The sequence below is a fragment of the Equus asinus genome, chromosome 16 (genome assembly GCF_041296235.1).
Source record: "Equus asinus isolate D_3611 breed Donkey chromosome 16, EquAss-T2T_v2, whole genome shotgun sequence".
Classification (NCBI taxonomy): domain Eukaryota; kingdom Metazoa; phylum Chordata; class Mammalia; order Perissodactyla; family Equidae; genus Equus; species Equus asinus.
In genome coordinates this window covers 24,091,253-24,235,431 of record NC_091805.1, presented here as the reverse complement: position 1 = coordinate 24,235,431, position 144,179 = coordinate 24,091,253, and the positions used below count along the sequence as shown (strand labels likewise).

The 144,179-nt window shown below is 38.5% G+C and overlaps 1 long non-coding RNA gene across 1 annotated transcript; it reads left to right on the top strand.

Moving 5' to 3' along the window:
* Positions 1–77,588: 77,588 nt before the first annotated feature.
* Positions 77,589–140,122, top strand: LOC123277734 (uncharacterized). The gene is made up of 3 exons (XR_011494754.1): positions 77,589–77,742; positions 77,932–78,058; positions 138,905–140,122. It is a non-coding gene; the product is annotated as an uncharacterized lncRNA (long non-coding RNA).
* The last annotated feature ends 4,057 nt before the right edge of the window (positions 140,123–144,179 follow it).

Genomic DNA, 144,179 nt, shown 5'->3' with positions numbered 1-144,179 from the left:
TGACTCCTCCTCTTAGTGCAAGGGACTAGAAAGAATTTGTGGCTGTTTTTCATCTATCATAGGAGTTTAACTCAATTACAAAATGGGATATGAGATATGAAAGAATCTGACAAATTGAAAACTGCTAAATTATTACAAAGCATTATTAATATGTAGCTGACCCATTTTTCCTTCCCTCCTTCTCAGGGCATTTCTGTCAGGCATCCTCATGAGCAAATTCAAGACAGGATGCTGCAGGCATACTAAGTCAATTGGAAGCGTGTTTGGGGCCTTGATTACTACCTGTGTGTACCTTGCTAAGCAGAACCTCATGGATGAGTCTGCTACCAAGTCAATGACATATAAAGTGCACTGAATTTCAGAAAGAAAGATTTTTCTGTGTGCCGTAAATCTTGTGATAATATTTGTCATTAGCTCAAGCACTGATCCATAGTTCAAAGGAAATTTACACTTCCACTCAGTAAGACAGATTTTTATCTTCTTAAATCTTGGTACCAGAGGCCTAAAGAAAAATAGCCAAGCAAAAAAATGTAAGGTTGAATGGCCTTGTTTATTCATCTCTGTGACATTCTCATAACAACTCAACAGTGACAATGAGCCTGGAGGGTCAGCAACTCTTTGCAGTGGGCACTTGTTGTGGTAGCTCCACGATGCATGCTTCCCCTTCTCTGAGGAGCTGCCAACATGCACCCATATGTCCTCTCCTCTCCTGCCCTGACAGCCATCTCAGTGTTAGGAAAGAGCCCCTGGAGCATGGTTTATCAATTCAGGTCTGTCATCTGATCTAAAGTCAGCTGATCAATTTGCCTCCCTCATGAATTTGAAATGTTGCCAGAGGAGCAACTGTGTTATTGGAAGTTGTTAGTATCTGAGACACATTGCAATGCTCTCGGGGGAAGACCTACAACCTCCTGCAGAAGAAATACATGGAATTGCCCTAGCCATTTTGGAGCCAAGGTTTAATTCCTTCTTTGATTCTATGAGATATTCCAGTATTCTTGCAATAAATTCCCTGTTTTTGCTCAAAGTATTAGAGTTGGTTTCTTTTTCTCTTTTTGTTTGTTTGTTTTGTTTTTTGTTTCTTTCTTCTTCTCCCCAAAGGGCCCCAGTACATAGTTGTATATTCTAGTTGTGAGTGCCTCTGGTTGTGCTGTGTAGAACGCTGCCTCAGCATGGCTTGATGAGCAGTGCCATGTCTGCGCCCAGGATCTGAACTGGCGAAAACCTTGGCCACCGAAGCAGAGCATGTAAACTTAACTACTCAGCCACCAGGCCGGACCCTAGAGTTGGGTGCTGATACTTGTTATCAAAAGAAACTTACTAATAGAAGACAGCCACAACCATGCCTGAACAGTTAGAAGAAAATGGTTTATCTGGATGCCATTTCATTCATTCATTGATTCCTTCAATAGTCACTTATTGAGGATCTATTATATGTCAATCACAGAGACAGGCACACAAATAAGACAGGAGGAGGTGTGGGGAGACAGTCATGCAAACATGTAATTACACTAAATTGTGATAATGTTCTAGTAGAGATACTTACAAAGTGATGTGGGAGTACAGATAAGAGCATGAATGAACTCTCTGGGTAGGTTGGGGAACTAGGGTTAATCAGCTTGGAGAAGGATTTAAGCTAAGGACTCAATCAAAGCTATATGGAAAATTCAATCTCATTCCATTACAGCGGCAGCAATGAAGAATTTCTACATAGAGGCCGAAGACCAGCTGTTCTCAATATCGACTCAGCTCTGCCGAGTGGAAACTGATCTGAACAGCAGCATGAGAAACTTAAATAATATGTGGAAGAATTTCCTGACAGTGAAAGTTGTTAATGTTGGGAGATTGTAGAATCTTCTCTGGAGGTTTAAAAAATAACATAGCTCTTCATCTGCCTGGGATAGAATTATTGTGATGCAGTCTAAAAGCAGGCAAATGGAAGATAATCGCTCGAGGTTTTTTCTGCCTCACAGTTTTTATAATTCTGTCACTTCTTAGAAAAACTTTATCAAATCAATAAAAAAATAAAATTACAGGCAGAAAAGCAAGGCAAAAGAAGGGAAAAGTAATCGAATTATTAATTCCGTCTTGGGTCAGGTGTGAAGAAGAGACTAAAAAGCTTCAATATTTGGTATTTTAGAAATAATTTTGAAGTCACGTAGTCTATTGAGTGTTCTAGAACTCCCAGGTTGGTGATCAACTGGTTGCTAACTAATGGGGGGTCCTGTGTTTTCCTTCCTAGTCCAGAATACTTCTGTTTCCCCTAATTCACTTGACAACTAACCTCATCTTGTAGAGTATTTTGTATATGTTTATAAATTTCTTCGTGTTGTGAACGTAAGCAAATTTACAGAATAAAGCTGTCAAATGAACATTTACTCTCTACATCACTCAAAATTTATATCTGTCCTTTTTAAGGTTAGCTACCTATATTTTACTTCTAATATTTTTGAATTCTGCTTTCTTCCACATGACTGATTTCATTTATACTCTTTCATGTGTTGATGTATTCCCTATACTTGCCACATTTAATAGCACTTTAGCACATCACTGTGAATCCATAGATTTTGATATATATAATAAGTGAGGTAGCTAGAGCTGAGTGGGAGGACAGATGCCCTGGAAGCATCTGTGATGGGATGAAATCATCACCGCCTCAGTGGTGCCTGTCACTGGAGCCTCCTCATCCAGCTAACCCATCTTTCTTTCCCCCCTCCCTCCCTCCCTTCCCTCCTGCCTACCTTCTTTCTTCTTTCCTGCCTTCCTTCCTCCCTCCCTCGCTCTCACCCTTCCTCCCTCTCTTTTTCCCTTCCTTTCTTCCAATTAAAGAGACTAGCATGAGGTTAAAACTAGAGCGTGTGTTCAGAGAATTATAAGCCTAGTTGGGCTAAAGATAAGGTGTATGACTAGAAAATAAATTCAGAAAATTAAGTTATGCTAAGACCACAGAGTTTAGTTTATTGGGCAAGCACTGGGAGACAAATGAGCACAGCATTTGAAAGATAAGCGTGAATATGGTGCATAGCGGAAGGTTCCTGAGAATGGTAATGATTTTGAAGAGTGAGGAATCATTCAAAATAATACACACATTAACATTTTATTTCATATTAAAATCCAAAGATGTACATACGTATACCAATATTTTGATTTTGGGCTAGGGCCTTATTTTTTTTCTATTTTTTGATGAGGAGATTGGTCCTGAGCAACATCTGTTGCCAATCTTCCTCTTTTTGCTTGAGGTAGACTGTCACTGAGCTAACATCTGTGCCAATCTTCTTCCATTTTATGTGAGATGCCACCACAGTGTAGTTTGATGAGCAGTGCTAGGTCTGCGCCTGGGATCTGAACCTGCCAACCCCAGGCCACCAAAACGGAGCGTGTGAACTGAAACACAACCCACTGGGCTGGCCCCTGATGATGGCTTGTATGAAAACCACATATCTGGGCACTCCATGGCCCAGGCATCTTTGGGGAGTTTTCCCAACTGGCTGCAGTCTCAAGTGGAGCCTTGGGCCCACATAGCCCTCATGGCCCATGCACTGAGCCCTGTGTTCCAGGGTGCCCTTCATATTTCCTTCAGATTAGATTAAAAACTACACTATAGACATGGGATTTGACTTCCTGATGACTGCTAAGGGTCCAGATGATACAGCCTGGAAGTGTGGAGGAGTAAGTTCCCTGTGGGATGAACCTTGATCAATGAGATTCAAGAGCAGGAAAGGATGAAACAGACTCCCAACCCTGTCCTCCTCTGCAGAGTTCTCCGAGGTGTGAGTTCTCCTTACAGCCCTTCAAAAAGGCCCACAGACACACCTGCTGAGCAACACACAGAGTTTTTTCCTGGATCATCGTGAGTAGCAATCAGTGCTTCAGGGACGCTTATCACATTGCTTGGCATCTCTCCTTGCCTCATTTCCTCCTTTGCCTATCCTCACTTCCCTGGGCTTACATCTCCCAAATAAAGAATACTGTTTTAATCCTTACTTCAGGCTCTGTTTCCTAGAAGACCTGGGCTAAGATACCCATTACAAAAAAATTTGCCTCAACTGCCTGTCTCCCTCCATCTATTCTGCTTATATCTCTCTTCCTTTGAAACTTTTTGAAAGAGATTTTTTTACTCTTTATCTCTGTTTTCTTATCTACCATTCATTCCTCAGTCTACCTTCTCTCTACCATTTCTCTAAAACTGCATTCACCAAGATCAATAATGACAAAGGATAATTTTCAGCCTTTATCTTACCTGATCTGCCTGCAGCACTTGACAGTGACCTCATCTTCTTCTTCCAACGTTGTCTTGCCCTGAATTCTAGACAATTCACTCTTGGTTTATCTTCCCATCATAGCTACTCCATCTCAGTCACCATTATATATCTTGTACATATTGAGGTTTCCCAGGGTTCTGTCCTCAGTTCCTTCCCCTGCCATCCCCTCCCTTTTCTTTGTTCCCCTCCCTTTCTCTTCTCTTCGCTTTTCTCTTCCCTTCCCCTCTGTTTCCTTCCCTTCTCTTCCCTAGTATGAATGATCCCTGGAGAGTCTTATTCATTCATGTAACTTCCACTGCCATCAATATGCCAATAACTTCCAAAACTGTATTTTAAATCTAGCTTTCTCTCTTGAGTACCAGATCCTTTAAAGGATCTATTTACTGGATATTTCCTCTTTTATGTCCTATAGGCCCTGGAACTCGATATGTCCAATAATGAAACTCAGTATTCTCTTCCCACCTGAATCTGTTCTTATTCCTACCTTCCCTGTCTCAGTGACTGGTACCTCTATTCCCAAGTCAGAAATTAGGTGCCATCCTCACTCTCCCACAAGTCAACCCCCATTAGGGTGACCAATTTTACCTGGTTTTCCCAGGACTTTCTTGGTTTTAGCATGAAAGTTCCCATATCCATGGAATTCCTTCAGTCCCATGAAAACTGGAATGGCTTGCTTGGGGCTGCTCTGGTTTTAAAACTGGAAATCTCACGTCTTCGGAACCTCTTCAGTCCTGGGCAAACCAGGAAGGTTGGTCATTCTTTCTTCCACATCCAGTCAATCATCAAGACCCACTGATTCTAACTTTTTAGTAAGTCTAGAGTGTCCTGTTATCTCCATCTCTATTGGTACTATGACCAGTACAGGCCATTAACATTTCTTGCCTAGATTTCTGCAAAGCTTTGCAACTTTCCTGTTGCTTCCATCATTGCTTCCTCCATTCTTTGAATTGCTGCTAGAGTAATCTTTCTGAACTATAAACCTGATGATGTCATTCATCTCTTTAAATCTTTTAAATTGTTCCCTATTTGCCATAAGACAAGGTGCACATTTAGTAAGATGGCTCACATGGCCTATCATAAAATCATCCTGCTTATTCTTCCAGACTCATCCCTTCTCGCTTTCCTCTTACACCATATATAAGCCCAGATGCCAGCTGTCCCCTCTGCAAAGCACCCTTTGTTTTTATTTTACACCCAAGTGGACTCTTGCACGTCTTTACATTCTCTTTCCCCAATCCACTTTTACAAAAGTCTTAGTGAGAAACACAGAATTCAGAGGGGAGATGAAGGGGATATTCTATCATATGTAGGAGAGTAACAACCCTCAATTCACCATTTGATTTTTTTTCTGCAAATTTCCTTTTCAGCAACAGCACCCTGGGATTCTTTTTTTTTGGTTTCTACTTTCACCCCAAGGTATACAGCCTTCCTGGAGCTACTTGCCACCCCCCTAAACCAAGCTCTTTACACTCATCTCTTTGTTATACTGAGCAATGTGGCTTTGCCCCACCTCCTGTTTATAAACGTACATTCCCAACTCCATCCAAGTGCTCAACAGAACAAAGTGTCCTTCTATTTCTAGATTCCATTCTTGGTTAGTGCCATCATTTTTAGCTTGAATATGTTCCTTGGGGGTCTCACCTCTCATCCCAAGTAGCTTATTAAAATATCTCTTTAAAAGTTCAGTGTCATACTCCTAGAGGAATTATTCTACCAGCTGCTAAGAGAGTAACAGTTCTTTACTTTGTTGCATGTGTTCCAGCCACATTGGCTTTCCTTTAGTTCTCATAATATTCCTTGTTCTCTCCTATTTTGTCTTTGTACAAGCTGCCAATTAGCCTGGGATACTTTACCATCATTTTACCAAAAAAAAGTTGACAATAATAAATATACTTAAAGTTATGAGATTTTTATGCCTGCTTGCCAAAATTTGTCTTCAGCATCAGGAAGAATGGACTGGTTTTTATAAACTGAACCAGTGTTACATGTAGTTCATGGGCTCGATTTGGACAAAGAAATTCCTAATTATATCATGACTCATTTCAGCATTTTTAATCATCATAATATGATGAAATTCACTGCATTGGTCTCTGGGGGATTGGAAAGAAAACTAATTTCAGTTTTTGAAAGTCATTTTCAAGACCTCCAAAGAAGGTTTAAAAGGACATGAAAGGGGTCTAAGAATTGCATAGCTCTCAGTTTGATTCTAAGTCTGAGAATTAATACAATTAATCAAAACACAATCCACAGTCCCTGAGAAAACAACAATATGCAAAACACAAGGCCATTGTGTACAGTCCAAGCAATCATATACGTTTACAGCTTGTTATATTTAATTAACCTAATTTATTTTCTTGATAACATTGAGTATATCTTCATTTTTACTAATGCAAATGGTTGAAGATTTTAAGACGGCAGTAGAATAGTTTCTTGTTGTGTATGGAAAGTCACACTACTTGGGTCCTCCGTGGCCTTCCTTAGTATGAGAGCCCTTGAGCTTCAAAGCCTTGAGGGCTGTATGGATTAAGAGAATGAATCTGGAGTTAGAGTTCAGAAATCCAGATTTCCATCCAGCTATATTTTCTTAAGTCATTTTAAACTCTCTGCACTTTCTTATCTTTTAAACAATCTTTACACTCATATTTTAAAGCAGGGAACTTCCCTTGTTTTCTTTCTCATTCATGAAGATAGTATAAAGTAATTGATGAGAAAATACTTTGAAATCTAAAAATGCTTTGTGATCATAGGTGGGCCTGTCATCTTTTATATTTGCAAAGGACCACCATAAGGAGATTGACTGTACCAGCCTATTCATCCTTCCGACTATTCAAGTATTCATCTGTCTTTCCCTTCCTTCTTTCAACAAACATTTATTGAATGCTTAATATTTGCATATAACGGATAAGATCCTTGTCCTCATGGAACTGACACTCTTGTGTAAATAGTAAAAAGACAACTTAAATCCAGATTCATAAAGGCTATAATTGAGGGAGGAATTGAAGGATGGTTGTATTAGGTAGGGTGGTGATTAGGGAAGGTTTTCCACAAACAGTGATGTCTAGGGTGAGAGCTGATGCTTCAGCTCTCATGGGAAAATATGGGACATATTTTAGATCTCATGGGAACTGTGAGTAATATCAGGGCAAAGAGAGGTGATATAATCTTACAAGTAGAGAGGACATTGTGTGCAAAGACCCTGAGGCAAGAGTTGGTGAAGTTCAACAAAAATTTCAAGGTAGCTCCTCTGTCAGGTAAGAAATCTTCACGTGAACTGCCTATGAACAATGTGGTAGCTAGTTCCGTAGAATATCTGCTATGAGAAAAGTGTGAGGTTTATCCACCTGCAGCTCTTCTTTGGCCTCAAGTCTTAGATTGAATTGTACTATCCCTGGCAGCTCTCTTTGTCTTTTTTATAAACAAATCTTTAGACAGTGGAAACCAAAGCAAACCAAAAGCTTTTGGTTTTTAAGACGTGGCAACTTGAATTGAAACACTACAATTATCAGATAATTAACTCATAACTCAACAACACTATTCCCATTTGTTCTCATTTTAAAGAAGAGGAAACCGGATATCAGAGAGGCTAACTACTGCTCTCTAGGTTACACAGCTACTAAATCACAGCTATTAAATCAAGGATAGGCTAGACCTGGGGCAACAATGGTCTCCACATGTTAGAAGCAGGGGCAACATGACCACTGTTATACACGAAGATCAAGAACAAACACAGAGGCTGAATGTCACCTTTAACAGTACAGGACAACAAGGCAACTAAAACTCTTATCACAGCCACAAGCATACTTGTTGTTTGATTTGAGTGATCAAGCCTTCTAGTCTGAGCACATTGCCAATACCACCTGCCATAGCTCCTTCCTACCATTCTATTGTTAGAGTAGATGTGTCTGGGAAGCAGGTATTGTCTCTGAAATTTCCCTTGAAGTTGATAGCTAGTTGAGCACAAAATAGATTCCTAAGAAATGGTTAGGAAAGATCAGAACCTGGCACTGAGGGATAAGAAAAAGGCAAATGAAGTGGGAGTTTAAGACCCAAATACAAACTTCTATTTACCTAGGGCCGAGAGTTTGTGACTCTTAGGGAAACTGAGCAGTCAAACATAATCAGAATGATTGCTAAACATCTCCAGCCTTGACTAACAACTCATCACAAGAATAACAACATGAAGGAAAATTGAATCCCTCTCCAGTCTGGTTATTTGAATACCTGGGTAAGTTAGGTCTGGTTAAGAGAAGCAGGTATGTCTTGTGAGAAGGTAGTGGTGCTACTTCTAAAGTCTAAGAGCTAAAAATATTACATCAAGAAATTACACAGTCTTATAAACCATTGTAATCCCAATAAAATTACTTGGAAAAAAATATAAGCTGTCTTTATTGAACTATTGGGAGAATTAAATGCTACACATATACATACCATATATACATTAAAAAAAAAAAGAAACATTAATGAGTCAAATCTCTTTGCACCCACTTCCCCTAGTATGTATATGTCAGGCAATGGCAAAACGTCTGTTGTAAGTGTTTTCCTGCTACAGGAAACTTTGCAGATGATGTCCTAACTCTTGAGTGCAATGGAAAGGTCTCAAAAGTGAGCCTCCTCTTATCAGAATTTTTTCTACCATGAAACTTTCTGTATCTCTTAGGAATCTTTCAGTTGCAAGTGACAGAATAGCTAACTCAAATTCATGTAAGCAAAACATTTATTGGCCCTACATATGAAAGGGCCAGAAGTAGGGCTTGTCATAGATGCAGTTTGACCTGGGGGATCAAATGATGGGTTTCCCATCACCTCTCAACTCTTTATTCCTTTGTGTGCTACATTCATCTGTGGGCTTTTTCTTTAGTGAGACAATATGGCAGCAGAATTTCTAAGCTTCATATCTTCATGTACAAAATTCAGTGGAACAGTGAAAGCTGTTCTTTCTTAGAGTCAGTCACCGTGGCCAGGAAGTTGGTGTTGTGAGGTTTTGCTTAAGTCAATCAGAGTCCTCCCTGGAGGTGGGAGGGTGGGATCATTCCCACCCAACTGACTTGGCAGAGAATTGGGTTGGGAGGATTTTCCCAACTGGAATTCTGCTACTAGATGAGTGGGGAAATGGACGCTCAACAGCAAAGAAGAGATTTTGCCACTCTTGATTTTTTCTTCTTTCTTTCTATTTTTTTGAGGAAGATTAACCCTGAGCTAACATCTGCTGCCAATCCTCCTCTTTTTTGCCGAGGAAGACTGGCCCTGAGCTCACATCCGTACCCATCTTCCCCTACTTTATATGTGGGACGCCTACCACAGCACGGCTTGCCAAGCGGTGTGCATGTCCACACCTGGGATCCGAACTGGTGAACCCCGGGCTGCCCAAGCGGAACATGCAAACTTAACCGCTGCGCCATGGGGCCAACCCCTTCTTTCTTTTTTGGCATTCCACCTGAAAGGACTCTTAGTCAAGTTTAGCTCCATATTGGTTAGAATATAGTTTCAGGTGCATAAAATGGAAACTCAAAATAACAGCATATTAAACAAGATAGAAGTTTATTTCACTCTCACTTAAAGTATGAGATGGTGTGGTGGCTCTGCACTGTGAAATTATAAAAGACTAGGCTCCTGTTTTGCTCTGTCGTCTCTTAGGTGTTGCTTCCATCTTTATGGTCCAGCATGTTCACTACTATGTCCCAATTCCAATCTGACAGAAGGGGTAAAGAAGGGGAGGATATGTCTGTTCTCTTTAAGTCAGAGTTTCTCAACGTTGTCACTACTGACATTTTGGGCCAGATCCTTTGTTGTGGGAGGATATCCTGTGCATTGCAGGATGTTTAGTAGCATCCTTGGCCTCTACCCACTGGATGCTGGTAGCATCCCTCTTCCCTCCAGTTGTGACATCCAAAAATGTGTGTAGACTTGCCAAATATCCCCTGGGGGTGGGATATTTTACTTCTGTTCATGTTCTTTGGCTACAACTGAGTCATATGGTCATTCATAGCTACAAGGGAGACTGGAAAGTGTGGTCCTTTTCTTTTTTTCTTGATGGCTATGTGCCATCAAGAATGGGATGAATAACATTCTCTGCCAGAGTGTTCAAGTTTAAGTATGTAACTCTCTGTTAACATCAACCTGGGGGTACAAGACAATAACAGTCAATAATTATTGAGCTTTTGCCTTTATCCACCTTCAGGATTCCACAAAATTCCCCCAAAATATTTCTGAAACTCTTTAGGTTGCATTTCGTATTTGTGAACATCCTTCTAGACTTTGACTATGAGAAACTTCGAAATCCATGAAACCATATGTAGATGTTTTACAAATGACATTGTCACTGGTGTCCATTTTGAGGGAACTGAAGTCTGTGTCAAGTACAATTTCTAGTCATTCTCAAAGCTTTCTCTCCAAAGCTGTTGGTGCAGCCTTCTGTCTTCCATTACCGCTAAAGCCATTGGTGCCGACTAAAGGCACCAGCCAGCCGCTACACTATAAATCTCTTCCCATCTCCAATCTTTGGTCTTGATGAAGTACTCATAGGGTTTCCAACATGTTATAGGCATTTTAGTGAATCTAGTTTTTCTAGATGGCTTTTTCTCTCCTTATGACTCAAGGCAGACTATGGGTGCTGGGATGAAAGACAATTCTGAGTAACACAAACCTTGATGTACTCAAAATCGTTCTTCCATTCTGTGATGTTTGAAACATTATTATTGAATCAAGCTTATATATTTGACATTTCTCTTAGTAGAACTTTTTCTCAGTCCCACATGTAAATAGAATTCAAGTTCAATATCCCATAAGTTTTCCTGACCAAGCCAAACACGTGGAAATCCAGTTTAGGCTCAAACTGGAATCCTTTGCTACTTATTTACTCACTCATTCATTTCAGTCAGTCATTATATTCACTTATTTATTTAGTCAATACATTTATTGAACGTCTACTACATAAGGGCATGTTCTGGGTCTTAGAGTTGCAACTGTGAGCACTGTTGACATGACCTTCACTTGTACTATCTAACAGGTGCTATGGTGACAGCTCCCTCCTCTTCCACGTTATCAGTTTGTGGGTTGTATACTTTGTCCAGTGTTCCACTGGAAGTTCTTATATTAGACCAGAGTCTCTCTGCTACCCAGTTGCTATCAGTGGTGTGTACTTGGGCAATTCAATATTTGTGTAGGCCAACTCTACTGATGAAGATTTTTCTGAGGCAAAAAGTAAAACTCGCCTAGTCACACATTCTCAAGCAGAATGTCTGAGTTATTAGGAACCTTAGATTGTCTACTATTTGGTGACTCTGAACCGTTCTTTTCTTTCACGGGCTTTGGTCAGACTTAGGGTTAATGCGTTGGAATGTATGATTTGCTTTGTAAGTGCTCATCATCTGAAATGCCTTTACTTTTTAGAATTATTAAATTTTTTTTATTGTGATAAAATACACAGAACATAAAATTTATCATTTTAACCATTTTTAAGTATATAGTTCAGTGGCATTAAGTACTTTCACATTGTTGTGCAATCATCACGACATCCATCTCTAGAACTTTTCATCTTCCCCAGTTGAAACTCTATACCCATTAAACGATAACTCCCCACTGTCCCTGGCCCTCCGGCCTCTGGCATCCACGCTTCTACTTTATGTCTATGAATTCTACTACCCTAGGTAGTAGGTGTAAGTGTGATCAAATGTAAGTGGAATCGTGATATTTGTCCTTTTGTGCTTGCCTTATTTCACTTAGGATAATGTGTTCAAGGTTCAACCACCTTGTAGCATGTGTCCGAATTTTCTTCCTTTTTAGAGATGAATAATATTCTACTGTTTGTATACACTATATTTTGTTTACTCATTAATTCATTGATGGACCGAAATGCTTTTTTTCTGCCTTTTAGGTGGAGTCTCATCTTGAATACTAAGACCTATATGCCTCAAAATCTTGCACTAGTAAATATAAACACTTTAAAGTAGGGCATTTAGCTCTATGGCATTAATGAACTAAGCAGTAAAATCTGCAATTGCCACTCCAGAAGAAAATGTAATTTTAAAATTACTGCCACTTTTTATTAGCAGTGTAAGTCCTAAGATGGGATTATGAAATTATTGTTTTATGAAAGAAAGTCAATTTAAGAATTTTAGCATCTTAATGTCATTAAGAGTACTTCAAAATAGTGGGAAATCTTTCTCTTATGTGTCCGTGCTGGCCAATATGGTAGCCACCATCCAAATATGGGTTGTTTTTTTTTTTTAAAGATTTTATTTTTTTTTATTTTTCTTCCCAAAGCCCCGGGTACATAGTTGTATATTCCTTGTTGTGGGTCCTTCTAGTTGTGGCATGTGGGACGCTGCCTCAGCGTGGCTCAATGAGCAGTGCCATGTCCACGCCCAGGATTCGAACCAACGAAACACTGGGGCGCCTGCAGCGGAGTGTGCAAACTTAACCACTTGGCCACGGGGCCAGCCCCAAATATGGGTTTTAAAGTTAAGTGAAATTAAAAATTCACTTCCTCAGTCACGCTAGTTACTTTTCAAACACCCTGTGGCCATTGTTAGTGGCTACTGTATTGAACAGTACAAGCATAGAACATCTTTATCATCACAGAAAATTCTATTCCCCAGTGCTGATTACGTTAGCTTGGATTTTCTCCTCCGAAGTCTTTAGGGATCATTTAAAGTTCACAAAATTCATTGCCGCCCAACAGAGTGTGACATGCTGAGTAACCCTTGGCTTTGCCAGCCTGCAGTCTGTAGTTGAAGGACAGTGCTGACTCTTCTGTGGAGCATGAGAACAGTATCGGTACCGTCTTGGTGCTTGCTCACCACCGGCCCGCATAGGCACCCAGAGCCCAGTGTGCAGAGAGGAGAGAAGAAAGGTGAAATTCCAAAAGGGTGAGGGAGGCAGGAAATGAGAGTAAGCTCGCTGTAAGTTGATGGCATTTTAGATTTTTATGGTTTTTGAAATTTAGTGTAGCCTCTCAAACTCCAAATAGTAAAAATGGACATAGATGGGGGCCGGCCTCGTGGTGTAGTGGCTAGGTTGACACATTTCCCTTCAGTGGCCTGGGGTTCACCAGTTGGGATCCTGAGCATGGACCTAGCACCGCTTATCAAGCCATGCTGTGGCAGGTGTCTCACATATAAAATAGAGGAAGATGGGCACAGATGTTAGCTCAGGGACAATCTTCCTCAGCAAAAAGAGGAGGATTGGCCATGGATGTTAGTTCAAGGCTAATACTCCTCAAAAAAAAAAAAAAGGACATGGATGGAAACCCTCAAACAATAAGGAACACATTGGACTTAATGCCTTTTAATTCTTGAAAATCTAGTGTAGAGAGAACTATCTTGGGGACAGTAAGAGGGATCTGATTATGATGGAGGCAGAGTACTCTAGACTCCGTCTCTTCTTTAGAGAGGCAACTTTCAACCTCTCTTTGCAATTGAGATACCCTGGTAGTAATAGTTTATTTATAATTACTTTGTTATTCTATTTGTATGCCATCCTTTACTCTTAGAGCAAATAGGGGCCAGCCCAGTGGCACAGCAGTTAAGTTCACACAGTCTGCTTTAGTGGCCTGGGGTTTTCCTGTTCGGATCCTGGGTGTGAACCAATGCATTGCTTAACAAGCCACGCTGTGGCAGGCATCCCACATACAAAGTAGAGGAAAATGGGCACAGATTTTCGCTCAGGGCCAGTCTTCCTCAGCAAAAAGAGGAGGATTGGTGGTGGATGTTAGCTCAGGGCTAGTCTACCTCAAAAAACCAAAAACCAAAAACCAAAAAACAGAGCAAATAAATTTCATTTCCAGGGTTTTGATATCCCTTTGACTAATTAGGGCAGGAATCTTTCTTAGCAGCTTGCTCTATCTCCAAAATCCTCCTTGCACATAATTGGTGCTCAGAAATGTTGAATAGGGGCTGGCCCAGTGGTGCAGCAGTTAAGTTTGCACATTTCCTTTCAGTGGCCTGGGGTTCGCTGGTTCGGATCCCAGGTGCAGACCTATGCACTGATCATCAAGCCATGCTGTGGCAGGCATCCTACATAAAGCAGAGGAAGATGGGCATGGATGTTAACTCAGGGCCAGTCTTCCTCAGCAAAAAGTGGGAGATTGGCAGTAGTTAGCTCAGGGCTAATCTTCCTGGAAAAAAAAAAAAAAGATTATTAAAAAAAAATGTTGAATGAATGTGAATACCCTAGAAGTTCTGGAAGGCTGGGATTGGGAATCATTCCTTTAAGAAAACTGATTTTCCCCGAAGGAGACTATTTTGAATCTATTCATCAATAGGCTTGCAGATTCCTTCAATTGACGAGGAAGTAGCATAGGCTAGTGGCTAACCTGATGGACATAAATATGAGATGACTTGGGCTCAAGTTCCAACTCAGCCTCTGACTAGCCATGTGAACTTCACCATTTTCACATTTTGAAGTTGTTTCCACATTTGGAACACAATAAAATCTTAGGATTTAGAGAGTTCAAAAATTTAAAAATTAAAATTTTTTTTAATTTAAAAATTCAAAAAATCCTAGGATTTTTGTGAGGATCACATAAGTTAAGATATGCAAACTGTTCAGCAATGTGCTTGACACACATTTAGCTCTCAGTATATGTTAACTCACAAAAGAAGATCCTTTAAGCATTTGTTGGGGGAATCTAGGCTTAGGCTAAAGGTAAGAGAAGAAGAGAGAGAGTGCTCGTGTTGTGGGAATCTAGGAAAGTGACAGGGAGAGCTGTGGCCTGGTCCACAGAGTCCAGTACAAAGGAGGTGAAGAGGTGGTGCATCTTTGTTCAGAGAAGGCAGCTGGAAATCTCACTGCTGCAAAGGAACTGCTATGTCCTAGAGACCAGCTGAGTACTTGACAGGCCCACACACTCCAGCCTCCCGGCCTGTGCCTTCTTTGTCTCTTTGCTTGAAATAATCTTCCTCCAGATATCTGCCTGGTCACTCCCTCAGTGCATTCAGGACTTTGCTCAAATGTTACTCTTCTCGCTTGAGCTTATCAAAAAAGAGACCTCCCACCCTCTAATTCCCAGTCTTCAATTATGATGAGTGAATCAATTATCAATTATGGTAATTATGTAATGATAATTACATACCCTACTTTATTTTTCTTATTAACTCTTTCACTATTGATATTCTTATATGTCTTTTTTCACCTACCATGTTATAATTACATGTGGGCAAGGAGTGTCTGTTTTTGCTCATTTTATCTAGAATAATACTTGTTCTTGATAGACTTGCAATGAATTTTTTTTGTTGAATTCACATTTTTATCATTTGATCCACACAAGAACTCTGCATGGCAAGTTGCTTTAACCTCAGGCTGTGGGGGAAAAAACATGGTGTTCAGAGAGGTGAAATGTCTTGCTAAAGATCCTGTAGCTAATGAGTCTTGGAACAAGTATTTGTGATTCAAAAACAAATGGTCTTTTTGTTGTATCACATAAATTAGTTTTATTTTTTTTTTTTCAAAAGGATTTGGGGACTTACAAGTTTAATGGGGGAAGTACATATTATGCAAAATAAGACAAATTGCGATAAAACAGAACAGAGATCCTATAGATAAAGTTAAGGAGATGGGTACTGTCTTGACATCTGAGATAAGCAAAATGTTGCCACAATTCTTTTTTTTCTGGGTCTGTGGCAACTGGTAGAAATGAACAGGTTCCCACTGACCTTGGCACTCAATCTCTTATCCCAAGAATCTGAGTCCCAACCTCAGAAGACTGAATCATCAAGTGAGTCTGTTTTCTTTATTATGTTATACACTCTTTCAGAGCAGGGGTGATATCTTAATCTCTGAATCCCTTACAACCTTCGGCATGATGCCCTGCTAGGTGTTCAGTGTCTGTAGAATGACAGAATGTTCTTCCATACATTGCCAGGGAAGTTGGGCTAAATGCCTTCAACCATTCCGCCTACCTCTAAGAGTCTATGAATCTTTTGAAAAGTACTTGAAGTGTTGATATGTCCTTATTAAAATAGAGTCCTATCCATCAAACCCCAGCATGAGGGAAATTAAGGAGGAGCCACAGAGACAGTTTACGTGGGGCGTACATTCTCACTGCAACAGGTGGCTAACTCACTGGAGCATGAGCATGAGTAGCAGGAGTCCCCGTAGGTGGGACTCCTGTGTGCTGGAAGAGTGCTTTGGCTTAATGGCTGTTTGAAGCCCTAAGGCTCAGTACTATGCACTATAGAAGAGATAAATGTAAGCAGATGCAATTTTAGAGCAAATGCACAATTTGATTACTCTTTCATCAAGTAGGGATTCAATTTGGCTATGTGTAATAGTAAACTCAAATAACAGTGGCTTGAGTCAGACTGGGTTTATTTTTGTTTCATGAAACAAAAAGTCTGGAGGAAGGCAGGGATGGTAAGAGGCTCAGGGATATCAGGTCTCTAAGATCTTTGCAGGGCCTTTTAGCCTCTCCCTTGTGGTCAAATGCACAGGCGGCTGCAGCTCTTGCCATCAAGGCTGCAGTAGATGTGTGAAGGAGAGAGAACAAAAGGCAGAAAGGGCATGCCAGCAGAGTCTGTCCCCACTCCTTTAAGGTATGTTTCTTTTTTCTGCCTCCAAACACCTACTTATATCTCCTTGGCCGGAACTGTGACCCACGGATACTTCTGTCCATGTACACATCTATCCACAACAGAGGCTGGGAAATTTAGTTTTTATTATCTGGGCACTTTGCCCTCATATTCCAACAAAATAAAGATTCTGTCAGTGAGGAACAATGGGAGAACGGATGGATGTTGAATAAACATCCAGCAGTCTTGCCACAGCTATCCATTAAAGAACCTCAGGATGGGCCCATGGAATTCCTTATTTTAAAGAACGCTAAATTTTGATGAGTCTCCTGACGAGTTAGTTGCATGATACATTCTGAAGTAGCTGCATGAGTTTATCTTTTCATGGGAATATTTAAGAGCAGTTATTGTCTGAAATTCTGGGTATTATGTAGGGGGAGCTCTGGCATGGGTTCAAACTTTGGCTTCACCACAATTCGCTGTGAGCCACGCTGAGGTTCAACTCAGCTTTATGTAAAAAGGAGATATGACTAACTGATTTAAAAATTTCTATGCAGGAGCAAATGATTAAAAATAAATAAGACATTTTAAGGAAGTACAAGGTAGAAGGACTTCCTTATCAGAAATTAAGAATTTATTATAAAGCTCTGTTTCTTCAGACGGTCTAGAATTACATGCAGAGCTATACAAATTGACCAACAAACTAGGACAGACAACCTAGAAATGGACCAATACAAAAATAGAAATTTTATTTATGACTGAAATGACACTGAAAATTGGTTATGAAAAGATGAATTTTTCAATAAATGATACTGGTACAATTGGTTATCTGAATGTGAAAAGATGAAAAAAATCAAATCTGTATGGATTAAGACTGACACGTACAAGGCAAAACTACCATGTTGAATGGAAATAGTAAGTTTTCAGGTGTTTCCACTTGAACAAAGCACAAAACCTTGAGAAACTACATAGTATATTGCTTAATAATACAAACTTGGTTAAATATAGATAAAAACAAGAGAAAAATAAAGAGAAAATTCAGGATTGTATTTACTCTAAGGGGAAATGAAAGGGGACACAGAGAACCTAAATGTTCTTGTTCTTAAATTAGGTGGTGACTACACAGAAGCTTAGTATGTCCTTATCTTTTATACCTTACATATTTTTATAAGGATTCTTTTGTACTTACACATAACTTCTAAAAGATTTAAAATGTAGATATGGAAGATAATCTCATTGGGCTATTGTGAACATCAAACATGAAAGTACTTGAAGAAGCATTAAATAAATGTAAGTTATTTTCATCCACTACACTGTGCACTTCTTGAAGACAGAATTATTTCTTATTCATCTTTGTATCCTTAGCATAGTGTATGAAATATAGTATGTACCCAATAAACATTTTTTTGAACAAACGAATGAATGAATGAGAAAGCCATGTCAATATTAGCATGTTTTTATCCAGCTTTCTAATTTTGGCATTATTAAAACTAAGGTGCTCCTTCTAGTATTTCATAGCAAACATGTCACTCTATTAACTCATTTTCTAATTTATTCATTCTTCAAATATTTAATAAGGCCTACAATGTTCCAGATACCATGCTAGTTGTTGGGGGAACTGAGAGGAACTATACCTATTTCCTGTTCCCAATGAGCTCACAGTCTAGTGGACAGACAAACAAGTACCTAGATAATAACAATCGCTTCTGTAAACTATTTCTTGGACTGTCACTACTATGTATAATAAAGGATGCTTATCTTCCTGGTTGACTTTTTCTTTTCTTTAGATGTCGAGGACATTTTCAAAGTTTGCCTTGATGAGTGGTAAATTAATTAACTTAGCTCTATTTCATAGGCATTCCAGGGAAATGAGATTCTATTATCTCACATGAATGGAAGGCTGGGGAGTACGCATGTTCTTGCCTTTGAATTGAGTTCAGTTCATATTGGAATCAGGTGTGAATAGGAAAGGGATCTGCTTAATTGACACCTTAATAGAAAATACATTTCTACTTTAGACATTCTATTTTAAGACATAATTATGTCTTATTTGCCCAATGAGGATTTCTTGAGTGCCTACTGTAAGGCAATGGAGCATTTGGATATTAAATTAATAGTGATTTGGGAGAAGGTAAAAGAATTTTTAAATGAAAGAAAAAAAAATACGGGAGTGGGTTATTGTCTCTGGGATCACAGCACTAAGTGTGTAGAGAAAACAAATTAAAATGTCTTGAATATCTGCTAGAGAAACAGTGTACCACCTAGTGACAGTTCCTGAAAGTGCAGGCAGGTCCCATGGGTGGTTTCCTCTCCCTTCCCTGAATGGAAATGGTGACCACCTTCACACAAGCCCAGAGCCCTGAAAAGTAAATGGAGTTTAGTTGAATTCAAAACATTTTATTGTAAATGTGATACATGTTAATTGTAGAAAATAAGGAAGATACAAATATGAGAAAAAAAATAAAAATAAACCAGGAAAAATATATATTTCTCATATTTTTTATGTATTTGTATATAGTATAAATATTTCATACTATAAATTGTACTATAATTGATAATTACTGTAAATGTTCTTTTATAGCTATATTTCACAATTCATGTATATCTATGTCAATAAAAATAAATCTAGATTATGTTTTTAAATCATTGCATAGTATTCCATTATATGGGTACATCATAATAATTTAACTTTTCCCTATTGATGAACATTTAGCTTGTTTGAAAGCGTTTATGATCATAAAGAACACTGCAACGAACATCTTTTGTATTCTTAATGTTTATTTCTTCAAAATAAATTCTTATAAAATCGAAATGTTGTTCTTAAGGATACACACATTTAAATTTTAAAAATTTCTCTCACAAGTTTGTAGCAGTTTACACTTCCACCTTACGGTGGTTATGAATGCCTTTCTCCCCACATCTTCACACACTGAATAGTATACATAAAATGCTGAATTGTATACCTAAAACCAATGTATCAATTTGAAGACAAAAATATCTTATTGTTTTGATTTGTGTTTCTTTCATTAACTCAGAGTTCGAGCCTTCTTTCTCTGTGTTTACTACCGGCCATTTGTTTCCTTTTATGACTTGCTTATTTTTCCTCTTGGGGTTTTGGCTGCCTTCTTACTGGTTTGCAATCAGATTGCTTTGCAAGTGTTTTTGTGTGTTTGTTGTTTTTAACTTTTCATTTTGAACTAATTTTGGACTTACACTTTTATAAAAATAGTACATAGAATTCCTGTTTACCCTTTACCCAGCTTCCACTAATGTGTTAATCTTATATAACGATAGCACAATGGACAAAACCAGGAAATTATCATTGGCAGAATACTGTTAACTAAACTACAGACCTTATTTGAATTTTACCAGTTTTTCCACTAATTTCCTTTTTCTGATCCAGCATCCAATGCAGGATCCCATATTGCATTTAGCTGTTATTTTTCCTTGATTTTCTCCAATCTGTAACTGTTCCACAATCTTTTCTTAACCATGATACTTTCAAAGAGAACTGATCAGTTATTTTGTATATTGTCCCTCAATTTGGGTTTGTCTCATGTTGTCCAATGATTGGGATGACGCATTTGGGGTAAAAATACCACAGAAGTGATGTTCTGCCCTTCTTAGCGCATCATATCAAAGGGCTCATGAGGTTGGTCTATCTCACAGCTGGTGATATTATCACTTGGTGAAGGTGGTGTCTGCTGGGTTTCTCTACTGTAAAGTTTCTATCTTTCTGTTTCTAGTTAATATATTTCTCAGGGGAGATACTGTGAGGCTAGGCAAATGCAGTTTTTTCTCAACTGATTAGGGTCCTGTTTCAAATTGTATACATTGAAACTGAAAATTGTATGTAATAAATTATAAAGGAGGTTTTTATAAGATACGTATTTAGGATGAGAATCACTGGACCCATTCTCAAGTAAAAGTCTTTGGCTCCACATTTAAAAAATTGATGAATAAATGTTTTATATATTTTATATGTTTTTTGTACATATGTTATATACAACTTATATGTTTTAGCAAAATAAGGTATTTGAAATATTTATTAACTTTTAATGATTTCATGCCTTTACTGATTTCTTCAATCAATAACCTAATCTGGGCCTGATTATGTTTGATAAGAAGGCTCCTACGATATACGAAATTCTATTCAATGTTGCTTGATTAAAACCTTAAATCTGTGGAAGATAATTTGAAGAAATATTAAATGCTGAAAGAATTGTGACCTTCTGTTTCTTTATAATAGATCAAATAAAATCTTATGAGTGTTGATATCGCAATATTCTCTTTTTGCATATCTCCTATCCCTGAACAGACGCATTAACTTCAGAGAAATAGTTCAATTGTCCTGGAAAAAAAAAACTATACTGTGTTTGAATTTGAAGTTTGCCGTGTATTAACCATATGACCTTGAGCAAATCGGATCAGCTCTCTAAGTCTCAGATGCCTTACCTGTCTCACAGGGCGATTGTAAAGATCAACTGATGGAACACTGGCGAAAGAGTTTGTAAACTGTGAAGCAATAAACACATGCAAGGGATTATTAATGCTATTATTATCTTTTATTAGCTCTTAAGACCATTCTCAGAGGTATAAGTGTTGGTTACTGTGATGTCAATTTTGTTTCTAGGGGATAAAGGATTATTACAAAGTATATGGCCTGTGCTATAATATATTTTGTTTTTGTAATATACAGTATTGCATTTGATTCATTTCTATATTATTTTCCTGGTACAACTTCCTACCACACTTTGACAAACAAGGAATGAGCTGCTTATCTATAAAGATTTATGGCATAGGGATTCTATAGTCTTGGGAAGATGTCATTGGCAGTGCAAATAGCAAGGTTAACATGGTTGTTTACAAAATAAATACAAACTTCAGTTAGTATTTCATCTTGAAAACCAGTTTAAGCACTCTTTAGATAACCTCTTATAATTGAAGTCCTTTTATAAGCTTGGCCTTTGTATTGAGTTTTGTCAAATTCAAGGTCAGGCAGAAATTGTAACATTAATCGGTTCAAAATTGTGTCTATTGTCTTCTCATGAAACATAGTAGCTGTTGCTTGCCTTTCTGTCATCTTCCCTTTTCTTCTTCTATCTCATATGTGTACTTTTTAAAAAAAATAATTTCATTAAGTTGCATTAGTCACAGTGGAACAGAAGTTCTTGCCTTTTGTTAGTGAATGCCTGCTGACTTATTACACCCACAGTCAAAAGCAGTTCATTTTGATTTGATAAATGCATTGAAAGCATCTGAAATTGTTTCATCCTTTTTTTCTTTCTTGCCTTTTCATCTTTTGGAGCAATCAAATGAAATATCCTCTAGGTTTCCTAATCGAAGCTGTCTGCTCTGCCCTGATGTTAAAAATGTGTGTTTCAATAAGTGTTCCTGTGTGACAGTAAGTTCTCCAGTCTTAAAAGTATGTTATATAAGGTTTTCAAACAACACTCTGAATCAATTTCCAGGATGTTTTCAAGTTGTGCATTTACTATTAAATCAGTATGTATATATTACATACACATATGTACAATATATTATTCATATTGCTGTGTTTATATATATTAGAGTGGGAGAGAGAAATATTAGTTGTTTTGTTCAGTAGGGCACAGACCATCCATGGTAACTTCTATTCTTGCATTTTTCTGTCCATGATTTTAATGCTAGAACACTTTCATGGAGTTATGGTCTAAAGCATCATTTAACTTTTAAGATGTTTCACAGCCTATCATTAAGAGCATAAGAGCAATAACTTGACATTGCTTGCTACTAGGTCACTTGTTAATTTGAAGGACACACACATTTAGGGTTAATATTTGACATCAGATTTTTACTTTATGAAACTGTACTGCCTGGAGTCATCATCAGTATCCAATGCTACAGTGCCCTCATTGTCGTAACTACTTTTTGTTTTCTTCTCAAGAAAGTTTGATTCCCTTCTGCAGTGATTTTTCTCTTTTCCCTCAAAATAAAAACTCCTTTTATCACAAGGTCATAGTGATCTCTTCTGTGATACTTTTTTTTATTGTGCAGTCACTAAAAAGGAGGATCACACTTTGCTAAAATATGTATAGTAGTAGAAAATGCCAATTGGGCCCCAAATAACTCACTAAGAATGTGATAACGGGACAATAATTGAAATCACGTAGCAGTTGTTTCCGTGCTTGAACAACAATGAGAAAGAGCTGGTATAAAGGTGTGGTGGTACTTTGAGAAGACATGCACCTGTCATCTGACGGTGGCCTGATGGACAGGCTAGTGAGCAGCTGAAACATCATCCAGGTGTGTTTGGCCTCCACTAGCATAACTTGATGCTGAAATTATCTGAGTTCCTGAATGTTATTTGGGAGTTCTTTATGGAAATCTCTGCTAAGGCATCAACAGGATGGATTATCCTAGCTTGGATTCATTTCAGAGCTTAATTTCAAGAGAAAGCATTGGATATTTCCTGTATCTATTACTACTTATACACAAAGGAAATACATACCCATAAATGATTGCATGAAAGTTTTATTTTTAAAATTGTAAATTAAGCTTAGCTGCTTAAAAAATCTTTAAAAGATTCTTTAAATTTTGCAGTTGATAAAATATTGTCCTGCCATGCTCAGTCACTGTTATTGTTAAATGTATGATTCAATACAAATGAACATTATTAAAGCTTCGATTTATTTGATTCATTAAATGTAGCATCTACTATGTGTCAGGTACTGTGCTATGGGCTGAGGATATGGAGATGGGTAAGACCTGTTCTTGTGTGATTTTTGTCCTTAAGAAATAATAGTGTGTATAGAGGGTAGGATGGAATTCTCTTCTTATGCAGAGAAGCAAAGGTGATGGGACATCTCCACATCTGTAGAACGTAAATTCGTTGTTCTTTGGCATTCAAACTCTTAGAATATAGACAATGGACTCTTCTATTAAGCAATTAAAGCCTGTGGTTGCAAAAATGTTAAGATGGTCAAAGTGGTCTGTGGCAATGATATTCTAAAACCCATCAAGATGGGGACATTTCCTGTGTTTCACAAAGAAATAGTGACTCATACCGTTTTGCACATGGGGCCAAGGAAGAAAGAGTACTCTTTCACTAGTTTTATGAGGCCCCCTAAACCCAAGTATTCGGTATTTTGAAAGATACTGTGAAAGGCTAAGAAAAGCTCCAAGGAAGATCTCCATCTCCTCCATCCATCTTCTCTTGTCTGTGGTATACTTCTCTTTTCCCCTCTTTCATCTTGCTAATCTCATTCATTCTTTGGATCTTGGCTTAAATACTATAGCCTCAAGGAAGCCCAGGCCCCTCAGGCTACGTTAGGGCCTTCTGTTATATGTACATATAACATCTTGGCTTTCCCTTCAGATCACTTATCACAATTGTTACTCAAAAGATCATTTATGTCATCCTTTGTTTAATGTCTGCTTTCACCATTAGGCTCTAGTAGATTGATAATATTGGCAACTGGAGTGTTAGGAATTTGTAATTATTTCTCAGATGAAAGATTTAAAATCTGAATGAAATAGAAGGCAATGATTTTATTGTTTTATGAAGGAAGTAAGGTATGAAAATGTAGCCATAACGTTGGTTTCATAGAATGGGAAAATACTTTTACAAAGTAATGAAACAGCTGTTTGAATAAAGAGCTACAAAGATATAAAGTAGGGGTATATGTTTTAGCTAACTTTTTAATTTTAACTTTATTTTTTCAAGGGTTAAATTCTTGAATTGTGGGTTGAACATTTATATGAGTTTTGTTTTTCAAACTCTCCTGAAGTCTCATGTTGTAAAAAGCTTTTCTTGTTAAAGGGACTATATCAAGGAAAGATTGCCCACTGTAAGTACTGCTGTTTCAGGTCAGATTCCCTGGGAAGAAAATTCTCAGAAGAAGATTAGCATGCAGAAAGTTTATTGGGGAGCATTCTTAAGTCAATACCTGTTGGGGAGTGAAGAATGCAGTATGGGGTAGGAGAAATGTAAGCTCTGATCTTATTACAACAGAGACCTCAGCTGATCCATCAGAAGCTCTAGAGCTAAAATGGCCCTGAGCCAAGAGTGTTTGAACCTTTATACCCCTGGACTGACCAGTCACCGGATGCAAGTTACCCTGGGAAGGGAGCATGCTGTTGGAAGAGGTGGCGCTCCTTAGCTGAGGACAATGTCTGGAGGGCCAATCAGCTGTGAACTGTCTATCACTGACACTCTCAGCAGCTGGGGGAATGAGTGCTTCAAGCCTGAAGTGATGGGGGTGATTCAGGCAGCACACTAAAATGTCTACTCCTTGTGCCACTCAGATCCATTTACTTTAAAAATTCCAGGGACAGCTTCATCAGGGTTTTGGTGGGCCTCTTTTCCTGGGTGGAAACCCTCAGAGGAAGGTTAGTGGGATGAACCACAGCCCCCGTGTTGCAGCTCGTCTTGAGGCTGGACAGACTCCAGTGCAACGTGGGTGGTCCTAACAGCATGGTTGCTGCTGTCCTGCAGTCAGGCACTCCACTTCTACCAACGCCCAGCAGCATGCCAAGTATTCTGTTTTTGAAAGGTGTCTAATTTTCCACTGCTGGTGGTGTGGCTTTGCTCCAGAATCCTAGGATTCTTCATTGTGATTCTCATGTTAGAGGTTGCCATAAACTCCACACAGTGTCTTTCCCCTGTAAACCCATAAGGTCTGCTGTGTCCTCTGGCCCAAGTGGCAAGACTACTTGTGCCATGACCCGGACCTATTGCAGAGCCTTCGCAGTTCTGGGATGCACTCAAAAGCTGGCAGTTTTTCATGTTTTTTGGTATATGGGTCAGAACAATAGTCCGAGTGTGAAATATGCTTTTTCTAGGACTTCAGAAATGCCTGCCAGACGTTTTGCTTTCTCCCTTGTGGTGGGAGGAGGAGATGCAATAATTTCTTTACTTTGAGAGGATGTCCTTGTATGCTCCCAGACCACTGGACCTCCAAAAGTTTACTGATGTTGCGGATCTCTTAATCTTTGTAAGATTTGTCTCTACCCACCAGAGTGTTATGTTTATTACCAAAGCTTCCAACATACTTCCTGCTTCTTGATATTCTGGACCAATTTACTTACCATTGATAGGGCAGGCCAAATGTGGTGTTTTGCAGCATGCCTAGATGATCCAGGTCCCTTTAGACCCCATTTTAATAGAGGCTGAGAGAGGTAGCCTAGCCCTGGGGCAAGACTGTGAATGTGCACTGTTGTGAGAACTGTTTCTGACAGAGGTGGAAAGGAATGCATAAACCACATTGATGGCTGCCTACCATGTACCTGAGGCTGTGCTAATCTGCTCTAGCGAAGATACGCACCAGGCACAATAGCTGCAATTAGGGTCCTGCTTGGTGGAGTTTGTGGTAGTCTACTATTAATCCTTCAAGATTGATCTGATTTTTGCAGGGAGCAGAATGACAAATTAAATGGAGATATGGTGAGGACTAACACCCCTAAATCCTTTAGGTCTCTAAGGGTGGCACCAGCCTCTGCCAGGCCCCTCAGGATGTAGTATTGTTTTTGATTTACTATCTTGGTTGGCCAAGAAACAAATGTTGGGGTTGTACCAACTACCAAGAAAGTCTCTTCCAATTAGGGGACCCACTGGTGGGTCCATGGATGCAGTGGACATTCTGAGAACTGGACTTTTTTTAAAATTGAGCTTATGATAGTTTACAACATTGTGAAATTTCAGTTGTACATTATTATTTGTCAGTCACCATGCAGGTGCACCCCTTCACCCTTTATGCCCAACCCCCACCCTCCTTCCCCCTGGTAACCACTAAACAGTTCTCTTTGTCTGTGTGTTTATCTTCCACACATGAGTGAAATCATGTGGTGTTTGCATTTCTCTGCCTGGCTTATTTCACTTAACATAATATCCTCGAGATCCATCCATGTTGCTGCAAATGGAATGATTTTGTCTTTTTTATGGCTAAGTAGTATTTCATTGTGTACATATATATATATACCACATCTTCTTTATTCAATCATCAGTTGATGGACACTTGGCTTGCTTCCACATCTTGGCTATTGTGAATAATGCTGCAATGAACATAGGGGTGCATAAGTCTCTTTGGATTGTTGATTTCAGGTTCTTTGGATAAATACCCAATAGTGGGATAGTTGAGTCATATGGTATTTTTATTTTTAATTTTTTCGAGAAATCTCTGTACTGTTTTCCATAGTAGCTGCACCAGTTTGCATTCCCACCAGCAGTGTGTGACGGCTCCCTTTTTGCCACATCCTCTCCAACATTTGTTACTTTTGTCTTGGTTATTATAGCCATTCTAACAGGTGTAAGGTGATATCTTAATGTAGTTTTGATTTGCATTTCCCTGATGATTTGTGATTTTGAGCATCTTTTCAAGTGCCTATCAGCCATCTGTGTATCTTCTTTGGAGAAATGTCTGTTCATATCCTCTGCCCATCTCTTGATTGGGTCGTTTGTTTTTGGTCGTTGAGTTGTATGAGTTCTTTTTATGTTATGGAGATTAACCCCTTGTCAGATATATGATTTGCAAATATTGTCTCCCAAATGGTGTATTGTCTTTTTATTTTGATCGTAGTTTCTTTTGCCTTGTAGAAGCTCTTTAGCGTGATGAAGTCCCACTTGCTTATTTTTTCTTTTGTTTTCCTTGTCCAACTAGATACGGAATTCAAAAAGATCCTTTAAGATCAATGTCAAAGCGTGTACTGCCTATATTTTCTAGAAGTTTTATGGTTTCAGGTCTTACCTTCAAGTCTTTGATCCATTTTGAGTTTATTTTTATGTATGGCATAAGATAATGGTCTATTTTCATTCCTTTGCATGTGGCTGTCCAGTTTTCCCAACACCATTTATTGAAAAGACTTTCCTTTCTTCATTGTATGTTCTAAGCTACTTTGTTGAAGATTAGGTGACCATAGATGTGTGGTTTTATTTCTGGGCTTGCAATTCTGTTCCATTGACCTGTGTAACTGTTTTTGTACCAGTACCATGCTGTTTTGATTACTATAGCTCTGTGGTATGTTTTGAAGTCGGGGATTGCAATACCTTCAACTTTGTTCTTTTTTCTCAGGATTGCTTTGCTATTCAGGGTCTTTTATTGCCCCATACGAATTTTAGGATTCTTTGTTCTATTTCCATGAAGAATGTCATTGGGATTCTGATTGGGATTGCATCGAATCTGTAGATTGCTTTAGGTAGTGTGGACATTTCGACTATATATATATTTATATATTTTTTCTTTTTATTGAGTTTGTAATAGTTTATATCATTGTGAAATTTCAGTCGTACATTGTTTCTTGTATGTCACCACATAGATGCTCCCCTTCACCCCCAGTACCCACTGCTCAGCCCCCTTCCCCTGGTAATCACTGAACTGTTTTCTTTGTCCATGTGTTTGTTTATATTCCACATGTGAGTGAAATCATGTGGTGGTTGTCCTTCTCAGTCTGGCTTATTTTGCTTAGCATAATTCCTTCCAGGTCCATCCATGTTGTTGCGAATGGGATAAATTTGTCTTTTTTATGGCTGAGTAGTATTCCATTGTATATATATACCACATCTTCTTTATCCAATCATTGGTCGATGGGCACTTGTGTTGCGTCCATGTCTTGGTGATTGTGAATAGTGCTGCAATGAACCTAGAGGTACATATGTTACTTTGGATTGTTGATTTCAAATTGTTTGGATAGATACCCAGCAGTGGGATAGCTGGGTCATATGGTAGGTCTATTTTTAGTTTTTTGAGGAATTTCCATGCTGTTTTCCATAGTGGCTGCACCAGTTTGCATTCCCACCAGCAGTGTGTGAGGGTTCCCTTTTCTCCATACCCTCTCCAACATTTGTTATTTTTAGTCTTAGTGATTATAGACATTTTAACAGGGGTAAGGGGATATTTTAGTGCAGTTTTGATTTGCATTTCCCTGATGATTAGTGATGTTGAACATCTTTTCATGTGTTTATTGGTCATCTGTGTATCTTCTTTGGAAAAATGTCTGTTCATATCCTCTGCCCATTTTTTGATTGAGCTGTTTGTTTTTTTGTTGTTCAGTTGTGTGAGTTCCTTAAACATTACGGAGATTAACACCTTGTCGGAAGTTACTGATTTACAAATATTTTCTCCCAGTTGGTGGGTTATCTCTTTGTTTTGATCCAAGTTTCTTTTGCCTTGCAGATGCTCTTTAGTCTGATGAAGTCCCACTTGTTTATTTTTTTCCTTTGTTTCCCTTGTCTGAGAAGACACGGTATTTGAAAAGATCCTTTTATGTTTGATGTCAAAGAGTGTACTACCTATATTATCTCCCAGGAGTTTTATGGTTTCAGGACTTATCTTCAAGTCTTTGATCCATTTTGAGTTTATTTTTGTGTATGGCGTGAGATAATGGTCTACTTTCATTCTTTTGCATGTGGTTGTCCAGTTTTCCAAACGCCATTTATTGAAAAGGCTATCTTTTCTCCATTGTATGTCTTGGCACCTTTGTTGAAGATTATCTGTCTGTAGATGTGCAATTTTATTTCTGGGCTTTCAGTTTTGTTCCATTGATCTGTGCACCTGTTTTTGTACCAGTACCATGCTCTTTTGATCACTATGGCTTTGTAGTACACTTTAAAGTCAGGGATTGTGATGCCTCCTGCTTTGTTCCTTTTTCTCAGTATTGCTTGAGGTATTTGGGGTCTTTTGTTGCTCCACATGAATTTTAGGATTCTTTGTTCTATTTCTGTGAAGAATGTCATTGGGATTCTGATTGGATTGCATTGATCAACTATATTTATTCTTCCAATCCATGTGCATGGAATATCTTTCCATTTCTTTATGTCATCATCAATTTCTTTCAGTAATGTCTTATAGTTTCACTGTATAGTTCTTTCATCTCCTTGGTTAAATTTATTCCAAGATATTTTATTCTTTTTATTGCGATTGTAAATGGGATTACGTTCTTGAGTTCTCTTTCTTTTAGTTCATTATTAGAGTATAGAAATACAACCGATTTTATTTATTTATTTATTTATTTATTTATTTATTTATTTTGAGGAAGATTAGCCCTGAGCTAACTACTGCCAATCCTCCTCTTTTTGCTGAGGAAGACTGGCCCTGAGCTAACATCCATGCCCATCTTCCTCTGCTCTATATGTAGGACGCCTACCACAGCATGGCTTTTGCCAAGTGGTGCCATGTCCGCACCTGGGATCCAAACTGACAAACCCCATGCTGCCAAGAAGCGGAACATGCAAACTTAACTGCTGCACCACCAGGCTAGGCCACAACTGATTTTTGTAAGTTGATTTTGTATCCTGCAACTTTGCTGTAATTATTGATGATTTCTAATAGTTTTCTGATGGGTTTTTTAGGATTTTCTAGATATAAAATTACATCATCTGCAAATAACGAGTGTTTCACTTCTTCGTTGTCTGTTTTGATTTATTTTATTTCTTTTTCTTTCCTAATTGATCTGTCCTAAACCTCCGATACTATGTTGAATAAGGGTGGTGAGTGTGGGCACCCTTGTCTTGTTCCTGTTCTCAGTGCGATGGCCTTCAGTTTATCCCCATTGAGTATGACGTTTGCTGTGGATTTGTCATATATAGCCCTTATTATGTTGAGGTACTTTCCTTCTCTACCCATTTTATTGAACATTTTTTATCATAAATGGATGTTGGATCTTGTCAAATGCTTTGTCTGCGGCTATTGAGATAATCTTGTGGTTTTTGTTCCTCATTTTGTTAATGTGATGTGTCACATTGATTGATTTGCGGATGCTGAACCATCCTTGTGTCCCTGGTATAAATCCCACTTGATGATGGTGTATGATATTTTTAATGTATTGCTGTATTCAGTTTGCCAATATTTTAATGAGAATTTTTGCATCTATGTTCATCAGTGATATTGGCCTGTAATTTTCCTTCTTTGTCCTGTCCTTGTCTAGCTTTGGTATCAGGGTGATGTTGGCTTCCTAGAATGTGTTAGGAAGTGTTCTGTCTTCCTCAATTTTTTGGAATAGTTTGAGAAGGATAGGTAATAAATCTTCTTTGAATGTTGGTAGAATTCTCCAGGGAAGCTGTCTAGTCCTGGACTTTTAATTTTTGGGATGTGTTTTATTACTATTTCAATCTCTTTCCTTGTCATTAGTCTATTCAGATTCTCTATTTTTTCTCGATTCAGTTTTGGGAGGTTGTATGAGACTAAGAATTTATCCACTTCTTGTAGATTGTCCAATTTGTTGGCATATAGTTTTTCATAGTATTCTCTTATAATTTTTTTGTGTTCTGTGGTATCCATTGTAATTTCTCCTCTTTCATTTCTAATTTTATTTATTTGAGCCTTTCTCTTTTTATCTTAGTGAGTCTGGCTAAGGGTTTGTCAACTTTGTTTATCTTCTGAAAGAGCCAGCTCTTTGTTTCATTGATCCTTTCTACTGTCATTTTTGTTTCAACTTCATTTATTTCTGCTCTAATTTTTATTATTTCCCTCCTTCTGACTTTGAGCTTTGGTCTTCCTTTTCTAATTCTGTTAGGTGTAGTTTGAGATTGCTTCTTTGAGATTTTCCTCGTTTGTTAAGGTGAGCCTGTATTGCAACGAATTTCCCTCTTAGTACTGCTTTTGCTGCATCCCATATGAATTGGTATGGTGTGCTTTCATTTTCATTTGTCTCCAGATATTTTTTGATTTCTCCTTTAATTTCTTCAATGATCCATTGGTTGTTCAGTAGCATGTTGTTTAGTCTCCATATTTTTGTTCCTTTCCCAGCTTTTTTCTTGTAATTGATTTCTAATCTCATAACATTATGGTAGGAAAAGATGCTTTATATTATTTCAATCTTATTCAATTTATTGAGGCTTGCCTCGTTTCCCAACATATGGTCCATCCTTGAGAATGTTCTGTGCGCACTTGAAAAGAACGTGCAATCTGCTGTTTTTGGATTGTGTGTTCTACATATATCTGTTAAGTCCATCGGGCCTAGTTTTTCATTTAATTCCACAATTTCCTTGTTGACTATCTGGATGATCTATCCATTGGTGTAAGTGGTGTGTTGAGGTCCTCTACTATTATTATGTTATTGTTAATATCTCCTTTTAGGTTTGTTAATAGTTGCTTTATGTACTTTGGTGCTCCTGTGTTGGGAGCATAAATATTTATAAATGTTATGTCTTCTCGGTGGAGTGTCCCTTTTATCACTATACACTGCCCTTCTTCATCTCTCTTTACCTGTTTTGTCTCGAAGTCTACTTTGTCTGATATAAGTATGGCAACACATGCTTTCTTTTATTTGCCATTAGCTTGGAGTATCATCTTCCATCCTTTCATGTGAGCCTGTGTTTGTCTTTGGAGCTGAGATGTATTTCCTGGAGGCAGCATATTGTTGGGTCTTGTTCTTAATGCCTCCTGCCACTCTATGTCTTTTGATTGGAGAATTCAATCCATTTACGTTTAGAGTTATTATTGATATGTGAGGGCTTAATACTGCCATCTTATTGCTCATTTTCCAGTTCTTCTGCCTTTCCTTTGTTTCTCATCCCATGTGTTTTGGACTACCAGTTTAGCTTGGTAGTTTTCTATGCTTGTTTTCTTCATATTTATCATTTGTTTCTCTGTCCTAATAGTTTGTTTAGTGGTTACCACATGGTTTGTATAAAGAATCTCGCAGATGAGATAGTCCATTTTCTGATAGCCTCTTATTTCCTTAGACTAAGCTAATTCCATTCCCCTCCCTCTTCCCCATCTCAGTTGTTGTTATCTCATCTTATTCCATCTTGTGTTGTGAGCTTGTGATCAAAATGACAAGATTATATTTATTTTTGGTGTTTTCCTTCTCTTTATCTTTAATGTTATAATTAAGTATTTGCTAACTTGTTCTGATAGAGAGCTGAAATTTTCTGATTTTGTCTATCTATTTGTCTCCTTGCTCAGAGTTTTGTAACTGCTTTTTTTTTTTTTTTTCAGGTATGAGTGCCTTCTTGATCATTTCTTGTAGGGTGTGGTCTTGTGGCAATGAACTCCTTTAACTTTTGTTTATCTGGGAAAATTTTTATTTCTCCATCATATTTGAAGGATATTTTCACTGGATAGAGTATTCCTGGCTGAAAGTGTTTGTCTTTCAGAATTTTGACTATATTATTCCACTCTCTCCTAGCCTATAAGGTTTCTGCTGAGAAATCTGCTGAAAGCCTGATAGGGGTTCTTTTGTAAATTATTTTCTTCTGCCTTGCTGCCCTTAATATTTTTTGCTTGTCATTGACTTTTCCAGCTTTACTACTATATGCCTTGGAGAAGGTCTTTTTACACTGATATAGTTTGGAGATCTATTGGCTTCTGTCACCTGTATTTCCAGCTCCTAACCAAGGTTTGGGAAGTTCTCAGTTATTATTTCTTTGAACAAGCTTTCTGCTCCATTCTCCTTCTCTTCTCCCTCTGGGATACCTACAATCCTTATGTTGTGTTTCTTAATTGAGTAGGATATTTCCTGGACAATTTCTTCATTTCTCTTTAGTCTTAGTTTTGTCTCCTCCTCTATCTGAAGCATTTCTATATTTTTCTACTCCAGATTGCTAATTCTATCCTCCATAATATCAGCTCTACTATTAAGGGAGTCCATATTTTGTTTTATCTCATCTATTGTGTTTTTCATCTTCAATATTTCTGATTGGTTCTTCTTTATAGTTTCAACCTCTTTTGTGAAGTAGCTCCTGAACTCTTTGAATTGTCTGTCTGCATTCTCTTTTAACTCATTGAGTTTCTTAATGACAGCTATTTTGAATTCTCTGTCATTTAGGTTATAGATTTCTGTGTCTTCAGGATTGATTTCTGGGTACTTGTCATTTTCCTTCTGTTCTGGAGATTAATATATTTTTTCATACTGCTTTACAGTGTGTATTTGTGCCTCCTCATAGAGATAGAATTTGGTCACAGCTTCCACCTGCTGCCACTGGGGGAAGGAGGCAGGAACTGTGTAATCTGAGCCCACCAGGATCCCCATCAGCTGTGCCTATCAGAGCCTGGGCCACTCCTTTGGATTGCAGTGGGCCTGTAGGTTCTCCTGCTTACTGGGAGAACAATCACGCAGGGGTTCTGGGCTGCTGCCACCTGCTCCCACAGCCCTGCTGAGTCACATCCCCCCTTCAGGGCTGCTGTGGTACTGTGGATGTTTGTGGCAGCCAGGGGCACTTTCACCCAGGCCATAGATATGCTGCCATCTGCTCCTAGGTCGCATCAGTCTTTGTGTTTGGTGGACGGGGCTTACCCACTGGGTTCGAGCCAGTGTGACACCCTGGGGCCACGGTGAGACTGTGGCTTTCCCACTGGACCAAAGAGCAATCATATGGGGGCTTATGGCTGCTGCCGCCTGCTCCCACAGTCCAGCCAAGTCCTACTCCCCTCTTTGGTACTGCAGCAGTACTATGGGTGCTCAAGACAGCTGGGGGTTTGTTTGTGCCACTTGCAACTGTGCTGCTATCTGCTCCTAGGTTGCACCAGACTTTGTGCTTGGTGGGCAGGACCTCCCCACAGGGTCCGAGCCAGACGTTCCCTGGGACAAGGGTGGGACTGAGGGCTTTCTCATTGGACCAAAGAGCAATCACATGGGGTCTGAGGGCTGCTGTCACCTGTTTCCAAAGTTGCACCAAGGTGCTTGCCCACCCTCGGGGCTGCAGATGTGCTATGAGCGCTTCAGCTGGGAGAGCAGTCACATATGGGTACTGGGCTGTCTAGGGGCTGGAGAGTTCTCACCTATCTCCACCACCTCCCTGGGAGTAGTCCATTTACCCTCAGAGGTAGGGCAGCACAGGTCTCTCAGGCATCCTGAGGCGGTGTGTGTGTATCCTCTGCTGATCAATTAATGTCCATTTATTTGTAGTTTGAAGGGGGAGAGACAAAAGGGACAACTCGCTCCACCATGTTGCTGACATCACTCTGGACTTTTTTTGATTACCTGGTCTCCATACACCCCCATCTAATAGGCCCTTGTGAAATGATACTTCCAGTCCTTAAGCATAAATGTTGACAAGAACCATGATCCAACAATTTTCAAAATATTTGATGTTACTCTGTTCCCAGTATATGGTTGGTTACCTAAGTAAATGGTTGTGGGTCCCTTTGAGAAGGTCTGGTGACTCATTACCAGGCATACTTGCCATAGTATTACAGGCAGCCTTCCTCCTGGGGACATTGTGTCTCCTTCAGTCAATCAATTCTGGGTCTGAAAACTGGCTCAGTTCTAGAAACTGGGCAAGGGATTGTGACTTTTTACATGCCTTCAGCATCCTGATCATCCATCTCTATTTGCTTTTTGATTGTACAGATTGAGCAGTACCCTTCTTGGTTGCCCATCTATCTTGCCCCTGGGGATACCATGGTCTATTAATCATCTCTATAGCTCTCTGTGTATCAGACCTTCCAGGCTGCCATGACAGTCTTTGTGCTGTGTCCATCTTTAGATAGTTATCTTATACTACCTGGCCTCTCTTATGTTGGTGTCTTATCAATCATCTGCTGTTAAGGGGTCTGGTTTTATAATGGAATCTCTTACTGTCAGCCCTGGTTAACAAAGGACAGCCACCACTGAGCTTCTTAGTGATGCTGGTGTCTCTCCAGCCAGTGCATTTCTTATTGCTTTGGTAAACAGAATGTCCTCTGGGCCTTCTACCAGGCCATAAAGAGCTGGGGTTTTTTCTGGCCTTACTTAGTATTTCTACTCTAGCATATTTATTTTTCTAAGCCTTTGACCGCTCTTCTACTGTCAGTTGTTGTCCTGCTGACTTCCTTCTGAACCTTATCCTGAAAGGTTAAAAATACACCAATCTAAGTTGTTTCCTTGTAATGTACATACCCTAAGTGCTTAAGGGCAATTGGACCTGCCAATGTATTATACATGCTTGGAAAATATGAAGTGCTAAAGAATTATTTGTAGCATAAATAAATGAACAATTAATTAAGTGCCTATGGCATACCTAGGGCCAATCATTCCCTTAACAACAATGATTAGTGAAGAGCTGAAATTAGATTTGGAAATCATCCAAATGGAATTATTTGATTTTTGACTCTTCCCTGGGTAGAATGGAAACATGGAAAGAGGACTGAATTTGAACTCTGTAGGCCTGGATGCATGTATTGACTGTGTTACTCACAAGCTGTGGGAAGTGGGGCAAACTACCTAACTTCCATAAGCTTTGGTCCTTCTCTCCATGAGGCTGGTATAGTACCTGTTCTGTCCTCTTCCAGTGTTCTTATAAGAGTTAAGTTGAAATATTAGCAGCTAAGACATTGACAGCCATAAAACATCATGCAGACACAGGGGTATTTTATATTATTATTACTAATATTAGGAGTTCCCTTTCCAGTCATCATAAGGAGGATAAGTGTGTCAGGAAACACTCAAATGGCTGAAACTGGAAGAAGAGGAGCGGGGAGCTTGCACAAGTAACTACAAACTATGAATTATAAAAAACCAGCATGCAGATGTGTGTTCCTGGCACATGGTTTTGGGGTCATTTGTTATGTCTTAGGCTCTGTACAAGGAATATAATAAAAGAATGGCTGAATTCCTGATTATTTGGTGGAAGATATATTTGTAATATTTATCTCTGTATTAAATTAAAATCTTTTGCAGAATTTTCTATCTTCTTTATCATTCACAACTTCTGTTTCTTTCAAGCATCATATAATGAGGCCATTGTCAAAAGGCTGTTTATGTGGTGTTGATTTTTATCAATCTCAGTTAATTGTTCAGAGATGAGTGGTCCATACCCGTGTTATGGTACATTATTTCTTTAAACTACACTATTAAGGTTATGGATTTGGGTATCACTGAACATAAAACACCTTCATTGGGGAGGAACTGTTTTATATCCTCATACAAAGACCTTATGCCATGCAATATCAAGGAACAATAAAAACCATTCTTCCAAAAATACTTTTTTGACCCTGAAGCATAGATGGTCATTGAATGGTCAGTATTCCAAATGTTTTCTTATTATCTTGTGAGTGTTCAAATCCAACTCACTTAAACAGCTAGTTGTGTGATGGAGGTATAAAGAAAGCCTTATATTATACATATATTATTATATATATACATATGTAAATTATTCATTGCCATCTGTCTGGATTACCAATGGAAAATTTCTAGAGTCACATTTCTGTCCTTGCCCATGCTTCCCTCTTTTGTTCTGAGACACAGAAGTCAAGTAGGAGGATGGGGCCATTCCGTTTGGGTTACAAGTTGGCAAGCTCACTTCAGCCACAGAAATCCATCAGCAACATGTCTCTTTTCTCAATTTGAATTCCTTCAACCTAAAATGTCCCCTGAAAATGGCACTTGTTCAGCGCAACTCAGGTTCATCACCAACTGTGAACACAAGCACTGCAAGAGACTCAAAAATGGAAAATAAACGCTCCTATCCTTAGGACCTCCAAACCTAGTAAATGACTAGTAAACAACTACAAAGGATGGTGGTGTAATGAATGCCTCAGAGGGAGTTTGAACCAGTTGCTGGTTTCAAGGTCAGGGGGGATATTAATTTAAACTGTGTGGGCTCGGGGTGGGGTGATCGGGGAGGACCTTTTAGAGGAGGTAGAGTTTGGGACAAACCCAGAGATGCATCCTTAACTTTTTTGTGTGTTTATTGACTCATTTTCAGAACAACATTTTGAAATGTATAAAACAAAACATGAAAGATTATAATGGAAACTAATTTTATTGAAATTTTATTGAAACAGTTGTTGAAATATCAAAAAATTGTGAAATTATAGTAAGGACACTTTTTATTAAGGCATTAAATAAAAAATTCCTCCTTCAGGTTTAATAACTGTTGTAGTTTTGAAAACGTGATGAGTATAAGTGATAATTCAAGACATCTGCAGGACTGTAATGATATGGATCTATCTTATTTCTATTTGTGACAAAGTCACATGTACTTCTAGTATTTCTACAGTTTGTTGCCTATTTCGTAATGGAAGGAAATGCTGCATTTCAGTTAGAAGTTAGTGAAAATCAAGATGTAATTCTTTTAATCCAAGTTCACAAATCCCCTTAATTTTATCTCTGGGTGCTTTGGGGACCTGTGGAGTACAGGGGTTAAGAAATGCTGGCCTAGAAGGATGAGGATGACATTGATAGGGACATGGAGAAAGAAGAGAGAGAGGAGAGACACTTCCAGGCAGAACAACCTGAGAAAGGACCTTGGAGACAGGGCAGGAGAGGGACTGCTTGAGTAGATGGGTATGGCTAGGGTGTGTGTGTGTGTGTGTGTGGGTGTGTGTGGGTGTGTGTGTGTGTGTGTGTGGTGTGTGGAGGGTGCACTGTGTGGGGTAGGATGAGAAAATGATGGGTGGATAGCAACAGGGGAGATTGTGAAGGGTTTGGCCGGCCAGAAGGAGGAATTCTATCAGTGGGGAGTGGATCAGTGATGTTTTTGAGTATGGAACTGACATAAATATATCTTTGTTTTAGGAAAGTAATTTGCAGCATAATGGGAGTGGGGTCAAAAAGGCTAGAGGCAGGAAGCTTTTTAGAGTTTATTGCACTGGTCGGGGGAAGTATATTGAGAGCTTGAAGTAATTCAGTAGACGTGGAAAAGAGAAGATCTAAGCAAGAGACAGTGGATAGGCAGATTGAAAGGACCTGGTGACTGAACGAAAAGAGCAGATCATGGGGAGGGGACAGAAAAGCTGATTCTACGTTTTTAACTTGTCCTACAGGAAAGACGTCCTACAGGAAAATTCACCAAAACAGAGAACACAGGAAGATAGGTAAATTTGTGGCAAAAGAACTATAAGTTCTTTCCGGGTGTGTTGAATGTTATTCATGGGCTTTTCATGTGGAAATGCTCATCAGGCAGCGGGAGATGTGAGTCTGGAACTTGGACAAAGGTTCAGGACTGGAGAGGTAGATTTTTAAATCATAAGAAAAACAACTGAAATTAAGGGAGTAAAAGAAATTGTCAAGGAGGACAAGGGTGCTGAAGACAGAATCTTGTGTGACTTCTCAGGCTGTGCAAAATAGTTTCCAAGAAGAATCACTTAGCAATTTTGCATATTTACTCCTTGTTTCTCTAGTTCCACAAAGTGAAAAATATGCTGGTTTTGTTTCAAATATTTTACTTCCTCAAAGATCAGTAAGACATTGGCCTACTTTCAAGGAGTTAATATTTCTTGTAGGAAAGCCAACATATGGACAAACAGATACAATTTAGTATAATTAGTGCAATAACGAAACTATGTACACAGCAGGGAGTGATACAGAGTGGGAGTGATTAACTAAAACTGGGAGAAAGTCAGGGAGGGCTTCTTAGAGAAGGTGACATCTGATCTGGATTTGGAGGGATGAATAGAAATTTGCCAAGTGAGAAAGGCATTTTAAGCAGTGGGAATAAAAGTGCAGAAGCCTAGTGTGTGGAGGAACTGCTTCCCTTCCGTTGTTTCTGATGATCAGTCCTCTATTTGTGTCATACAACAAGATTTGAATATTTACAAGACTTGAATTCCTGTCTCTCTGTGACTAGCCCCTCTCTTCAGCTTAATCTTTAAAAAAGGACCCTCAAATTTAGCCATGAAACTCCGTTTTATGCTTAATCCAAATCTTTTCAGTTGAAATTTAGCTCCACTTTCTCTGGTTTTGTTCTTTTAAATATGGAGATGATTCAGTAATCATCTTGTCAAAAAAAAAAAATTGTTCTACAAAGTATCCAGTAAGTGCAAAACTAAAAGTAATGCCATGTTTCATGGAACACAATTCATCCAAAGTCCTCTGTGCCCCAGCCTTTTTTTTTGTCTCCAGATTATGTTCGTATAACTTGTGCCCTTTCATGGAAATTAAGGCCATTTTGGAGCCTATGTTTTCAACTGAAGCACGTCAGCACTGTTCATGATATGTACCCACTGGTTAAGCTTAGTTTCACAGTAGAGCCATTGAGTGGTATTTGTTAAGATAGATGAATGCTTTTTCTTTTTTTTGAGGAAGATTAGCCTGAGCTAACATCTGCTGCCGATCCTCCTCTTTTTGCTCAGGAAGACTGGCCCTGAGCTAACATCCATGACCATCTTCCTCTGCTTTATATGTGAGACGCCTACCACAGCATGGCTTGCCAAGCGGTGCCATGTCCACACCCGGGATCCGAACCGGCAAATCCTGGGCTGCTGAGGAAGAACGTGCAAACTTAACCCCTGCTCCGCTGGCTGGCCCCTAGATGAATGCTTTTTAAATGCAAAAAATGTCATCATGAAAATTGTTTTACTTTTGCTACTTTATATCTTTATACTATTGTATAAAGACAGAGTCTTTTCCTCCACCTCTTTCTTGGGCTGGGGCTCTAATCATACTTTCTGGAGTCCTGGCACATACCTACTGAGGATGTCAGAAGATATTCTTTGGAAAAATAAACAAATCAGAAACACTCTATAAGCACAACAGAGTTCTGCTTTAATATGCAATCAAACAAAAGAGAGATTTGTCTTTTACATGTTTAATTCTGAGCTTGGACTGAGGATGATTCTTTTCCTTCATCTTCCCAGTCATCCTGGACCTGCAAGAGTCATACACAGCGCCAGAGGGGAGAAAACTGGATAGAACCATTTGACTGAATGCCCATGTCGAAGGTCAAGAGGAAAGAGCTGGGACACTGTGTGGAAGGGTCAGGAATAAATGAAAAGTGAAGACGGAGAGACTCCAGAGAGGAGGGACCAGATAGACTGATAGGAGACTGAAGGAGGAAAATTAATTTTACAGCAACTTCTAGACTTAATGGATAGGCCTTTCTATCTAAAAAATATGTAAATCATATATACTACCATATGTCAGGCATTTACCTGTTTAGGAGAGACCAGTTCACACAAATGCCAATACTCCACGCTTAGAAGGCATACAGGAGTGAAATAAATATCTATTTAGGAACAAAGATTCTGTGGCACTTTGTACTGTCTTGTACATATTATAGGGTTTTGGGTGGAGGAAATAACCTTCTCCTAGGCACCTTCTTTTTAGAGATGCAGGGATTGCCTAGAAATGGACTTCAGCTCTTGACTGAGCTTATCTGAAAGAGTAAAGTGGTTCCCATGTAACTAGAACCAGTCGAAGTCTGGTTCAGCCTATGATTGTCTCCCGCCTTGAATTGGTTGATTGAATAACTAACCCTTTGTTGAGTTATGCAGCATCCTCTACGTCCCATGTCTTGTGTAGGGGCTGAGGGAACAAGGATGAGAATAAACAGAATCTTTCCTTGAGGAGCCGAGGGGCATCCAATACATAATACCCACGATACTTCCACCCACTGCAGAAGACAAAGAAAAGGCTATGTAGTCTTTAGGAGGTAGTACTTTGCTGGTGTTTGGCTGTTTACTAGTGGGATGTACAAATCTTCCTGAGGCCACCCTTGGCTCATATCTGCTCTCTGGTTCCTAAATTCTATTCAGCAACCTTTTCTTTGCCCATTGGATTTCACACAAGAGTCCTCTTTAAATTCAAAGTTTAGGCTGTTAGGAGTCTGACCTTTCTGGAAGACAATGACAGCCACAGATTTAGTTCAAAACACTGACTGAATGAATCTGTTACTAGAATCTAGAAAAGAGAATGTGGAGTGGAACAGCTTTGACCCTGCTCTGTGCCAAGGCATACTTTTCGGCTTTATATACTTTACCTTATTCAATCCTCAAAACCACCTGTGAAACATATATTGCTCTCACGTTACACAGGAGGAAATTGAGATTCAGGGAATTTAAATAATGTACCCTAAGTCAACAGCCAATAAGAAGAGAAGGTAGAATTTGAAGCTGTTGTATCTCTGACTCCAGCTCCCGGGGTCTTGCTCCCATGCTACCCTGATACTCAGTGATGTCACATTGTCCCCAAGAAGGTAGCGGGTGAACACCAAAATGGCTCTTAACAAAGATTACTAGTAAAGTTCTCAGAAACATTGCAGACAATTAAAAAAGAAAGTCATCATTTCTACCCAAAGTTAGATTTCTAGATTTTTTTTCAAAGATATATTCACTGTCTTTGAAACACGTCTTTGGAATGGACCATAAAATAGCATGTTAAGTGTAAATTCCCACAGGAACAAATCAAATTTTTAGATAGTGACATGAATGAGTGTGTTGTCAGAGGACCATAGATGTATATAAATCCTTTAATTACCATTTCCAATGCTAACGTATATACTTTAATTAGAGGTGTGTAGTAGGCTTCTTTGTTAAAAACAAGAAATTGGAACCATATGGATGTTGCCTCATTTTTGTCTGAGCCCTTTTGGGAGCTGTAAACCTTAAAGTGATGCTGGAACCCAGTACTTTTCCATCTGCCAAGCAAGGTGAGAATAGTAAGTCTTCACGCAAAGGCTGAACACACACGAGTTAAGTATAGCCCTAAACTACTCTTTGCTTCCACACTTGTGTGCCCCACTTTGCTTTGACTAATTATATAATCTGCAAAGTAAGAAAGCCAAGTGATTTTTACCTCTTTTGCTGATTATATGGTTTGGAGTAGAGATGCCTTTGATACGAGGCAGGCTTTAATTTGCCTTAAATTTGGAACTATGAGCAACAGGAGTTTTCTGAGAGAGAAGACTTGTGGGAAGCTCAGAGAGAGAAGAGAGGAAAGGATTCAATTGTAGTAAGGTGGAAATAGCTCAGGCTCTGGGTTGGAATTTTGATATCCCTAAGAGACTTAATGGCAGCCTTATGATTCCACTGGGGAGCAAGCCCACAACCTTCTATGTGTAAAGTGGATGTGCTAACCACTACACTATGGAACCACTGGGCTTAAACTTTGGTTGGCCACTTAATAGCTCTGTGGCTGGCCTTTGGCAAGGTTTGAAGCTCTCTGCAGCTCAGTTTCCACGTCTATAAAATGGGGATAATAACTCCTTGCTTGCTGGGTGATCGTGAGATTTAGAGATAAGTGTGTAAAGTGCCTGGTACCAGGAGGCACGTGAGAAATATCTGACACAGTATGATAGTTTTTATTTTTTGTTGAAAGAGTTTATCTTCCAGCAGTGTGAGAGGTCCTGAAAAGCATCAGGATTCACGAAAAATCGGATTCATATTGATGATAGCTCTCTTGGTGCATTTTTCTTGTTTCTTTGCCATTCTCATGTCCCTGGCTTTCCACAGGTTAAATTAATTGTCCAAACTCACCCTTATCAGCCGCTCTCTTTTGTGTTTTTCTTTTCATTCTTTTAGACAAAAACAAAAAAAAACACAAAACCAATTGGCAGAGCTAGTCAGACCAAGTAGTTACTTTGTTTGGAGGTCAAAAATTGCTTCTCTTCTCTTTGCCCTGCCCAACTTTCATTCTCTGGCCTTTTCAGTTTCTACACGTCAGTAGTAAAATGCATTGTGGGACAGATCAACAATACATCACCTCGACACTTTGGTGAGTGAAGACATAGATTTGGATAATAGACTTCAGTGGAAGTGTTTTCCTGGGGGTGTCCAGTTCTGTTATTTACAGAACAATGGCTCTACCAGAAAATAACTGGTAGAAACCTCCCCCAAATTGAGGATAATTCTTATGAATGTGGACTAAGGAAGCTGTTTTCCTGAGGGATTCATTAGATTTTGATTAGCCTCCAATATATTTGTTCTGAACAACGTAGAGCCTTTCTCCCAGGCCAGGCGGGAGTTGCCAGCTGTGACAGAGATGGACATTTAATTTGTTTGTGATTGGGTTGTCAGAGCTGGACATTTGTCATATGAGATTTCTTCTTTACTCCTTTCCCCCAAATCTACTCCTAACAAGGGAAATCTAAAAAACAAGATGGATTAAAAATTGACGATGTGGAGTATGTACTGGATTGTTTTCTATTTTATTTCACTTCGTGAAAATCATAATTTTGGGGCCAGCAATTAAAATTTCTGGCTACGCCAAAGGCAAAGCTCACACTGCTCACAAAACACCCCAGCCATCTCATCCCATTTTTTAGGGAAGATTTAATAGCAGGCCTGTTCAGTGAGGCACATACAAGTTCATTACCTTTATAAAATGCTCCACAGGAGTTTTGCTAATGTCCACGAAAGTGCCACTAGTCGTTTCCAACCACACATTTCTACAAAAGAACAAAAGACAGCCTGTCCTGTGTTAGCCTAGGTTTTGGGGTTTTGTTTTGTTTTTTGCTTCCTTGATAATTTTCTAAATTCAATCACTTCCACTGAATCTTGTAATCATTTATAGTAGTTACTAACCTGCTCCTACTGTTGTGTTTCACTGTCCTTGTGGTAAGAGTTGTTTGAAGAATGTATTGTCTAAACTGGCTCTGCTCCCTTCTGCTTAGTTTGTGCAACATTTTAGCTGAGACACAGGCACAGGTGCTGACTTTTGTGCTGCTGTACAGAAGGTCAACCGAGTTGTGTGTTACTCAAACAATTTCTCAAAGGCAAGTGGGGCAGGAACAATGCTGGATGTTTGTTTTAATGTACTCTCCGGCCTTCAGCTTGAGTTTTTCGTAATTTCGCGTCAGACACTTGGTGAAGTATTGCTGTTTCGATGTTCGTATTCTTTTCAGAGATGAGACTATGCTCAAAGGGCTTTTAAACCTGTGATTCAGTTTGGAGCCATTTTTGTGGACCTGGTTTGATGGAGGTTCCCACAATGTAGACTGGGCTGGAAACTTGAAATGGTCACTCCCTCATACCTGCCGCTGCCCTGGCATCTGTCTGCCTTGGTTCCAAGCTCTGTGTTGAGACGTTCTGAGTTGTAAAACTTCTCTTTAATTTCAGCTTTCAGATTAGATTGGTCTACTTAGGACAGAGGTACCATATTAAATAAATATACTTTTGATCTTGCTTGTTTGGAGACGTGAGCTCTGTGTGAATATCCATATAGAATAGAAATGGCCAGTATTTGGCTCCATCACCAACCATCTGAGTGCTGGCAGGATCCATGGATTTGTAATATGTGCTCTAGAGTCTAAAGAATCCAGTTTGGTTCCAGACTTGGTCTTCAAGAGGAGAAGAGGTTGACCAAGTTTGCAGAAGTGTGATACTCTGTAAGCCTGTATCACAAAGAACATTATGGACACACTGAAGCGAGCACATGAGGATGTTCTGGTAAGCCCGAGCCTATTTTTGCTTCGCAGGCAGTTGCTGCTAATGATGTATGGAAGGAACACTGCACCTGGAGAAGGAAGGTTCTAGTCATGGCTTTTCCACTAAGTAGGTGTGACCTTATGTAAATCATTTAATCTTTCTTAAACTCAGGTTAGATGTTTGTCAATGAGCAAGTTTTACTGGGTGATTTTAAAGATACTTTCTAACTCTGAAAACATTCTATGATTCTCATAAAGGGATGTTTTATTTGATTGTGACATTTCATTTGGCACCTAATTTTGTACAGATGTCTTAACTCAGAGTATTTTGGTTCTTGTAGATTTAATACATGGAATTTACCATTCCATTAATGTACCTTGGAGTGAAACGCATGTCTGTGTATCTACCTGCTCTCACATTTATAATATATTTTACGTCTTTTTAATGTATATCATGAGAAATGCCAGTGGGCCTAAATGAAATATTACTATTGTTGCATTCGTTCTTACAACTCTGCCAGCGAGATGAATTAAATAAGGAACGACATGTGCTGCGGAAACTACATTTACCATATACCCAAGTGTCTGCAATTGCATAAACACAGATATTGAATATGCTTTGAGTTTTCTTTACCAAGAGCCAGAAAAGTTCCTAACTTGAAAATAAATTGAAAGTCAAATGGATGATTTGATTTTTAAACATGAGGCTGAACTGCTGTTACAGCCCCCATTGTCTTGGGCATGCAGCACAGCTGGGGACTCCTCAGCTCCTTTTGTGCTATACCTGAGATTGAGCAGGCGACGGGGGAGAGGTGGATGTGAGGCGCACGGGTTATAAGATTACGAACAGCGGTGGGAATGCTGCCCTGAGGATCAAGAAGCCTGCAGGGACTCCTGAGGATAGAAAAGCCAGGGGTCTTTGATCTCCAGCTCTGTACATCCTTCAGAACATTTTACTTTTTCCCTTCTCTCTGTCTTTTTTTTTTTTTGCCAGCTGTCTGGACAACTTCTCATTTAACTTCTCTGTAAAGATACTACAGTCTTTTTTGGAAATCTCACTTTCGCGTGAATGTTTCTGGATTTGAATAGTAAATTCACACCAGAAAGAATTCTACCTTGACATTTTTCCACATGAAGAGTATGAAAGGACTTGGGAGGCCAGGGCTGGATAGCAGGACGTGGATTTACAATTTGGAAAGTGCCACAAAGTTCACATTAGCAGCTCTCATCCCAGGCTGTCACTTAAAAAATAACTTAGTGATGTCAGAATGTTTTTGTTTAGCTTTGCTTTTTAACTTTTTTTAAAATTGCAAAATAACTTATACAGAATGAAGTGCACACATCTTAGGTGTACAGCTCTATGATTACACACACACACACACACACACTCCTTGTAATGACCATTAGGGAAAGATTTAGAATATCCATAGCACCCCAGAAGGCTACTTTATGACCCTCTCAGCATATAAATTCATCAATTTGTATTTCATAATCTCTTGCAACATGTTTAGAAGAAGGCTTATAGTTGTTTAATTCACAGACATTGTTAAGAAAATATACCCCCAATAGCTTCATTTTAAGAAGGAAAGCCCAAGCCCTAGAAAACTTATTTGGATGACATTGTAAGTGTGGGATACTGGCTGCTCACTGTTTCTAGATAGCTCCAAGGAAAACTATTGCCATGATCTACAGGTATCTTTTTACTGAGGGTCACTGCAAGCCACAGAAGAATTCCAGCAGTCTCATTTACAATCACACTCATCCTCAATAGCCATATTTGTGGCTTCCTGCGTAATGAGGTGATTTATCATGGTATGCCAGCCACAGAGAGTCCAGTATAAATGAATTTGGTTTCTTAAAAAAAAGGCATTTATATCTAAACATTTTTACAATAATCTGACATTGCCCTTTAAGGGTAAGCACATATTATGTGATTTGCATATGAAGAAACCACGCATTACTCTTACTTGACTGACTGTCAGCTTTAGCAGCTGCACCTGGTCGTCCCCAGGTCTGTCATTGTTTCCATGATAGAGCTCATTTTTCAAGGGTTAATAACATAGACCTTAACATTCACTTTGGGTTGAAACTTGGCAACCACTATGAGTGCACAGTCTAAGAAGCTGATTTTAAACAAAAATGGTTTAAATTGATTTACCCTCTTCAAATCAGAGTATGTCAAAATAATAGTCCTTTGCATCAATTCTAATGCTTTACATTTATTTAATGTAAAAATCTGGAAGCTATTATTCCCAGGTAGTGATTTGGGGGGTGCCAGCTATGGGACAAGTTAAATAGAAGTTGGTTTCCATTGAGAATTCCAAAAGAAATGTGCAGACTTTGACTATTTTTCTTTTGTAATATCATTGCTGTTTTAAAAGAAGAAACGTTATTGCCCTTACATTTAATAGAAGAGAATCAGTTGTGGAAGTAAATGTAATTTGAAAAGAAAGGTAGAAATAAGTGTTGGAAGTCATTTTTAGTTATATAGTATCCTGATTCTAGGATGGGTTCCTTTCAGCTCAGCACCTCTGGGTGGTGTTTGAACTAGATCTGACTGGGGTGGGTGTAGTTATTCACGGTCTTTAGCTTTTTTAGTTTAAAAAACTCTACCTAGAAAAAAAGAAGGGAATATTTATATTCTCACTGTAGTACAAATTTTTGCTACTCCGATCAAGTGTACATTTCTATTTTATACACATTAAAAAACGAACCATTCCATCTATCTTACTGAGCCAACAGAAGTTAAAACTCCACATTCATTTCTCTCTTTTTAAAATTACTCAGATGTCAGCATATTTGTATATTTAATGTACAACCATATTCTAAAGAAAAAAATGCTGCTGAGTTATTTCTATACTGAAGCCAAATTCTCAATGAGAGAAGAGCTGGACTAACGAGGACATCATACTGTAAGTTTTAAACCTTGAACAATTTTTTCTTTCTTTATTTTCTTTTGCTTGAGGAAGACCAGCCCTGAGCTAACATCTGTGCCCGTCTTCCTCTATTTTGTACGTGGGACACCTCCACAGTATGGCAAGAGAGAGGACTAGGCCTATGTCCGGGATCTGAACCTCACGGACCCGGGCTGCCAAAGCTGAGTGCACAGAACTTTAACCACTCGGCCACGAGGCTGAGCCCTAAACTTTCATCAATTTTTGACCGAGCATGATACACACAGAAATTTGGAGAAGTTCTCACATATATTAGACAATGAGACTGGGTTACCACGTGTCAAAAGATGGAAATTCATTCTTGTATGGTACAAAGACATGGCTGAGGAATAAGAAAAGCTCAAAAGTAGGTGGCATTACAGAGTGGTCTGTAATAAGTTAGAGACAAGAGACTGGGGGAATATAGTCTAAATATAGCAAGGTAGAGAGGGAATAGCATTAGTCTTGCATCTAGGCATATTTAACGTTTAAATTGTTTTACCACTTACTAGGTCATTTGTGCAACCCCAAGCACACTAATTATCCTTGCCTAGAATCAAGTTAATAGTGTCTGTCTTCCAGTGTTTTTGTAAGAATTAAAAATAATGTACGTAAAGTATTTGGCAGGTAGTAGCTGCTCAATAAGTGGTGAGTGTTGTTATGGTGGTGTAATTGTAAGAATTTAAAAAGTATAAGGATTTAAAAACTTTCCAAGTCATGGAAAGTTTCTACCATTTATACCACCTCCTTTTGAGAGATCTCAGAACACGCTTATATCCACACTCTTCTTGGTGGGGATTTCTTCAGAAATCTTCACAATTTCTCTATAAGACCCTCACACCCGGGAAAGGACACTTCATTCAAAGTGGCCTATGAAATGGTCAAGGGACAGGATACTGCCCAAAGAGGTATCTATGGTGTCTCCAAAGATGGTACTGGCCAACCAGTGTGATCCTCTCTTATGAGAAGTTTAAAATTCTAGTCATACAGAAAATGATAAGGCCAGACGGTGGTAAAAGCAGAAAGACACACAGAGGGAAGGCAATAAGCACCCATGGGCTAGAAATAAGGGTGGAAATAAACCATAATACGGTGATAGGAAACAACTCAGTTGTGACAAAAGCAGTAAAGCAGAACCCCTAAGAAGAGCGGGGCCACTATAATGTGGGACAGTTGAGCCATGAACAATAGACACATCTTTGGGAGGGGAAACTCTAGGAGCAGCAGTGCAGTGCTCCCTACTAGAGTTACCACTGTATCTAGAATGATATTCAGTTCTCCTCAGGCCTGGCTCCATGTTGCATTTATATTATTTCCAGTCTCTTACTTCCCCAGTTATGTTACAATAAATATCCTTTTGCTGAGGCACTTTGAGTGTGTCACCGGAAAAAGCCCAACATATATTGTTTGATCTGTCTGGAACAAAGTCAACCTACAGAGGGGAGCCTAGGTATTTTTCCTAGAGTCCAAGTCATGGATGTGTGAAGCAGTGTGATATTTGTGAGAAACTGTGAAGGATTAGTGTTTCTATGTCAAAAAATACAAGTCAGGGAGAAGCCAGAGATGAAGCTAGAGAGGTCAACAGGGGCAAACTCTTTAAGGCAAAGGATAAAATGTGAAGGAGCTTGGAAAATATGTTACAGATGAGGGAGCCATTGAAGGGTTTTTAAGAAAGGGAATGATATGATTAGATTTTTTTTTTAGGCAGATCACTCTTGTGGTTTTGTGCAAGATCGTGTGAGAGTGACAAAGCTAACTAAAGGGAAACAGACAAGGAGATTGTTATGTAGGCTAGTCTCTGATTACTAGGGCCTTACATGAGGTAGCAATAGTAGGAATGGAGGGTAGAGCATGGTACTCAATAAAATTGTAATGGACTAAGTCAGAAATACTTGGTTAATGCAGAGAATGAAGTGGGCAGTCCAGGATAATTTCTAAGTTTCTAGTTTGGGTGTCTCAGGCGATTGTGGTGATACTAATGTAGAAAGAGAATACAGGAGGAAGAGACGAATTGCAGATAAGATGATAAATGCAGTTTGAACATGCTGTTTATGATGTCTACAGAACATCCAGGTAGAGTTGTTTACGAGGCAGTTATATGTATGAATCTGAAACTCAGGGGAGGTCAGTGCTGGGGGTGGAGAATACATCCACTTTTATATGGTAGTTGGAGTCACAGGATGGAAGAGGTTGAATAAGAGCAGAGGAAGAATAGCATTCGGAACGTGAGGAAACACCACTGAAAGGGTAGGCAGAGGAAGAGGAGCCCACGTCAGAAGGAGAGAAGGAATAGCCTAAGTGGAGTGAAGAAAGTCAGGAGAGGATAGTAGAATTGCTGTTAAGGGAGGATAGAGTTTCATTAAGGAGGAAATAATTATCAACATAATTCAGTTTCTCAATGAAGTGCTGAAAGATGAGTATGGAAACAAGGGCAGTTTCAGTAGAAAGGAGGGTTTAGAAGACGTTGCAATGGAGCTGTGAATGGAAATGAATGGATACCTCTTTTTTGAAAAGTTTGGCTGGAGATATGGTGGAGGGAGGAGAGAGGCTGGGCCATAGTTGGGGGAGACAGGGGAACAAAGGAGATATGGAATCAAGAGAGATTTTTTTTCAAATGATGGGAGCATCTTGAAGATGTTTATAGGCTAAAGAGGAGACATCGAAAAGAGAGGAGGTTAACTTGAGAAGTGAGAGTTCAATTGATTAAATGAGGTCCCAGAGGAGGAAGATGAGTCTTAAAGGAAAACTCACCTTATTCTCCGAGACTGGAGGAAAAGCGTCAATGTGTGTGGCTGTGGGCACACTTGTAGGTTGTGGTGGCTACAGTGGGATGGAAAGCTGGAGTGTGAGATCATACCTATGAATTCAATATCTCCAGTGAAGATGGAGGCGATGTCAACTGGAGTGAGTGAGAGGTTCAGGGTTGAGCCTCTGAGGAGACTGGAGAAGCTTTGGAATTAGCAGTTACTTTCAGGAGTGGGCGAGGCAGCTGATTATAAGCAGATAAAATTCTTATCAGAGCCAGAGGGCAGAGAAATTCTGAGAACATGAATGTGTAGTGATGCCCTTCTGCAAGTTACGTGATTTTTGGGGGGACATTTCTCAGCTACCTATAATTAAGCTTATACCTTAAAACTGCACTCAAGTTTTCCATGTGTGGTCATTCAAATACACATTTTCCTCTTTGGGTTCATCAGGAATGCAATTTTGAAATGAGAACCGGGAGGGCTTCCCACCGAGATGGTGGCTTTTAGGCTGGGCATTGTGGAGTGATTCTTAACCCTGTCTCATATTTTGTTTGGTTTTTCAATTCACGTTATATTCTCTTGTGGAGCACACATATTTGGTTTTTAAATAAAGCGAATTCAAATTTGGGGGAATACTTTAAAGAACCTATTATTGCTTCTTGAGGCACCTTGGGCTGTCTAAGGGCCAAAATCATTGCTGCAGCTGTTGCCACTTGCTTCCTAACAGAAAAATATATTCAAGCATTAGCTGAGGCACAAATGCCTAAAACAAGTGGCTTTACAGTATTTAACACGTGGATTCCATTGATTTGCTGGCTGCGTCATCCTCGTTGACCTGGGTTGACTCCTAAAGGCGGAGAAGTAGTTTTGTACAAAATAAAGGCTTATCAGAAGCTTTGCTCTCAGCTCCAATGGAATGCCAGATTTCTTTGAGTTTGAAAATGCTAGCAGAAATCTTTTCTTGTAAGAATGTATCATTTTATTCTCCTTACGCTCCTCCGACTTCTAGCTGGACCTGCGAAGAAACGTCAAAACAGCTGTAGAGGGGCTGTGTTGGAGGCGGTAACGGCTCTTTTAACAGCAGAGAATAGAAAGATCTCCAAAGAGACGCCTATTGTCAGGAGACTTGCGCCCGCCCTGGCCGGCTTCCAAGTGTGAGTTAGTTTGGATTAGACCCGGGATGGGTAACATTTAATTTCCAAAGTGGAGATTTGAACCAAACTTAACCTTTCAAAGTTTAACCACCCAGGAGTGACGATGGCATTAAAAAAAATTAAATAAAAATGCCTGATTCTTGGTAATAATTATAATAATATGACATTTATTCTTCTCACATTTCCTGTCTTTAACCCTTTGTCTTAAAACATACTCAGATTTTTCAAGTGCGGCTATTTGGAAATATAATTCCTTCTTTGGTGTTACTGTGTAATTAAGTTTTATAGTTGCATACATTACTGTTAGATATTCAGTTAGTTTGATTAGAAAACACTTACCAAATAATTTGCCTCTAGATTCCAATTAGCAGAAGACTTATCTACATTAGCCTCGCAAATGGAGTGGCCAAACTATATTGATTATCAGTCTGTGAGGAATTATCTATGGCACAAAGGCCAAACCGAAACAGAGAAGTGGCTTGTCATATAAACATTTATGAGCCAACGGAATGACAGTCCTCATTTGAAAGTAAACAGTATAAATTTGGCCCATACCACAGTGGGTGTGAAAATTGCAAGGTAAAATAAAACAGATGAGACCATTTAAGTTTGAAATGGAAGAACAGATCACTGGCAACAGCTATTTACTTTCACAGTCACTAAAATAGGTTGTTTTGTTGTGAAAACTATCAATACAGGGTGATGGATACCCTGCTTAAAGTGCCAATATGATGCCATTCTGAACTGCAAAACGATTTCATTACAAGTGTATGGGGAACCTTTAAACATGACATTACGATGCGACTATAATGTAAGATAACAATGGACAAACAATTTCAGAGTAAGTGTAAGGGGACTATAACCATGCAGTTAGAAGGCCACTGGGATGTGAGATTATAATAGCTCAACATTAAAATGGTGCAAAGGATATGGTCAATTGCTTTTTTTTAAAACTGGGAATAACCTAGACAACATTTATACTCATGGACAGTACAGTCATGGGATGTATTTTAGGGAGGAGAGCCACCCAGAACCAGTATATTCAGTTCTTATCCTCATTCTAAAGCATAGCCCCATTTTTTCCCTTTCCTGAGGTTAAGCTCGAGGCAGTTTCATCTGATCTTATCATTCTCCTTCAACAATACCACTTTGAGGCTCGGTTGCAAGTTCATAAACATTTTCTTTCTTACTCACTCTAGCCCTATGACTTGGCCACATTAGCCACCTATGGGTCATAATTTGAGTTCAACTAGGATGGTTTTCTACTGCCCATCTTACCTCCCTGGCCTCGAGTTATTGCTGGACTTCAGCTGAAATCTCACCTTTAGAAATTTATTCCCTTGGGTCTGAAAGGAGTTTTCATTTTCAAGAGCATCTACTAAATTAAAGTTGAAGAAACACTTAAGAATTTATAAAATGTAAGTAACTGGTTGAAGGGTAACATATTAAGCTTGAACAGTCTAAGAAACACAGACTTTGTCATCAGACAGACCTGAGTTCATAGCCCGGCTCTTCCACTGAGATGTTTGTGAATTTGGGCAGATCCTTACTCTTTCTGATCCTTGATTTCCTCATCTTTAAAATGGGGCTATAATAGCACTTAATTCCTACGGTAATTTTAAGATGAAATAGATATTGTAAGTGAAATGCCTTGCACAATGCCTGGCCAACATTGGATATTTAATAAATTCATTTTCTATACATGTATAGAAATGGATAAAGAATTGAGTCAAGATCCTGGAGAGTGGCGCAAAGGAGAGAGAATGGGGCTTAGTGACAGTGTGAGGGAGAGGGCTTCTCCCTAATTTTACTTAATTCTAATTTATTTTTAAGCCACTCTAATTCATCTTTAACTAGACAGTCTCTTAGCCTTGGTTATCTGAGGCCTGGGTGAGTTTTCACATCTCTTCCTGCTACTCTGTACCTTGGGTTGTTGTATTTGTCTATAATTACCACGTCACTTAGTACTGCTTTTCCTAGGATAGTAGGAAATTCTGTCCTTGAGAGAAAAGTTGTGGCTACTGCCTGAGCTGTCTGTCACTGGACCTCTTTCTTCTAAGCTTCTAGCTTGCATGGTGCTACCTTAAAAAAAGTTATCTTATCTCGGATCATAACCGGGGATTGTCATTTCCCAGCTGCTGAGGTTATACAACAGTATGTAAACAGGAATTTCGTCATGCCCTTGAACCAGTTTTAAATCTCTTCATCCATATCGTATTTAAAGGACCGATTCACTAATAAGATCAAACACCATTTTGTGAGCATAGAATAAAACCTTCCTCCCCCAATTTTTTCTTCTGTTAAGGATCTTGATTTTAACTGTGGCGTTAGATTTTGTTTGAAGCCCCATAGCATTAACAAGCAGTCTCATGAAGGAGTTACCTGACTCTAAAAATATGTTCTTGGATTAGAGCGGTTTAATGGCCACAGTCACCACATCATTGGCTTATTTCCTTACAAGTCCTTCCACAGGGATGAGTCATCAAAAGAATAACTCACTAAACTGAACTCCTGGAGAACAGGATCCATGTTGAACATATATCTGTGGCTCTAGCAGTGCCAGACATTGAAGAGATTAATGAATTATTTTTGGAGTAAATCTTTTGTAGACTACCAAGCAAGCCAAATTATTCAAAGCAGTATAATCTGGGTTGATCTGGAATGCAATGCAACTGCTTTGCGCTCAGCCCATAGTGAGCACCAAGTATGTGAAAGACATGAAGAGCAGCATTAAGGACATAACATGGAGGTGGGATTGGGAGAGAAAGACATTTGTGTGTGTCTACTGTGTCCTAGACTTCATATTCCTTACTTAGTTCGCTTAATCTTCGAAACAACCCTGAAATGTAGGCATTGCCATCCTTGTTTTACAAAGAACAGAGGCTGAGAGAGATTGAGGTCACATACGTGGAAGTGCTAGGGTTTGAACGCAACCGTCTGGCTACAAATCCTTTGTTCTTTCCATTCTACCACATTGCTGCCCCCTGTGTGAATTTAATTACAATCCAATAGAGAGGAAGAGACAAGAGTATAAAGAATTGACAGCAAAGTAATCTGTGATGAGTTTCACATGAGTAGAATGAAACATACCAAAGGATTTGAAGAAGGAAAAGATCACGCCACCTGAGATCCTGTCTTCCTCACGGCATTTATTCTTTTCTTCTTCCATCTGCTTCTTTGGGGATGCTGTTTTCCCCAGATGGCACATCCTCTGTCTCTACAAGCAATGGTCAACCCTGACTTCACAACCTACTTAAACCAATAATTGTTGTTGAATTAAAAAACCCTAGTGCCCAGGCCGCTTGCTATGTTCCAGATCCCTTCTAGTGTCATTGTTGCCCCAGCCAGGATGATCCTTTTCCTTCCACCCAGGGTTCAAAGTATACTTACTCTTTCAGGTCCAGGTCATTCATTGTCTGGGACCTCTTTCCCCATCAGAATTAGTCCCACCTTCCTTCTTTTCTGTCAGCACAAAGGTCATACATCTACTTGGTACTTGTTACCTACGGTCTAGCATGGTGGAGTATCCTAGCGGCAGATCAAGCTGTGTTTTCCTTTGGGATTTGGACATTTTTTGGCACATCTGTCCTACTAGTGAGGTGGACCTCTTAGGAGTCCATTTATCTGAGGGATGGAGAAATCTCATTGGGGGGCAGCGATGAGGTTGGGTAAAATAGAGAATCAGAAACACAGGCTTTGTCTGAAGAACATCATCTCTGTGGTAGGAGGTTAGGTTTCCTTTACAAGCCAACCCTCCTCCTGCCCTGATGCAGTTGTGTCTGAGTCAGAAGGTAGTGGCACATGAGGCCATAACTAAAATATCTGAAAACTGTTTTCATACAAACTCTCTGTGAGATTTTTGGGAGAAGAAAGTAGAATTGCTTTCATACAGAGTAACACTGTGTGAACATGGTATTTATTATTCTTGTGGCAAAATACGGCAAGCGCATCAGAACTGCAGCAATCACAGTGTGGCTTTAGTTCATCACAGGCTTCAGCAGAGAATCTTTGCACCTGAAGTCTGTAGATTCCTGGGGCAGAGGTTAAGCTCCGTGGCAAGAGGACTACAATTTTGTATGTATGTGAAATATGGTTGATGGGCAAAATAGTATGTCTCCAGATGGATGCACCGCTTCCTTTCAGATGTATGTAGAGCCTATTAGGATGAATAAATACAAATTTACTGAATTCATGGTAGCTTGTGTCATTATATATTTTTTCAATTAACAGACACTAAAATGCACTATTCTTTAATAAGTGTTGGTGAATATAAAGCTTTTTAGTGTTAGAAAGAGGTTCCCATCTCACCAAGGTTGAATGGTGAGAAGTGGAGTTAGTGACATCTGGTGGTGGCAGCTCCCACTAGATGGCTCAGCTCCCTGAGGACTGGTACTGGTTCGTCTTTGCCATTAAACACACAAACATTGGCGGCTGGCATTTAAAAAGTCAATATTGAATGAATGAATAAGTGTATGAATGAATAAGTGTATAAATGAATAAATTTGGGGTTGACAATGTCTACTTTTCTACCCTTGCATTCTGACACATTACGTAGAACTCCAGGTATAGGCTTGTCTCCACGAAAACAAGAAAAAAGCCAAAAAAAGAAAAGTCTGCCAGTTTTCAGTCAATTGGTACATAAATATTGTGCTAATTTATGTTTTTCAGAGATGATGTCATGTGGATCAGCCCACATACTGGTGTATGAACTCGTTCCTGTTCAATGAGTCAGTTGAGATTGGGAATTATAATTTAATTTAGTGCACTTCACTTGTGACTGTCACAATAAAACCCTGATGTATGTTAGTTGCAAGAAAAAGATGACCCATGTCATTTGAATTTTCTTTCATTAACTTTAAGATGTGATTTGTAAAGAATTTTGACTAAAAATGGTAAAACTCTTTAGCAAAATCTTCAAAGGGAGTAAATCATGTACTTGGGATAATTTAAATGAAACCATTTTCCATGAAGAGGTGTCAGCTTTGCTTGTGACATGAGCCAGCTCTCCTAATCAGCTTTCATACAGGGGGCAGAGATTTTGCTCCAAACTTTATGGGTAAATTCAGTACAGGCAGTTTTTTGATTTCCTGTTTTCCTCGCTTCAGGGACTGTCAACTTTCAGAAAATCTAGGCAGGCCCTGATTTATAAACATTCAGTTTGTACTCAAGCCATTGAAGCGTCATGGGAGGGATAATAAGAGGAAGGGGAATCATGAAATTCAGAGAATTCCAATTGGTTCAGGCTGAAAGGGAGCTCAGAGATCATCACGGTCCAACCTGTCTGTTTCACTGAGGTAGCCCAAAATGTGAAGTGACTAGCACAAGATCACTTGTCTAGTTAGTTCTAGAGCTAGGCCACTAAACTTTTTCCTGCCTCAAAACCTCTACTTGACTGTGGTCTCCTTAAAAAAAAATCAAAACCACTTATCCAGGTTTCAGCTCTCACGTTCCCTCTTCCAATGTTGGATGACCTAACTATTCTTTGTAAACATGATCTCCATGTGCCCCTTTGGGGCTGCTTGCTGCCTTCCCTAGGAAGTTGATCTTTAGACACAACAGCAGTAGGCTCCTTGCCCTCTGGCTTCTGGTTGGGTTTGGCCAATGGGAGACTCAGCAGTGTATGGGCAAGCAGGAAGAGAGTGAGGTCAGGTGAGGTCAGTGTGTTTATTACCGTGGTAGACTGGACTTCCAGTCAGCTGTGTTCGCTACTGAAAGCCACAGTTCCTGTTAGGAGACACTCCTTCAGCTGTAGCTTTCTCTTTGGTTCCGGTCGCTTTGGCCATTCGGGCCCAGAAGCAGTATTGGCTCTCCACTTTTTACTAGTCCCACAATATTTCACTATCGCTTATTGGTTTACTTTAATGCCTCCACCTTTTAAACTCTCCTCAATTACCCGATTGAGTATAAAATCGATTTCCTGCTTGAACCCTGATTGCTATAACCCATTTTCTGTTGCCTTATTTTTTTCTTTCATAGCACCAATTACAAGCTAAAAAAGTTTGTTTACTTATTTGTTATCTGGCTTTCCCAACCAGAATGTGTTTCCGTGGTTTGGCGGAGGGCTTGACACATGGTAGGTACTCCATACATGTTTGTTGAGTGAGTGGATCCAGGCATAAAAACTTCTTGTTCAAAATTCTTTCTACACATCACAGTGAGAACAACCCTATAGAACTTTTAGGGACGAAGCTACTTAAAGGGAAATTTTAATTCATTTCCACTACTGTACGGGTTGCATAGGTTTTTGCAGCTGGTAGCTGCTATTTAATATATTGTTTCTATGGTGAAATGTGCTCCAGATCAATCCATTGTTTCTCATTAGATCGTACTTTCATGAAAGCAGGAGCCAGGTGTATCTTGTTCATAGTTCGTGCCCAAGGCATTGCACTCTGTCTGGTACAGAGGCAAGTTTTTCCTTTTTTTGCTGAATGCCAAACTAAACACTAGTGACTTGGAGACACATAGTTATGGTCTCTACCCTTGAGGGGCCCATAGTCTTACTGAAGAGACTGACATAAACAAAATTATGATGTAAGGAAATAGGGGCTCTAGTGGAGGCTTCGGGAAAGTGTTTCAGGATCCAGAGAAAGGAGAAGGGAGAAGGGCCAGGGAATTCAACAGATGATCTCGTGGAGGGAGAGGGGGTGCCTTCTAGTAACTTCCTCTTCTGAAACTGCTTATTCAGTGGCATTAGTTCAAAACTACAGATTCTAAAGTGAACTCTTACAACCCCATCCATTTAGATGCTGAGTTTCATGTAAATATCAAGCACTCCAACTTGGTTAGCTGGTTTTATAGTTTTTCTTCTTTTATCCTTCTATTTTCTTCAGAAAAAAAGCGAAAGAAGTAAAGGTCATTTTTGAATTTGGATTTTCTGAGTGTTCACTTTGTTCAAAAGATAATAAAATCTGTTCAAAAGATGATAAAATCTAGTTATTCAAGAGTCTTTTTTTAGAGCATCATGAAACTTACCTGACATTGCAGGAAAAAGAATTTACCAAAAAAAAAAAAAAAACAAGAAAGAAAGAAAAACTTGTTATATTCCCCACCAGAGGGAGACAATTTTTTTCCTTTTGCCTTTCAAAACCTAAATTCTGATTAACACAGATTCGAAGAATACAATACAAGGTTTACTATGGCTGATTAATACCCAGGGGGAAAAAACAAACTTACAATCTAATTTGTTTACTTTTGTCTTTTAATATCAAATTATTTTCGAGATCTAAGTTCTGTTCTGGCGGCACAGTAAATGCTACTTAACATGCATGGAACTTTAAGAGCTACTTGTTATTTCAGTGTCAACTTTATCTCTAATTATATTAGTATGGATTCAGATAGGACACTGATAATGTAACAACATGGAATAATTTAGCATAATTATTTCCTGTAGTAAGATGTTTACAAATCAACCCTAAACTAATAGAGACAAGGGGCATGGCGGTGGTGGAGGAGGAGAAACTGGTAACAATGTCGCTTTCTATTGACAGGACTGTCGATGTCGGAATAAGCCAAAATAGACTTAGTCAATTTTCAATATGCTGCAAATCTTTAAAAATTTTTAAAAAGAAATTGACTTACAGTAGTTGCTAATTTAGGAAAAACGGTACATGAGCAATAGCTTCTGTCTATAACATATCTGTGCTTAGGATAATTAAACATTTTATCAAAAATATAGAAAATTGTCTAGAGATTTATAGTGTAAGACCTATTGTACTTTTAAAAAGTCCAATTTCATGCCCAATTTAATAAATAGAGTGTTAGATCTAACATGTCCAGTGTAATTACTTGGACATTCCATTCTTCTCTATGGTTCTTTTTGGAAACCAGTTCCAATCTGACCTTGTGTAAATGTTTTTCAAATTACTCTCAAACATTTTACAAATCCAATTAGCGCACAGTGAAATCTTCTCAGCTCACCTCATTTGACACAGGGTGCTGCTGAAGCAGACTTGCTGCTTATTGTGATTTTTATTTACTTACTCTTTGTCATTTTCACAATGTGCACAGCTAAAATACGGACTAATTCTCAAAAGCTCACATTTAAATGTGGGGTGCTGTAGAGGCATCAGATAAAATATTTGTCTGGTTAGGAGCATGCGTTTCTCATCATAATTCAGCGAAGGTAAATGGATGCTTTGGAAAAGCACAGCGTCACTTAAGTTTCACTTGCCTCAGGTATCATTTAATCAGCAAGCACAGTTAATAATTCTGCTCTTCTATTTGTCAAGATCTCAATATTTTTTCAATATGAGGTCTGCTCCAGTGTACTTTACATGACACTTCATAATTAGTGGTACTTGAGAATTTGGCAGTTTTAAAAATTCATACAACATTCTTAGTTACAATTTATAAATGATTTTAAAGTATAATTAACATTCATCTTTACAAGTTATATGCAAACAAATATGCAAATTTGGAAATAAATATGCAAACATATAAAATGTTTTTGAATTAAGTAGTCCTTAACATTTTTAATGAAATCAATATTTTATTCATATTTTGCACACAATTTTGAGTACTGACTGATTTGAGGGGTCTTACGCATATAGGCTTTTGCATATTGCAACCTCCAACTACCAGCAACAGTGGGGAAATGAAAATGAGTTCCTTTTTTGGTGAAAACTGAAAGAATGGTTGAGCAGACAAAACCAGTAAGTGCTGTCGACTGGATTATTGATGCAATTAAAATGGTCTTTTTGCTCCTTGAACTCTTAACCTCCCAAGGAACCTCCACTTCCTTAGATGACACAAAACCTGTTTGGAGCTCAGCAGGATAAATTTGAGGACATCAACAAAGTGTCCCTAACTTCTTGAGTTGGTGGAAAAAGAAGGCAAGTTGAGTTGTTAACTATGGATTTTTAACATATTAAAATCTGAAAGGAGAAGAATGCCGGGTCTAATATGAACTGAACAAAGAATTATTGGGAAAAATCACCTTCAATGGAGAAGTTACTGAACCAGAGTATAGATTAAATAAAGTTACTTACAATTTTAAAAAAATCCCTTCAAAAGATTAGCTGATTCAAAATCTTAATTCACTCATTCAACAAACACTCGTCTTTCAAGGCTCAGCTTCAGTTCTTCCTCTGCAAGGCGGATTTCTCACTGCCAGGGCCTTCCTTCTCTGAGTTCATATTGCGTTATAAGTCAATCAGTCAAAGGTTTCTAGGTGCTCATCATGGGCAAGGCTACATTCAGTGCTGTGGAGGGTACAAAAAATATACGACTTTCAATCAATTAGCACTACACAGTTTAGCTCTAAAATATTCTTTGATTTTTACAGATAGTCATGCTTTGTTATTTTTTTAAATGGCAAATATCTCGAGGAGCAAGAATGTCACTTGTACAAGAGATGGTGAGAAGGATTAATTTTGAGTGGCTGCTCTAATGAATTAGTAGTTACTCTCTGGAAGACTGTGTAAAGAAGGATTCTGAGGTTGTGTCATTAGCAGTACCAATACTGCCGTGTTTTTGTCATCCTTGTTCAACTTAGAATCTTTTTTCAGTAGTAACATTTCTTTTGTTAGAGAATGAGAGCTTCATGATCCATTCAATCTCCCTTTTTTAGCTACTGGAGACTCAGGGGAAAATTTCTATATCATTTTCTCCTCCTGTATTACTTGAATTTTTTCTTTTATTTTGTGGACTCTGTTACTGTACTGTAATTTGTTTTAAACAGTCAGTTCCTTCAAATCTTTTTGAAAAAACAGCTAATTACATATACATCTTTCTCTAAACTTTATGGTGCCTAGCACAGGTCCAGGGCCCTAAGGAGGCATGGAATATATGCACTTTGATTGCACGGAGAGCATAGAACTTGATGCTATGGGGGTCCTATATGGTAGATGCACAATGAAGCATGAATGAGTGAGTGAATGAATGAATGACTTCAGAGGGAATTCAAACCACGAGAAGGATCATGATGGGATGTGATTTACCAAGGAATGTGTCCGATTGGAGGTGAATCTTGGCTAATGCCTTTAAAAAAAGCATAGACTAAAGATTGGAACAGGAGGAAATGACCTGGAGGAGAATAAAGGTTTAGCAAGAAGAATTTAAAATGACAGGAGCCGTGATGCAATAATATTTGACTCCTCCACGTGGGCCTATTTGCTTAGATGGAATGTGAGATTTCAGAGAGCGAGAATTTTTTTTTAATTCAGGCAGGACAGATTCGCGTAGCCTTCCACACAGTATTTCCAGTGTATTTGGAAGTTGTTTGATGATGAAGGTGATCCTGCTACCTACATTTATTTCAAATTCAAAAAATAAAAGACACCGGATGTGATGATTTGAACCTGCTGATTTAAGGTAAAATAATTCATTTAGACGCATCACAAATTAATCTTCCTTCATGGAATCAGAATAAGCAATTGGAATTCTGTTTCACTGCAAGCTGCTCCATAATGTATGTGGGGACTGGTTCTGTTTATTTGCTGCTATATGAGAGTCTTAGGTAAACAACATATAGCTCAATCTACGTGCATCTGGGGAGGCGTCAATATTTTTATCATGCAACTTAAACATGAAAAAGCCAGATCTGCTGCACTTAGCAAAACAGCTAAATCTCCCTCAGTGTAAAACAAACCCCCACCACCTTCTTGTCAAGGAACCTTGGTCTTTAAAGACCATCCCTGCGTGATCAGCCACTTCCATATGCCTTTCTTTCTTCTCATATTCTAGGGATTTTTTTTCTTCAGCGTTTTGTTTCTCTGGGCTGAATTTCATCTCAGTTGATTGCCCAATTCACTTTTCATTCAGTCATAATTGTTTTTTGAATTGTCTTAAATTCTCAAGTGGATTATGACAATTTGAAAATTAACAATGGCGCCTTAATTGCATGGGGCTGTGTGATCCACAAAACCCTGTTGGCTGATGTTTTTGCCCCCACCTGTAATTTTTTGAAACCAAATGTGAAAAGGTAGAAAGACACACACAAGCAGAAAATACACATGGTTGGGATTTACAAAAATGTTTGATTTCCAATATTTAGGAGTCAACCACAGGTAGCTGCAAAACCATTTTAATACAGAAATTAATAAAAACTACCATTGGGTTTTCTTTCTTTCAAACTCAGTTTCTTTCTTTTGTGGAAGTGGGAACATACACAAGCATGACAACATTTTCTGTGTGTGTATGGAAATTAAAATTCAGGAAAATATCATTATTCCTTATTATCTGACTTCAGCTGGGCTCTCAATGCAGCTTGGCAATCCTCTTACTTATCTCTCGTCGGCTTCCTCTGGAATTCCTCTTGAGGCAGCTGTTCCAAACTTTTAAACTTGTGTTGTTCTTCTCGTCCCCCTCATTCTCAACCTTTAGCCTTGCTTTGTAATTTACAGTCCCCTTAGCTTTCCTTGCTTCTACCTGCAGACTCACCTACAGAAGCACACAGATTTTACCTCGTTCTCCCTCCAGTCTAGAAGGAAGAGAGTTTTTCCTTCATTGGGATATTAACCTTCTGGGTGCATTGGACTCTATCTTGTCTGGCTTCTCTTGGTGTCAATCTCTTTCTTTCCCTCTCCTCTGGTTCCCTTTCTTCAGCCTACAGACATGATCAAGCTTGGTCTTCACCATCTGCTACTACTTTAACCGCCCCACCTCATTTCTTATATTATCCACACTTGGTCCTTTGCGTGCAGTCAACTCTCTTTTCCACCTGCAACTTCCTCCCCACTCACTATGTGTAAGAAGGTCACACCTATTCCAGGTAATCACCTGGGAGCTCTTGCCCGCTTTCTCTTCTTTCCTAGCTCATCATTCCTGTTTTCTTTCCTCGTTCTTAACCCTGCTTTTAGAGAGCTGTTTCTTCATCCTCAATTTTTGGTCTTGCCTGTTACCCTGGTTGTAGCTTTTATGTGCTTCCTCATTTATCCTGGGTCCTAATCTGACCTCGTGGGCCAAAGTTTGTCCCTTTCTTCCAGGAAAGGGGGTCTCAGATGTTTTCCTGAACTATGACACACTTTGAAAAAACATTGTTTCTACTTCCTGAGCTCCCACTCACTTCTCATCCCATTGAACCACATGGTCTTGTTAAAATTACCAATGACTTCCTGATTGCTAGATCCAATGGCTCATTTCCAATTTTCAACATTTTCTCAGCTTTTAACACTGTTAACTCTTTTGACTTTTTGATGCTTCCCTACATTGGCTTCCAGAGCACCAATCACTATTCATATCTTTACTGAATACCGACTGCTCTGATTTTTGAGATACAAAGGGGAGTAATACATGTTCTCTGCCCCTAAAGATATTACAATGTAGGGGAGAAAAAAGACAAGTAAATAGGCAAGTACAAATAAGGAAATAAAGTCTGCGCATGGAAGAGTACTCATCCCTGTGCACTTGGGGACAAAGGGGACTTTACTTATTTCTGAACTGAGACTTCAGGGATGACTAGGAGCTACCTAGCTAGGGTGGAGCCAAGGGAGAGAATTCCAGGAAGAAGGAGCAGTATATACCAAGGTCCACAATAGAGAGAACATGAACGTTCAGATAACTTCAAGAAGTTCAATGTGTTTGGAGAAGGTTTAGTGTGTGTATTATAAGAAATGGAGACGGACAGGCCAGGGGTCAGGTCATGGAAGACCACATGAGCCATTTTAAAGAGTTTGGAAATTATGCAAAGACAATGAGAAGCTACTGAAAAATATATGAAAGAGTGGCATGATCAGAGTCATATTTTAGAAATACCACTCTGGTTGCTGAGTAGATACTCAACAGGGTGATGGTAAGGCTGGTGGCAGGGAGATTGGTTAAAAGGTTGTGGCAGAAATCTGGGCCAGATGTTCCTGGCTCAATATAGTGCACTGGCAATGTAGATAGAAAAAGATGAAAAGAAGTGATGGATTTTAGTGATCTGAAGGAGAAATAATGGAAAAGACTCGCTATTGATTGTATTGAACTATCCCCTGCAATTGTCTTCAGTTCCTTGCTATCCCATCATGCCATTCTTGCCTATAGAAATGATAGTATTTCTTACATTTTGTTTTACCATTCTATTACTTACAGGATCTGTTACTGGTCCCTGTTGATTGATCTCTATCTCCATTGCTCAGACTGATGCCGTGTGGATAGAAGATAATAAATTCTGGTTGACTGAGTGACTCAACTTCTCTGGGCAATGTTCAATGTTAATTTTGAGCATACGCCTCTCCCAGATCATCATTCCCACCTCGACCACCCTCCCGTACATTATACAATCATGGAGGCGGCTTCACCTACTAAAAATTTAAAAAGTTGCAAATCTAATTTTTTCTTACATTTAAACTCTTTATAAATGTTTATTTTTAACAATGTGAAGGTGGACACTCTATTTTCCTTTTATTAGCTTTCTGCTGCTGCTGTAAAAACTGCCACAAACTTAGAGGCTTAAAGCAACACAAATATATTATCTCACAGTTTCTGTGGCTCAGAAGTCCAGGCGGCCTAGACTAGGTTCTCCGCTTAGGGCTTCACAAAGCTGAAATCAAAATGTCAGCTGACCTGGGCTCTTGTGTGGAAGAGCTGGGAAGAAACTGCTTCCAAGCTCATTTAGATCGTTGGCTAAATTCAGTTCCTTGCAGCAGTAGGACTGAGGCCCGGTTTCCTTGCTGGTTGTCAGCCAGGGGCTGCTGTTGGCTGCTGAAGGCCACCTGCATTCCTTTACACACGGCTCCTCCATCTTCAAACCAGCAATGCCAGCAATCGTGGGTCAAGACCTTTTTTTTTGTTAAACTTTATTGAAGTATACCTGACAAATAAAATTGCAAGATATTTAAAGTCACAGTGTGATGATTGGATATACAAATACATTGTGAAATGATTTCCCCCACTGAATTAATGAACCCATCCATCACCTCAAGTTTTTGTGGCAAGAACCACAAAGTGGTTCTTTTTTGGTAAGAACATTTAAGTTCTACTCTCTTAGCAAATTTTAATTATACAATATAGTGTTACCAACTATAGTCACCATGTTATACCCTAGATCCTCAGACCTTATTCAGCTTATAGCTGAAAGTTTATACCCTTTTACCAACCTGTCCATATTTCCCACACCCCCAACCCCTCACAACTGCTTTTCTACTCTGTTTCTACGAGAAACTTCTTTTTAAGATTCCACGTATAGGAGATACTATACAGTGTTTGTCTTTCTCTGTCTGGCTTATTTCAATTAGCATAATGCCCTCCAGTTTCATCCACGTTGTTGCAAATGACAAGATTTCTGTCTCTATTTAAGGCTGAATAATATTCCATTGGATATATACCACACATGTCCTTTATCTATTCATCTGTCCGTGGGCACTTAGGGTGTTTCCGTACCTAGCCAAGTCTTTTCCATGCCTTGAATTTCTCTGACTTGCTCTAGTAACCTTGCTCTCAGCTTTTTAGGACTCGTGTGATTATATTAGGCCCACCTGAATAATCCTGGACAATTTTCTTATTTTAAACTCATCTGCTTAGTAATCTTAATTACATCTACAAAGTCCCTTTTACCATGTAACGTAACACAGTCATGGGTGTGATATTTCATCATATTCACAATCTGGGGAATAGGGAGGGATGTCTTTTGGGGATCATTTTAGAAATTCTCTCTATTGTATCCTTGTGTTAAACTGGAAAAGATTACATAATAAATAGAAACTACTATAATGTCATATTGTGAACTAATCAATAGTGTTGGGCCTAATTTTTTCTGGATTTGTCCCATCTATTTTATCTTTATATATACATCTTTATCTTTATATATATTTTTACCTATCTATCTATCTAGTTTGTTGCCCACTTTGATTTTAGATTTACTTGTTGTTTAACCTTTCCACTCTTCTATCTGAAAATATTGTGTTGAATGGGGAAAGGATCAGGTCTTCAGTAGCCAAGATGCCTGGATAGTACTATCCTAAAGATGCAGAAAGTCTGAATTTGTGACCTGAAACATTTGTAAAGAAAGATTTTGGGCCGTGGAGAAGGGCAGGGGACACATCTTACCAATTACCTGGTTTTGTTATCTTGAGGAATGGAGAATCATAACTTTCTGGATAATTAAAATTCCCTCATAACTCTTGTAGTCAGATATGATTTTTCTTTTATTCAATAAATATTTATTGAGCGTCTACCAGGTTCTCAGGCCCTAGTCTATGCATTAGGAATAGGGTGCCATACAGGCATGCCAGCTTCCTCTTCTTGGAGCTCCTTGTTGCTCTCTACTTTGGTGAACAAAGAAGTAAAATGGAAAATATAGGAGAGATGGGGGTGGTCATATCTTCTCACATGGACCAAAGTGCTCAGAATGCTTTCCATACCAATTTTTCTTTCTTCCTGAAAAGCAGCCCTGAATTCTGGAGAGCTCAAAGGGGGGGTGCAAAGGAGAGATGGTCTTGCCCAGTTCAACTCAGTAAACATGTAGTCCCAAAGAGGTAGATAGGGTTGGGAAATTATTCTCATTGAACACTATTGAATTTTCTTTTTTTTAAAGGTTTGACACAAGGAAAGGGAGAAATCAAAAACAACAAGCCTAAGGAGAAAGTTTCAAGGATGACTTTCAAAATTCAGCGGGGCAGAGTTCCAATTTGTCATGTGGGATGTTGGGGACATATCTGATGACACAATACACAGTTAATAGTTCTTTGCTTTTGTGTTCTCACCCTGTTTGGTGTAACTGAGGCCCCTGATGAGTTCCCAAAGAATACCAAGGTGTGAATACAAATTGCCAATCTTGAAAAATCAGTTTGACGATCAAATAAAGCAAATTCCTGGCTTTGTCTTTCTTTCATACAATGTAAAGACCCACCAATGCCATTGAGCTTGTTTGAGAATAAAGATGAGGAAATTGTCAGTCATTATGTGCTACACTAGCAAATGAAAAAAAATGCTTGAGAGGCCATTTATCACCAATTCAATTCAGCTTTACTTGTGGCTACAAACATGCTGTGAATGTTTCTCCATCTTTTTTTTTTTTTTTAGAAAAAAACAAAAACAAAGAAATTGACAACACTTAACATTATAGGGAGCAGAAAATACTTGTAGCCATGAAGTTACCAAGAAAAGGCACCAGACAAATGCATGTTTGTGGAACCAGGAATCTTTCTGAGGACTGTAAGAAAGAGTGGACATACAAGCCAAAAACAGTGTGCTTCTTGGTGAGGATTTAACTCTGGGTCCGTATTATCCCAAGATCTGAAAAGCACAGACTCGGAGACCAGTTTTTCTGTAGGAAGAACAACTCTGCCACTTCTGTCTTGAATCACTTGCTGTATAAATTTGGGCAAGTTTCTTCTCCTTTCTGAACCCTTAATTTTTTTTTCATGTGTATGACTGGGATAATGAAACTCACTTCCTAGAATTGTTATACATATGAAATCATGTGTCAAATAACACATGGTCTGTGTTCAATAAATGGAAGCTATTGTTGCTATTACTTATTGTTTTTATATAGAATAGCACTTCTATATACTTCACAAACTGTCCCCTAAAAGCTCAAAATGCTTAAGTACACTTGTTATGAGCTTCAATGCACAGGTTGAGAAGTTGGCAAAAATATGCAGAACCATGATCCCAAGCCACAGAGTTAAGAAAGAAAATTCAAGGTGTCCGTAGTCCTTGCTGTGTAATTTGCTCATTGAGATCCAGTCTGTCTTCTACATGGTGATGACCTTGAGGGGACTGCCTCAGAGTTCTGAGACGGTTCAATTCACAGGAGTGGCATCAGCGAAGCCTCCTGATAATGTTAGTACATCTGTCCTTGTATAGAACAGTCCTTTCACTCCTCTGCCTGTGGTTCCAGGGATGCCTTGGAAAGCAGCAAAGAGCAGAAAAGAGTAGTGAAGAAACAACCCTTTGGGATGATGCTAATGTCTCAGAGGAGCAAACGCTTTGCTTCTTCATGGACAGCCCAATTTCTTGGACTCCCTGCCTTCCTTGGTTTGACCTTGAATTGCTCATCCTTCACTCCCTGAAGCTATGTCTGACTCCCAGCACCTTTGAAGTCTGAAACTCTCTATGTATTATCTGCATTGACCTTGGTTCCTCTTTCACAAGATGTGCATTTCACAGAGCATTTTCTTGCACTTATCCATGATCCAGATGACCAACCTCAGGCTTAAGTACCAGGAGCAGACTTCCAGCTAACTTTTTCAAATACAGGTGCAGGGGAAAAAAAAAGAACCATGGAGGCTCTTGGCTGCTACTTTTCTTAAGGGAAGAAAGTAGGGTGTAGGTTGACATTCTTACTGCACCGCCCCTTCCTTTCTTACTACCATCATAATTATTAACCTAATGCTCACCTGGCATTTTACAGACATGATGAACTCATTGTTATTTCCAGAAACAAGTGAAGCATTGTATAGACAATTGAAAACTTTATTCAGTTGCCACATTTTTTATTTTTTAGCACCATTTGCAGAAGACTGCAGTGGTTAAGCCTGACAGGTCTGAGCACATAGTGTAACTGTGTGACACACACACACACACACACACACATATTTCCTTCCCTCCATACACACAGAAACACACACTGTCATGAGCATGTCAACTCATGGTATTTGAAATTTTTCTTTCTTCAGAAAGTGGTAGTATATTTGCATGAAATATCAGCTCACGTTTTGTGAAACTTGACAAATTACTCATGAGTCTCTCTTCCTCCCTTCATCTGTACCTGAAATGTCCTGAGAAGTTCTGGGATGGCTTTAGTGATACAGCTGACACTCACATCAAGCACTTTGTTGATATCAATAGGAATTTTACTCTTGTATAGGGTCATGGATGAGGCCCCCAGACATGTGCAGCAGGCAAGAAGCATCCTAAAGGTGGCAGAGAATCAAGCAGTGTCCAATCGATGTCTGCCATGAGAGCAAACATCACTGGGTACCTGTTAGCTGCAATAAATGGAACACGGTTAGCAGTGTGTTGTTTGACATGGACTTACAAAATAGTTTGTCAAACTATTTTTTTTTCTGTATAAAACGTCAATGAAAGAAAAACGAGGGAGCTGATAGTCTCATTGTTGGATAATTGTATAAACTTGTATAATAAAGATGGATCTGATATTCAAGATACGTATCATGCACAGAGGCAGTGATATGGCAGGGGAATCGGCACCTCTCTCACCAATCTTCTAAGCATTGGCTCAGACAAAATCAGTCCTGTGACTTATGGCCCCATTCTGGAGTAAATAACCATTGTAGACTACCATGTATATAGGTATAAACATTTCTGAGGGAAATTTAATTTAGCAAACTATAAAAAAACCCTTTCCTTGGAATATATCTTGTAAACTAGGGCATTGAGACTGTCTAAAACATATTAATTCAATATCTCTTGATTGGTATTAAAAAAAACTCTTTAAGATCAATGTCCTTTTATTTTCATCTTAGCATTTAATTTCATTTGCATGTGACTAAGGCTGTTTCTTTTTGGTAAATTTAATTTGCTAGAGTTTGGCCCCCAACACAGAAAGAATGGCATCCTCTGAGACAGGGCTGCCAACTATGGCAAGTTGCATTGCAAGAAGATTTGATCTATATACTTTTCAAACTTCTCAGATGTGATCACTGACATTTGGCCTGAAGGAAACCCTGGGGACTGGAAAAACACAAAGCATGCTACTGTACTGACATGCAAAATGTCTTATAATCTGTCTTTATCTTTCCTGGCTGCAGTGGTCTGGATAAATTAGACCAAATTGCACTAAATGTCGTCCCTGGCTACATTCACGTAGCTGTTTTCACAAGCTAATCGGAGTTGTGTGTACACATCCAAGGACAGAATTTGGCCCCTTTTGTCTTTGCACAAACAGTTGCTTTAGTTGAGATGATTATTCCTGAGTGACTGTTTTATAAGCAGTGTTTTTGCCCAGTTTAAATCTCTTTTTACTTTATTCCTCATAGTCAAGACATTTGTGAATATGAAAACACGTAACTCAAAATCTTCGGTTTCCTGAAAAATAAAAATCTCCCCAATAAAACCTGTGAGTGTCGCAAATGAACTGGGAAGGAGGTAGAGAAAGTCCTATAAATGTGGCAAAAAGAGAAGTAACACTGAGAAAAAGTGTCAGCACTCATTAATAGCAGCAATCTGATTAGAATTTTTATAGCACATTGATCCTTGGTCTTTTAAAAGGGAAATATGTTTTTAAATAATATTTTCAGGGAAAATATAGACCATCATACACATTCATTTATTCAGATGAAAAAAACCCCTGAAATTAACCTTCCATGCAAGTCTTTCCTTCTCCTTCAAAAATATATTACACAAAACTCTTTTTGTTCCAAAGGCCAAACCTTTAGAAATAGAAGAGAACCAGTCTGATAGAAAAGTTTTTATTACTGGAAATTGCAACCCTGGGTCATCTTTGAATTTCCTTGTAGAAAATCACACATGTAACCAGGGCCTTAAGGTTTGGGAAGGGACTTCTTGCATAAATCAATACCAGATATAAATAATACGAAGGATACTCTAGAATTTCTTGACTCTTTGAGGCACTTACAAAGGTTAGCTCATTTCTTTTGTGCTTTGAGCAAATCTCTTTATTTACGGTTCCTTATTGCCCTTTCTCTGAAGACGCTCAATTTAAGAACATACTTAGTTATACATCAGAACAGGGATTTTCAGGAGTTCATAATTATATACATGATCCACGCATTTATCAACAATTGAAAGTTAAATATTTTCACTTTTTGCAGGGTTAATAATTTATGCAAAAATAATCCCACTGAGTTCTTTGAATGGTTGATAATTTGCGTAAAATAGGGGATTTTTTTTATTACCTGCCAAAATGAAAAGATTCCAGGTTTTTGAGACCCATCATATCTCTGCTTGAAACATTTTGAATACCTACTCCAAAAATTCAACATTAATAAAACATTAAAGTTCCAACTTAAGCCCATAAAAGTCAAGAAATCCAGAGTTAAGGTCGACCCAGCTCTCTTAACTCTGTTCTCCTGCATGTATGCATGGGTGATGGGACAGTGGGGCAGGCTGTGGCTTAAATCTGTCTTCCTGCATAATCTGAAAATGTAATTGAATTAGTGTATAAAGTATTTACATAGCCTGCAGTGCAGAGCCCCACACACTATATTATCTACATCCTCTCTCAGGGCCCTCATTTTAACTCCTCATTGCAGCGTTCCTGTGAGGCTTCCTCAAACATTCAGAAATTGGACTTGCAAATACAATTTCCCTTCTTTTACGAGGCTTCAAGATGAGTGATGCGCACTCAGCTTTCTAGTTGCCTTTCAGCTCCCGGCCAGACAGATAGAGTTTAGGTAACATTCTTCCTTTTGGTTAACTTCCTCAGGGTTTGCTAGGTATTAGACAATATCATTCTGTGGTTAAGGATTAGTTTATGCTCCAATTCAACTATATACAGACAATTTGATGTATTAATATGAAATTCGAAACATGAGATTGAGTTGAGGAACATGTAATTGTGTAGCAGGGTTTTAAAAGCATGGACATTAGTTTCAGATAGAGCCATGTTCCATACAGTCCTTGTTTTGCCACTTAACTGTTACTTAAATTTTCGAAACCTCTGTTTTCTCCTCTATAAAATGGGCATAACAACAGTCCTGCTAATTTTTAAGATTCAATGAGATTGTGATAATTTAAAGAGATGATGTATATAAAATGATTGGTATGTAGTAAGCACTTAATAAATGGCTACTGTTATTATTATCCCTCATTTTGGTAAGGAATAATAGCTCATTGCTTCAATTTGTTCTTATTCCTTCATCCCACATACAGTGTGAGACAGGTGCCTCAAGTAGAATTTGAATGTTCAGAAATGTTAAAAATGAAATTTAACAATGAATGTCAAAAGGGTGTTCATCCAAGCCGTGATTCAAAAAAATGTACAATGATACCGTTTTTCATCATTCAGATTGACAAAGATGAAAAAGAATGGTAATAACCAGTGTTGGGTATGGGGAAACAGGCTTTCTCATATTTTGCTACCAGTATAAACTGGTATACCATTTTGACAGGCACTCTGGCATTGTATATAAAAAATTTAAAACATGCACCTAGTTTGGCTCAACAATTCTACTCCTAGAAATTTATCTTAAGAAAATAATTAGATACATGTTCAAGAATACTTATAAAAGTCTTATTGAAAAATTGGAGAGAACCTAAATGTTAATACTATGGGACTGTTAAATTACAGTGCAATCGTACAATGGGATGCTATGTAACCACTAAAAATGAATGAATTTTACAAGTGTAACAGGTTTGATTGAGCAGTCATAAATTGCAACGCAGATATTTGAAATGGTTTCTATTTTTTTCCAACAACTGTTACCTCAGCTTTCTGTGAAACTCCCCTTTCTTTCTGAGTGATGGATTTCCTTAACCACATCTCAGTCTTTTTGCAGAACTTTTCAATCACTTTTGATTATTTAAATAGTCTCATTCTCTTTATTTAAACCCAAAGCCAGCTTCACAGTCCTGCAACCTGTGCGATTTCACAGGGACTATGCTCAGAAGGGCCCTGAACTTGGTTTAATAGTCTGCTGTTGCTGTATTGGAATTCTTAAGAATTTTATTTTTGAATTTGTGTTTTGTAAGTGCAATTTGATGAGATGACGGAGCATGTGCACTGCACAGAGAAGATACACGCAATATGTGTGTCTGGTATTCCTTGCCGCCCCATTTGCACATAGCGTTCACGAAGTCCCTGAACGCAGAATTCCAGTTAACCCACGATGTGTGAGAGTTCCGTGAGACTCAAAGCAAGTACGAGGTAAGGCAGTTCCATCTATGACTGAGCAAGTGGGGTCCCTGATAGCCCAAGAGGCCGTGCTTCCTATTCAAACCACTACTTGCTTTGAATGCAGAAAGAAGGTAATCGCGTTACAAGAAACTTGAATGACCAAGGAACCCCATCATATCCTTCCATACTTGTGTTATTTCTGGGTATTTGCCAACCACTTATGCTGAACATGATGACATAGAAGCAAAGGGGAAGAAGAGCAGCACGTAATTACTTTTTCCTTAAGTCTTTCTTAGCTCATCAGTAAGCTGGAGGTCGAAAATGTAGAGGGTGCAAATGTCAATTTCATCAATTAAAACAGTTGAGTTAGTTTTCACTGTTCTGGATTGAAATGAAACAGAATGAAATACATATGCAGGTAAGAGCTACAAAATGTGAATTGTGTCATTTTGGTGATCCTATGTAACTTAAAAGCTTTATATTTGCATTTAAAACTGATTCAGAAAAATATAAATACGAATGGTGATATTCATGCTAATAATTTGCATTTTTAATTTTTTTTACTTAGAACAACATTATATAGCAAGCTACCCCCCCAAACCAACAAAACCACCATGACACGTTGAAGGAGAGACTGAAGAAGGACAGAAACAGCCTTATGTTTCAGTACTATTAAGGCCACTTTTTTACTGCTTTTTGATCAAAGAGCCCCATATTTCATTTTGAACTGAGCCCCACAAGTTATGTAGCTGGGCCTGATGACAATGGTGAAAGAAGCAAATGCACTGGGGGCATCTGTTGCTTTTGTTTATCAGCATTCATTCACTCATCTATCAATAGTCCCTGATTTTCTGGAGGCATCTCTCCTCAGTCCATGTTTTAGGAAAGAGTTGATTTCATAGCTGGCTCCAGGGGTGCATGTAAGACTCAAGCTTGGTCAATCAGAATATTTCATTTTCTTGGTCATATTGATTGGTTTGGAAATGAACATTTGAGCCATGTTGGTCTATACCAATCATAACACTTGTGTAAGAAATAACAGGAAGAGATTCTCTGCCTTTTGTTGCTAGAATTTAACCTGAGGGAAAGTGAGCCTAGAGCTACTGGTGGACACCATAAGGAACCCAAGAGTAATACCAACACGGAGAATGGAAAAGGGGAGAGATAGATGGAAACCAAATACTGCTGATATCATTTGAGTCCCTAGATCAAGCTAGACCTGAAACTAACTGGTGTTTTTAGTTATGTGGGACCTTTTATGCTCAAGCTAGCATGAAGTAGATTTTGTCACTTGCAACATAGTTCTGACATAGCAGATACAGTATGCTTTCATTAATGTTTGTGCATAACGTATCTCTAAAGATATATACCAAACCGGTAACAGTGGATATCCCAATCAAGGAAGATTATGAAGAGGCCTTTCATGTACAACTTTATACTGGTCTCTGGTGTTAGAATTTTGTAAAGCAAGTATTTATTACTTAAAACCAGCAAATGCGATAAAGGTGTTTCCATTTTAGAAAAAAAAAAGTAAATGACGCTTAATCTTAATGTAATAATTTCCCAAATGGACACAAAAGCAGATGTCCTAAAGTAGATGTCACACGGATTATTCAGTAACAGGAGGTAGTATCCCCATGCCAATTTCTCTACAGAATGACATGGACATGCAGGGCGGCCACAAAGTCATAACGGAAGCCTTTAACCAGCAATTTCACTGTTTGGTGCCATGTAATTATACTGCAGAAAACAGCAAATAGAAGATTAATGAGTTTGGCCTTACTAACCACCCAAAGGTGAAACATTTAATTCTTAAGAAGGCAATCTTTTGTCTTACTGTGTTCTAATGCATGCATGTGTGAATAGAAGGAGAAACTTTGGGTTTGAAGCAGTACCAAAATAGGGCATTGAGAAGGCAGAAAGGAATAAAGTCAGGCAGCTAAGGAAGGTGAGAGTAGTCTCGGGGAGAGGGTTCAGAGAACTCTGCAGAACGTATTTTCACCAGCCTAGGGTCCTGCTAGGTAGAATTGCTGTACCACTTAGAAGATATCCAGTGGTAGTGTTTTATCATCGTGCTCCGGGCTCCAGCAGACACCAGCAGCATCAGGAAGGGCTGGAGGCCAGCATGCCATCTTCTCAGCTTTCTGCCCAGAGGTGTGCTTGGTCAGGCCTGGCTGTGTGCCCTGTGGGCCATTCTCCAGCACAGGATCCCGTACGCTCGCTAACCATTCTGCTCGTGATCTCAGCCCTCTTTCCCTTCCCTGCCTAGATATCCATCATTCCCCCCAAACCAGAACTACACAGACGTTGTCCCCAACAATCGTTTAGTGGAGGGAAATTTGTTTCCAGTGTTCTCACAGGAAGATGTGAGTGGTTCCTTTCACTCTCACATTGCTTTTTAATATATATGTATGTATGAAAGCAAAACCATTATGATTCATTTATATTCAATAAATCAGGTAATTTCTTGGAAACCTGCTTTGACAGGGTGAAAAATCTCAGGACCCTGGCTGAGGTCCAGAGGACAGGGGAGAAGAGGGACCCTCAAGAGAAATCAAGAGGAAGAGAAGTGAGGGTTTGGGTCTCTGAATGCAGCCTTGGCTACTGCGCCATTTTGCTAGTGCTGACTTTTGGGATCAGTGTGGGTTGCCACAGTGCTTGGAGGAGGCAAACTTTATTTAGATATTACTATTTTTTAAAAATAATATGAGCACCAGGTGTAACGTTCAAATAGAACAAAAGAGAACCTAGGGAAAAAGTCATCTCCCTCTCACTCCCATCCCTCCTCATCTGTCCTAGAGGCCACCACCACTGGCTTGTGCATTCTTCCGGGCAGCCTGCGCCTGTTTAAGCATGCCTGACTGGGTCTTCACCTTGGCTTTACCTTGACTGTGACCTGTTAAGAGCCTGAACGGCAAGGTGAAGATGACACTCAGCTCTTCACTTCAGCATTCTTTCCTTAAGCAGAATGACAAATAAAGAAGCATATGCAAGAGGTTGAAAGCCCTCACTCTGGTAACATGATTAACTCCTGGACCTGTTTTTCACGCCTTTCGTTGCATAAAGCGGAGCAGGTGACTGGTACATTCTCTCTTTCTACAGCATGGGATATTTCCAATTCACTGCAAAAGAAAGTTCAAACTGCTACAAAAGCTCATTTTTAATTACCCTGAGATACAAGTTGCGAGGAGGCAGCCTGACAGCTCTCATCAATGAGATCAGTAAGCTGTGAAGACATGTGGCCAGATATGTCTTGTCATTAATATATACAGTGTGATCAGATGCCATCATAATTGTTATTATTACAGGATCATAAAGCTTTAGAGTAACAGAAAAAACAAGTACCTTTGTTTGAAAGGTCAGCCTTTCAAAAACAAGAAAACAGACTGAACTCATCAATAAAACAGGGGCGCAAAGAGAGATGAGTATGTGTAAGGAATTCTTATGAAAATCAAGTAAGCAAAGACTTTTACAACAGTGTTCACATTTAAATTAGGAGGTGGAAAAACGGGCTCCTAGTAGATTACTCTACATTGAACTAAATGTTGAAAGAAACAACAGCAATGATTTTCTAATGTCTGTAATTAGCACTGACTAGCAATATAAATTGGCTTTCTCAGATAAATCTGTGTATTTGACTAAATTTTCAGGATTGAGGTTTTATAAATTTAAGCAATGGGATACATATATTTCTACAGTAACTAAAGAAATAAGTTGTCTACATCAAGAAATAACGATGCGTTTTCCTTTTAAAAAGTATGTGTGCCTGTGTGCGCATGCGCCTGTGCATTCGGCACGCTGTGCCCACAGATCAGCGCAAAGAGGGCTTTCCAGAGGATCTTTTTCTTAATGTAGTGTCAGATCTTAAAATAAGATTTAAGGGCTGGGAAGTCTGATTGAGTGGGACTGAGATGTGATTTCTAGTAGTAGCACTCACTAGAACGGGGAGAACAGAAAATGCTGTTTCTATGTGTGGGAGGTCGGACATTTTGGACAGACATATTTTAATTCAGCCTTTTCTTTTGAAATCAAGTCTACGCCGTAGCTACCTTGAGATGTGTAGTTGCTTATTCTGTTTAATGGATTGTTCATCCTCTCTGTCCTTGAGATAATCCTAAGCATGTGCATAAAACTGAGATCCTGTTGCTCATAAAAACCAATCAGCCCGCAGTTGGTCCACAAGGTGTTGAGCACTCGCTGGAGCAGATGGGAAAGATAATGTTTAATAAAGAGTTAGAGGATTAGGTGGTACAAAACAAGCAAAGAGAAAGGGATAATTTGATTTCAGGTGAACCTCTGTGACATTTCTTGTACCCAGAGACAGATTAAAATGATTCCAAAGCCATGACTTTTGGCTCCTCTTCCCCAGGGCCGACCCGGCTGCATACATTGTCAGCTTTTGACTCTGCTGGCATGACCATCACCGGAATCTGTGAATAACACAGAAGAGAGTTTCTCAGGTTTATGAAGATGTATGAAGTGAGTCATTCACCAATGAATATACATATGAGGAGATGACAGAATTCTGCTAAATATGTTTATATTTGAACAACTGATACATCTGAGGGTGATTTAGAAAGGGATGTGCATAAGTTTATATAAATGACAGTTAAAAAGATAACTGTCACAATGTTTACTGATGAGATTTCTATTTATCTTAATGTTTAGAAGTTAAATGAAAAACGGATTGCGGATTACAGCCTAAGCGGGTTTGAGCCTGAATTTAATATAACAACTTGTGGCAAATGGAAGGAGCGGGAAGGTAGCGCCGACTAGTCCGAAGTCCTCTGGAGAGGTAAGGTCGTGAGGCCTTTACAGCTTGAGTACACCGTCGTGTATTTTTCATCATGTTTACTTAAACAATTAAATAGAGGCTGGAGAGGTGGATTGAACTAGCTCTTTGTGACTTGCTGCTCTGGGTTCTGGCATTCAGTCAGACGTGCCACAGGTTCACGTTGCAGCCATGGGCCTTAGACGGCATTTTGGTGACCCTGCTGAGGAGCTTGAACATTCAGGTGGCCATCACTGCTCCTGCTTCGTCCTTTGCTCTAGGCCCTGGGCTGTGCTCTTTGCTATTCTGCTTAGTTTACTGCAAACTCTGAGAAACACTTCTCATTTGAGCTTTTCGCAGTCTGGACTAATAGCCTGGGGGAAGTTACCAAACAAATGTAACCTCCTCTGTTGGCCTAGCTGCTCTTACCTGTGTTTGCGGCGGGCCTGGCTATTTGGCAGTGCACTTACACACTGTGGAAATGCGCTTTGGGACGTGTTAAACGGGATTGGGGAACATTTCCAACCATTCCTTACATAATAGAATTGAAATGTTGTGCTGCTGAAGTGACCTGGGATGGAAACTTCTGAGTGAAAAGTTAGATCCTGGTTTTTCTTGAAGATGAAATGGAGCCCTGGGGTGTGTGGTTCTCAGGCTTTCTCTATTTGTTAATTTTGGACATGGACTTTTCACAGTTGTACTTCCCTTTTGCGTTAAGCTTTCGGTTTTGCTTCTGCAGGCAACCTTGTCTGGGAAACTTGGGACTGTCCCTTTTACCTTGATTCCAGTCAATAGGCCCAGAGGCAAAGCAACATTGGATGCAGCCATTAAGAACCATAAATACATATATTAATTTTATAGTATAATCAGTGTCCCTGACCTACTAACAAACGTAAGAAAGTAGGGTCCCAGGAAAAGGACCCTGCAGATTGTCAGACTTTTCTAAACCTTGGATCTCAATTAAGAGGCCTGGAAAGAAAAAGATCTAGCTTTTTAAATTAAATTTTTTTTTTTTTAAATATCCTAAGTGGATTTTTTAAAAGCAAAGAAAAGCAAGGAAATACAACTTTTAGAGGAGGAACAGTACACGCATTCCCTGGAGGGGTAATTTAGACCTACTGACAAAATCTTTCTTTCAGGTTTCAGAGAGTTAGTCTTAATTATGAAGGCGAATACCTCAGCGAAAGACGCCGTGGCTTGGGAGCTTTGAATGGAGATACACAAAGAAGGCCCAGCTTTAGGATTCCTGGGCCCAGATGAAATATAATAACCTTAATTAATCTTACAGCATTAATGTTTTTGCTGTTATAAAACAATGTTTATCAAATAGAGGACGTTCATGTGCCATCTTCATGGTGTTTGCCATGACTGCCTATGAGCAGGGCTATCATTGATACATTTCTCCAGATTGATTGAGCATGAGGTGTCTGGGGACTAGGGCTTTGAGGGCAGCCCTCAGTGAAGACTTGGGTACACCTTTCCCTCTGGTCTGGGGTTAACTCAACTTGATTCATTTTATTCAGGGTCGGCACAGGGAAGTTGTTGTCTGGGAATTGTTACGTGAGCTATTACCTATGAAGCAGTAACACTCCTGTGCAAACACACTGGCAAAAATTCCTTTTATGCACTTGACCAACGTGGAAGACCAATTCAGTCTTCCATGATGGAGCCAAGGACTTCAGGAAGAGTTTCTGTCAATGTGGCATGAAGTCTAAGCTGTGTATGTCTATGTATCAGTATCAGATGCCACACATTTCGTGGAGTCCTCGTTATAACCTGAGATAATGTTTACACTGTCATCTTCTCTCTTGGTTTTTTTTTTGGCTGCTTAAATCAAATGCTATTGTCCAGTTTAATTTCCCAGTACCTAATATGACAGGCTCTACAATACTGGCACTGGGTATCAGGACTATAGCCTTTTAATCCTCAGATCAGCGTCTCTGAAATGGAAAGTATTTTTTTCCATACAGTCCAGCTTCCCATAGCCCAGTGTAGGAACTTCCTCCACAGCATCCTGATCGTCCTAGATAGCCTCTTGTTGAACACTCTCAGTGATGAGCACTCGCTAGTTCTTAAGCTAGTCCTTTCTCTGTCAGAAGCTCTAATTATTAGAACGTTTTTCTATAGAAAACTCATTCTGCCTCCTTGTCCCTTCACCCTTTTGCCTCCTTTCTCCTCTCTGGAGCTACAAATATAGGTCTATTCCTTCTTAAGTTAGAATTTCAAGATTAAATATTAAAGAGATTGTTTTTGTACTCCCTAAGTCTTCTCTTTTCCAGACAAAACTTCTATCACTCATTCATTCAGAAAAGGTTTATTGAGTAGGTGCAATGAGCAAACGCTGGGTTAGATGTGGTGGGTGAGGTAAGGGTGATTCAGACAACTATTTCTCATTGATCTTGCTTACAGAACTGTCAACACACTGACCACCTTCTTTTAGGTGAACTTTCCTATCATTTGTTTCTACATTGAGAGCTCCTTGGGGGCAGAGACCACGGCTTCCCCTGAATATTCCCAGAGCCTGCTATTAGGCCCATAAGCTGATGCTCAATAAATGCTTTCTGACTTTCCTCCATTCCTCTAAAAGTCAGGCCCCTAAACCTGATCGTAGTGTCATTCCCTTGGTTTGACCAGTACCCAGCACAATGCAGACAATATACCACTTGACCTGACGCTGTCATTGTGTGTGGGCTCATGAGACCTCGGTCTACATAGACTGCTGTAAGATTTGGTCTCACGTATTATCTCATTTAAACTGCCCAACAACCCTGAGAGGTAGATACTGTTATGTCTGGTTTTTAGGTGAGAAAACAGAGGGACACAAGGGAGATAAATTGATTTATGCCACAGGTGTTCTCTAATTCTGTGTTCAGGACTTTTTTCTGATAGGAACCCTAGCTCCTGGTTTTCCACCATTTTCTAATTTTGTATTTAAATTTTTGATCCCAATGTAGAACTAACCGTTATCCTTACTAAATTATGTCTTGTTAGTTTGGGCCTGTACTTCTAACCTGTTGAGTCCTTCTGGAATCTTAACATATTTATTTTACCCTCTTAGCTATTCCTTTCAGTTTGTGTTCTTGTTACTAATGTGCTAAGCCTATTCTCTTACGTAATTTATTGATGAGAAAGGCTGATGGTCCAAAAACAGAGAGCTGTGTCATCCGTGAGAAACTCTACTCCAGGGTGCCATTGATCCATCAGTATGGTTTTGGGTACACTTGTTCACCTATTCTATCATGTAGTCCAATTTTTCCATTTTGACCATAAAGATAACATGAAAAACTTTGCCAAATTAAAGTGTATTTTATTTTCAACCAAATGTTTTCCTATATGAGTTATATAGTTTCCTGCGCAATAAGCATACGACACAGTTTTTTATTTGCTATCCCAGAGGATATGATTTGATTCGTATTATAGTTTAATATATGTACTAATGAATAATGTTTTTGAAAGAGCTATAGTCACATATGTAAGTTTTATCATCTATTTCTCTCTCATGATATTTTTCCTTTCCTCCTTGCCTTCTCACATTTCTATGTACTATATGTTTTAAAATATGAGGGAAAAGATGTGTTTAAGAGAAAATGAAAGCCTTGATGCAAAATAGTATATTTTCCCAACAGAAACACTCATTTCAATGTATACACGCAAAACTTTAAAACCTGATTAAAAAATGTATGAAGGAACTCTATCATGTGGAGAATGTTACTTAGGAGCTGAATTACAGGATTTCTCTGTCTCTCTTTTTCTCTTGCTTTGGGCAATCTAGTCTAATTACAAAACTTGCCTTTCATTCTGTTTAGTGTTTTTCAGCTATGCATGAAAAAAGTTAATCAAAAAATAAAATGAAAAACTATGATGGCTAATTGAAGTCCCATAGATTTCTCTGCTGTTGCCTAGCCTGTCTTTGGAGATGAACTCCAAAATGTTACCTTTAAAGCATCATTAGATGTGCTGTGCCTATTGGTTTCTGCTTCTCTTAAAGAAAGAGAAAAAATTCCTTTAATTTCAGAATTTTTCAAAATTAGAAAATGAAAATCATAGCTTCTTTTATCCTCTATTTGTAATTGTTGGGAGGTTTTGTAATTATAGAAAACACTAGACCAGTAATCTCAGAAATGGGTAACATCCCTCTTTATAGCAGACAGAGAAAGGCAATTTACCAAGCCCCTCTTGTCCCCTAGTGTGCATTTGTAGGGGAGGAAAACAACTCTTTTCCTCTCTACCCATCTTAGGTTCATTGGCTGGGGCCCTGTAAACTTGACTGAAAAAAGACAAATTAACAAGAGAAAAACAAACAAGTTTATTAGCATATGCATCGTGCATGCAATGGGAATACTTAGTGATGAGTAACTCAGAAGAGTGGTTAGAACTCGGGCTTATGTAGCATCTTGACAAATGAACAGTAAATTTTTAGAGAAGTGACAAGACAGAGAAAAAGGACCTTGAGTTTCTAGGGTGGCAAATTGTGGGAAGATTAATATATGAGGGAACTAATGGAAGATAAGGGCTAGGTAGTAGAGTTTGTTGTGTGGATTCCTCTGGTGCTCTCTCTGGGCTGATACTTGTCTCTGGTAACATCTGTCCTTCCTGGTAGAAGGGGGAGGGAGACATCTTTACAAATTTGTATCCCACTTTTAGGCAAAAAGGGGGAGGGAAGAGAGCTTTTCTTGTATCTATTTCTTCTCAGTTACCTTCAGCTCAACATAATCATTCTGCCCAAGAGGCATATTCTGGGGTGGTATATTCCGTTACCTATCACTTTGGAAGGACATTGGATTAAAAGAATTGCTGATTCTTGGCCTATCCTCTTTCTGGTTCTCTCACCTAGAACATATTCTCGAATGTCAAACTCTAGCCCTGGCTGTGGGTTTGTGTGGGTTTTCCCTCAAAGGCTGAGATGTCATCTTAGCTCATTTCAAACCCCCTCTTGACAATGCTGCTATAAACCAAAAACAATGTGACAAAGTTAGTGCCTTCAATAAATATCATTAATTAACCCTGAGAAAATCACAGATCTGTTTCTTTGTTCTTTAGGAGATGAAAGAAAAGGTATAGGAGAGGAGTGGGAGATCGGTGAGGATTCTGAGAGCCCTAATATTGTTTTGAAAGGTTGGTGGCAGTAATAGTGGGTTGACGGTGGACGAAAACAGCACGTTATCAATGCAAGTTTGTGGCATTTTTAGTTGAGCCTGTCTCACAAAAGGAGATTTCTGGATGGGGTATGTCCATTGCTCCTAACAACCGTGTGTTTTTCAGCTGTTCGAAGCGAGTGGTGTTGAGAAGCAGCATATGCTTCTTCCATCCATGCAGAGCAATGAAATTTGCAAATATGTGCTAAAAGGGAAAAGATAGTTTCCCATGGCAATTTATCTCCAAGAAAGGACAACTTCCCAGGATAGTGACAATGGTTGCCAAAACCTCACTGAGAAAAAGAAGTCAATTGCCCAAATTTGGGCTTAGATGGTGCTGCAGCTGGCTCAGGAGAGTGACCAGGGACCATCCGTCTGCTTGGAGAGAGGTGTCCTGCTTGGAGCCATGTGGATGCAGCCTCCCTTTACTGATACTGGATGTGATGAGAGTCCTGGGGACTTCCAGAGCGTCTATTAGTGTATATTCACATGGCACAGCATTGGGGAAGTCTCCTGAAGTTTTTTTTTTTAATTGCTATTTAAACTTACTTTCATAGCAATCTGAGTAAAATGGAAAATATGTTAGAGTTTGTTGAAGAAATCTTTGAAGGCTTTATCAATAACAGCAACGTGACCAAAGTCCTGTGCACTTGGGCTTTTGGTAAACATTGAAGGCCAGTTACTTGAAGGCGTTAAACGTGTAACTCTCCTATTTTAACGTCCCAGCTGAGACAAGTTTGGCGTTCCAAATTTTAGCCAGCAGCTGACTCAACAACTGGGAAGCCAATTGACCAAAAGTTCTAGCTTTGGCTGTTTCAAGGTCATATTTAGGACATATGAAATAATCAGGAATGTTCTCAGAGAACAACCAATAGAGGCAGTGAAAAATAGAGTCTGAAGCTGTAGTGCGTGTCAAAAGAGGCATTTTTCAAAAATTGAGGTATAAGTGACAACGTTATATTAGCTTCAGGTATGCAACATAATAATTCAATATTTGTATCTATTGCAAAATGATCACCACAGTAAGTTTAGTTAATATCCATCACTGTACACAATTACAGAATTTTTTTTCCTGTGATGAACACTTTTAAGATTTACTCTCTTAGCAACTTTCAAATATGCAATACAGTATTATTAACTATTGTCACCATTACATCTCCATGACCTATTTATTTTACAACTGGAAGTTTGTACCTTTTGATTCCCTTCGCCATTTTGCCCACCCTCCACCCCCTGCTTTTGGCAACCACCAGTCTGTTCTCTTTATCTATGAGCTTGTTTCTTTGCTTTGTTTTTAGATTCCACATATAAGCAAGATCATACAGTATTTGTCTTTTGCTGTCTGATTTATCTCGCTTACCATGATACCCTCAAGGTCCATCCATGTTGTTGCAAATGGCAAGCTTTCATTCTTTTTTATGGCTGAATGATATTCCATTGTATATATATGCCACAACTTCTTTATCCGTTCATCCATCAGTGGACACTGGGGTTGTTTCCATATCTTGGCTATTGTAAATAATGCTGCAATGAACATGGGGGTGCATATATCTTTTCAAGTTAGTGTATTCTTCAGATAAATTCCAGAGGTGGAATTGCCAGTAGTTCTGTTTTTAATGTTTTAAGGAAACTTCACACTGTTTTTAAGAAGCGTATTTTTTTTTTTAAAGATTTTATTTTTTTTCCTTTTTCTCCCCAAAGCCCCCCAGCACATAGTTGTATATTCTTTGTTGTGGGTCCTTCTAGTTGTGGCATGTGGGATGCCGCCTCAGCGTGGCTTGATGAGCGGTGCCATGTCCGAGCCCAGGATTCGAACCAACGAAACACTGGGCCGCCTGCAGCGGAGCGCGCAAACCCAACCACTCGGCCACGGGGCCAGCCCCCTTAAGAGGCGTATTTTAAAATCCAGTTCCAGTGAGTTGCCCAGGATTCCACTGAGGTTGCTGGCTTTATTATTGTGAAAATTTTGGTTACATGAAATTAGGATAAGGCTAAATTACAAAATCAGCAGTGTGGTGTTATGAAAAGATCACTGACTCAAGAAATTGAGAGACCTGAGTCTTAGTCCCAGGTAATAATCATTAATCATCACGTTCATTTGTGAGCATTTGCTATATATGTCAGGCATCTTCGAATACATTTTCTCTAGCCTGTGCAATAATGCAGCCAGGAAGATATTATTATCCCATGTTCAAGTTGAAGAAACAATTTCAGAGAGATTAAGTGACTTCCCCAAGGTCACTTAGCTAGTAAATAGCGGAGTTAAAATTCAAACTCAAGACGGTCTCCTGAGGCTGTCTTTGCTGAATGCTCCCTGTCCTTTCCTGCATGTTTGTCTTTCCCTCTGCTATCTTCCTTGGAGTACTCTTCCTGCTCATCTCAGTCTGTATGACTTTTAGTCATGCTTCAAGACTGACTCCAGTCTGGTGTTTTGAGGAGGACTTCCAGGAACAGTCCCATTCACTGGTCTCTCCCCACCGTCCCTTCACAGCCCCTCATACCTGCTGCTCGCTTGACACCACTGATGTCTTTGGTATCATCTCTGTGGCCTTTGGTGTTCCCATCTATTGTGAATGGTATTTTCAGTGTGGCATCTCTCCCTCTCTTCTCTCTTTCTCATTTATAAATTTGGAAGACATTAGGGAAAAAACATGTTAAAATATAGGAAAGTACCATATATTCACTATCCCAAATTAGGAAAATTTACCATTTAAAAATACTGGTTTCATATATTTTTCTTCAAATGAAGAAATAGCACCTTACTGATCGAGTTGAAGTTCACGTTATACCCTTTCCAACCCCATTCCCCTCCTCCCTCTCCAGAGGCCGTCACCAATCTGAATTTGGTGCCTAATCTTTAAGTCTATGGTTTTTGTTACACATTCTGATATTTATAAGCAATACATAATGTCATTTTGTAATTTTTTTTGTAAAAGAATGTAGTGTAATTACTGCATATATCTTTTGAAAATTTGCTTTTTTAACTCAATTTTTTTTAAACTAGCCATATTGATGCATTTAAATCTAATTTATTGATTTAAGTTATAGTATACCATTTTATGAACATAATTGTCTTATTTGTCTAGTCCTCTTTTTACGGACATTAGGGTTATTATATGAAACTTTTTCAGGGTATTGGTTTCCTCTTTACAATTAGACACTAAATTCTCTGATCGAAGGACTGTGGATTATGCTTCTTTGTGCTTAGCACGGTAACTGCAATTCAGTAGACATTCAATAAATGGATGCTGAATGAGCTGATGAAAATAGCTGGGGGAAGAAAAGATCTTCAACTGCGAGAGGGTTAACATGATTGGAAGCAGGTAGAGGGTGACTTCAAGGAAGTTAGTTGAAACGACATTTTTTTTCTTGTGTTTATGGAGATGAGAAAGTAGGGTAATAGGAAGCTGCTTGAAATGATAATGAGATGAGCACAGGTAAGCTAGCAAATTTTTTTGTCAATCAATTTTGTAAAAGACTAGTAACAGAAAATATGTAAAATAATTGATTAAACTATAAGCAAAAATACTTAGAAATGTGCTTAAGTGTATTTGGCAAGTCAGTGCCAATTTATGGCTAGACAGTAAAATTCTATATCCACTTCTAACTAGGCCATCTCCATGATTCACCTTGGAGAAATTTAATTAACCTTGAATATTTGACCTTCAGTGTGTCAACACAAACATTTTCTCAGCCTGGCTTCATGGAGATATGGCAGCTGTGCTTGACAGAGATAACATTTTTCTTTAGAATGTTAAAGGCCATGATCTACTTCCTTAGTTTTGTATCTTCCCTTCTGACCCATTTGCACTTTTGTTACTTTCCGAGTGTTGTCCAGATGGATCACATGCAATAATGAGAAGAGAGGTGTGAGGTCAGGAGGTAGGAGTTGTTGTAAGGAAGAAATGAGTTTATACTTGTGAAACTTTAGAATAATGTCTGCCACATAGACCTCAATAATGTTAACTTTTACTCTTCTCTCTTACACTTCTTACAGCAGAAATATAAGGTAGTTATTTTATAGGCTTTATTGTAAGTCAACAGGATGGGTACAGAGCTCTTTACATCTCTTCAACCGAAGGTTAAACTTTGTTCTGAGGATTCTGGTGAGTGAAGGTCAAAGGTCTCCACAATGGGGAGATGTGAACTCTAAAGGCTCTCTATCCAACAGGAGCATCAAATGATCAAGAAGAGGCAGTGAGATTGGGCACTGATTGGATAGTTGGAGTAATATTAAGCTTATTATTTCATATGTAGCTTCTTATGATGTTGATTATAATATGATAGCTATAGGACCAATCTTACTTATTCATCCGCTCACTCAGTGATCTATTGATTCATCACTTGTTTAACAAATATAAAGCATGTATGGTGCCTGCGACAGTTCCAAGTACTTGAGATACACCAATGAGCAAACAGTAAAAGATTCCTGTCCTCCCGTGGGTTACATTCTAGCATAGGAAGTCAGAAAATAAGCAATAAATAAAATAAGTAAATCACATAGAACATTGGAAGGTGATAATTGCTATGGAAAAAGAAAAGGCGGATCAAGGTAAGGGGGATGAGGAGTGCCTGATCCGGGTGGGATGGACATGGTATGATGCAATGAAAAGATGAGAACCGAGCAGGCTTAAAGGAGGTGAGGAAATTGGCTGTGCAGATACCTGCAAGCAGAAGAGCTAGCACTAAGTCTGTGCCTGGCACGTTTGAGGTAAGAAGGCCTGTGTGATTGCAGTGGAGTGAACAAGAGAGAGACACATAGGAGGTGAAATCAGAAGGGTTATGGAAACAAGATGATGTAAGGCCTGCAGGCCATTGTGAAAACTTTGGTGATATCCAATGGAGGGCTTGAGTTAGTGTTTCAAAAGACCACTATGACTTCTGTGTCAGAAGTCAAGGGGCGAGGATAGAAGTCAGGAGACCTATTAGGAAGCCACTGCAGCTCCAGGAGAGAGATGGCAGTAGAGGTAAGAAGTAATTCGCTTCTGATTTATTTTTAATGTAGAGCTGATATCATAACGGATGAGATATAGGGTAGGAGAGAAATAAAGGGACCAAAGAGTACTCCAAAGACTTTTTGGCAGAGCATCTGGAAAGATGGAGCTTCCATCGACTGAACTGTTTGGATTAGGTTTGGCCAAGAACATCAGGAATTCTTTTTTCAGAGGCATATTAACCATCTGGATATACAAATGTGGAGTTCAGGAAAGAGGTCTTGGTTAGAGATATAAATTTGGGGGTTTTTGGCATATAGATGGAATTTCAAACGATGGGATTAGACAAGATCACCAAGGGAGTGAGTGCACACAGAGAAAAGGACCAACAACTCAGAGCTGGAGGGAACTGCAAAATTAGGGGGCTGGCTGAAGAAGAGAAACTAGCTAAGAAAGCTGAGAAGGAGTGATCAATGAGGTAGGTGAAGAGAGTGAGTCATAGATGCCCAACGGAGAAAGAGTGTTGTGGAGGAGCGATGGACCATGTCAAGGGCTGATGAAGAGTCAAGTAAGATGAGGAGTAACAGTTGACTACTGGATTTAACTCTGTGAAAATCATTTGGTGACCTTGATGAGAACAGTTTCATTGGATGTGTAGGAGTGAAAGCCTGCTTGGAGTGGGTAAAGGGAGAATGGAAGGAGGTGAATTGGAGACAGCAAATAGACCAGTAGTCAAGACTAGTCTCCTAAAAGGAATTGGAGCACCTCTGTCCTCAAATACTCCTCTAGTGGCCCATTAACATACCAAAAAGTACCAAAGTTAGAATTTCCTTACTTCACTTTAGGATAGCTCTTGTATTCAACCACTGAAAATGTAAATATCCTCAAACTGATATCTCAAAGTTATAACATCACGGTGTGGATTTGTCTGTTTGCACTGAATTCCTGGAGTGACAATGAAATTGTAGAATTTCAGAGCTATAAGGGGTCTTAGACATGATACAGCCCAACCCCTATTAACAGAGTTATAAATTGGGAAAGTGACTTGATCAAGGGCACATACTTGGTGGGTGACAGAACTGACACTAGATCCAGGACTTCTGTTCTGGTGCCTTTTCAACTGCACAATATTTTCTTTTGGATTTGATTCAACATGATCGTAGGACAAATAAAGACTCGAGGAGATGCTGTGTAAATGTCTGTTAAGTGAAAGAAGGAATGAATGAATGAACTAATAGATGAGCAAAGACAAGAGAAGGTCTGAAACTTATGGGAAAACCAGTTGAGTGTCCGTAAGGCTGATGATTGGAGATTTGCTCTGAGATACAACAAGAGAAAAAAGCCAGGGTGAGAAACTGTAATAGCTAAGGGAACAGTAAGTGAGAACTGCAGACCACGGGGTGAAGGTTAGTGCTTTTTACCTTGAAAGCGCTAGGGATGTTTAAAATTGTTTTAAAAGTAAATGCAAACTGCTAATGAGGGTTAATGGAAGGGACTGAAGATGGATAAGTTCTTTACTAATGAGAATTGGAATGATGACATTCTTTTTCCTTTTAATCCTCTCTGACAACATAAGAAAACTACTGACTTGGCGGCAGCAGGTTTACAGCTCCATGAAAATAACCAGAGACAAGAAGTTTCAACTTGCTGGAACTCTTATTATATGCTTGAATGACTCCTGGAACCAAAGAAAGCTGTGTATGATTGTTTAGGAAAGTATAAGATAAACAAAACATATGTTTTCTAACATCTACTGACTGTGATCGGATAGTCGTGTTATATTGGTCTCTGCTCGTTTTAAGGTTATGTGATGATGATGACTTTAGTGGTTCTTAAGTTCAGTACATAAATAAATGATGTTAAGACTCCACTTTAACTTATGCCCCTCAATTTTTCATACATATTTGCTGCTTTTCTTTCAGAAGGGAAAATGCACGTTACTTGTTCTCTTGGAAACATTCCATCCTGTTTTATGCTTTTCCTTTCTCTTTTGAAAGATCCCCCTCACACTGCATAAATAGAAATGTCCCTGAGATTCATTTGATTTCATGGATGGCAGAGTACTCATTTCAGATATCTTTGGGAGAACCAGATAAAATAGCTACACTATACTGCATTAGCTGATTTAGTGCTGGGGACTGTTGGAGGACTCGATGGCTGTGGGAAATTGTAATGGGAAACTCAAGTTAATTTTCACTTTAAGTTCAGTGCTTTGAAACCAGTCGAGCTGAGGGTAGTCAAAAGTTATTCATATCTGATTGGACTGTTCTCTGTTCCAAGTGAAACAGGTGGGTTGTGTCTCTGTTTTGCTGGTTGTAGGGAAAACAGTTCTCTCACTTTGGTGCTAAAAGTCAGTTCTTGAGCGGTATCAGCAGAGAAGTGGCTGAAAAGGTGACTTGTTCTTTCTTGCAGCCATTACTTTGTCGGGGTGAAGGCATATTGGTGAAGCAGTGGGGGAATCTTACACCTCTGTTTATCGGGCTGTATCTATTCTTGGGAGAAAAGAAGCCATCCATTTGCAAGGCTGTCAATCCGATACCCCCAGCCACCACTAAAAGCCACTTCAATTTATTTCTCCAGTTCTTTACACTTAGCAGAGAGTTTATTGTAAAGATATATTAACCAGTAAGATGCCTTTAAGATAAATTGTGCTCAACTTTGGGAAGAGATAGCAACTTTTGCAAGGGTGCCAATGGTGGTTTAGGTAGGAGAAAAAAGTGGTACTGCTTAACACTGCTGGAAGCATCATTATCTCCATCTCAACCATTCTTTTTATTTCTATTAGCATGCAGTTTTCATCTCTTGTTTACTCTTCTTCTCACTAGCTCCCTTCCCTTTATATTTAACTTTGTTTCTGCTAGTTCACTCTGGCTTTGCTTTTACTTTTTTGTTCTTGCTTCCCTGATTTATCCCACCCACACGGAAGAAGCAGGCATTCATATAATAATATTGGTTCTTTTCCTCTGTGTTCCATCATAGTCAGGGCAGGCTAGCATTCCCAGAGCGAGGTCATAACCCTTGATCTTACTAGCTAGGATTAGTTGATTTCTCTTGGCTTCAAGCTGTTTACATAGAGTTCCAAGGGAAACTGAGTAGGGCCCGTTCCCCTTGGCAGCCAACCCTAAGCTTGAGGCCGAGAAGAAAATGACAATGTTTAGTCCCTTTTCGTCTGCAAACACAAGAATCTTTCATGTTAATTCTTAAGTTTAAATGAGCCCTTGACAGTACTCTAAGGACAGACAGTATTCTGAAGTTTGCCTGGGCTGTGTCTCCAGCCTAGAGAGTTGCTAGTGTAGGAAATTTGGAGATGAGAATCACTGGGAAAGTCTGGCCATTCCTTAAGAACTATGGATAATGTAGTCAATAACTGATTTCCCTTTATTGCCAAGTGGAGCAATGTAAAATTAGAAAAAAAACTCCTGTGTGCTTTGGCAAAGGATTTTGAAACTGCGGCATTAAGAATGATGGATAAATTAAAAAGTGACGCAGATATGTCTGGGTGGTGTTAACAGTTGAATGCTGAGCAGTAATCATACACCAAGCCTAGAATCACCAAACTGAAGCATAGGCTTGCCTCTTGTTTATGTATGTAGTCTGAGGTTATTTGGACTTCTGAAGCACTTTGCAAATTATTGGGAAATGGCTACATGTAGAAATGCAGAGGGAAATCTAAAATGGGTCATATTTAGGTGTCTTTAGATTTTCTTTAGGTTCTTAGGGAACTTCTGAAGAATTTTGTTTCTACTATGAATTAGTTCTTTCTTTATGGCACTGAATATGCTTGCTAGGCTTAGGAAATATCCAAGGGCTACATGACATGGTCATGACATTGAAGTCCTTTCATAATTTTATCCCTCAGGCCTTCAAAACACAATCTGGTAAGGATTATTTTCTCTAATGCCTCTTGAACAAGTCTCAACTCCGGGATGCTATTCCACCTGCGCAGGACCTTTTCCTAACTTTGCTTCATAGATTGACATCTTCTGGTCCTTTAGTCCTCCATTCAGTCCTTGGTTTCTCCACTTGCTCCAAAGTTTATATCCTCTAGGTTGACATTTCCAGCCATTTAGGTGTCAGTTCAGGACCTACTTCCCCCAACTCTTTCTCCTCTTTTTAGGAATAATTATAGCATTTAATGTTTGTATCATTCATTAAATAAAATCGCGTATGTCCTTACAATTTTACTGAATAGTTTTATGTTCCCTCTGTGATAAAAAACTCCCAAAGGCCAAAATGATGTCTTGTGAAATATCTGTCAGACACTCCACCTCACACTGAGGCTAACATAGTTCTGACTTCGTATTAATCTGTTCTTTGGAGAACATGTAGTGAATGAATGAATAAATTGGGTACCATCTTGTAAACGATCCTCAGCCCAGTGTTGTGACTGGCTGCCACAATCTCTCTCTTTCTTCCAAATTTCTCGTAGTTTTTTTCTTAGATTTGGCTTTTTTCTCTCTCTCCCTTTCCTCTTTTTGATTCATGATATTAATTTTTGACCTATTATTGCGATTAGAGTAAGAATTCCAAGCACATGGGAAGAAAAGTGTTCAACATCTTTCGTTCATTAATGCAACGTTCTCTGCTCTGGATTTTAGCAGTGTCTTTGGTTAGTGGTGCTGAGGTGAGGAAGAGGAATAGGAAAAGTTCTGAAAGTTACTTGGTCTAGTGGAAAGAACACAGCTTTAGAAGGTAGTGGAAGAAGGTGACTCACGTTTGAGTAGATCGTATTCAAGGCACTGTATTTGGTATTTACATCAACATATTGACCCTCTGATGGAGGTGCAATGAATCCTATTTTATAAAGTGAAGTTGAGGCTCATAGAGTTTAAGTACTTTGTCAAGGGTCACACAGCTAATAAGTAGCAGAACTGAGATTTAAACCTAAGTTTGATCCCAAAACTCATGCTCATTTTACTGTATTATAGTCATAACTATATCATAATTTCTATGGGACTCTGCAGGACACAGGTTTGACTCCAACCTCCCAAACTTACTAACTTAAACCTGACAAATTTCTTTGTTTATGGATACCGAGTGAAGAATATTATGTATACCTTATCAGAGGGAACTCCTAAAAACTTCTGGTAGCGTATGCCAAAATCAGAAAATTGGGGAAATTAGATATTAGAATAATTCTTAATAGTCTCACTGAACAGCTAAAGAAAAAAAAATGTCATATAAAGTTCTACCTTCTCCAATGTGACTCTACCTAGAGCTGGGTCTTTGTTATGGAAAAAGCTCTCTCCCTCTGGTTTCCCCCACCCAGAGTTGTAGTGTGCTATGTAAGGGATATACAGACATATGAGTGACCTCCTCTAGAGAATCTTTTTTTTCATGAATGGCTGTGGACTCACAATGAGGTCATCATCAATGAATATACTTAGGAACCACACTTTACTAAGGTCACAGAACAGTGTAAATTAAACATGATACAAACTTTGGAGAAATCAAATTGAGTTTACAACACAACACTGGGAGCACTAGTTAATCTCAGCTTGGGCTCAGCTAACATTTGCTCACTTCCTGACTTGACATTTAGTCTGATAAATCCTTGAGGAGAAAGTGCTTAGTCCGGGCCCCTTCTGTGAATAGTCTAGGGAAGTCTTCAAAAACATTACCGTTTCTGCAGTTCTGGATACTTGAGCTACCTGGTTGAAATCTTGATTTAGTCAAAACCTTAGTCTGTTTGGAGCTCCATTTTTCTGGGGGTTGGGAGGGGATTTTAACCAGTTTTGTGCAAAAACACATGGGCCATCATGGGCTTGGTTCTGAGATGTCCTGGAAGGGTGGTGAGGAATATATTATTTTCTGTGTTCATGTTGGTCTTCAGTTTCATCGTCTGCAAATCGGGGCATTTAGACTATGTAAGTGTTTCTTAACCTTTTTGGGCCCAGAGCCCCTTTTTAGAAGCTAATGGAATCTATGGATACTCTTCTCAGAAAAATACACATACTTGTAATTTCAAGGGGTTGACACACCACCGAAAGGACTCCCAGGAGCCCGAGAACTGGCTGGAGAATCCCTGGACTGAAAGATCTCAAGTCCTTTCTAGTTCAAAAATTCTGTTATTTCACGTTTTCTTTGATGGTTTGGATGATTGTCATGATGCTAGTAAAAAAGAGATATGAACTATTTAGATATATTTAACTTTTTTAGCTATAAATGACAAAATGTCATCTAATAATTTCCTTTTTTTTTAAGCAGTCTTTCTGAACCTTGTCTGCTCTTTAGAATCACCTGGGGAGCTTTTAAAAATTCCATTACTTGACCATCCCTCAAATCACTGAAATCAGAATCTCTAGGGGTGAATCCCAGGTATCAGTTTATTAAAACTTCTCAGGTAGTTTCATTGTGCAGCCTGGTTGAGAGTCAATGCTCCGGCAGGATTAAAACATCTTTAGAAGTTCCAGGTAACGAGAACATCAACCACCAGCTGAAGATGAAAGGGCATTCCACTTTTTCTCTGCTTTCAGATGGCTAGTATTGAACACTCTTTTTCCAGCTCAAAATAAGGGTTTGAAAACTCTTGTGTGTAATCATGCCTCCCAATGTGTTATGCTCCTGGGTAAGCTGGGCAAGTGTTACAAATCCTGAGTGGCCTTCCTGGTACTGTTTATAGATGTGGGAAGGGCTATATTACGACATACTCTGCTCTGCCACAAGCACACATCAGGAAAGATTTGTTTTCAACATAAGAACAATTACCATTGTCATATCCCAAACTGTGTGCAAATTGTTTTATTATAGACTCTCCATTGGTCTCTATTTAAATGGGAAATCATTCGCTCTAAATTTATCTAGTCGCTCTGCATGGCATTGACATTTGCTGGCAATGCCAGACTTGCTTCACTTATAAGAAAAAGATTCCATGGAGAACAGGCAATGCTCTCATCTAACTGATTAATAATCTCTACAGACCTTTGGAACTTTCTTGCATGTAACTCTTCCTGCTCTCTTGCTAATTTTGACTTTTCATTGAACTCAGAGACACAAACAATGGTTTTCATGAAATGGAGTGGCAAAAGCTTTCGTCATCAGACCAGCTCTCCAAAGACAGACTGCTCACTGCCAAAGCTTGGAGATGAGAAATGAGATGTGTAATGAAAAGTTTTTTTGTTTTCAGGAGTTTTATAAGTCAATTTGGGTTAACTTCATCAGACAAGTTTTTATCTCTTTACTAGGCAACCATTACATGTTTTCAATTTGAAAAAATGTTCATCTTTGCTTTCCAGGGCATCTGTACTATATTCAAACCACTCTGCAGTTTAATGCAGACAAAGACTTTCCAAGTCACATGGTCTGTTTGAATAATAGAAGTCCATTAAGAATGAACAGAGACAACCTGTATTACAGTGATTTCTCCCTTTGTGGGTTTTGCAATTTCCCTACCAAGCTTTGGGGTTTGAAGATGACATTTTGAAAATTGGATTTAACTGCCTGAAAACCTATGACACAGAATTGCCAGAGGCCACTTGGTCGCCTGGAAGGACCTCTCTTAGTGGTGACTGTCTGTTTACCACTTCTTTTTAGGATAAGGATAAACTCTTTCCGGAGGATGTCTTGCTTTACAAACATCCTTTTGTTATTTTCCTTAGAAATTCTATTCAAAGCTAGAGCTAAGGGAAAAGTCAGATATGAATCCTCAGAGTCATTAAGTGGCACAATCTGAGTGTAAATTTTCTGGCACCATTGAGAGCTCCAGATCTTGATAGGGACCGTTGCTAACCCAAATATTGCCGCTGAGAAAAGGACACCCATTAATAATTACTATTCTAAACACGTGGAAGCACCTGGGCAATCTTGGCTTTAGCTATGGTATTTTTGACTACAAAGGATGATGACATACATATATATGACTAATTATTTCCTATCTATGTTGCATTTGAAAACTAACTAAAATTTATGTTGCCTTATCTTGATAGAAACTAGAAAAAGCAACTAACAATTAAAACAAATGGCAATCTAGTTTAACACTCACATGCCAAAGGGCTCAGTTTTGTATAGATATCGTTCACCAGAAAACAAAACACTGGCTATTATTTGGAATACAGCACAGCACACAGTAGGCTCTCGATAATAAACATAGACAGAATAAAATGAATGAATGAAAGTATCTGTAATGTATATTTGAACATAAGAACCAAATTTTGAATAGAAGATCATATGTACATTCTTTTCTTTAAAAATCTATAAAATTTATATCAAACCTCACAATTTTTATTAAAAGTTTTCATGATTAAATTATTGCCCCATCTACTCAGGCTTTTACTTTTGCCTTTGTTCATGTAACCATGGCAACATCTTTGGTATCTATACCTCAGGTCTTGAGCTCTCCTTCTACAATGGGTTACTCTGCTCTGCATCGTTTGTAACAGAAATCATCTCAGAGTACAGGCAGTCTTGGAAGGGGATTGTATTTTTCATGTCCTTTCTGTTATGGGCTGAATAGTGTCCCCTCCAAATCCATATGCTGAAGTCCCCAACCCCAGTACCTCAGAAGGTGACTATATTCGGAATAGGGTCTTTAAAAAGATAATTAAGTTAAAATGAGGCCATTAGGGTGGGCCCTAATCCAATGTGACCAGTATCCTTGTAAGAAGAGGAAATTTGCATACAGACACGTGCAGATGGAAGACCATGTGAAGACACAGGTCGAAGATGACCAACTACAAGCTAAGGAAAGAGGCCTCAGAAGAAACCAACTCAGCAACTCCTTGATCTCTGACCTTCAGCCTCCAAAATTGTGAGAAAATAAATTTCTGTTGTTAAAGCCACCCCGTCTGTGGCACTTTGTTATGGCAGCCTTAGCAAACTAATACAACTTCCTCGATTTTCTAAATTGTTACTCTTCCTTCCTAAATGTCACCAGCCCTCGAAAGTTTGGAATATATCCTAAGCTTCATGTTATATGCAAAGCTTCAAGTTTGTTTGCTTTCTCTGCATCTCCTAGACCACTAATAAATCTGACCAGACGATTTTTCCCAGATCACTTCCTTCTCTGATATTAACAGCTGCATATTTCCTAGTTTTTGCAACATGTCAAGTAGGAGATCTTTTAGGAAGTTCCTATAAATCAGAAACAGTTTATCTATCATAGTTCTAGCAAAGTCATCTGAAGAGGAAGATTTTCCATCTGTGGCATGCATCTGCATCATTGACAATGGAACTTGGGGAGAAAGCACCGATAGCTCTAGATTCATTTAGTCTGCGAATATGCATACATTGCACATTGTTATCTTTGGCCCTATCAGCTTGCCCATTCTAATGCTGCATAGCAATGCAGAAATACAAAGATACCGAAGCAGAAATGATTAAACTTTGTATTTGGCAGGAGATTGAGCGTCCACTGAGATTCGAGTTTAGGATGGGGGAAATCAGGGCCAGCCTGGCAGAGTAGGCAGCTGTCCAGACGCCGTGAAGAGCTAAGGAAGCCTGGGGAGGCCTCTTTGTCTTCCTATTCTCCTCTCAACTCACAGCAAGCGCTGGAAGGGCTGTTGATAGAGAATCTATGTTTTGGGTCAGGAAAGCTTTCAATCATTAAAAACTTCTTTAAAAATCCAAATTCTGCCTAGAGAAGCTTAGCAGTGTTTGGCCTTGTGGTGGTAATGTGATGGAAGTGACTTTGTTTAGGGTTATCTTTAGTCTGATGAATTGGAAAAACAAATGAAACAATCTTTTCCTTTGGATGATGTTAGGGGCTACTTGAAATCATTTCCTAATTAGAGATTAAAAACAGTAGCTCTCTGGGGATTCGGATCTTACGCTTGGACCTAATGTGCCCTGGAGTTTAAAGGGCAAGGATGGTGATGAGCATCTCGTGCTCTGTGAACTGAAAAATGTCTAAAGGTTCACATGAGGGCTATGTGCAAACAGCCCTGTACGATCACGCCTAATGAGGAATCATATTTTAAAGTATAGTCATGAAATGGTTACTTCGTCTTGGAAGTCTGAAATTTGTTGTGTTCCTATAGGAAGAATGCACATGTATAGATGTATTCCTTGTCATTCCATTGATCATACATCTCTGTTAATAGGCACTTGTGATACATTGATAATGAAAGGATGACTAATGTCTCTAATGATGACTCGAGGCATGACAAAATTCTTAAATGTTTTTTGAATCTTCAAAGAGAATAAATTATATTTCTCGTGATCCAAATTTATTTTTCGCATATTCGAATTCTGTGGAGAGTAGTAATCTGTGTATAGTGTGATATGTATATTCAGCATGGTACATGCAAAAGCAGGGGCTTTAGAATCAAACAACTTGATTTACATCACAGCTCTTCACTTGCTAATCCAGGACTTTCTGAAGAATTATGTAACATCACTCACCGTTGGTTTTTGCATCTGAAAAATGGACGTAACAATACTTACCTTGCAGGACGTTGTGAGGACTAAATGATATAAAATACATTGGGCTGTGCTTGCCACATATAGTGTTTGAAAATGTTTAATTCCTGTCTCTCTGGTCCAACACGTTAATCAAAACACCCCTTTTGCTGACTGCATCAGATAAAGAATTTACTATGGGTCTAAACAGATTTAGGGTCATGGGAAAAAGATGATAATAAGAAGAGTGTGCCCCTTGTAGGTGGGGCTGCCTTTTACTTAGGCTTGTTTTCAGGGTGCTGGCTGCTGTGGCTTTAATTTGCAGGCGTATTTTCTTTAGGATAATGAATTTTTATTTAAATTTGGTGAATTTCCTTTGAGCTCCTTTTAAGTCATCTGAAGACAGGAAACACTTTTTCATGCTTTTAGAGTTTTTCTGATTGACTTTGTTCTCCAAAAAGGGCTGATTTTAATATTCTAGGTGATAAAAAGTGCCTTTGACACGATTGAAGCAATTTAATTAGTAAATCCAGAAATTATAAAGGATTGGAAATCACACCCTCCATGCTTTTAATAAAACAGAGTAGTGAAACTTCTGATAGGTGCGTACCATGTGTTGGAAGAAATCTGCATGACATATATTAAGAGAAATGAAGAAATTGAGAGAACTGTGCAGGAGACCTACTAAGGGAATTACATGACCAGGCAATTATGTGGTCAGTATACCTCACGCATCAAAACTTCTGTGGCCATCATAATTTACATAAAGTGCATGGTAAGCATTTAAAATGCAAAATAATTAAAACCACTCATGGAGTTTCAACATATTAAGTGGGAAAAAGGGGCTAGCATAACTGTGAGGAAGTCTAATGTTTGAATTAGTTGACCTCAGAATATCTTAATGCTGGAGTAAGTAATACACAGAGGATCATTTAACGTTGTAGCTAATAGGATCTTTAGTGTCAGGCTGTCCGTCTCATGATGATAGGGTGTGAATGATTTCTAGTCAGTTTACTGTGAGTACTCTCCTATAGTATGTCATCACTAAACAGGGAACATTGCTATAACTGCTAGGCATAAACATAATAACATGTTCAACTGTAAAACTATCTACAGTATATAAATACTGATGCTGTGCTCAAAAGCACCATCATTTTTTATTGCCTTGGTAATGGAGTGTTCCAGAGAGACATGTATATGGATGATTAGTGATTGGTGGATTTTGCGCTGGTATCTTCAAATGTTTCAGAGCAACCTTGATAGTAGCAGTTGGAGGAATCAAAGAGAGCTGATTCTTCTTGAGAAAGCAAATGTTAGGGTCAAACTCTGATAATGCTGCATCCTAAATCATAGGTAATGATGAGGACTATCAACAAGTACACTTCAAATATGGTTGATAAAAAAGCATACCACTATGAATAACACTAATAATATTAGGACATTATTGTGGAAATTATAATGTAATTTTAATTCATACAAGCAGTTTACAAATAATGGGAGTAATTGGGTAATCTGCATCTTTTTCGATGTTACTTTAATAATAATTTAGGATGATAGTGAACTGTAGTTGATAATAACATTTTTGAAATGTAAGTATAGTCAATGACTGAGTAAGATTGAGACACTTGACAATTCGGCTTTGTTTTCACATTTAGAACAACCAGTTGGAGAGCTAAAAATGTTTAAGTAGAGGAGATTAGGCATCTGCATAGGGTTGAGAATCAGAAGAAAATCAGATTGATGAGTATAAGACACATTAGGTGTTGACCCAATTCTCATCCACTGTGATATTCCCATGTTTCTTCTTTTGCTCTGAACCAACTTTGCAAAATGTATTTGAGGATGGAGAACCTTCCAGAGAAAGTCTGAAATGGGTGGATCAGTTCTAAGAGTTGAGCAAGGCTTATGAGTCACAATTGAATTCACTACAACGTGGTGAGATCAAGTCGACCTGTAGAACGTGGCTGCTGTGTCATCTTTTGTCCTCTGTTGTTGTATACTAGTAAGAGCTGGTGCATGATTGGCTCATTTGAAGGGTCATTTTTGGTGTCATCTGAGCGGAAAATTCCTTTGGATCTTTATTTCTGTTCAGAGATGTCACATTCTCTATCCAACATCTCATAACACGTATGGAAATTATGATCCCATAGAAATTATTACTAATATTAGAAGAAGCTGGCTTTTGACCTATTACTAATGTTTCAAGCTTTGGAAATTTTTTGGTATATGCTAAAAATCTCAGTTGTAGTCAAGATATATATGCCAACTATTTTGATTGTTTTTTGTAGGTAATTAAGTTTTCCAATATTGGCAAAATAAAATGCATTTTTTCCTTCAAACTTCAAAAAGTACATTGATGTTTGGGCAGTGTAGCTAATAATGTAGAGGTCTTTCAAACATCTGAGTATAAGGCTACTGCAAAAGCTGCCTCTAAATCACTGTACAATCTTTTGGTAACTCACCTTGAGAATAAAGGCTTACAGTCTGTGCATTTGACTATTCGGATCTGTGCTGTGGGAGTTAAATTCTCTTTAACGTGTAGCTATACTTCCATTAATAAAGATTTGGGATGGCACATATGGTTTGCCTAGAGCTGGTTGTTTCATTATTTTTTTTTTAAGTTTGCAATGAGCCCTAAAGCCCTAATTTGCTTCAGTTGCTGTAAATTGGTTTCCAGTAATTTTCACATCTTCAACTTGCATTCACATCTGTAAATATAAGGGCGTGCACTAAATCCGTTGTTATATGTGTGGGAGCCCGTGTTCTGCTAGGACTAAAGTCTGTGTCAAAGACATCTCTAGGCATATTTCTCCTGGCATTATGCAACAGATCAAGAAGATCCAAGTAGGAATAAACATTGTTTGATTGGAAAGAGATCAGTTTCAGAGAAATAATTAGACTCTGTCTTACACACTACAATGCGATTATGAAACATAGGATGTTCCACGAAATATCTTTATGTTATTTTCCAGAGACCTGAGGGTATAAAGTGACAGGTAGGAAAAGGGAAGAGGGGGACCTCTTTGTGAGAACTCAGGGACAGAGTTTACTCTCAGTAAAGCTGTGAAGTCAGGTAGTATTTATTTTTGGCACCCTCTTACTTCTTCTTTTAGTGCCCCATTTCTCTTTCAAAGTGTTCTCTTCTTTGCTCTCAGCTACAGTCAGTTAAGGTTCACTAAGATTAGCTGAGAATAGTTTATATTGACTTTTTGGAGGAGTATTTGCAATTTAGTATTTGACAAAAAAATCTTCAAAGTAGAAAAAAGAATGAATGTATAATGGTGGAATTTCAAACTCCATGTTTTACACTTAGGTAGAGGGGGAGATAACTGTCAGATGAAATCACTCTGATTATTACCTGCTTCAGATAAGCCCTGCTTGGGAAAAACTCCCCATGGGGAGCCCGGCACAGATGCTTCAGCGTAAGCATGGCCACAGAGGGAACTGAAGAGTTGGTTTCTTCTGTGCTGATTGTGGTGGGTGTTAAGTGGGATGGTTAGGTAGTTTATCACGTGTTTTAAGAAAGCTTGGCCGACTCGGCTGACTGGAGATAATCCTAAGGGCTGTTTTAGATGGAGAGCCTCTGAGGAGTCCGCTGAGCTTGTTTGGGCCCGTGTCACAGCTTGACTTCTCCCTCTGCCCAGTCCTGCTCTCAACTGCTCCCTTCCACAGGTGTGGGTCCCTAGAGCTCTCCTCAAGAAACATCCCCCACGCTCAACTCTGTCTCAGAATCTACTTCCTGGAGAACTAAACTACTGTGGACAAGAAACTGATCTGCCTACTCAGAAATCCTGTTAGGTTTTCCCAAAGTTGGTGCCGGTGGCCGACAACAGGAGCACTCAGCATGGGGCTAGGGAGGCGGGCAGGGCAGACTTCTAGCAGCTGAGACAGAGGCCTCAGAAGAAAGAAGAGGGGAAGGGATGTAGTCCATTTAGAAAACCAATGTACGTGCTCGGGGACCAGACAGCCTGGGTTCAGAAACTAGCTCTGTCACTTACTAGCCTTGTTACCGGGCAAGTTAACCTCTCAAGTACCTCACTTTCCTCATTAGTGCACTGGAGATAATAATAATGATGACATGAGACCTAAATGAGGTAATACATATAAATACTTATAATGGCTTCTGGTACACAGCAAGTGCTAAATAAAAGTCTGCCAATATTCAATATTGTTATTTCTCCATAAGGGTCTACACTACGAAGAGTTCCAGAGAAGGAGAGCTAATCCTAGGGGGTAAGTGAGGTCCCTGAGCCTTTTTTCTTGCTTCTCCAAATAGATTACTTTACAAATGTTGCGATTGTTATTTAAATCAGTAAAATTTTTTGACTGGCCCGGTGGCGTAGTGGTTAAGTTCGATGCATTTCGCTTCAGCTGCCTGGGTTTGTGGGTTTGGATTCCAGGCGCTGACTTACACCACTCATCAACCACACTGTGGGTGCAAACCACATACAAAGTAGAGGAAGACGGGCAACAGATGTTAGCTTAGGGTGAATCTTCCCCAGGAAAAAAAACTTTCAAAAAATATAAATAAATAATTGAATCAGTAAAATTTTAAAACTCCTCATGAGGATACAGTGTTGATAAACTTGATGCTTTCCTCAAATGCTACCTCTCAGTTATTGATGGTGTTTTTACGTTGAGTTAACCAATAGCTTCTGCTAGAAAAAAAAATCAGTTAACGAAAATAATATGTTTTACTCTTGGTTCACTTAGGCTCATTTCAAAGGATTTGGGACACTCATAAATATACCTTGTTCTATTTTTTTAAGTTAAAGTCTATGCTTTAATCAGGTTTTCTTGGTTTTTACCTTTTTGTTTTCTAGGATCCCATCTAGGATACCACATTACTTTTAGTCATTATGTCTCCTCAGGCTCTTCTTGGCTGTGACAGTTTCTCAGACTTTTCTTGTTTTTGATGACCTCGACTGTTTTGAGGTGTGCTGGTCAAGTATTATTGTAGAATGTCCCACAATTGAGATTTGTCTCATGTTTTTCTCATGATTAGATGGGTTGTGGGTTTTTGGGAAGAAGACAACAGAGGTGAAGTACCATTCTCAGCACATCATCTCATCATCTCTCACAGCATCATCTCCAGAGTGCACTCTATCAATATCGCTTATTGTTATAGATGTTGGCTTTGATCACCTGCCAGAGATAGTAGATTTCTCCACCGCCAAGTTACTCTTCTGCCCACTCTCCATACTGTCCTCTTCGGAAGGAAGTCACTGTGTGTAGCCCACACTTAAGTGAAAAGTGATGCTTCATCTCCTTGTGGACAGAATATCTACATAAATTATTTGGAATTCTTCTGCATGGAGATTTGTCTCTTCTCCCCCGTTTATTTATTTATGCAATCATTTATTTGTATCAGTATGGACTCATGGATATCTATTTTATATTTCGGATTATAATCTAATGCTACTTTATTTACTTTGTTGCTCAAATTTATTTTCATTTTTGATTTTAAGACAAAGATGTTTAATTGGAAGCAAGATAATTTATTTTCTCTGTGGCTTGTAGATCTTAAAGAACACACGGAGACAAGGGGGTGCGTGTCGGCAAGTTCTCGTTTTATCTCTAGACAACTAGCGTATTTAAATAAGATGACTTCTTTTAATTAGTAATATATCTTACTGAATTAGAAGGGTTTTTATTTATTTATTTTTATTTTTTTTAAAGATTTTATTTTTTCTTTTTTCTCCCCAAAGCCCCCTGGTACATAGTTGTGTATTCTTCGTTGTGGGTTCTTCTAGTTGTGGCATGTGGGACGCTGCCTCAGCGTGGTCTGACGAGCAGTGCCATGTCCACGCCCAGGATTCGAACCAACGAAACACTGGGCCGCCTGCAGCGGAGCGTGCGAACTTAACCACTCGGCCACGGGGCCAGCCCCTAGAAGGGTTTTTTTTTCTCTTCTACAGCTCCAAGGTTCTGCCTATTTGATTCGAATTATGTTTGAAAGTAGCTTTCTTGGTGCGCGGACATTTTTATTGTTTGGAAGAATTAGGTAGCTTAGGCCTTAGTAAATATTAGGGCAATGATTACGAAGTGGGATGATTGAGTCGGTTATCACCCAGGGATGACTTAAGATTAAATGTTAAGAGGGATGCTTGTGAATTTGATTATGCTTGGTACAATTAAGAGGTTTGGACTGCTACTTTAGAAAGCGTATTATGAATGCTTAATTCTGGTTACAGCGGTGCAACAATTCTGACACACTCTGTGTGTTTGAACACTTTTGTATTGACAATGCAGAGAATATGTATATTTATAAATGACCCATGTGGACACATTGCCCCTTATCAATATCAATTTTTACTGCGCATCCATAACATTTTTGGAGTACCTTTCAATGTGGTTTTTCTTAAAATGATTTGAACATAGCGGACATAGATTCATGCGTATTTAAAATTAAAAGACATATTCATGTACATTTAAAATCACATATGAGTGTTTGCTTCTATGAGGAGACAAAGCAAAACTCAGTTTTAGTTCTTTAGATAAATACAGCTCACTGGCATTATTTGGAAATTTTCATAGTTCTGAGTAGTCAACTTCTTTTGATTTTGGAGATATTGAATTACAGGATGTCAGTGCCCCAAACATTAATTATAATAACAAGTATAAGAACACTTACTTTCTTTGAGTGTCTAAGATGTGCTAGGCACTGCTGAGATACTTTGCAAATAGAATCTCTAATGATAATCCAGCATGATTGGCACTGCTGTTATTCCCATCTTACACCTGAAGACGATTGCCGCTTCAGTATCTTCAGAGAGCGAGTACCATGGCCTTGTGTCTTTTCTTTAAACACACCAAACTTGTTTCAACTTGCAACAACTATGCTGTTCCCTTTGTTTTGAAGAATTTGTCCCATCCCAGCGTTTGCATGACTGGTCCTTGTGCCATTCAGATCTCAACTGGGGCATCGTCTGCTCCTTGCGGTGTTCTCTAACCACCTAACATGTTATTCCATTCCAACCCACTCTTTACAGTCTTAACATTATCTGAAATTTTCTTGTTCCTTTATTTGATTATTTTCTTCTCCCCACATAGAGAATTTAACCTTCACATGATAGTCACCACCACTGTATCTGCAGCCCAGATTAGCTGTACAGTACATATTTGTTGACTGAATTATTACATAAATTCTATAGAGCTAGTGAAGGATAGAGCTGGGATTTGAACCCAAGTCTGTTTGGCTTCCAGGTCTCTGGGCTTTCCACACTATTGCTTTGTTTTCCAGCTGGGTTTAGTGGTTAATATCTGAATAAATATCAAATATCCAGTCTTGATCCATGATAGTAGATCAAAAACATATTTAAGTTTTGACAAATAATTAATTCTACTAGAAATAAAGGAGGTCATTGCTTCAAAGTTTTCATAATATTATGCTTCTCTTTGCTAGTGAAGAAGTGACCCTTGGTAACAGTCAGTTGTCATGATAATGCTAAATATTTGTCACATTTTTATAAACTTACCATATACTTCACAGACTCTGAGCACTGCAAAAAGTGATTCTTTGTTAGATTAATTTGAGTTGTTATGGATATATAAAAGTAAAAAAACACAGAACTTTGTATTTTTAAAAAAGTCTTTCACAATCCAGAGTTTTCACAAATTCTGGTTATCCTCCTCAACAGTTACAAGGAATTAGTGAGGTTTCACTGAATATCTAAACTCTTTTTCTCACCAACAGATGTGTACAAATGTCTCTTTTGGGGGAATGTAAACTATGATGGTTTCAGGAAACTAGGCCATGGTTGAGACGTTTGAAGGAAAACAAAGTGTCAAAGAACAGCTGACTGCATAACTAAGAAATCAATCATTGCCCGGGCTGCTTTATTGGCATAATTGGCAATGATTTATAGAATGATTGCAGGAGTCCAGCTGGGCATGTGTATTCTTAATACCATTATAGCACCCTGGCATGGAGTCTTAGTTAAGACGACACAATTGCACCGAGGAGGAAGTTTGGGAGATATCTATTTAAATTAGCTAATAACCACCAACAAAATGTTTCCCATGAATTTCTTTTAATTATTGGTTCACACCGTTTCTCACCATTGGTGAGATATTTTAATGGGATTCTGAAGCAAAATTGTGCTTAAAGCAAATAAATCAGAAAATAGCCCTCAAGTGCTTGTATAATGTCTAGTGTTTTGCATGTACCTGGTGTGATACTGCTTTATTAATCAATATTGTCGTACAAAAAAAGTTGTGTACAGAAAATACTCATGTCTGTTGAGTCCTGAGGACACAGGAAGGGCTTTGAAGCAGTGAACGTGCAACTGGCCTACTGATAGATTTGGTTCATTTAAAAGGAGTAATGTAAAGTTTATCTACTGTGCTGCATCTTGTAACTTACTTGTTAAATTTATTCAGGAAAGATGGCTTTAGTGATTTTTCTGGAAACTAACTAGTGGGTTGTGAGAGATAATTAACAAAACTTCCTGTTTCTTCTCTTGGAACAGATGGATATTTTTGAAATGCAGCAGAACACAGAGCTCAGTTTGAGGGCATGCATAGTTGAGTTGCTTCTATTTGTATAATGAGGTGCTACTTGCTCATATTCCAGAGGTCTCCAGCCTTTTATCTGCAGTCATACAACTGGTTTCCACGGAACTAAGCAGCTAAAGGCAGCAGCCAATTGGCTTCAGAACCAGACTTTTAAGGACACTACCCCAAACAGCTTTTTTCCCCCTATTGTTGTTTTCTACCTGATAAAACACATCTCGTCTCTCTTATTATGTTAGCTTTGTGGGTGCCAGCATTTGAAAATGGCCTAGCTCTCTGGGTGGAACTTACTGAAAGGGCAGATATGAAGCACAGATTCATTGCTAAAGTGTCAGAGACTGGAATCTAGAATGAGTAAAATAGCTAAAAGATGGAGTAAAATAGCTCAAATAGAATATTCAGATGAGATCTCTTCCCTGTGACAAGTCAAGGTTTTGGCAAATGTGGGCGATTATAGCAGAAAGCAGGGCACTTTAATGGGCCTCCATGTTTCTGAAATATTTCTTATACTCAGATGGCCAGTGTAGGTGTAGATCATATTGATAACTCTTGGAAGTATGTTGCCTGTTTATATATTTGCTTTTCATGAGAGGAGAATTTTTCATGAAGCTAATAAAGCTTCGCCCTTTATTTTTCAGGATCCATTCCATGTTCTTCCAAGGAGCAAAGCTAAGAATCTATATGTACAATTTTGTATTCTATTTTCTAAAAGAATTCTCTCCCTCCCCCAAATGAATAACGTCCATGTCCACACAACCTGGATCTACTCCTGTTCACAAGAAAGAAGTAGAACGGGCTTTTTGGTTTCCAGAAGATAAATGATGTCTAGATAGTTTCTGTGGGAGAAGGTCTATGGCATAAGTTAAACCACTGTCTTTAACTTAACTTGATTGCTTAAATGAGAAGCCCGCAGAAGAAGATGGAGAAATGTAGAAAGAACCATGGGATTACTATGAGATTTGGTGCCTGTTTAATTTCACTGTCATTGAACAATAACAGAGAAGAATATGATGGGGGCTTATGAAAGCTACTTCTGGTCGTAACTTTAGACTGTGAGCTCTTTGAGGGCAAGTTGAATAAATGTTCAATTTGGATTCAGAGAGAATGCTGAGCAGTAGTTTCCAAATCAATATTTAAAACAAGCCAAAGTGGCTCATTTAGATAGTACAGGTCCTTAATTAAATAAATGAAATAAAAGAGAAGCAGAGCATAAATTGCTTCAAGCCAAGCGATTTATTTCTTGACATGTGCAGTATAATACAGAGTAGGGATACACATTTTGGATAAAATGCACATATACTCAGGTCTCTTCCTTGCTCAAAAAACTTGGATAGCGTATTTATTACTTAATGTCCAAACCCTTATTATGGTATTAGGCTGTAACATAACTTTTCAGTTTTATCTTCTACCACCCGGTGCTCCTGCTGTGTGTGTTCCCTTCTCATCAGAATACACAGCAGCCCCAAATATTCTCACCTGTTTTCACCTGAGGTTGAATGCTTTTACTTCCTACCTGCCTAGTAAAGTATCTTGCACATAGTAAAACTGTAATAAATATTTGTCACATTATTATTTCATCTATGAAAAAAATCAGAACTTGCCCGAAGAGAATGTGAAGGATTTGCTCCTATACTGAGCATACTTCCTTATCCCTGTTTCAGAAGAAAGTCCACATTGTTTGATATGGTATACTGAAAATGGTTTTGAATCTAGCCTTTGCTTTCTTCTCTAGTTTTATCTCTTGCCATCTTTGTTTGTAGTTTGTCACTGGCCCTGCCTCATGACCTTTGAACATACTGTTTCGAATACCTGGAATGTTCTTTTTGTTCCATCTACCTAAACTTCCTTCCACTGGCTACTTTGTGCTGGCCCTTTGAGTCTCAGCTCAGGGGTCACCTCTTCAGGAAGGCATCTCTCACCTCAGCTCCCCACCCTCCTTCGTGGGGTTCACTGTTGCTTTTGTTTGCTCTTTTCGCTATTCTATAATAGCGTTGACCACATTTTTTAAAAACTTACTGTTTACTTATTTGTATCCCTAATAGCCACCCAAGGGCATGACATCTTGTTTACTGTGGTCTCCCTGGGCAAAATATAGTGCTCAGCACAAATATTTATTGAATAAATATATTTCAGTCATCTACAAAGAACTTAAAGAGTTATAGATATATAGAAATATGGTTTGCCTGCATATCCTTGAGTTCTTTAGAAACCAGCTAAAGTGGAGAAATGTTACTCTAACACTGATGCTGCCAAGAGTATAAGTTAGATATCAAGGAAATTCTCATCCAAAGTGTAGGCACACATCCCTTCTCTCTCTCCTGAGGCAGGAGAAGCTGTCTCCCGCTGTTCCAACTCTTATAGTAATACGTTAATATCACAGTGGGTAACACGTCTTAAAAGAATCAGAAATTGGTCCGAGGACACAGGGAAAATCTCTACTGAAAATCATTTAAGTTTTTGTATAGAAAAGCTTTTAAGATATCACCTAAATGAAAAAAAAAATGTTTTTAAACTATGTAAGTTCAAGAGCTACATTCTACAAGAAAATGAAAAATAACAACAGAAGAAGAATAGCACTCCATTCTTCTTCTTTTTGTTTTTTTTTTTTAAGAAAAGAAAACCTGGGTGTATTTTGTTCTTTATATCCTATTTTACAGTGATAAAATACTTAAATACTTAAACATGTATTTTAGTGTTACTTAAGTTGTACAATACATTCTTATGTTTAAAAATAGCACTGCTGAGAAATTGGGGCAGCAGTTTTATTTCAACTGTGTCACCCAAGGTAAACTTGAAGTGTTCTGGCAAGATGGCAGACTGAACACAAAGGTCTGAGAATAAAATAAAATGCAGAAGATACAAAGGAATAAACCAAGAGAAAGAGAGGGCTACCATCTGCGAATGAGGTAAGGTATTTCAACAAATTTGTGCAAGATGGAAGGAGAATAGAAGCTTGTTGATGGACCTTTTTTTTTTTTTTTTTACTGAGAAAATGCCAGCCTAGGACACTGAAGGGGGGACTGCAACAATGGAAAGAACTGACCTGCCGGGAAAAACTCTGAAGGAACTTCAGTTCAGAGTTGGCAGATACAGTGAATCCATCCAGATATTTAAACTTAACTAATAGGTGTACCAGAAACACAGAACAGAGGGAAAGAAATGATCAAAACAATAGAAGAAAAATATCTAGAGCTGACTAGAAAGACACAAGTCTTTGTTATTAAAAAATCCTACCTAATGTTGAGATGAATGAGTGCAAAAAGACCTACACATCTAAACAGCATCATGAAACTTCAGATATCGAGAATAAACAGTACGTCTGAGAAGCTTCCAGAGAGAAAATATTGGTCAAAAGAAAGGAAAAAGAATCAGGCTAACATTAGCAATCCCAAATGTATGGGATCTTGAAGACAATAGAGCAAAACAAAGCCTGCAAAATTCGGAGAAAAAGTTACAACTGATCCAAGTATGAAGGGAAAAACAGACTTTTTCAAACATACAAGGACTTGGAACATTCACTTGCAGGCATTCTTGCTTAGAAAATGGCTTTATGGTGTACTCTGGAAAAATGAGGGTAAAATCCATGAAAGAGAAAAATGGCGCATAAAAGAAACTGGAACTAAACTAAGAGTCCAAGGAAAAGAGCACAGAATGCCAGTGGCCCTGGAAACGTCTGAATCCCCCTTGAAGCGTGACTCAAGTAGAAGAAAAGGACAGATTCCAAAGATTAGATAGAATGGGTTAAAAGCTGATGTCATGAATGATGGGGTAAAGCCGGCACGTTTCTTCTCTTTTAAGAAAACAGAACAGAGAGTTAGAAAAGGAGAAACAATAAACAAAAAACTCTATGGGAAAGTCACAATCCGAATAGGAAGCAAACTAAAAGGTAGCATGATTTTGAGCAATTACTATAGAGATAGAAAAATAATGCATTTGACTTGGATGCCAGGAATGTTTTTCTTTGGGTTGCCTGGGGTTATAATATTGGATCCTATAACACTTACGGTTTGGCTACAAGTAATAGATATCTCCAAATAACAGAGGCTTAATGAAGATAGATTTAGTCCTCTCTCACACAAAAGAAGGAACCTCTGGGATGATATGGTGGCTTCAAGACTTTGAGGAACCCAAGATCTTTCCATCTTGTTCTGCCAGCCTCCACGTATGGCTTCCATATATTGGTAATTGTCAGAAAAACAAGAATCATAAACCATTAAAAGAGTATGCTTCTGGAATTGGAGCTAGGATAGAGATAGAGTAGCAGTTCTTGGTTTTTATTATAAACTTTTCAGTATATTTTAATTTTCTTATTATGTACAAGTATTATTTTGATGAAAAATAATACAAAGGATAAGAGAAATAGTAAGGGGAAAGATTCATTTCATATTTCTTTAGTTCAAATGTCACTTTCTCAGAGAAATCATGCTGATCACCTTTCTAAAATGCTACAATCACTCTTCTCACCCCCTAGAAACTCTCTAGTTCATCATCTTGTTTTTATTTTTCTTCATTAGCAGTCATTAGCATCTGCACTCTTGACATTTATTTGTTTATGTGTAAATTGATACTTCCTCTAACTAAATGTAAGTTCCATAAGGAAAGGGACATTTAAAAAACTGTTCATTTCTGTCTTCAAAATGCACAACAGTACTTGGAGCATAGTAGGAATTTTATAAGTATTTATTGAATAAATAAACTCCCAAGTAAATATTTAGAAGTTATTAGAATCAGAGGGAGATAAATAAGAATCTTGGACAAGAACCCCATTATTAAGAAACCCATAGCTTACATTGATATCAAGAAAATATTATGAGAAATGCCTTAAATCCGAGTTCCATAGGGTATGTTCTAGTTTCTTGAGATATTTTTGCAAAATGGCTTCCATGATTAAATTAACTTTGAGAAATTATACATGCTATACATACCCTAGAAGATTTATAATGTATACTGGTATGTAAAAAGTTCAGATGAGAATTGCAATAAATAAATAAATTTGCTTAGCCTAGCACTGACATGAAACTCTTTTATGTCTTAATAATTTTATTAACATCTTGTGAAGCTAGACTTCTACAAAGCACACTTTCAGAAATGCTGCTAAATATGTTACTTAAAGATAAAATAGGGCAAACTATATACCATAAGTTTTTGAGAAATTCAAAGAAATTTGAACAGTACAGATTCAAATGTGGTGAGACAGTAATCACGGGGTTCTTGTCACCACATGTGAAAAAATAAGCGTGAATTTGTCCTCATATTTCTTTCTCCGGACAAACTGTTGTGATTGGAGAGAAGAATGTTGGGATGGAATTGGATGGGTGGGTGTACAAAACAACTTGTCTTCCTCCATATCCAGAGGGCCATGCTATTAGCTACCGACTGAACTTGGAAGAGAAACTCAAGAGTAGTAGAGTAGTATATTGTGCATATTACACTCAATGTAATTTTTATCCTTTCATTGTTAAATAACTCAACTTGGAGCACACCAAGTACAAGTGAGGCTTTATAAAAAGACATGAGAAATGCAAAAGCTAATCCCAAACCTTTAAGCATCCTGGCAAACTTTGTACTCCTCCAAAATACTCACAAAGGCTTTCTCCTAATCCTATGTTTATTCCCAAAGACTATCAAATGAAGTTAATGTGTTTGTCAATTTTACACCTCTTTGATTCTAATTTTCTTAGCATAGGATGTGTTTTTTTTCTTTTTTTTTTAAAGCAATTGAAATAGGTGGCTATCTGCTAAACTCTGCCACAGCCTTACTACTATGTTATACTAATGATAATTCCCAGTCATTTTGGTCATATTTTTTGTGGATATCTATTTTATGGATCATAATTATAGTATTAAATACTTGTTAAGTGTTGCTTATGGATTCTTTCGTTACCTCTAACTTCTAGGGTAAATCAGGATTAGTTTCTCCACTTCACAGCTTAGGAAACAAAAACCTTTCAACCATTCCAGTTAAATTTGGTCTGTTAAAAAATCTACAAAGACTTTATCCAATAACATCAAACCTATTTTTAAAAGCTGTCATATTTAAGTTTTATTGATAATTTACACAGCAGCTAAAAAACAGTCCAGATAAACAAAAGTTTCTTATTTTTTTCATATGGTTGGGTCCCCACATAGAGAACCCACTTGACTCACTTAAGAGTCAGTGTTACCACTTTCTTCGGCTTTTATATCAAAACATTGTGTATTTGGAAAAGCAGTTTGAATCTTCAGTTAGGGCTCATTCTAGTTGATCTTGAATCAAATCCCTGACTTCTTGGATTTTGCAAGGAAATTTCTCAGTCTGATCAATGCATATGTATTGAACCATTTGAAATTCCCGTTTTTTATTGGCCAAGACTGGTTGACTTTCAGCAATTTAAAATGGTGCAACCTAATAGAGTCCAACAACCTTCTTAGTCAACCTTGTCCCCAGGGCAGACTAGTCTCACATGTCAGTGAGTTCTAGCTGGCATCTGTTCAGGGAGCATGCTTAACAGTTTCAGCAAAAAAGAGGTGGTAAAACTTGTTCTGGTACAAAATCCTAGTTAATTTTCCAAGTTTAGTAAAAAACAAGAAGATAATGTATTGATTTGGTGGATAGGGTGAAAATGGGAACCTAATGGTGTGACCAACCCTCAGACGCTTGCATTGACAAATACCACTTTTGACTCTTGTGCTGAAAAATCCCAAGTTAAATAAAGGAAGAGCTTCAAAGAAAAACTTTCCAAGGCCTACCTTGTCTTGCTTTTCTGGGTTAAAAAGTATTTTAAAATCTGATTTGATTGATGAATTATGTTCTGTTTGAATGTCTAGAGTGTGGCAGAAATACTGCTATGTGAATTCCTCCACATTCATCTGGGTTGCTGATAAGTCTGCACATGGGCTTGACACAAGGTTACATGAAATATGAAAGTCCTGTCATGTTATTTTAGCTAAACTCAAGTAGAAAAGCATTGGAAACATCAATATTTTTGGTCAGCCTTTCCTAAGCTTTGGGCACAGAAGTGAATGTTTCAAGATTCCCTCAATGAATTATGAGATAGCTTTTGACTCCATGAAGACTTGTAGCTCCATAGAACGAATCGGGTTTTGTGAAGAGAAGAACAGAGAGCAATCTCCTTTGTCATTGAACAAGAGAATGGCCTGATCAGATCTCTTTCTGGAAACAGTGAGAAAAATAGCTTGACACAGAGAGAGATTTGAGCGAGAAGGTCAGTGTGGCAAATTATATTTTCAAAGATGGATGCAAAAATATCTTGCACAACTGTGCTACTCCCCCATCAAGAGGTCGGGTGTACATCCTCTCCCCTTGAAACTGGGTGGGTCTTTGTGACTACCTGCACCAACAGAGTTTAGTGAAAATGACACTCTCTGACTTCTAAGAATAGAGTATAAAAATGTCATGTACTTCCCCCATGGGACTCTCACTATTGGAATCCAGACATCATGGTGTAAGGAAGTCCAAGAAGCCCGTGGAGAGGTCCACAAGAAGAAGGACTGAGGATCATGGCCCAGAGTCCTGTCTCCAGTCAATAGCAAGCATAAGCTTGCTAGCAAGTGAGTGAATCTTTGTGAAAGTGGACCATCCAGCCCCAGGTGAGCTGTTGCAGCTGATGCCACATGTAGCAGCAAAGATCCATCCTCACTGAAGACCTGGCCAAATTACAGATTCATGAGCAAAATAAATGATTATGATTGCTTTAAGCCTCTATGTATTAGAGTGATTTGTTACATTGCAATAGATAACCCAAACAGCTAATTTCAGCCAGGCCTTAATTGAGGCACAGACATCAATATAAAAGGAGCAAACTGTGCATCCTCCTCAATCTATTTTCCTCTCTGCTTTCTTCCACTATTCTAAATCATCCCTGTTCCCCTCGCCTTTCCTTATATCACCTACTTATTTTTCATTGTTTTGATTACTCTTCCCTAAATCCCCTCTCAGGTTTTAAGACCCCAAGCTAGTCACATTATGTTAATAAAGGCTTGATTAAAACTCAGAGTAATTAGAGGATTAAGTGTAATTCCTACATTCTATTATCTTATTTATAGAACTTGATGGCAGGCTCTAAATTTTAACAGCAAGTGCTGAATTTAGGACTTAAACTGACATCGAGTTCCTTCCAACTTCAACAGACTTTAACATTTCTTATTTAAATTAAATATTTAAAAAATTATAGAGAATTATAGAGGACACTGTAACAAACGCCCACCCAATCTCTCTTGTATTAACTCTTAAAAGGTTACTGTCTTTGCTATGGATTAAAAAATAATAATAAATTGTACATGCAATTGACTAGCCCTATTCAATACTGTTCCCTCCCCCAGAAAAATCTACTATCCTAAAATGGTTGTTCATTATTCTCATGAATGTTTTGTACTATTATGACACACATATATGAATAAATAGTATATGATATTGTTTTGTTTTAAACTTTATATAAATGAAATTCGTATATATTTTGCTGCATCTTTCTTTTGGATATATCCATTTTAGCTCCTATATGACATTTTGTTGTATAGCTATAAGTATAATTAGTCAAACCTACTGTTGATGGATATTTAGGTAATATGCAGAGTTTTGCTGTTACACAACATGGTGCAATGCGCAATCTTGTACATGTCTTCTCGCGCACATGTAAAGTTTTCCTAGGTGCTATACCTAGAAGATGAATTACAGAGTATAAGGATACACACAGCTTCAACTTCAGCAGATATTGCCGAATTGCTCTTTTTAAATGTGTTTCTGTCAATTCAATTTCCATCAGCGGTGTTGAAAGTTCTCATTCCTTCATATCCTTACCAAAATGTGGGATTATCAGACTTTTTAATTTTTGCTCATCAAATGAGTATGAAATGCAGTTTATTGAGTTTTGAATTGCTCTGATTACTAATGCTGTTGAGTATCTTTTGTACATTCATATCCTTTGTCTATTTCTCTAATCAATTTTTGTCTTTTTCCTATTCATTTTAAGGATTTATATACAGATCTTGCATATTAAGTTTTTGTTAATTATGTGTGTCGAAAATACTTTCTCCCAGCCCTGTAGATTGCATTTTAACTGTTTATGGTGTCTTTTATTGGACAGAACTTCTAAAAATTTAATGTCCAACTTATTAATCTTCTTTATGGTTTGTGGTTTTTTTCTGTCCTACTAAATGGATCTATTCCTACCTGGAAATCTCTAAGTATCTCCTCTATTTTTCCTAAATGTTTTAAACATTTACTTTTTATATTTGGGTCTGTCATTTTCTTTTCAATTTACTAAAAATTTTTTTTTATTGTGGTAACATTGCTTTATAACATTATATAAATTTCAGGTATGCATCATTATATTTCAATTTCTGTGTAGATTACATCATGTTCACCACCTGGAGACTAATTACAATCCATCACCACACACATGTGCCTAATTACCCCTTTCACCCTCCTCTCTCCCCCATTCCCCTCTGGTAACCGCCAATCCAATCTCTGTCTCTATGTGTTTGTTTGTTGTTGTTTTTATCTTCTATATGTGAAGGAGATCATACGGTATTTGACTTCCTTCCTCTGACATTTTTCGCTTAGCATAATACCCTGAAAGTCCATCCATGTTGTTACGAATGGCCAGATTTCATTGTTTCTTATGGCTGAGTAGTATTCCATTGTGTATATATACCACATCTTCTTTATCCATTTATCCCTGGATGGGCACCTAGGTTGCTTCCAAGTCTTGGCTATTATGAATAATGCTGCGATGAACATAGGGGTGCATATATCTTTGTGCATTCATGTTTTTGTGTTCTTTGGATAAATGCCCAGCAGTGGAATAGCTGGATCATAAGGTAGTTCTATTCTTAATTTTTTGAGGAATCTCCATACTGTTTTCCATAATGGCTGCACCAGTTTGCATTCCCACCAGCAGTGTATGGGAGTTCCCTTTTTTCCACATCCCCTCCAACACTTATTTCCTGTCTTGTTAATGATAGTCATTCTGACAGGCGTAAGGTGATATCTTATTGTAGTTTTGATTTGCATTTCCCTGATAATTAATGATGTTGAACATCTTTTCACGTTGCCTGTTCGTTATCTGTATATCTTCTTTGGAGAAATGTCTGTTCTGATCTTTTGCCCATTTTTTAATTGGGTTGTTACTTTTTTTGTTGTTGAGATGTAATGAGTTCTTTACATATTTTGTATATTACACCCTTATCAGATATGTGCTTTACAAATATCTTCTCCCAATTGTTAGGTTGTCTTTTCATTTTGTTGATTGTTTCCTTTGCTGTGCAGAAGCTTTTTAGTTTGATGTATCCCATTTGTTTATTTTTTCTGTTGTTTTGCTTGCCCAGTCAGACATGGTACTTGAGGATATGCTGCTAAGATTGATGTTGAAGAGAGTACTGCCTATGGTTTCTTCTAGAAGTTTCATGGTTTCAGGCTTTACATTCAAGTCTTTAATCCATTTTGAGTTAATTTTTGTGTATGGTGTAAGATAATGGTATACTTTCATTCTTTTGCATGTGGCTGTCCAGTTTTCCCAACACCGTTTATTGAATAGACTTTTCTTTCTCCATTATATGTTCTTGGCTCCCTTGTCAAAAATTAGCTGTCTGTAGATGTGTGGGTTTATTTCTGGGCTCTCCATTCTGTTACATTGATCTGTGTGTCTGTTTTTGTGGAAGTATGATACCTCTAGCTTTGTTCTTTTTTCTCAGGATTCCTTTGGCTATTGGGAGTCTTTTGTTGTTCCATATACATTTTAGGATTCTTTGTTCTATTTCTGTGAAAAATGTCATTGGAGCTTTGACAGGGATTGCATTGAATCTGTAGATTGCTTTAGGAAGCATGGACATTTTAACTTTGTTCATTCTTCTAGTCCAAGAGCATGGAATATCTTCCTACTTCTTTGTGTCTTTTTCAATTTCTTTCAACAATGCTTTATAGTTTTCGGTGATTAGAACTTTCATCTCTTTGGTTAAATTTATTCCTGAGTATTTCATTCTTTTTGGTAATTAATAATAGGATTGTATTCTTAATTTCTCTTTCTGCTACTTTGTTACTGGTGTATAGAAATGCAGCTGATTTTTGTATGTTGAGTTTGTATCCTGCAACTTTATGGTATTCATTTATTATTTCTAAAGGTTTTTTGGTGGATTCTTTAGGGTTTTCTATATATAAAATCATGTTGTATGCAAATAGTGACAGTTTCATTTCTTCCTTTCAAATTTGGATCCCTTTTATTCCTTTTTCTTGCCTGATTGCTCTGGCAGGACTTCCAATACTATGTTAAATAAGAGTGGCAGAACAGGCATCCTTGTCTGGTTCTTGTTCTTAGAGGGATAGCTTTCAGTTTTTCTCCATTGAGTATGATATTAGCTGTGGGTTTGTAATATATGGACTTTATTATGTTGAGGTACTTTCCTTCTATACTCATTTTATTCAAAGTTTTTATCATAAATGGGTGTTGTATCTTGTCAAAGGCTTTCTCTGCATCTATTGAGATGATCATGTGGTCTTTACTTTTCATTTTGTTAAGGTGGTGCATCATGTTGATTGATTTGTGGATATTGAATCATGCCTGCATTCCTGGAGTAAATCTCACTTGATCATGGTGTATGATCTTTTTAATATATTGTTTATTCAATTTGCTAGTATTTTGTTGAGGATTTTTACATCTATGTTCATCAGTGATATTGGCCTGTAATTTTGGTTTTTCTTTGTGATGTCCTTATCTGGTTTTGTTATCAGGGTAATATTGGCTTTGTAGAATGAATTAGGAAGTTTCCCTCCTCTTCAATTTTTTGAAAGAGTTTGAGAAGGACAGGTATTAAGTCTTCTTTGAATGTTTGATAGAATTCACCAGGGAAGCCATCTGGTCCTGGACATTTATTTTTTGGGAGGTTTTTGAATACTGTTCAATCTCTTTACTGGTGATTGTTCTATTCAAATTCTCTGTTTCTTCTTGATTCTGTTTTGGAAGGTTTTATGATTCTAAGAAGTTATCCATTTCTTCTAGATTATCCAGTTTGTTGGTGTCTAGCTTTTCATAGTATTCTTTTATAACCTTTTGTATTTCTGAGGTGTCTGTTGTAATGTTTCCTCTTTCATTTCTGATTTTATTCATTTGAGCCTTCTCTTTCCTTTCTTCTTTTTTCCAGCTCACTGTGTCGTCTACTCTGCCTTTGATTCCCTCTAGTAAATTTTTCATTTCCAATATTATATTCTTCATTTCTGATTGGTTCTTTTTTTATATTTTCCAATTCTTTGTTGAAGTTCTCATTGAGTTCATCCATTCTTCTACCAAGATGAGTGAGCATCCTTATGACTTCTAGTTTGTACTCTTTGTCAGGTAGATTTCTTATCTCTGTTTTATTTAGTTCCTTTTCTGGGGTTTTGTCTTGTTCCTTTGTCTCCTCATTTTGCCTCTTTCCCTATGCTTACATGTATGTATTAGGTAGGTCAGCTACGTATACTAATCTTGGAGAGGTGGCCTTATGTAGGAGATGCTTTGTGAGGCTCAGCAGTGTGCTTCCTTCTCGTCACCAGTTCCAAACGTTCCAGGAGTGTCCCCACTGTGGGCTACATGTGTTCTTCTGTTGTGGCAGGGTTGCTCTTGCTGCAGGTGCCTGTGGAGGCTAAGTTGTCCCCCTCGCCAGCTGGTTGTAATGCTCAGCTGTGTGTGGCTGCTATGGATCCTTCAATCACTTTATCAAGTGTGGGGACCCCCAGTACAGTTGGCTGCAAGGTCTAAAAGCACCTTCCTGTTTCAGTTTTTCTGTTAAGTGAATAGGCCCCCAGCATTGCTGGTTGCTAGTCTCAGTGTCTTACACTTGTTGTAGGCCTCTGCCTGCAAGGCTGTTGTCAGCTCTCTCAAGATTGCAGCTGAGGGAGGCTGGCCCCAGGAATGGGAGCACCCAATTGTTTCAGACTTTGGAAGGTGGGGCCAATCCTCTATGTGGCTGTTTCAGAAGCACAAGTCTGCTGCAGCTGACAAGCTCCACCACCCACAGGGCCACACACCCTGTTGACACAGTCCTGCCCTGTGCGCATGCTCCAACCCACTGAAGCGGACCCAGTCACCCCACTGCAGAGGCTCTACACACTCCACCAATGCAAGCCTGCTCCTCATGCATGCCCTTCCCTACGAGGCAGACCTGCTCACCCAGCTGCCGAGGGTCCAGGCACCTCACCTATGCTGGCTCAAAAGTTGCCTGAGGGCTTGCTGTTGAGTGGGGTCAATCCCTAGGTGGGGCTGTCTGCCCTTGCTGAGCTGGATTAAACCAGTGATCTAGTGGGTGGGCAGAACCCCTGGGATAACAGGACAGGGGAAGAACTCCAACGTTATCTGCTGGCATCTGTGTCAGTACGCCTGTACTAAATTACAATAATGTCTGCCACCAATGTCTCAGTCCCTGGAGAGATCTCACCTCTCACTGAAATGCATAGAGCCTATCAAATGAGCCTCTTTTCACTAAAGGACTGTGTACCTTTCTTTCTAGTGATTTTAGGATGCTTTCTGAAATGGGTGAATTTGTGTGTGGGCCCTTTAAGAGCAGGCTTTTTTCTTGCTTATGTCTATAGCTTTTCTGGGAGTATTCCCCATTGTAGTTAGTAGTCAGCAAAACCAGATATTATGACACTCATCTCACTTGTGCTGCATCCAAAAACTGCTTATTGTGGTAACTCTCCCCAGCTCAGATCTCCCACTCCTCCAGGGAAGGCTTCATATCTTATGATTGCTCCCAGCCGGCTGTGAGGCACTGCAGCTTGAAGGTGACTTTTTTCTCTCCAGAAAGGAATTTTTTTTTTTTTTAAATAAAGAATTTTTTTCCCAGGGAAGATTGGCCCTGAGCTAACATCTGCCCCAGTCCTCCTCTTTTTGCTGAGGAAGACTGGCCTTGAGCCAACATCCATGCCTATCTTCCTCCACTTTTTATATGTGGGACAGCTACCACAGCATGGCCTGCCAAGCAGTGTCATGTCTGCACCCAGGATCTGAACTGGCAAACCCCAGGCTGCCGAAGTGGAACGTGTGAACATAACCGCTGCACCACCGGGCTGGCCCCCAAATTTCTGCCTCTTCCACCTCAGTCAGCACTCTCCCTTGTTGTGGGGATTCTTTTTATCTAGTTTTCATTCTCTCTTATGGGTAATTGTTCCAAGTGTAGTGGTAAATTTGTTATGTCCATAAGAGGAGGCAGAGCCTGCCTATGCCACCATCTTGACACTGTCTCTCAATTTATTTTTGATATGATGTGAAGTAGGGATCTATCTTTTTTTCCTACCTGGACAACTTACTGTTCTTAACTATGTTTTCTGAAGAGTTAATCTTTCTCCTCTGATTTGTAACTCCATATCAGACATAAGAACATTTCTATATATGTGTGGGTCAATTCTGGTCTCTTTTTTATATTCCTCTCTTCTATTTGTCTAGCCTTATGTCAAAATGATGCTATCTTAATTTATATAACTTTATTCTAAACTCTAATATATTGCAGAATAAGTCTCTACACCTTATTTTTCGAAGTTATTTCAATGGTTCTTGGTTCTTTACTCTTCCCTTTAAATTGTAGGATCAGTTTTTCAAGTTCCTCAAAAATACTCTTTGGGATTTTGATGGAATTAATTTTTGGTAAAATTAACATCTTTATAATTTTGTCTTTCTATTCATGACCGTATTCCATCTCCACTTATTTAAGTCTTTTTTTGTCTTTTCATAAAGTTTTATAATTTTATCCATAAATACAGTTGGTGATCATAATTCATGGATTGCATATTTGTGAATTTACCTACATCCTAAAATTTGTTTGTAACCCCCAACTCAATACTCACTGTGGTTTTTTGGAAACTCATGAACACGTGTAGAGTGGTGAAAAATTTGAGTTGCCTGACATACATGGATGTTCCTAGCTGAGTTCCAGCAGGTGAGGTTTGCCTTCTTGTTGCAATTCTCATATTGTAAACGGACGTGTCCTTTTCACAGTTCATTTAGTGCCATGTTTTTCACATTTTTGTGCTTTTTTCTGGTTGATTTTATTATTTAAAATGGCCTCCAAGCATGGTGATGAAGGACTATCCAGTGTTCCTAAGTGCAAGAAGGCTGTGCTGTGCCTTACAGAAGAAAATACATGTGTTAGATAAGCTTTGTTCAGGCGTGAGTTATAGTGCTGTTGGCTGTGAGTTTAGTGTGAATAAATCAGCAATCTATATTAAATGAGGTTTTTTTTAAACAGAAACACACATGACACAAGGTTATATATTGATGAGTTGGTGAAAATGTCACAGATACTGGCAGGACCCTAACCCTGTATTTCTCCTTGGAGCAATGGCTCAGTATTTGCTACCTGAGTGTTTGTGGCAACTTTATAGAGCATAATTATGACAAATAATGAGAATCAATTTTATCCTGAACATTTTGTATTATATTTGCTTTAAGGTACCTTGAAGTGTGTGTAATTGTGAATAGTATCTGTTTTTGCGTTACATTTTCTGACTTGTTTTTACTGATGTAGAGTATTTTGGGATGCTGATCTTATGTCCCATCTTTGTCATTTTACTAGCTGTGTGATCCTTGGCAAGTTTATTAGTTTTCTGGGGCTGCCCTAACAAAGTACCATAAACTGGGTGGCTTGAAACAACAGAAATTTATTGTCTTGCAGTTCTAGAGGCTAAAAGTCTGAATTCAGGTGTTGGCAGCTCCTGATGGCTGCCAGCAATCCTTGGCATTCCTTGGGTTGTAGTTGCATAACTCCAATCTCCGACTATGTTGTCACATGGGATTCTCCCTGTGTGTGTCTCTGTCCGAATTTCTGTCTTCTTATAAGGGCATCAGTCATATTGGATTAGGGCCCACCCTAACGACCTCCTCTTAACTTGATTACATCTGCAGAGATCTGATTTTCAATAAGGTTGTATTCACAGGTACCAGGGGTTAGGGCCTCAACATATCTTTCGGGGAGCACAATTCAACCTATAACACTAAGTTATTTTACCTTTCTATACATTAGTTTTTTTTTTTTGGAAATAGTCATTGTATCATTCTCAAGGGGCTATTGTGAGTATTAGATTAGTTAATATTATTAGTTAATAACATACAGAAAGTACCTAGAAATGTTCCTGACCCACAGTGAGAATTCAATATGTGTTAACCAGTCAAATTACTTTTATCCAATGACTTTGCTGAACTCTGTTATTGCTTTCAATAGTTTGCCTGTCTTATCTTGAATATAAGCTATAGGTAATCTCATTGTATGGAAAAGGCAACTTTGTCTTTACTAATTTCTACATATTTTATTTTACTTTCATACCTTATTATTGTAAGACCTCCAGGAGAATATCGACCAGAAGCAGTAATAGTAGGATAGTGGGCATCTTGTTTTGTTTGTGATTTAAATGGGAATTATTTCATAATTTTATCATTAAATATGATGACTGCTATTGGTTTACGTTGATGTCATTTCTCAGGTTAAGAAAGTTTATTTCTAGTCATAAGTTTTAAAGTGTTTTTAAAATTAAATTTCTTCTTTAAAGGCAAAATCTAACCCTGCACTTCTTTTTTTTTTGAAGATTGACACCTGAGCTAACAACTGTTGCCAATCTTCTTCTTTTTTTCTGCCCAAATCCTCCCAGTACATAGTTGTGTATTTTACTTGTGGGTGAATTAAACTTTAAATGAGTATTAAATACTTTTTTCTGCATTTCCTAAGATAGTTATGTTTTTTTCTCCAATATCAAACCCCAAAGGATAGGAATCAGCAGCAAATGAAAGTTCAGGCAATGGGTTAGGAGGTGAGTTGAAACTAGTTGGAATCATACCAGATTGAGAACAAAGGAAGAAACCCAAATTACATTCAAATGGCTATTTGCTTTTGTTGTTTTGCATATGCAAAATATATGGATATGGAAGACTAGGTTAAAGTTGGTAATAATAATAATAACATGATCAATAACAGTTAACATTAACACCCCCCACCAAATCCTCCCAACACAATAGAAATAAAAGGGCGTACATTTTCTTTTGTGGTTTACAAAGTACAGTTATTTTGTGAGCTTGAATAAAGTGCCAGCATAGAAAAAAACCTGAAATAATGAAGGGAAAGTGTCCACAGCACTTTGACCAAGGAGGCAGTATAATTCCAGCTTCATGCTTAGTCACGAAATCATCCCAAATAGCTTGTTGAAATTCAGTCTGTAATATGGTGTAGATTCTCCAACGGGGAGACTCCTCCCAACTGCTCAGGCTCTGTTTGAGTCATTCTCTGTTTGAGGCCTGGTCATTTTCTTTTCCCTTTCTTTCTTATAATCAAATAATTTTTATTATTATTTGAAAGTTTCTGGCACGGGGATGGATCATCTTTTTGGGATATGGATAAGGTAAAAACCTGGCTCAAACCCATATAAAAACTACCAAAACCTGTTTGTGATGGATGTTTGGACAGGCTTTGCAGCTGAAGTCCCTCTTTAGATGACAGCTGGCTCCTGGCCTGGACCTTTGCACTCTCTTCTGTTGATCCCGTATGCGAGTAATCTCTGTTCTGAGCAGGTGCCTCCTGACTGCAAATCTTCAGAGTGAGAAAAGCAAAGGGGAAGCCAGGAGCTGATGGCACCGGAGTCCTCTCAGGCTTTCTTTGGAGCGAGGAAAACTCAGTGTTGTTTACTTCTTTACTTTGGAGCTGTTAGTCTTAGTTGCTGGCAGCAGAGTTATTCCTCACTGGAGGCTGTCAGGGCACAATCCAAAGGCCATTTGCGCATGTTTCTGGGCAGCTTTGGGATCTGCTTCACTAAATCCCAGTGGAAAAAAAGAACGTTTCTACCTGCACAACAACTTGTTTTTCAAGTTCTGAAAATGATCTGCAAAAAAGTAAATGTTCAGTAAAAGTTATAAACTATAAGGAAACTTTCTTCCTTCCCGCCTTTCCTCTCTCCTTTCTTCTTCCTTCCTCTTTCCTGCCAGCACACATTTGTTGAGTATCCATTATATATGTCAGAGACAGATGATGAGCACAAAATACTTAGCGAAATTTCTAGTATACAATAGGCACTCAATAAGTGATTACTGTCCCCAGTGAGATCAATGCAAGTTTGGGTGCCATTTGTTATCACATGCAGAAAACACCTTACCAAGGGGAGGCTTCATCTTGATGCCTTTCTCTGGGCAGAAGCTGATGTTTGTATAGCACAGTCCATTGCCTGGAAAAATGACAACTAAACAACTACGGCAACCATGAATGTACACTAAATTCAATTTCTAATGACATTTCTATGGGGTAGTGAAACAAAATCTGTCTGAAAACCTTGATTCAAACATGGAGCTAATGGGGAAATGTGGCAATAGACAATTTGAAGAGTGTGTAAAAGGTTAATGGGTTACTCTTTAAATAACATATGTAAGGAATTTTTTCCCATTTTGAGGACAGCTTTTTCTAAGTTCTCACACAACTTTCTTTTCATAATGGGTGGGCTGCCTTTCTCAGCTGCATACTGTCATTCCTAAACAATCCTAGAGCTAGAAATTTTAAGTGCTGTCACCCAAAATTGCTAAACAGAACTTACTCTTTAATTTGTCTGTCACTCTTTCTGTCACTCCCCTGGCACTTTATGGTGAGGCATTGGTTCACCTGTCATATCTTGAGCTCCTTTACAGTAAAAAGAGAGGACCCAGCTTTACTCTTTGATGGCCAGAGAGGTCACCCACAGCTGCCCAGGGCTATTTTGATCTAAAACTTTGGGGGTGAATCCTGCTGACAAAGTGCAAGTAAAGTAACAAATTCTTACTCTTTCACCTAAAAACTATCAATAAGTAGCAAAGACTGGAAAATGGAGAAGCAAAGGATGGCGACAGATTCAGAATCTGGTCATCCCAGCCCTTTATTATGACTATAGTTTAAGCAAATGACTTGCTGTAGGGCCACGCTCAGCAATGCTGCATAGAGGCAGGCAAGCAGCTGCATATGGATTTCTTAGCAGAAGATGTAAAGAGCTTGTACAAATCAATGAGTAAGAGAGGCCACTAAATGGCTAATTATTCTACTTGACTTCCACCTATTAGGTTTATCTAACTGGGGGAAACCATTGGAGGAGAATAATTTACTCTGTTGGCCAGCCTTTTTCTTACCTCCTGAGCATGGAATTTCTGAGGGCAGCCTGTTGGTTTAATGATGGGGGTTTTGCTTGGACTCCACATTTCAGGTTAAATGCTCCATTAGGTGCCACTAAAGGATGTTACATGTTCCAGAAGAGAAGGAGAGGATGCAATGTGAATGTTCTGTGTCACACAGTCAAGGGTATGTAATAGGGTCCCAAGAAGAGTCATGGTAAATTTCAGTTTAGTCTGTGCCCTCCTGCCCCAAATCCTCTCTGATTATTGAAGGAAGTCCTTGGGTAAGGGTAGGGGTAAAGCAAGAGGATCTCCTGTACTTCAATGTTATGACATTATCTCTTCCTGCTCCCAAACCAGGGTGCTAGGCTTAGGAATGACAGCACCATCACCTGACATGTTGCCGTAGCTGTGCGCCCATGCCAGCTCCTTGGCCCCGTTGAAGTAGAGGTGTGCCTTCCTCTCCCCTGTCGGCCCGGTACTAGGCCACAGAGCACATTCGGCTTGTGTGCTCTGTGTCTACCGGAGACTTTCAGATGCAGGGCTTTGTTCTATGTGCTCTTCATGACAGGGTTCTTGTATCTGTGATTTTGGCTTTGGACCCAGGGGAAGGGCTGGGGTGCAGGGTTAGGACCATCCTGCCAGTCTTCACCATGCTGTTCTAAAACCCTCCTCTTCTCTAGGCCCTGTCCTAGAGCTGGAACTTAGTCTGACCCCTGTGCCTCCTTGACCCTCCATCCACACTGTCCTCTTCTCCACTGAGCTCACAGCCTTCATTTCGGGGGCGGAGGGGTGACAAGGTTGATCTCCAGTCTCCCTGCCCATCAGATGGAGCCCCAGACGAGTCTGATTTTATAGTCAGTGCATCTCTTAGGCCTTTGTTCTAGAACCTCTGCAACAATAATGGCCACTATATATTTTTTAGCTTTTTAAATGAATAACTCGATTTTTAAAGCAAAATTGTTCACGGAAATAATATTAGGAGAAGTTCGGGGACGTAAAACATTTTCAATCTTCCATCTACAGATGATTTCATTTTTTCCTTAGCATATGGTGAAGTTTTGGAAATGTGAGCAGGGTGACTTTTTTGGGGTCTTTAATGAAAGAATCAACAGTTGGAGAGTACGTACATACCTCTGTGAAAGTGATTTTCTGGACAACTCAGTAGAAGTCGGCACCATTAATTTTATGTTAGTCTTCTCGTGGAGAAATGTTCTATAACAGCAGGTGATTCCTACAGCTCAGCTTACATTTGCTCCCTGATGCAGGGCCCCATCCATCTCCCACCCTCTCTCCCACATGAGGAGCTAATATTTTTCTGACTGGCTTCATTTCTCTCTTCCTCTTCGAGTTTGAGTTAAAGTCCATTTTGGGAACTTGTGCCTATATTTTAAAAAATTTTATTGATGAGAGGCTCTGCTTTAATCTATAATTAATGAGTCAGAACTCTCTGTCCAAGATGCTTTTTAAGCACCACACAAAGTGCTTTAATTTATATACTAAAGTCTTCATTTTGTTCTTAAACCTTTTGGACTCGCGTGGTACATTTATCAAGTATGATTCTGTAAGTTCTTAAATGGGCAATGTGCAGCTTGGGCTTAATAGATAACATTAATAAACTAACACTTAATAACAACACTAAAAAGCCACTTCCATCTGGATTTGCTGGCAATAAAAAGAGACATTACAGAACTTTGGGAATTTGATTAAGGCGCCAAATGCTAATCTTAGATTACAAAATTGTGGAGTCTAACTATTTAGGAAAACAAAGCAACCAAGAACAGGCTTTTGGTAAAAGCTTTGCACTGTGGATGAATAATTAATGTGTTAAATGTACTTTGTAATAAACTGTATCATAATGGATTACTTTTGATAGCTAAATTGGCAATGATACTCCAGCATGGCTTCACTGACCCAACCTTTCAATTTTACTCGGTAGATTTATTGGGTTAAACTACAATGAACCTATTATAGGTCTATTTTAATTTGTTTAGAAATCATAATTAATTTAAAAATATTGATGGAGACTGCAAAAATTATATAAAAATTGGCAAAGTTACCAAAACAAATAACAAGACAAGGTCTTTAAAAGAGAACGTGGCAGAATCTACTTTTAAGGTAACTAAGCTGCATTCAGTAGGGAAAAAACATTTCAAAAGAACCAATTAACGTTTACATTCAAGAAAATGTTGAAATTAGTGATATATGGTTATTATATATGGATAATAAAGATGAAATATTCATGTTAGGTGGTTTAAAAATAGTCAAATGTTTTAGAAATAAAATAGCAATAAATTATAATTTACATCAACTTTGAAATCAAAACTTAGAAGTAGATATAAGAATTAAAGATCTAGATGATTGAGAAAATATCCTGTTTTGTGATGTTTTTGAGTCTGAAATTCTCAACATTTTTTCAGAAATTGAATATAAATCCCATCAGAATGCCTCAGAACACAAGGAGAATGGCAACCGAAATAGACTATCTCTTAGAAAAGTGAATTTTATCTCCTCAATCTTTGCCTCAACCTTAAGGAAATTGCATTTATTTCTGTTTTCATACAGCACTCCATTTTCAGAAGAGGATATTCAAGGGTCATGCTGGAGTAAAAGTACAGAGTTACTGCAAAATACATAATTCATCACTTGTTTTGAGAGTCCCTTAATTCCTACTCCCAAGTAACAATAATCTCACTCACATAAAGAACTTTGTCTTGTGAAGGGTTTTCGCTTTTCAATGTTATGATGCTGTTCACTATTTTAAGAAAAGAAGCTCATATTAAATAATATATTTTTTGTGATCATATATACATAGATTAAGTGAAAAAAATACGCCGCTGATAACAACGGTGATTTCTGTGGAAGGAATAAAGATTGGGGTCTTCATCAAAGGGGACTTTAGCCTACAAAGCACTTTCACACATATTTTTTCATTTATCCTTAAAACAACCTTGTAAACACTTGTAAACTGAAGTTTGTATAGGAGGCTCCTTTACATTCATCTCATAAATAGTTGAGAACCCACTATATTTCAGCTACTTGGGATATATCAGTGAATAAAGTCCCTGAGCTCATAGAGCTGACACTCTGGTAAGGAGTACGGACAATAAATAATAGTTGCAAAAAGTGAGTAGATTACATATGAAGGTAGAAGGTGCTAATTGATATAGAAAAGAAAAAGAAAAGCTTTGAAAGAGGTGAGGGATTATCCATGGGGATATTTGAGTGAAGGGCTTTCTAAGACAAGAGACCTGTCAATACGAAGATCCTAAGGCAGGAGCGTGGCTGCTGTGGTTGGAGCAGAGTGAAGAAGAGAGTCAGACAGACAACGCAAATCATTGTAAGGTCTGTGGTTCTTCCTTCAAGGGAAATGGGGAGCCATTGAAGGATTTTCAGCAGATGAGTGATACAATCTCACTTGGGTTTTAAAAGTTCCACCTAGCTGTTGTGTTGAGATACAGTGTGAAGGACAAACGTATCAGGAAGCCCTGTAAGAGGCTCAGGCAGTGATCCAGGAGTGGGGTGTGGTGAGAAATGGACAAAATTTGAGCATATTTTGAAGGAATCCCTAATAGGATTCCCTGAGAGATTGGAGGAGGGTAAGAGAGAATGACATGTGAAGAAGGACTCCAGGGTTCTTTGGCCTGAGCACCTGGAAGAATGGAGGTGCCGTCACCTGAAATGGGGGAAAGGCTGCAGGCAGAGCAGGTTTTGGGGGGAAGGTGGGAATTCAGAGGTGGACGTGTCACGTCTGATATGTCTATAAGTATATTTAGGTCAACTGTCAAGCAGAAAATTAGACATATGAATCTAGCATTTAGGAGAGAAATCTGGAGTGGATATATGCATTTGGGAATTGTCAGTATGTTAATGATATTTAAAGCCCTGAGATGGGTGGCGCTGCCAAGCCAGTGAGGGTGGAGAGAGATGAGAGCACCAAGGACCCAGCCTCTCTTCATGCCACGAGTGTTAAACACATACTTAGAGAAATAAGAGAAAGTGCTGTGAAAGAAAATCTCCTGGGACTCTGAGGTATGAGGTGGTCAGGGTGAGCCTCCTGCAGAAAGTGGCACTTTCAAGGAGACTTGAAGGATGATTAGGAAGGAGTTAGCCTGGAAAAGGGAGGAGAGGTTGGGTGAAGAGAGCCAGGGCGGAATGATGGCACGAGCAGGTGACCCGGAGCCGGACTGGACCTGGCGTGCTTGCTGAAGAACACGGGTGAGCGTGGCAAGAACTTTGTGTGTGGAGCTGGGGGCGGGTGACATGAAATGAGGTTGAAGAGGAAGGGAGGGCCAGATTAAGCCAGGGGCTGCAGGCCATGTGAGGATTTTGAATTTATGAGCAATGGGAAGCCATTCAAAAATGCTAAGAAAAGCACACCCGGTGGCACAGTGGTTAAGTTTGCATGCTCTGCTTTGGTGGCCCAGGGTTTGAGGGTTTGGATCCCAGATACAGATGTACATACCGCTCGTCAAGCCATGCTGTGGCAGCATCCTGCATACAAAAATAGAGGAAGATTGGCACAGATGTTAGCTCAAGGACAATCTTCCTGAAGGAAAAAGAGGGAGATTGGCAACAGATGTTACCTTAGGGACAATCTTCCTCACCAGAAAAAAAAAAAAAGCTAAGAAGAAAAAGAGTATGAAACAAAGGATTAAAATCCTTTAGCTAGAAAGAAGTTAATAATAAAGTGTTTCAAGAACAGTGTAACAGAAGTTTCTGCTTAAAATGTACGTAGAAGACACGGGAGAAAGCAGGATGAATGACAAAGTTGCAAAACAGGCTTTTGACGCTACGATTTAAAGCAAAACAAGGTAAGATTGTGAATAATATTTAACATTACACTCATTTTATTAAAGAAAAAAATTGAAAACCACAAAAGCTAGAGAGGAATAACAGAAACTGGGTATGGTGTTCCTGGTGGTGTGGCCCTCAGATTGAGTTGTGAAAGTCATTTCAAATTGGAAAGAAGAACAGAACCAGGCATGTAAAATAATGAGTGATAGGGAAAAGACCAGGAGCTGGTCCCCTTATATAACGTTAGATCTGGTGTTATATAATATCAGGTCCTCTGTTACAATGTTAGAACAGGTCATGGTTAATGAGTGGTGACAAGTTGTTTTTTATCTACCCTGAGACTCCAAAAAGAAAGCCTCTACCAAGGATTTTGGAGAGGCAGGAGGAACACTTTTTTGACATTATAATACATTGCAATGAGTTTTGTGGGCTTGCCTTTTCTGAAAGTCTTTAGAAGATGGACAGACCAGAGGTTGACAATGTTTAAACGAGTAACCATGGTGAATCTTAGTGGGTTTTGCTGGTTGGACTTAATGATTGTAATTGCCCCAAACTAGGAAACCATTCCAGGAGGCCCGGAGTGATGAGAGTTAGCAAAAATGAGGGTTAGAAGAAGTGATATGTGGACGTTTGCAGTATTTTGCAGGAAGAGTTACCTGGGGCCATGACGGGTAGCCGCAAAAACAATGACGTGTCATTCAGGGAGTTGTGTGGGCTCTCCTCACACAACATACATTTAAATCTACAAGGCAGATTCTCGTCTGCTTGGGAAGGTACACAAGAGGGGAAGGACGCGATTTTTCTAGCCCCATGTTTTTGTGAATAGAATGGACAGCTAATCCTGAATCCAAGGGAATATCCTAAAAACCTTTTAATAAATCTAAGATTTCTTGACAACCAAATCCTAAATAATCTTAGAGAAATGTCTTAAAGAAATGTCACATTAGCTCCTTCATTCAATCAAAAAATGGTAATTGAGCTCCTTGTTTGTGCCAGGAACAGTGCTAAATGCTTGATTGGTCCCTATCCTTACAGAGTTTACTCTAGTAGGGAAGACACATAATAAACAAGGAAATGAACAAATCTGATTTGTCCTGTGAAAGTAACACACCAGGTGGGGAGGTGAAAGTACTAGACTGGGCTGGGGCTGGGGAGCCTTCTGAGATAAGGAGTTTGGGAAGATTTCTCTGAGGAGGTGACATCTGAGCTGAGACCTAAGAATGAGAAGCTTCCAGTCTGAGGCACTAGATCATCCCGTCACATGCCCTGTGCTGGGTCAAGTGTCTTCAATTTAATTCTGTTCTTTCCAAAAATCCTTAAGTGGCGAAGCCTTTATGTCAGTTTACAACTTTTAGAAAGCCTAATAATCCTGCCACTTAAGTTATAGCTTCCATTTACTTACAGGCATAATCTTTTATCAGCATCTATTTGCAACTATTTTAATGCAATGTAAGCTTGATACGTACCCCACTATCATTCCCAGTATAGGCTTAATAGGAAAAGAATCATTTGCTAAATAGAAGGTTCACAAACAATTTGCACATTCAACTGTAGGGGGAGTGAATATTCATAATAGGAAAAATCCTCCTGCATAAAGCGACTCTAATGGTTACTGGGGATTCAGAAACTTGGAAATAGCATCAAAATATAAATACTGGTGTATTACCAAGATTGCATATTATTCTGTATTATTAAATCATAAAAATCTCAACTTTTACCGCAATCAGGTTTTGAATGCTTAACATTCTCATGCCATTTAACTAGAACACATTTTTCTGGATACAAATGGATATATTAATTTCCATAAAAGCGTTATCTTTTTTACAGTATATTTAATTCAGATCCAGTTTCTATTTCCACTAAAATAATTGCTTATAATACACAGACACGATTTTATATGACTAATTAGAACAGTGTATGGGAAAAAATAGGTTTGCAGGTAATATTGAAATTAAATATGTTAATCTGTACCTCTGTGTGCACATTTTATATGAGCTTTAATTTGCCAAATAAATTATAGTTCTGTGTTTATAAGGTGCCCTTGAAAGAGTGTCCTATTTTTGAGCACTAATACCATGGGGAAACAAATATACAAAGATTTTAGCTATAGGCTACACTTGCATAAATTAAGGCAGAAGCCGTTGGTTGGTAAAGAGAGTTGTGGTATCCTTAGTTTTTTAAACACTCTGAATTGTTAACACAATTTTTTTTAGTATGGTTACTAATATTAAGATAATAAATAATATTTAGTTTCAATATTGCACCCTTCAGCCAGGGCATAAATTCATTTTGAGTGCTGTGTTGAATTAATGTATAATAAACGTACTGCAGTTTGCTATCAGGAATTCTCGATGAAATGCAGGCAGGCAGTTCTTTGCTTATGCATTAGCACTGCAAGTCTTGCTCTGTTTAATTTTAGCTATTTATAAAATTGCTCCACTGACAGTCCTCTTTATTTTAATGCGATTGTTTTAAGGTTAACCAGAAATGGTACCGTGTGTTTCTTGAAGGAGGTTATGAGTGCTGATGTAGGAATATGGTCCTTAACAAAAATTCAGGACACCTAGTTGCCTAATTGGGTGAATTGTGGTGTTCCCTGTGGGGCAGGGCCTGCAAAGTCACTGTGTGTACCAGGAGCGGCTGAGTGTCTCAGAGGGAGTTGATCACAGAGGACTTGTGAAAACAATGTTGCTCATGGAAATAGAATCTGATAGCAGCAGCAGCAACTGCCACCTACTTCTGAAACAAATGACAACTGTATTTAAATGTTGTTTATTATTGTCTAATACGTTGTTTCCTTTTTATAATGTTTATTTAAGTAACAACTCACAGGACTTTGGGCTTAAAAGTGGCTCTAGGTCTTGAATCCTGACAAAGGAGTACAGCAAAGTCCCAGATAGTATCCAGATTTGCCACTAAAGGAAGTAGCAAGAAAGCCTTTGAAAAGGAAAAAGCTAGAATTGCTCTGTATCAGTCAGCCTGGGCTACAACAACGAAATATCACAGATCAGGGGGCTTCAACAACAGAAATTTATTTTCTCACAGTTCTGGGGGCTAAAAGTCCAAAATTAGGCCAGCATGGTCAGGTTCTGGTGAGAGCTCTCTTCCCGGTTTGCAGATGGCCGCCATCTTGCTGTGTCCTCACTAGGAGAGAGAGTGGGCCAGCTCTGGTGTCTCTTCTTATAAGGACACTAACACGACTGGGTCGGAGCTCCACCCTTATGGCCTCGTTTAGCCTTAAATACTTCCATAAAGGCCCCATCTCCAAATATAGTCACATTGTGGGGTAGGGTTTCTGCATACGAATTTTGAGGGGACACAATTCAGTCCATAGCATACTCTAAACTGTTTAATATGGTTTTTAGATAGATATTCATAATGCTTTTTGGTGTCAAGGACCCCTTTCATAGTTTGGTAAAGCCTGTGGACTCCCTCTCAGAATAAAGTTTTTATTTATTATTTTTATTTATGTATTTATTTATTTTGTGGCTTAAACCAACACAAATTTATGATCTTACGGTTCTGGGATCAAGAAGTCCAAAATTGGTTGCCCTGGGCCAAAACTAGGTATTGGCAGGCCATCCACTCTCTGGAGGCTCCAAAGGACGATCTATTTCTTGCCTTTTTCATTTTCTGTGGCCACTTCCTCCATCTTCAAGGTCACCTCTCCAATCTGTGCTTCTGTTGTCATGTGGGCGTCTTCTCTTCTGTCGTCAAATCTCCCTCTACCTCCCTCACACAGGGACACTTGTAATAACATTTAGCACCCACTGGGATAATCCAGGATAATCTGTCCACCTCAAGATCATTAACTTAATCACATCTGTAAAGACCTTTTGCCATTTAAGGTAACATTCACAGGTTCCAAGGATTAGGGTGTGAGTATAAGGTTTTTAAATGCATAAGGTAAATTACATAGGGTTTCAAAGGAAACCAATTGTATGGAAGGGCAGTTAGCAAAATTTTGAAACATTGTGATCTAGAAATGTGAGTTTCTTTATTAACACATTAAACAATATGCTCTAGTAGTTTGTCTAAGAACTACCACAATTTGGATGGAGTGATGGGTAAAAAAGATATTTTGAAATATTTGCAGTAACTGAATATAATTTGAAAATGTTTGTGATTTTTGTTAATGACAAAATCACAGGTAACTGCTAATACTATTGTGATTGGTTCCTGGCATTCATAATGGAAGGAAATGCAAGATTTTAATGAGAGGTTATGAAAATAAAAGTATAATTTTTGTTTTTATGCATATTCAAAGACTTTCTTAATTCTATTTATGGACCACAAGTTTAGAACCCCTGGATAAGTCACTTTTTAAAGGTTTATTTGCAATTTTAAAATCCGTTTTTATATTAGCAATGTTTTTGATCATAAAATATATGTCAGCTATTATTATACTTAATAACAAAAAATTATTCATAGTTTTTGTTACAATGGAAATTGGTTTTAAAGAGTATTTTAAAAGTTGTGGGTTTCAGCTGAGGTTGAATGGACTTCTAATTGGTGTAAGATAATGTCAAAATGGTAAAATTTTATAATAAGCAACTCCACTTATAAAAGGAATTATTACAATATGAGAATCCATTTTTAAATTCACTTGCCAAATACAGACATACTTCGTTTTTGTAACTGACTGATTTAGGAAAGCTATATATTTTGGGGGCATTGCTAAAATTCCCATCAAAGAAAAAATAAATCTGGGCTCCCTCCATATGAAATAGTACATCTATGATTTTATCTCACAGTAGTTTCTGAGCTTGGTCCTTTCAGAAAAAGAAAATATATAACCAAAAAGCAAAACTATTTTCCTTACTGGAGACAAAAGACTGCTTCTCAAATAAGCCACCCTAAAGGAGGGAGTGTCTTCAGGAAACATGGCTGAAATGTTGAGAAGGTCGACTTGAGTAAAAGCTTGAAGACGCCTTTGGGGGTTAAACTCTGGACAAAGAATTTGGGGTGCATTTTAAAATGTTTAAATAGTCAGCCTATCTTAAAGGGTAGAAGGCTTGCTGACCTGAATCAGTTGAGAAATGCTTTAATCTCAGAGGCATACCTGCACTGCTGTTTCCTTCAGTACAAGTACTAAGATGGGATATGTAACAAGAAAAGCAACCAGGCCTATTCAGGCAAGTTTGAGGACATAAGCTCTTTTCAGTGAAATGAGCATTTAACATTTGTGTCTTCCTGGTCTGTGTTCCTGTCTCTGGATTCCATGAAAAAGATTTGGTTTCCTTATTTGGATCTATCTTTTTAGATATTTCGTCATCAAATAGAAGAACCCATAGTTATAATAATGAGGATTTGCGTAGCACCCAAAACTTTCTTAAGAAACATATCTTTATTGTATTTGCTGATCAGATGATAAAATCGAGACTCCAGAGGTTTAGTGGCTTATCCAAGGATGTTGTTGTACAGAACTGAGATGTTGCAGTGTTAGGATAGAACTTAAGTTTTATGTCCAAATGCAACATTCTTTTTGCTAAACTCTGTGGCCTTATTTAAAACCATCCTGAGGAATGGACAGTGCCTCACAAGAAATCACATTTCAGTAAATATTCAAGAAATCTATTTATTGAATATTTAGTCAATAAATATTGATTAAATGGCTACAATGTGACAGGTAATGTGCTAGGCACCAACATTACAGTCGTGAACAAAACAGACATGGTCTCTGTCCACGTGAAGTTTACCATCAAGTTGGGGTGTGTGAAATATGTAATTATTGGAAGATGTGATGATCTAAGAGTGCTATCGGAGTCTGTAGGAGGTGCTAGGTTTTTTTTTTAATTACAGGTCAATATCTGAGCACATTGAGTTATAGTCTTTGTAGTGTCCTCTACATTGCATATTCACATACCTTGTCATTTAGAATATGAGTTTTGGAGTCTTTCTGCCTGGGTTTGAAACCTTGCTCCCTCATGTACTTGCTGTGTGATCTTGGCCAAGAGTCTTAACTTCCTTGTCCCTCAGCTTTTTCATTTGTAAAATGTGATAGCAATAGTACCTACTTCAAAGAGTTATTGTGGAGACATCATGAGATAATCTAAAATGCATAGAATGATGCCTGATATACAGTAAGTGTTCAATAAACGGTAGCTGATATGATGGCTATTGTTCATTCTTTCCTTAGTGTGTGACAAATGTTTTCTTGTCCTGGGTTAATGCCCACAATTAATACTTGCTAATACTGATGCCACCTGCCACCCTGTCCAGGCCCTGATGTTTTGACTTCAAAGTGAAGTGTCTTTGCAAGTCTTATATCAATGTGATCTGGTCCATTTCATAAAGCTCTACCCAATATCCCGGTTAAGACTCAGCTTTTCACCTTTAGTCTTAAAGGGAGCAGCGATGGGCCTCATATCTTTGTTGAAATTCTGCAATATGCAATTTGAAGTTAGATTGACCTTCAAGCTGACAAAGTAAAATAAACAGTTTTATAAATGAAAATGGCTAATCTGAAATAGATCACAGCTAAGAACTTCATTTTTTATTCATTCTCTTCATACAAGGTTGATATCATACAAGTGAACATCTAATATTGTACTTCATTGTGGGGCTCACTGAAGACGCAGTTAGAGGAAATTAAGGACACGATGAACTGGCAGAAATCAGAGAATATGTCTGTACTCCCTTATTTCAGAGAGTTATTATTTTTAAATGTAGGTATGCCTGATTTTAAAAAAAAGTAGTTACTAAAATTTTACTGTTGGATTCTTTTTCTTTTGAGCAGTTCTGGTTTCCTAGAAATCAAGAAACTGACAGTCTTAACTGTTTTTATATACGGCAGAGCATCACATACTTCAAGAAAACTGCGTGAAGGCACATAAGACTGGTTGCTTCAAACTCATATCTCTTAAAGAGTACTCTTAAAGAGTACTTAAAGAGTAGCAATTTCAATTTTTTTCAGGAAATAAAATCTATTAACAGCCCAAATATTTACCAGAGAAAATATAGTGAAAGAAAAAATAAAATTTTGCAATAGCATGGGAAATAAATCACAGAATCTGAACAGCTCTTCACACTCGCCTGACAGCTAAGTCTAGTGCCTTTGCACAAAGGAGGAGCTTTAAGACTGGTCTAAGGGCCTGCTGCGGTGATTTGCTGAGCAATCTGGGTGACTCATCCTTGTTCTGGTTCTGCAGCTCAAGTTCAGTCAAGATGGTGGACCAGGCTGTGTTAGCGGGGAACAGCTGAGAGTGATAAATAAGCCCTGTGCTCACGCCTGACTAGACTGTACTGAACTGAGTAGTCAGATTATATATGGTACATCACCGAGATTCATGGTCCAGAGGAGGTGGTCCCCTGCACATTCCAGGGCAGCCTCTGTCTCTGTGCAAATCCTTACACACACATACACACTTACACACATACACACACATGCATATACACATAAAGCTGAGCTTGTAGGAGGGCAGCTGGACTTTCCAAAGGTCTAATAAGACCTTCTCACACACATATGTTATCATTTTGGTTCTTGATTTTTGGATTCACAAGCTTACAACTCCACCTGACCTGGGAAACATTATTTATCTCTTTGTACTAATATTCTTCTGCATATCTTAGAAAAGTAACTCTTCTTGATTTACCTAAGTGGTGCCCATATCTAGTCTTTTGATCAAGCTGAACACATGAACATTTTTGATATGTTAGTTTTATGACTTTACTTATAACACTTGATTAATAAAATTTTATTGAATTGAATTATACATAGCTTAAGGTAAAATATGTTATGAAAAATGATGCAGTATCTAAATTCAGCACTGTTAAAAGTATATCTAACTAAATTAAATCCAAAAATGCATGACAATGAAAAAATAGGGGAAAATTCTAGAAATGATATCTAATATAAAGATGTATTCAGTTAGTGACCTAAATTTATATCTAAAAGTCCGACTTTCTTTTATACTCTTAGCATTCTTGAAACACTGGGTTCCTATGAGGTGCTGTTTTTTCCTTTCACTTTTTGTGTTAACTTTCCAAAAGGGAGACAACCAAAATATCCTCGTTGATTTAAATCTCTCCAGAGATACCCAGTACCACTGATCGTCTCTTCCCTCTGATTCTCCTCTGCAGAAATTCAGTGTCCAGATGTTTCAGAATCCAGATGGCCTATGAATCCTCTATCACCCAGAAAGGAGGAAAATGTGCATGAAAGCGGAAGATTGAAAAGAAAAAAAATAATTTAGGTGATGTAATGGCAGCATACTGGGCTTAAGGAAAAGCTTCCCCTCCTAAAGCAGCAACTTAATAAAATGCATGTTACAGTCTCTATCAGCAAGCCAGATTTTCAGCCTTGCCTCTTTTTTCCATCACCATTAAGAGGCTTGCAGAGATCCACACTGTTTAAAGGGCAGACAGCATGGAAGAACTATCATGTACAATTTAAAGTAGCAGCTAAAATTGGAATGGTCACAAGAAAGCCTGTTTCTTTGCAATTAAATTGACAAGCTGTCTATGATTACCCTAGGGAACTTGGCAGCTGAGTGATAAAAAGACTGCAGAGTGTTGAAAGGTCTAACGCAACTTACTAGGTGGACAAAGACCACATCTGCTTAATATACTGATTGGGAGAGTTGTGGAATGTACTTGGCTAAATTAGCCGAGGAGGGATACTAATGATCCTTCTTCCTCTCTAAGACCCTCTGCTCAGAAGCTATTTTAGAAATTACCCACAAATTTTTGGAAGCGTGCATTAAAAAATACTTTGGTGGAATACCTGATGTTATTTAGCATCCACGTACTGCTACAAATCACCAGAAGAATTGAGCAGAAATTTAGAAAGAAATAATAATAAAAAACATCTTCCACCAAATGTTTATGAAGTTTATAAATACTTGATATAAAAACTGGGTACCCAAGAGAAGATTTATAGTGATATCAACAACCAAAGAGCTGAAAGCACATGGATGATTTAATGCAAAATATTAGGCAAGAATTACATGATATTTTCATCATTGGGAGTCCTTTGAGAAGAGCAAAGCTGAAACTTAGGTTATAAAGGAGAAGACACTAATTTGAAAAGATACATACACCCCTGTGTTCACTGCAGTATTATTCACAATAGCCAAGATATGGAAGCAAACTTAATGCCCCTCAACTGATGAATGGATAAGGAAAATGTGGTAAAAAAGAAAAAGATACTGCCATTTGCGACAACAGGGATGGACTTTGAGGGTATTATGCTAAGTGAAATAAGTCAGAGGGAGAGAGACTATTACCATATGATTTCATACATTGTAGAAGATAAACCAACAAACCAACAAACACATAGATAGAGAGAACAAATTGGTGGTTACCAGAGAGGAAGGGGGCAGGGGGAGGGTGAAAGGGGTAAAGGGCACATATGTATGGTGATGGATGGCAACTAGACTTTTGGTGGTGAACATGATGTAGTCTATACAGAAGTCAAAATATAATCATGTACACTTGAAATTTATATAATGTTATAAACCAATGTTTACCTCAATAAAACAAAATAAAAATTAAATAAATAAAGGAAAAACGATAACTAGATTTTGGGTGGTAGCAATTTGTGAAGACTGACACACCCATTTCAGCAATGTCATCTTAATTTTAGTTACTTCATTCCTTAAAAGGGCAAATGCATATAAAAATGTAAAGGTTTCTTCTGATATATTTCATAGGTATTAATAACACTGTACACTAAATGAATGAATGATGACAATGGCTACTTGCCTTTCTGTTCTTTCTGAAGGCTGAGTACCCATTTACTATAGCAAACCTGGAAAATGATTTGTGACTATTTCCGAAGTAGCTTATCCTAAATAGGATGGCTGAAGCAGAAGTGCATTATATACCACCTTGGAACTCACTTCAAAACCAGAGATTTTCCAATTAGCTGGCCAACGGTGGCTGGTCTTTGAGACCGTGTGGTACTTCAACAAAGTTATTCCAAGCTCAAAGTCATTCAGATGCTCAGCATCAGATAAAAACTCCTCAATAGGATGTTTGGATTAATGAAACAATAATATATTAGTATAGCACGTCACATTTTACAAAGTGATTTTACATTCAAAGTCACCTTTTTTCCCCCATTAACAACCCTGCAGGGTAGATTTTGCTGCCCCCACTTTAAGAAGAAGGAAAGGAAGCCCAGAAAGGTTAAGTGAGTGACTTGCCTAAGGTCACACAGTAATTGGCAGAGACAAGTTTCTTTGTGCTGCAATCAAAGGAAGACTGAGAGCAGAGTCTAACGTGGAGCATAGCATGAGATGTTTAGAAAAAGTCCTTCATTTGCAAAACCTAAGTCAACACATTTGTGTAAATTGAACATTCAAACTTCCCTTTTGGGATAACTGGATGAGATGATACACGTTGGTTGATGCCTTCAGCCAGACTCCTAAGAATGCGAATCTAATTATTGAGGAAAAAACACTTGTATTCTTTCCTCCCCTCATGTTGAAGGTTATATACACTTATGTACTCCTTACTTGCTTTTTCTAAGAAAATGTGCAATGTGGTAAGAGGGCTGCTATAACATTACTTTTTCCAAATGTCCCCACTGCTACCAGCTAGTACAATGCCTTTAAAAAAGTAGGGTGGAATAAATGCTTTTTGATGCTAATTATGATTTCTGACAGATAGCAACCAAATCTTGCTCCGAAAAATAGTTTTAGATTCATCCAACTCTTGATTGTCCATGGAAAGAGGTACTAGGAATAGCAGGGATAACTGAAATCCACAAACACAAACCTCATTTTACAAATAGTTTCAATCTCCTCCCTCAGCAAACTTTTAACTATAGCTAATAACACGATTAGGTTGACTGGTTTGAGCTTTATCTGCCCCTCTCTGTCTACTCTGGTTGAGATATTGCTGAGTGGAAAAACAGTTTATAAAAAATAGGTAAAAGGATTAATAAAATCCAGAGTTGATTGGAGTAAAACATCTCTTTGACAACAGTGATACGTGCATATAGGTGCTTAATAAATGCTTTTTAATGATAGGCATATATAACCATTGAAATATATTGCCCATCTAACGCTTCCTTTTCTTTCACCAACCCAGATCACCACAATTCCCGGGGTTGCTCAAATACCTTCACACCGGTCTTGTGTATTAAAGCATTACTGAATGTTAGCCATACATTTATTATAAGCCAGCAAATAAACTTCCAGCAGTAAGGACACAAAACCCTTTAAAAATATAGCATAGTGTGAGATTAAGATCCAGAATGAAGTAGAGTATATATCTTTATTACTATAAAGTAATATTGGGTGTCTTGACAGCCTCTAAAATTGGTCAAGTTACTGGATACATTTACAAAAATGCTACCTCTTTACTGAAGGAAAGAGTACTGAGATACGAAAATGATTTGATATGTTTATTTTACAACAGTACTACATTGTATATAAACACAGGGTAGTTGAATGCATTAGTGTGTGAGGTGACATCTTTTAAAATTGGAAACACTGACGGAATCAGCACTGGTTCTATACCCAATGTCCATTTCTCCTTTTTGCCTTAACAAGATACCTTGGATTTGTTTGGGACTGGGCTATGTGCCCTGTTAGCATTTCTCACCTCCCCAGATTCTTTAACGCTCAGGCCATGTGACCTAGTTCTATCCAGTGGTACAGAAGTAGACTCTACTTGGTGAGGCCTTAGCAAGCTATTGTTTTCCTATAAAAAGGGATGAACTCAGCTGGTACATACCTTTTGCCCTTCTTCTTTTCTACATGGAATACAGACACGATGCCTGGAGGTAAAGGGGTCATCTTGTCACCATAAGGGGGAAAATGTAGATGCTAAGGATGATAGAGAGGAAGAGAGAGGAAACGGAATTTCTCCTGGAATTGTAGGGCCACTGAACTAGCCCTGGCCTGCCTCCTGCCAAGTGAAAAACAAATTCCTACCTAGTGATGCCAGTAGAGTAGGGGCCTGCTACAAACAGGTGAAAGCAATAGCATCTGACATAACGGGTTTGTCAGAGTACAGTCTCCGAGGATGCAGATTCCTATATTCTACTTTGCAGTCACTCCAACATTCTCTTTACATCCCCTGAAGTCAGGACACACTCCAGCCATGGTTTCTTCTGGCTAGTGGTCATACATTTGTTGGTCCATCCTTCTCAGGCTACAGCAATATTTGTTTATAATACCATTTGTCAAGTCCAAGAACTTTCACCAATTCCTAATTGCCTGACAATTTTTATATTTGGTCTCTTAGACCAATTTCTTAATGGCACCTCAAGTCACTACCAAACTTGTAATTTAATATCCAGAGTGAAACATGTATATATTAGATGTACATATACACATATTTAAAATAGATCTCATATATATGGCACTCTAACAAGTCAATGTCACACAGGTCAATGCTGAACCAAGTATGTCTGGGATTTCTTTTAAAACTCAAGCTCTGTGAAAAGGTACATTCTATGGGATAATTTAGAATTAAATCTGTGGTTGCTAACAGCTTACTAGAACTGTAAATAAGTGAATATTTCTAGTACCAGTTGGAGATGAGGAATTTTAAGATGATGTCTATGGCTAGAAAAAGACCATCATGAAGTTAACATGAAATAAGCTATCATACAATTTTCCTCATTTTTTTCATCTTATTATGAAAATATGCCAGAGTTTTGAGGCTGGGCTAAGTGCTTATAGCACTTACTCCGTTACATAATCATTTCCTGGGTACATGTAGGTACCCCGTCCGCAGGTGGTTGTAAGCTCCTGGAGGGCTGGGACCACACTTGTTCACCTGTTTCTCAATGTCTGTCTCATGGTGAGTGCTCAGCACATATTGATGAATCAAATATGGTGAGATAGGAAGAGAGTGGGAGTAATGAATTTAGAATTTTCTTTAAATTCCTTTTCCTTATGGTTTTCCAGCTGGAGATAAGGGTAAACAGAAATAGGGCAGATGCAAGAGTTTCAACACTCGTTTTTAGGGGGTTGTAAATAAATCCTGGAAAATCCCGAACAAACCAGGAAAGATAAATCACTTGTGCTTTTTAGCTTGGGAGGAACAGAGAGAGAAAAACCATCGTTAAAAAGAATTAATAGTCAGTGGGGGAAAATCCCTAATTGTTTAAATTGTCTATGTAACCATAAATTATGCTTCAAATGGCTTATGGGTATCCTGCTTGAATATTGCATTCTTTATTTTATATGCTAATTTTAAAATAATTTCTAACTATTTTAATAAAAGTTTTTGTTTCTGTAAGAAAAGTTTGAGTGCGAAAACACATAGCAGTTGTAGATAATTCTGACTAGGGGAAACTTGCTACTTGGACTATCGGCTCACAACAAAGACATCATTATTCATTAGATATAAATTATTTGTGAGGAAATAATAACTCTAGATTGTGTGCAAATTCAGT